Consider the following 144,179-nt stretch of genomic DNA (forward strand, 5'->3'; position numbering starts at 1 on the left):
CTATTACAGTGAGACTATGCCCAAGAAAAACAACATGAAGTCACCTTAATCTTTTGTGAACTGAAGGCAGGTTTATACATTTAGTAAATTTGTGCTTAGAATAAGTCAATGAATGGATTAATTAACAGATGAATGAGAGTGAGGATGATTCCACAAATAACCCAAAAAAGTAAAATTTACACCCAATCCAATTATTACAATTTGGCTCATTGTATCAATCCTGGGCAGTGGATATAGGAAAATAATTTTGCTCATTTAACAATTGAATAAATAAACAGAGATGTAGAGATGTGATCAAGAGTAAGATCACAAGAAAGCAACACATAGTCCTAACCTTTGAGAGATTAACTCTGTGTATACTTTGATCAGAATGAAAGAAACTTGTCTAATAAAAAAGTTTGACTTGCAAAAAAAAAAAAGAAAGAAAGAAAGAAACACAGAATCTAGAAGCCCAGCACCAAACCTAATCTTAATGCAGTCTACAGTTCAGGTTTAATTTTGTAGTTTCAATACGATCCCATCTTCTTTGAGAACTCTGACTAGAGCTATTTCCAGGTGAAAGTTTCAAAAACATTACTCATCAGACTTAATTCAGACAACAGAATGAACGCTTGGTTGTCAGAAGACTTGGATGAGACCAACAATAGCATATTCTCACTCTCCACTCTCGCCCTTGAGACATTGACTTCATGTCCACCATTGAACACTGGTTCAGCTTGCTGGGCTCCTCTACACACCCCCATGCCACAGAGAAGTGTCATCAGGAGAACCCGGATTAAATATTTTTGGCCAACTTTTAAGTATTAGTGATAAAGAGTCATTGTAAATAAGTTGGGAAATAGGTAAAGTGAGGTTAGACATAATAATGAAATAACTATGAAAATAAAGAAAACACTTTAAGAATATGCTAGAACATTACCTCACAGAGAGCAGGTAGCCCTTGGATTAATGAAGTCCAGTGGAACTTCTCTCTCAAAAGGTGAATGAGCAGCAATTTGTGAGGACAAGTTTAATGAAGCACCCACCTGTGACATTGGTCTCATTGACACAGATTTAAACAAGTATTAGAAATATTTGTGCTACCAACCATCTTATTTTGCCAGAGTCTGAAGATTTTTCCAGAACATGGAAATGTCAGTGTTAAATCCAGAATGGTCCAGGGCAAACCAAGATGGTAGGTCATATAAAGTAAATCCAAAGGCCAGCTTGAGGAGCTAGCTAAGAACACAAATAAGTAAAAGCTTTTCTGTTTGAGAAAGTTATTTAATCTCTCTAGGCCTCATTTACTTTGACTATAAAATAGGGCTGATAATGGTGCCCACGTACTATGTTGGTTATGAAGATTCAAGGAACATATAAGGAGTGCTTAGAACATGGTAAATTGCTCAATAACTTCATTGCTTTTCCTATCATTTTATGAGACACTCATGAATGTCTGCTTCATGCTAATGTAATGAGACAACAACTAATTCTATTATATTTGTTTGAAATATACGAATGCACCATGGTTTCAACTATTTGAGACTTAGTTGCCCATAGCTTCCCACTGGATGTGGACATTCTTTTAAGACAATTTCCTAATTGTCTTTATTAAAGAGAATAATAAGGCCCATATCACTTTCGCAGGACCCAGGCTCACAGTAGGCCAGGTCCATCCTGCCACCAGCAGACACCGGCCAGAGCTCAGGCACTGGCACAGGACTGCCTCTTCCAACCAGCAGACCACAGTGGGAGCCCAGGCCTAGCCCAGATCCGCCCACACCAACATACAGGGACCCAGGCCCAGGGTATGTCTGAGGTCCCCACCTCCTGCTGCAGTCTGGCTGGGCACAAATGCCGCAGTCTGGCTGGGCACACAATCACGAGCCACCACACAGCTTGTAGATTCAAACAGCAACTCTTTATTCCCGAACTCACACCAGCAGTCTACAATCACGTTCTGGGGAAATCCACGTTCTCTGCCCAAAATCCACCTCCACTGGGCTTCTGTCTCCCAAAAAATACTGTCTGAATCCCATGAGAACTCAAGGGGAACTCAGGCAGCAGGATACGCCCTATTCCCAGCAGGAATAATCTTAAACCTTAAACCTGGAACCTAAACCGGGAACGCCCTAAACCCGATTATCCTAAACCGGGAACACCCTAATCCACCCTGGTCCTTGAGCAAGGTCACCTACGTGCAATGTCACTGCAAAATGTCCTATTTCCACGAGTCCTTCCACTAAGCAACATGGGGTATGCTGGCAAGGAAATTGTCATACCTACTTGGCTAATGGCTCCCAGCATCCTCCCCTACACCTGGGACCCAAATCTAACCCATTTCCATCTTGGGACACTGCAGACATCGCCATAGCCTGCCCCATGCAATACCCCCTACCTTTTGACAACAGACAGGACCTAGAAGACACTGCATCTCAGAGCAGGCATCCCAAAGACAGTGTAACACCCACCCTTTCAGCCCTATGTCTGTAAGACACTTCTTTCATCTTGGGGCACCTCAACTATCATCTTGAGTTATCTTAGCTATTGCCACCACCACCTTTAATTACAGTAGCATACATTGAGGGACACCAGCAGGGTCTGGAAGCCCAACATCAAGGTGAAATACAGAAATGTGTGGGCTCTCTCTCATCCAGCGAGGAGGTCCTTGGAACAGGGAGAGTGTGGCTGTGAAGTTGCTAATCAAGACCTCCAAAGACCAAGCAGGAAGCAGGTCTGATTTTATTGCGCAGTTACTATGTGTATATACTCAGGCTAAGCTGATCACAGGCAGCCACCAATGCAATTTCTGCTAACTGTCCTTGTAGTGAACAATCGAGGAGTGGGCCATGAAGGAAGCACAGGGACTGCAACACATGGCTTCACACCCAGGACTATGCCTACAGGGTAAGCAGTTTGCCACTCACATGTCTAGCACAGGGGAGTGGTTTGCCACTCAGACCATGTATGCAGTACTCCATGCACTTGTTCCCACAAAGACAATCTGCACAGGTACTACAAGAATATAGGGTAGAAACTGTAATATCTCAGATTCACACTGCAAGAAAGGAAGACACATAAGCAACATGAAAAAACAATGGAGGAAAGTGCCCCCCAAAAAACAGGATACTACAATAATAGAACCCATGGAGAGCAAAGTTGGTGAAATGTCAGAGAAAGAGTTCAGAGGGCTCATAATTGAAATGATCTATAAATTAAAGAATGACCTAAATGAGCAAATACAGGCAAAATTTGATCACTCCAACAAAAAGATAAAAGAGCAAATACAGGTAGCAAAAGATTACTTCAAGAAAGAGATAGAGACTCTGAAAAAAAAAAAGTCAGAAATCCTTGAAATGAAGGAAACAATAAATCAAATTTAAAAAAAAACTCAATAGAAAGCATAACCAACAGACTAGATTTCGTGGAAGAAAGAACATCAGATAATGAAGACAAAGTATACAATCTGGAAAATAAAGTTGACCAAATGGTGAAAATAGTAAGAAACCACAAACAGAACATCCAAGAATTATGGGACAGCATCACAAAACCAAATCTAAGAGTTATTGGGATAGAGGAAGGCACAGAGTTTCAAACCAAAGGAATGCACAATCTCTTCAATGAGATAATATCAGAAAATTTCCCAAGCATGAAGAACGAATTGGAAAACCAAATACAAGAGGCTTACAGGACACCAAATATGCAAAATTACAACAGATCTGCAGCAAGGCACATTATAATGAAAATGCCTAGCACACAGAATAAGGAGAGAATCTTAAAAGCCACAGGACAGATGAATCAGATCACATATAGGGGGACACCAATTCGTATCTCAGCAGATTTTTCAATCTAGACCCTCAAACCCAGGAGATCATGGAACAACATATACCAAGCTCTGAAAGAAAATGGATGCCAACACAGAATCTTATATCCATCAAAATTAAGCTTTAGATTTGATGATGAAATAAAAACCTTCCATGATAAACAAAAGTTAAAAGAATTTGGAACTAGAAAGTCTGAACTACAGAACATCCTCAGCAAAATATTTCATGAAGAAGGAATAAAAAAACAATAATGAAAATCAGCAGAGGTAGGTATTACACTAAAGGAAAAACTAATCAGAGGAGAAACCAAGTCAAGTTAAATACCAAAAATAAACAAAAATGGCTAGGAATACAAATCATGTCTCAATAATAAACCTGAATGTTAATGGCCTAAACTCACCAATCAAAAGACATAGACTGGCAAATTGGATTTTAAAAAAGACCCAATAATATGCTGCCTCCAAGAGACTCATTTCATAGGAAAAGACATACACAGACTGAAGATGAAAGGTTGAGAAAAATCATAGCACTCATATGGACTGCAGAAGCAAGCAGGGGTTTCCATCCTCATATCAAATAAAGTAGACTTCAAGCCAAAGTTAATCAAAAGGAATAAGGAAGGCCACTACATATTGCTCAAGGGAACCATATGTCAATAAGACTTAACAATTATAAATACATATGCCCCCAAACAATGGAGCATCTACATTCATCAAACTCTTCTCAAGTTCAAGAGTCAAGTAGACCCCAACACAATAATTTTGGGTGACTTTAACACACCTCTTTCACCACTGGATAGATCTTCCAAACAAAAGCTGAACAAAGAAACTTAGAACTTGATAATACAATCAATAACTTAGACTTAACTGACATATAGAATATTTCATCCTTCAACAAGAGAATATACTTTCTTCTCAGCAGCACATGGATCCTTCTCTAAAATAGACCATATACTATGCTACAAAGCAACTCTTAGCAAATATAAAAATGTAGAGATAATACCCTGCATTCTATCAGATCATAATGGAATGAAATTATAAATCAATGATAAAATAAGAAATAAAAGCTACTTCAACATCTGGAGACTAAATAATATGCTACTGAAAGAACAATGGATTGCAGAAGACATCAAGGAGGAGATTATAAAAAAAATTAGACTGAATGAGAACAAAGATACAACATATCGAAATCTCTGGAACACTACGAAGGCAGTTCTAAGAGGAAAGTTTACTGCATGGAGTTTATTCCTTAAAAGAAGAAAAAGTCAACAAATAAGTGACCTAACATTACATCTCAAAGCCTAGAAAAAGAACAAATCAACATCAAAAGCAGTAGAAGACAGGAAATAATTAAAATCAGAGCTGAAATTAATGGAATTGAAACAAAATAAACAATTGAAAAAATTGACAAAACAAAAAGTTAGTTCTTTGAAAAAATAAATAAAATTGACAAACCCTTAGCCATGCTAACAAAGAGGAGAGAAAACTCAAATCACTAATATACATGATGAAAAAGGAAATATCACAACACACACTACAGGAATACAGAAGATAATTAGAAATTATTTTGAAAACTTGTTCTCCAATAAAATAGAAAATATCAAAGGCATCAACAAATTTCTAGAGTCATATAATTTGCCCAAATTGAATCACGATGATACACACAATTTAAACAGATTAATTTCAAGCAATGAAATAGAAGACACCATCAGAAGCCTACCAACCAAGAAAAGCCCAGGACCAGATGGATACATTGCCCAGTTCTACAATTCCTTTAAAAAAGAACTAATACTCTTAAATTTATTTCAGGAAACAGAAAAAGAGGCAGGCAGTACTTCCAAACTGAGGCCAATATCACCCAGATTCCAAAACCAGGCAAAGACACATCAAAGAAAGAAAATTTCAGACTAATATCTCTAATAAACATAGATGCAAAAATTCTCAATAAAATTCTGGCAAATCAAATACAAAAACATATCAAAAAGATGGTGCATCACGATCAAGTGGGGTTCATTCCAGGGATGCAAGGTTGGTTCAACATACAGAAATCAATAAATGTAATTCATCACATCAATAGACTTAAAGGTAAGAATCATATGATCATCTCAATAGATGCAGAAAAAGCATTCAACAAAATACAGCACCGCTTCATGTTCAAAACACTAGAAAAACTAGGAATAACAGGAACATATCTCAACGTTGTAAAAGCTATCCATGCTAATCCCCAAGCCAACATCATTCTAAATGGAGAAAAATTGAAAGCATTCCCTCTAAAAACTGGAACAAGACAGGAATGCCCTTTTTTTACCATTTCTATTTAACATAGTTCTTGAAACACTGGCCATAGCAATTAAACAGATGAAAGAAATTAAAGGTATATGGATAGGTAAAGAAGAACTCAAATTAGCACTATTTGCCAACAATATGATTCCATACTTAGAAGACCCAAAAAATTCCACCAGAAAACTTCTAGAACTAGTGTACAACCAGAAATATGAAAAATTGCACTCTATATGTTTAATATGAATTGTAACGCATTCTGTTGTCATATATAACAAATTAATTTTTTTTTAATTTTTTAAAAGAGAAAATAAAATCTAACAATAGACAATTAAGTACCTTGTGGTCTATATATTATCAATTAATATGGCATCTCCACTGCCAGGCTACAAATGAAAGAATTAAAAGCCCTGACAATAGCCTATTCTAACACTAAAATGAATGAAAAATGAATTGTTCCCAGAAAGAGACTCTGCAACAGAGGCGAAGTAATCTTCCAAATATTGCACTGTAAAATATTATTAAGTACAGCATTCTGATAGTGCCTATGTTTAGAAAACATTTCTTTAGTGATTCGTACACAGGGATTCTGTGCACAGATATCATGACAGATCATTCTATGAACTCATTGATGATTACATGTCTCATTGCACCATCACCACTAAAATATAATCTGTAAGGTAGGGCCATGTCCATATTATTCTTTACTGTGTTAGAGTGCCTATAATGCTGCCTGATCCATAATAAGTACTCAAAGAATTAATCAACATAAGTTTGGTTTAACATCACAATTTTTCTGATGCTGAAATACATTTAAAAGAACAATATCATCCAGAGGTAAGACATTAAACTTTTATTACACCTCCACTACAGTGAAAGCGTCTGCCAGATTTTACTAGAATTTTTCATTTTAATAAGCCATGTTAAAAAGTAGCGCTTTAAATTCCCTAAAGACTAACTTTAAAAAAGAAAAATCTAAACATTTTCAAAACAATTCTAACTTCAGAAGTACATGTTTGACTTTATTTGATAAAGATCTCCTTCCCTAACACCTCCCATCCATGCTTAATTGGGGGTATTCTTCCAGTGTCTAGACAGGCACTGACAGCAACCTGGATTTACATGTGAATGGAACCATCCTATATTATCACACTGTAATATTTTCTTTATGCTTAAATTACGATTTATGAGAGGCATATCTCAGTGAAAAAATATATTGCTCTTTTTAAATCTTTTTTATGGCCAAGCATCTCCTGAATGAGGAAAATAAGAGATCATAGACACAGTTTGACATTGTTGCTGAAACTTGAGAACTCTGCCCTCAACTACCATCTCTCATTACCAGCCTCCACGTCCTCTACCACAAAAAGGAAAAAGTATACCTCTCCAGAGATAATAAATATCACTTTCCCTACACTGTCCCATTCTTCCTCAAAGCAGCCTTTTGAAACCTTATATTAGTTCTCGAGGGTTGCCATAATAAGCACCACAGACTGGGTCTCTTAAACAACAGAGATTTACCTCTACACAGTTCTAGAGGGGAGGAGTCAAAGATCAGGGCATCAATCAGTAGGATAATTTCTTCTGAGTCCTCTCTCCTTGACTGGAAGATGGCCAGCTTCTTTCTGTGTCTTTCCCCTCTGTGCGCTTCTATGTCCAAATCTCCTTCAAGGTCATATTGGATTAGGACCTACCCTAATGACCTCCCTGTGCCCCTTTAATGACCCTATTTTCAAATATATTCACATTCTGAAGTAGCATGGGTTAGGATATAAATGTGAATTCTGGGATGCTCTTGATTTAGCCCTAGCATGTGTGAGGCACTGGGTTCAATTCTCAGCACCACATAAAAATAAATACATAAAATAAAGGTACTACGTCTACCTACAACTAAAAAAAAATTAAATAAAAAAATAGACCTATGTCTAAGAGTACATTCGTGTTTCTATATCATATATATTTCAAACATTAATTTTAGCAATAGGAATTATGAGACTACAGTGTTTTACCAAAATTCTGAAATAAGTAATACATATGAGGAAACTACAACTTTGATAGAGGGTCCATTATGGGCAGGATAGACATGGTTTAATTTATTTATGCTTTTCCATTTGGATTTGTTGTTCATCTGCACTTCTGCTTATCAGAACAGATGCTTCCTGGAAAACATACTTACCTTCCATGTTAAATCAATGTCAGAAAGTAATGGCATCAACAGAAGCCAATAGCAACTGAGACATAATCATCTAGCTTCCTGCACTTGGTAAAAATGAAGTATTTAAAATGCTTAATGCAGCCACTTATCATTCTGTCATCCAGACATTTCCATCTCCCAGTGAGACTCAAGCCTCAGTTGCATCTTAAATTTATGCAATATCTATTACCCATGCCATTTGATATGGCACAACCTTTTCACAAAGTACCTACTGGGGAGTAATTTCTCTGCGCATAATTTCCGTATTGATTTCCAAGGCACTGACTGCCTGAATAAGAATCAAGGTGCATATCAATCCCCTACTCACCTGAATTCTTTAACTTAGGAATTATTTTCATGTATTAACCTTGGTATGAACAATGTTAAGTACCTATCCTGCAAAAGGTAATTACAGGGACAGAGCTCAGAGGCAGGTTTGAACTGGCAGGACCCTCACTAACTTATTGTCACAATGGGTCAATGACTCACTGGTTTCTGTCTTTTCATCCGAGCAAAAGGAAAAAGCACTCTGTGAAAGTATTCAACTTATTCCAGCTTAAAAATAAAGGATCCACCTTTAATAGGGTGTATAAAACAATATAATAAATGAAGGTAGTTTTTTCATTTCCTGTGTATATGATAAATATCACTTAGACTTCAAGTATGCAATATGGTGGGTTTGAAAAAGTCTTGAAAGAGTATTTTAGTACCATAATCAGTGAGTCGCACAAAGAAGTGGGGATGTGTATTCTAACGTCTCCTGTGATGTTCAGTGATTTCAAGATCACATTAAATGGGAACCTCTTTAACAGAGGGGAACTACTATAAACTGCCACAAGTGTTTTCAGTACCTCAGCTGTTTGCAGGTGGGAAAGAGAATATTTCAAATGTCCTCCATCCTCCAAAAAGTCATGTATTGGAGCTGAAGATCATGACCACCAGTGCACACACACAAAAAAAAAAAAAAGCTCTCAAAGACACACCCTACTCTGCAGCTGTGGATATTTTCCACATGCAAAAAACACAATGAAATGCAACATCATAAATCATTCTAAGAATTCGTTTATTCATAAGCAAAGCGTTTCTAACGTCCAGGAAAATGCATTCTGTCAACACAGATGGGAAGGAGGAGGCACAGGACAGATGCAGGCAGCTCTCTTCAAAATTATAAAAACCTTAAAACTCGCAGTAAAACCTGAAAAACCACAAACTCAAGGTAATCAGACCACTGGGAAATGGCTTTTCCTCAACACACACACACACACACACACTTTCCATTTATAACTCTTTGCCTTAATATACCTGAAAGTTCTAAGGCAGAGCTGAATCTCAGGTTCTGCTTTCCAAGTGACAGACTTGCTACCGTCAGGTAACTGAAGTCCTGCTTCTCTCTTCCTCTAATCCAGAAGGACTGGGCATGTGCCATTTAGCCCAGCCTCCACCAAGACCCATGGCCCACCAGGTCTCTCCTGCTCTTGCTCTACCTCTCTGTCTTCACATGAAGAAGCACCTTCGACACTGACTGGAAGTTTCCTCAACAAGATCCCCCAGTTCGTTGGGTTCATTTTCTACTTTCTGCATTGCCTCAGGTGGCAGGGTTGCTACACTTTCTACCACTACACAACAAGGGTTCCCTTTTATCTAGTTTCCAAAAACATCTTCCTCAATTTCCAGTAAGCCGTCACTGGCAGCCTTCTGAAAGGTCTTCTTTCAAGACACTGTGGATTTCACTTACACACACCTCAAAGTCCTTCCAGCTTCTGCCCATAGCCAGTTCCTACAGCCAGATCCATGTTTTGCATTTTTGTCTCTACTTCTAGGTACCAAAGTCTGTAAGAGTCTTCTAATGCTGCCTAACAAATTATTCCAAAACTTAGCAATCTTAAAACAAGGATGAACAATTACTGCCTCACACAGACAGAAATGTAAAGTGGCTTAGCCAGGATGGTCCAGGGGTCCCAGCTCAACTCTATGAGGTAGCAGTCCAGATTTCAGATGGGGAATCCAGGGAGGCTAAGGCAGCTGGAGTTCCAGGGCAGAGGACCAGAGAGGAGAAGCTGCACAGAGAAGCCTAGAAATCTGCAGAGCGCCCCCTCAGACCCCAACTGCATAATGACCAGCACTTCTGAGGGAGAAAACAACCTGAGGCCAAGGAAAGCCCACCAGACAAAAACAGGGCGAACAATCCTCAGAGTTCACACAGCCTGACAAATGTTCCTGTTCCCACCCAAAAGAGGTCTCAGAAGGCCTCAGTAATGAAGCCCAGGGAATTCTAGACTGAGGGGTGCTCTGGTCCTGCCCAACAAGGCTAAAATCAAGCTTCAAAATAATTAAATTTTTCCAAGTTATTTAACTGCATATCAGAACAAAGCTCAAGGATGTTAATAGGAATAAAAACTATCCAGTGATCATCAGGAAAAATTTATAACATCTAGAATTCAATAAAAATCATCAGGCATGCAAAGAAGCAGGAAAAAAAAAACACCAGTAGAAAGATACAAGTGATATAATTAGTAGACAAGGACAACAAAACATGTATTATAAATATTATATATTTATTTTGTTTGAGGAAGCAGAGAAAAGATTGAGTATAAGTAGAAAAATAAAGGATATTTATTTGTATATTCATATATGTATACACACACATACATAACCAAACTTTAAGAAATGAAATATGGGGGTGGGGAGTGAAGAAAGGGAATATACAATGTCTTAAATAAAAACTATATCAGTTGAGATTAACAGCAGGTTAGATGCCACCAAAGGAAACATTAATAAATCTGAAGGCATAACAGAAACTATCTAAAATGAAATACTGAGAAACAACTGAAAAAATACTGGAACAGCATCAATGAGCTGCAGAACAACTTCAAACAACCTAACATATATGAAATTAGAGTTTCTAAAAGAGGGAAGAGAACACAAAAATTTTTTAAATAAGACTAAGATTTTTCCAAATCTGGTGAAACCTATAATCCCATACATTCAAGAAGTTTAACAAACTCTAAACACAAGAAAAAAATAAAGAAAATTACACCAAAAGCTGGTGCTCTGGCACACACCTGTAATTCCAGCAACTCAGGAGGCTGAAACAGGAGGATCACCAAGTTGAAGGTCAGCCTTAGCAACATAGCAAGGCCCTCAACAATTTGGTGAGACCCTGTCTCAAAATAAAAATATATAGAGGACTAGGGATGTAGCTAAGTGATAAAGCACCCCTGAGTTCAATCCCCAAGACAAAAAAAAAATTACACCAAAGCACCACAAAATGTTTTTTTTTTAAAGAGAGAGTGAGAGAGAGAGAGAAAGGGAGAGAATTTTTTAATATTTATTTTTTAGTTATCGGCGGACACAACATCTTTGTTTGTATGTGGTGCTGAGGATCGAACCCGGGCCGCACGCATGCCAGGCGAGCACACTACTGCTTGAGCCACATCCCCAGCCCATCACAAAATGTTTAGCATAAACTTTGGCACAAGTGATTCCACATCCTGCTGTATTTTCTTCATAATTATTATCACCATATTTCATTAATATAGTTATTGGATTACTGTCTCCTTTACTCCCTAGAAATTTAAGTCTTATGAAGTAATAGCAAGAAATTCATCTTGTCTATTATAATATACCTAACATCTAGAACCATGCCTAGCATACAGTAGATATTTAAGAAAAAATATGTTGAATGTTTATTCAGAGAAGTTAATTATTTTATGCAATTATCATGCTGAAGGAGACAGAATTTAGTTTTAGAAATAAAAACATTATTCTAACCAGTACTTGATGCAATGACTAAATTACCTTTAATTCATTATTGATTTTTTTAAAAAGTACATTAAATGTAACCCAATTTTCCTCAGTATGATCTTGCTCTTTACAATGAACTTTGAAACTTACCACATCTGATTTCATTTGCATTCCTTTTTCTTCATTTTTATTCCCAGTCTGGATCCCTCTAATTATACACATGAACACTATCCTGGGACAAACAGAAACACACTGGGACATATTCATGTGTATGTACACACACAAAGACACACAGGCAGACACGAACAGAAGGCAGACACAAACAAGCTCACACAAAGACAAAGGCATACAATGACATCCTCATGGACTTATGGATTTTTAATTTATACAAAATTGCTACATACTATAACCCCTCTTAGAGATTCATAACCTGCATTAAGGGGTCTTACCTAAAGCTAGAAGCTGGGTTACATTTGTTTCACAAGAATTTTCCAAAATTATTTGCACATGACACTTCTTCACACTCTTTTAGCAGCCCAAAGAATAGTCATCTGCAAGACACTGGCTTGGGAAATACTGAACAAGATCATCCTAGGGAGAATATCAGGTTGATTTAGCCCAGAGAATATCCATATCAGTTATTAATATTTTTCAAAATTCAGAATTTTAGAATCCACCTCAGATATATTAAATTGAATCATGCTACAATCCCTTATGTGCTGATCTATCACTAGAATTTCAGTGGGCAACCTACTCTCATTTTTAATTTCTTAGCTAGTTTCTCACTATTAACCTATTAACCCTGGTACATACAACGCTCTAAAATTCAGTTCATGTGAAGCCCCACTGTTTGGTTCCAAGACCAGATGTTACCCTCCCAACAAAGCCCTCTCTGCCTATTCTCATTGGCCCTGCCCCATGGTGTTGCTCTACCTTATAATGTTTTTCTATTCTTATTCCTACTAACTTTCAACATAATTATTTCCATGTTTCTCTTTTACTAGACTGTTAATTCCTTGAGGGTAAATCCTGAATTTTACATCTTTATATTTCTCATGCTTATCAGCAACAAAGTTATTTGATAACTTTGTTGCTGATAAGTTTGAATTGAAATCTACTCATTTTATCTTTGGTTCTCATTTCTCAGTCACTCATAATGTCCATAAATTTTGAGCCTTTTATATAGTACAAACTTCACCTGATGTGTACTTGTCCTATAGTCATCAGCCTGTAGGAATGCTCCATTGATGCAGTCTACTCCATGGTGTCACAATGTGTATAGGGCTATGGCCAAGAGGATAACGTTGACTAAGATGGCCAGAGTAAGTGACCATTCAGAACCCTAGTGTCCACATTTGAACCAGGTCCCAAAGTCCTAGCTCCCCGATCTGTCCTGGCTAGCCCACTCTTGACTGAGGTCCACCAGCCCTGGCCAAGGAAAGTTAAAGAGCATTAAAAAAAAAAAAGTCCAGGTACTAAAAAGGCAATGCCAAAAATAATAATAATATGCTGTAATAATAACAGCTATCACTTATTGACTGCTTACTATTGAACTGAGCCCTTCCTTCATTCACACTACTTCATTCATACTTACAATAATCTTATGAGAGAACTATTATTAGCTTCCCCTTTCTATAGATGAGAAATTAAAACACAGCCAAGATCACACTGCTAAGGGATAGCCTCTCTGACTCTGCAGTTCATGCTCCTAGCCACAGCTTTAAAGTGTCTCCACTAATGAGTCAGAAACCCAGGACAGCTTCATCTGCCTTGCTCAGTGCTTCTGTTCCTCAGGAGCTCTGACGCCTGTTGAATAACAACTGGCTGGCTACGGGGTTAGATTTATAGTTGGTCTGTGCCAATATTACCCCAGCCACCCACAAGCTTCAACAAGCTTAAAACATCCAACACCAGGCATTTTAAAAAGTGAAAGAAACAACTCCACATATAAACAAACCAATTTAAAAAAAGAACTTGAATAGACATTTTTTCAACAAAGACACACAAAAAGCACATGAAAGATGCTCAATGTCACTAATCATTAGGGAAATGCAAATCAAAACCACAATGAGACATGATCTCATACTCAATGGAATGGCTACTATGTTAAAAAATTATAAAATGATAAGTGTTGACAAGGATATGGAGAAACTGGAAACCTGATTCTGTGTTCAGGAGAATGTAAAATGGTACAACTACTGTGGAAAACAGTGTGGTAAAAACTTAAAAATAGAATTACTATATGATCCATCAATTTCACTTGTGGCTATAAACCCAAAAGAATTGAAAATAGAGTCTCAAAGAGATATGCTGCTCAAAAAACCATTATTCATAACAGCCAGATGTAGAAGCTACCCAAGAGTCCATCTGTAGATGAATGGACAAATGAAACGTGGTGTACACATGCAATTGAGTTTTATTCAGCATCAATAAGGAAAGATATTCTGACACATTTATAGCATGGATGAATCTTGAGGATATTATGCTAAGTGAAAAAAAATAAGTCAATCACAAAAAGATAAGTACTATTTGATTCCACTTGTATGAGGTACCTACAACAGTCCAAATCACAGAGATAGAGAGTAGAATGGTGGTTGCCAGGGGCTGAGGAGAGGGGGAAATGGAGAGTTGTTTCATGGGTAACGAGTTTTGGTGTTACAAGATGAAAATGGATCTGGTGATGGTTGGTGGTGATGTGAATGCACTTAATGCCACTAAACTGCATAGTTAAAAATGTCTGAGAGAGCATGATTCTTGTTAGATGATTTTACTACAGTGAAAAAATATACATATAAGTAAGATTAGAATAAAGAAACTGAACATTAAAAAAAAAAGAAAGAAAGAAAAAGGGGTTGGCACTGTGACTCAGTGGTAGACCACTTGCCATTCATGAAGCCCATCCCCACCACCAAAGAATTTTTAAAAGAGAGAGCAAGAGAGAGGGACAGAGACAAAGAAAGAGAGGTTGTTGAGTAAACAGACAAAAGAGAAAAGGCATCCACCACCTGGTCCCTTCCTCCCACCCCTGTCACCATGTCTCTGCTCCTTGTCATATTCTGGGACTCTCCCCAACATCTGCATGTCAAATCATGTCTTTCAAAATTTATTTCAAGTATCATCACCCCTTGACATCTGATTCATCCAAATAAAAATCTTCTCACCTCCGAATTGCTACAGTCCTATATCATACCTCTCATTTATCCTTTATGGCATATTATGCTTAGATGTGGGCTTTATTTCCCCAGATGAGAGATCTTCGATTGTCTAACCCTGTATGGCCAATATTTCTTTTTTCTTTGTTGGTATCAGGATTAAATCCAAAGCTTCACACATGCTAGGCAAGTGCTCCATAACTAAGCCATATTCCCCAGCCCCATCTGGTCACTTTAACATCCTATTCCTTCCCCAATGCCTCACACCAGAATCCACCAGAATCTTAATTCTGAACAACTTACCCTGACCTATTTTTTTAAATGTATTTCATTTTGCCCTTTCTAGTCCTGGCCTCTGGTTTTCTTATCCTTTTCACATATGCCAAATCTGGTGTCCCACCCTGTCCCATATCCAACATTTAATAAGTGTTCATTATTAATCAATCTAGCATATGCATGCCAGGCATTCGCTAAATTCTGGGGACATTCCCTGTGTTGCTTTACCCCTAACCCCCCATATTCTTCCTCTAGAGCCTGCACTGATTTCACACTTTTCTTTTCAAGCAACCTGTCTGAATTGACTCAGCTTTAGGACTCCCTGTTTCCCCACATAACTACCCTGCCTATAGACAGAACTTCTATTAGGATAATTTTAGGGACAAGTTACAAAACAAACACTTGGTTAACACAGGTTTAAACCACAGAGATGTAACTTACAGATAACAAAATGTCTAGAGATAAGTGGCCCCAAGCAGGGCGGAGGCTCCAAGCTATCAGCATTCCAGTGTTGTCTACAGTTCTCTTTGCTTTGACTACTTTCTCCAGCTAGTACACTTAACAAAGAGCAAAGGAAGAATCAGAAATTCTCCCCTACAAATGTAGCTTTTATGTTCCATTGTCATAACTGGAACCAAGCCCAGTTCCTGCTGGCCAAGAAGAACCATATTTAATATTTAATGTGACTGGCTAACTATAAAGGGCTCAGGGCTAACTTCCCTGGGCTCATTGCTGCCCATCCAATATCTCAAGGAAAGCAAGGTTCAGTTAGCAAGAAGAAAGAAAGGGAACTGTTGTTGGGTAGATGAGCTGCTGCACCTGTCACAAAGCCATCTAGCCAGGAGCAGGAACCACCCCATATCTGAATCGTATCTGCCTCACTTTGTAACCATCGCTTTGTCACACAGGGTGCTCAGGCATACTTCAAGAGAATGAAATGCTTAAAGATGACTTGAAGGGGATGGCAAAAACAGACTATTTCAAGTGCTTGTGGAAGGTTGACATGTGGGTATCAATGTGTGGTAGGAGGTATTAGGGCTGGATATGCCGAGTGTGGGTCACACTGATCTCTGAAGAATTCAATTTTTAAAAGCAAAACAAAAGCATATAACTTACAAAGGTAATTTGTTAAAAATAATAATAATTGCTACCTATAACTCTTAAAGAATGTGTATAGGGCATACAGTTGTACGTAATGTGATTGTGACTGTTCTTTTTAGGGAAAACTTCATAGGGATAGTGCACACTCAAAGGGAGCATGAAGGAGACAACAAATAAGGGAATGAATTAGAAGACGACCTCTGGAGGTGACTGAAGTACAATCAGAAAACTCTAGTAAAGATCATATGACAATTTAGCTTCATCATTCTACAGTATAGAAGAATCACCTGTGAAATGACCTTATCCACAAGCCATCCCTTCTCCTCCTAGTCATCTGTCCCAAGATGTGGAACCTTATCCCAGTGATAAGACACATACTCCTTTGACTACTTTGAATGAAGGGAGATGCTGGAAGATCTGTGCTTCCCTCTACAAAATGCAGATGAGCCTTGATATGTCCCAAACCATGTGGTGAGTAATATCTTTCTCCTTAATCCATAAATAACCGTTCTGCTTATCAAAGCTAGCCCAACAGTTGTTTACACTCTCTAAACTGAAGTGATTGGGAAAGCAGAGTAGCTCAGGAGATTCAGAACACAGTAATAGAAACATAAGAATGTATTGCTTGAGACCAAAATAAAAGTCCAGTATCAGGTAGTATCTCCAAATCTGAGGCAAATACTTCAGATTCATGGGTCTCAGTTAGTCCACATTCAAAATTGGAAAAAGAGAGTCTGAAGTTCTCTGTAAAACTTTTTAGTCCCCAAGTTTTACAATTTTGTGAAATTTCTGTCTCAAGAAGTCACCAAATGAACTTTTCAGTTACATATAGTATCCTTTAGTCTTTTCTCTCTTTCCTCTGCCTGGTCCTCTTCTTCCTTCCTTGACTTAAGGGCAGGGGTCGTTTTACTTACCTGTGAAGACTACACACTGTTCCGTAGGATGGCCTGCCTAACCCACCACATCCACAGGGCACTATTGCAATCAGAGCTACCATAATTACTCATTTACTATAAATTTTTCTGGCAATGACAGTAAATGATGTTGTCCTTTTGAAGAAAAAAAATTACTTTTTCTAATTCACACAAGGTTCCCGCAGGCTGGCAGTAGCACTGGAAGCAAGGCTCATTCTTTCTTGTGCTCTGCATCAGCAACTGGTCTGGTACTTAGTCACCATTGATGTATGTTGAGTAAATGAGATGCAACAGCGTTGAAGAATCATCAGGAAGACACAAGACAGCAGCTGAGGTAGCGTGCCGTACGGCTGGTCCTGTGCCCTACGGCTGGTCCTGTGCCCTGCAAGAGGCTACAGCAGGCCCTGGTGTCCGAAAGGTAATCATTCTACAGGACTACAGCAGTGACACCCACTCCCAATTCCAGATCAAGCTCCCCATGGAGCTGGAGAATCAGATTGATAGGCAACAGTTTAAAGAAAAAGTTTGAACTATAAATAACCTCTATGTAGAAGCAGAGAAGCTGGGGGACAGTCAGATCTTGAAGACTGTTTGGCTTTTTTGACAGCATATACCATCTTCTGCTTGTGAACTATGAGAAGGTTCTGAAGAGCATCTCCAAACACATGCAAGAGCAGAGTGAGAAGATATATGCTCCCCAAGTCCTCCTCCTGACAGACTTTATTGAGAGAGGACTTAGAGCTATTTAAAACCATTTATGAAGAAAGAGGCATAAGCAACAGAAGATAAACCATAGGATTAAAGATCCTCATCTGCCCACTGGCCAACCACAGACTGTCCCTACCTTATCTCCAAAGCATCATTCCTGTGTATCTGCTGCCAGAGCCACAATGTCATTTACTCCAAGGACCAACTTTCTACAATTCTACACCTGGAGTGACCTCTAGTCACTCAGCATCCACTTTGTGTCTCCAAATCATGTCTTCAAATCTATAATCTTTTGGTTCATTTCTGAGAAAACACAATGAAGTATTTCACTGTATTTTTTAATCTTAAATGTTTTAATAAAATATGCAGTCCAAGCAGTTTATTTCTCACCTACCGTCAGTACCATTGATTCTCTTCCCTTCTTGGCCCAGTTTCCCAGGTGGCTTGAGACTTAAACAAGTCAAATCTTAGCCAATGTTCAGTCTTAACTCGCAAACTTAATAAAAGCCTTTTTTCCAGGTGAGGGGTAGATTATACCAGTGGTCTTGCTAATGTTTCTCCCAACTTTCTAAGAACTAACAGTTTTGCCATGATTCAAATCTTAAAATTGATTTCTGCTGTTCAGTTTCTCAAGCCCAAGATCATTGGAAAAAATAATGTATTATGTTATTTGTTTTATTATAGCAATCAAACCTAATTAAAGAAGTATTTAATGTAATCTCCAGTTACTTTCTTTGGGGACTTTTATGTTATTATTGCATTATCTTGAATGTTGGAAAGTTGTGAAATATATTGCTTATTCATCACACAAATAAGTAAGCACAATAAAGTGGATGCTAAACCAATGCACACATATGTTCCACTCTGTCCCTGAATGTGTAATAAGTAAATGTAATAAATATTTTAACTATAATTTTGTTATAAACATAACTTATGAGAAAAAAGTTGATACAAATAACACTGTATATTGCTGATTTGGGTGAGGGGGATCCTTTTAGTTATACATGAAGGTGTATATTGCTAATTTTGCCATTATTGGCAACCTTATGATTTATGTATTTTTATATACAATATTCAATGCACATAAATCTTATTATTGAAGTTGAAATAAAGTAAGTTAAATGACTCTCCAATTAAACTCTCAAGCCTGAGTCAATATCTCTAGCTCTTTTTTCATCTATAAATTCTTAATGTTGAGGTTTCTTATGCCCTTTATTCTTTTGGGAAATTGAGAGACTCTATTAGGAAGAAAGTTAAGAAATATTCTAGGAGAATTTCATCCATCAATAAGTGAATACATTTTTTTTCTCAGCAGCACATGAATCCTTCTCTAAAATAGACCATATGTTATGTCACAAAGCAAGTCTTAGCAAATACAAAAAAAATAGAGATACTACCCTGCATTCTGTCTGACCATAATGGAATGGAATTAGAAATCAATGATTGTTGGGAATGCAAATCAAGTCAAGATGGCGACTGGCAGTTTGCCAGGAGGAGTGGTTTGTGAAGCAACACCATCGAGCCATTAAGATGATGAGGATTCCTTATTGGCTGACTGCTGTATCAAGATGATGTTAATTGAGTCAAGCTGTGTGTAATTAGTTAAGTATATATACCTCTGCTGTCCCACAGAGAAGCGGTTCCAATACCTTAGGAGCCCGCTACTTTGAGTTCTCGCTCAGTTCCCGCTGACTTCACTTGCAATAAAGTAGTTCCCGCTTCAACCTTCAAGTTGCTTGTCACCTCCCGGTTATTTGCCCAACCAGACTGCGGCAAATGATAAAATAAAAATAGAAGCTACTCCAACACCTGGAGACTAAACAATATGCTATTGAATGATACATGGATAATAGAAGATATCAGGGAGGAGGTTAAAAAAATTCTTAGAGATAAATGAGAACTCCAATACAACATATCAAAATCTCTGGGACACTATAAAGGCTGTATTAAGAGAAAAGTTCATTGCATTGAGCTCATTCATTAAAATAATAAAAAGTCAACAAATAAACCATCTGACATTATATTTCAAAGCTATAGAGAAAGAAGAAAAGATCAACACCAAAAGTAGAAGACAGGAAATAATTAAAATCAGGACTGAAATCAATGAAATTGAAACAAAAGAAATAATTGCAAAAAAATTACAAAACAAAAAACTGTTTTTAAAAAATAAATAAATAAAATTGATAAACCCTTAGCCACCCTAACGAGAAGGAGAGGGAAAACTCAAATTACTAAAATCCATGATGAAAAAGGAAATATAATGACAGACACTATTGAAATTCAGAAGATAATTAGAAACTATTTTGAAAATTTATACTCCAGTAAAATAGAAAATCCCAAAGACACCAACAAATTTCTAAAGGCACATTATCTGCCCAAACTGAATCAGGAGGACATATACGATTTAAACAGATCAATCTCAAGTAAGAAAATAAAAGATGCCATCAAAAGCCTACCAACCAAGAAAAGCCCAGAACCAGAAAGATTCTGAGCCGAGTTTTACAAGACCTTCAAGGAAGAGTTAATACCAATACTCTTCAAATTATTCCATAAAATAGAAGAGGAGAGAACCCAACCAAACTCATTCTATGAGACTAGTATCACCCTGATTCCAAAACCAGACAAAGACACATCAAAGAAAGAAAACGTCAGATCAATATCCCTGATAGATGCAAAAATTCTCAATTAAATTCTGGCAAATCACATACAAAAACATATTAAAAAGATATTGCACCATGATCTACTAGGGTAGATCCCAGGGATGCAAAGTTGGTTCAACATACAGAAATCAATAAATGTAACTCATCACATCAATAGACTTAAAGATAAGAATCATATGATTATCTACTAGATGCTGAGAAATAATTTGACAAAATACAGCATCTCTTCATGTTCAAAACACTAGAAAGACTAGAGATAGCAGGAACATAACTCAACATTGTAAAAGCTATCTATGCTAAGCCCAAGGCCAACATCATTCTACATGGAGAAAAATTGAAAGCATTCCCTCTAAAACCTAGAACAAGACAAGGATGTCCTCTTTCACCACTTCTATTCAAATAGTCCTTGAGACCCTAGCTAGAGCAATCAGACGAAAGAACTTAAAGGAATACGCATAGGAAAAGAAAAACTCCAACTATCACTATTTGCTGATGACATGACTCTATATTTAGAAGATTCAAAAATTCCACCAAAAACTTCTAGAATTTATAGATGAATTCAGCAAAATAGCAGGATATAAAATCAATACCCAGAAATCAAATGCATTTCTATATATAAGTGGTGAATTCACTGCAAGAGAAATTACAAAAATCACCCCATTCACAATGGCCTCAAAAAACAATAAAATACTTGGGAATCAATCTAACAAAAGAGGTAGAAGACCTCTACAATGAAAACTATAGAACCCCAAAGGAAGAAATTGAAGAAGACAAGACCTCAAAAGATGGAAAGATCTTCCATGCTCTTGGATAGGCAGAATTAGCATAGTCAAAAATGGCCATACTACTAAAACTGTTATACAGATTTAATGCCAATCCCTATTAAAAATTTCAATACCAAAAAAAAAAAAAAGAAAGAAATATACTAAGAGAAAGTGAAACAGTTAAAAGTTATTGTAGCCAGGCGCCACTCTTGCCTGTAATCCCAGCAGTGGGGGAGGCTGAGACAGGAGGATGGCAAGATCGCAAGTTCAAAAGTAAGGCACTAGAGGAGATCCAACATGGCGGCTGGCGCGGAGAGATCAAGCCTCTGACCTCTTCAGCTGCGCGGGCATAGGGAGTCGTAAACCGTCTAAATGCTGTTTGCTCAGGATCACAAACACCGAGCCCGGATCCGCTGAATTCAAGCTCCAGTTCGCCTGCGTCTCGCAGACAAACTGCTGTGACTCAGCACTAAACGATCCCGCTGAAACAACTGGTCGGCCCTTCTGAACCTGCGGAGGTTAATACCAACCGAGCCTTCATAGGCAGTGGCCACAGGATTGAGACGGGGCTTGGGAGAGCCAGTCAGGACCCACCCGTTGCATTGGTCACCCGGCAAAGGGAACGAATTGTCGCCATTTGCATGGGATACCACCATGGCAAAGAACTGACGTCACCAGAATGCGGTGGAGGAGATAACTTCATTGAAACCGGCAGCGACAGGTGTGTAATCCCCTAGCCCTTCCTCTCCACACAGTGGGAAAACCTTAAGGGCCCCTCCCAGCTCTCCCGAGAGCACGATAGTCAGACCAAGGGAATCAGGAGTGGCGCGGGACCCACAGCGTGGAACCCCCGGCTACCGCTCCCACCAGTGCTGACAACTGAGGTCTCTTGCACCAGCTACTGGGGGCGTGGCTACCGGAGGGCAAGCAAAATTACTCTGAGGGTTCTCAGCCCCAAGCTCCACAAACTTAGGGTCTCAGGGAACAGCAAACGGGGAGAGTGTGCCCAGTCGTTCAAGAAAATAGGGCTCCTGGGAGGAGCAGACCTGGCGTGTAGCCAGTATTGTGGTGAGCATCACCGGTGAGCGGGGCCTGGCTTGAGGAAAAGTGGAGAAGTGACTAGACACAAGAGAAGGCCCTAGGCACTCAGGACTGGAGACCCGCCCAGTCTGGGAGGAGGAGCTGCTGAGAGGAGAAGCTTGGCCCAGTGGGCACAGCTCCACCTACTGGAAGAGAAGTTAATCAAACTCTAAGACTGCATTTATTAAATTTTGGGTTTTTTTTTTTCATTTTCATTTTTTTTTTTATTTTTTAAATTTTTTTTATTATTTTTTTATTTTAATTTTTTTTACTTTTTTTAATTTTTTTAATTTTTTTATTTTCTATTTTTTTCTTTTGTCTTTTCATTTCTTTTCAATTTCCTTATTCCCCCTTCCTTGAATTCTACCTGCTTACTCTCATTCTCTTTAGTGACTTCTTCCCTTCCCTTCTAATACCTTTCCTCCCAATCAACAAATAAATTTATAGGAGTAAACAGTAATTCAGCAGTCAAACAGAACAAGAAGTAACATGAGCAGCATGAAAAAGCAAGGAAGAAAAGGAGTACAAACAATGTAGGACAGCCCAAATATTCAGGAGGACCTAGAGGCATCAGAAAAATGGCCAAATAAAGAACTCAAGGAATACCTTAGACAGATGGAATGGAATCTTAAAGAGGATATGAGACAGCAAATTCAAACAGTGAAAGAACACATTGAAAATGAATTACATAAACAGATAAAAGAAGCAAATAAGCATCTTTATCAGGAGATAGAGATTATAAAAAAAAAATCAAACAATAATTCTAGAAATGCAGGAAACTATAAACCAAATTAAAAACTCAAATGAGAGTATCACTAACAGAGTGGAGCAAATAGAAGCCAGAACATCAGATAATGAAGACAAAATATATCATCTTGAAAAGAGTCTAGCCAACTCAGAAAGGCTGGTAAAAACTCATGAGAAAAACATCCAAGAGATATGGGATAACATAAAAAAACCAAACTTAAGAGTCATCAGGGTAGAGGAAGGTATAGAGGTTCAAACCAAGGGAATGAGCAACCTGCTGAATGAAATAATTATAGAAAATTTTCCAGAAATAAAAAAGGAAACGGATATACAAATTGTCGATACATACAGGACACCGAGCACACAAAATCACAGTAGACCAATGCCAAGACACATTGTTATGAAGATATCCAATACACAGAACAAAGAGAAAATATTAAAAGCTACAAGAGAAAGGAGGCAGATTACATTCAGGGGTAAACCAATAAGGTTAACAATGGATTTTTCATCACAGATGCTGAAAGCGAGAAGATCCTGGAACAACGTATTTCAAACACTGAAAGACAATGGATGCCAACCAAGAATTTTGTATCCAGCAAAAGTAAGCTTCAGGTACGACAACGAAATAAAAATCTTTCATGATAAGCAAAAGTTAAAAGAATTTGCAGCCAGAAAACCAGCACTGCAAAGCATCTTGAGCAAAACACTACACGAGGAAGAAATGAAAAACAATAACCAAAACCAACAGTGGGAAGTACCTCAGTAAAGACAGAGGGCGGGGGGAAAGCTAATCATGGAGAAACAAACTAAATTAAAAAAAAAAGATAAATAATCAAACATGGCTGGAAGTACAAACCATGTATCAATAGTAACTCTAAACGTTAATGGCTAAAACTCTCCAATAAAGCAACATAGGCTGGAAACATGGATTAAAAAAACAAATCCAACAACATGCTGCCTCCAGGAGACACATCTGATTGGAAAAGACATACACAGGCTGAAGGTGAAAGGTTGGGAAAAAATATACCACGCACACGGTCCTCACAAGCAAGCAGGGGTGGCCATCCTCATATCGAATAAAATCGACTTCAAGACTAAGTTAATCAAAAGGGATAAGGAAGGACATTATATACTGTTAAAAGGAACCATTCACCAACAAGACATAACAATTATCAATATTTATGCACCAAATAAGGGTGCTGCGATGTTCATAAAACAAACTCTCCTCAAGTTCAAGAATCAAATAGACCACAACACAATAATTATGGGTGACTTCAACACACCTCTCTCACCATTGGACAGATCCTCCAAACAAAAGTTGAATAAAGAAACTATAGAACTCAATATCACAATCAATAACCTAGACTTAACTGACATATATAGAATATATCAACCATCATCAAGTGGATATACTTTTTTCTCAGTAGCACATGGATCCTTCTCAAAAATAGACCATATATTATGCCATAGGGCAACCCTCAGTAAATATAAATGGGTGGAGATAATACCATGCATTTTATCTGATCATAATGGAATGAAACTGAAAATCAATGATAAAAGAAGGAAGGAAAAACCCTATATCACATGGAAAATGAACAATATGTTACTGAATGATCAATGGGTTACAGAAGACATAAAGGAGGAAATCAAAAAATTCTTAGAGATAAATGAAAATGAAAATACAGACACAACATATCAGAATCTATGGGACACAATGAAAGCAGTTTTAAGAGGGAAATTCATCGCCTGGAGGTCATTCCTCAAAAAAAGAAAAAACCAACAAATAAATGAGCTCACACTTCATCTCAAAGCCCTAGAAAAGGAAGAGCAAAACAACAGCAAATGTAGCAGAAGGCAAGAAATAATTAAAATCAGAGCATAAATCAACGAAATTGAAACAAAAGAAACTATTGAAAAAATCGACAAAACTAAAAGTTGGTTCTTTGAAAAAATAAATAAGATCGACAGACCCTTAGCCATGCTAACGAAGAGAAGAAGAGAGAGAACTCAAATTACTAACATATGGGATGAAAAAGGCAATATCACAACAGATGCTACAGAAATACAGAAGACAATTAGAAATTATTTTGAAAACCTATATTCCAATAAAATAGAAGATAGTGAAGACATCGATAAATTTCTTAAGTCATATGATTTGCCCAGACTGAGTCAGGAGGATACACACAATTTGAACAGACCAATATCAATGGATGAAATAGAAGAAGCAATCAAAAGACTACCAACGAAGAAAAGCCCAGGACTGGATGGGTATACAGCGGAGTTTTACAAAACCTTTAAAGAAGAATTAATACCAATACTTTTCAAGTTATTTCAGGAAATAGAAAAAGAGGGAGCTCTTCCAAATTCATTCTATGAGGCCAACATCACCCTGACTCCGAAACCAGACAAAGACACCTCAAAGAAAGAAAACCACAGACCAATATCTCTAATGAACCTAGATGCAAAAATCCTCAATAAAATTCTGGTGAATCGGATACAAAAACACATCAAAAACATTGTGCGCCATGATCAAGTAGGATTCATCCCTGGGATGCAAGGATGGTTCAATATAAGGGAATCAATAAATGTTATTCACCACATCAATAGACTCAAAGATAAGAACCATATGATCATCTTGATAGACGCAGAAAAAGCATTCGACAAAGTACAGCATCCCTTTATGTTCAAAACATTAGAAAAACTAGGGATAACAGGAACTTACCTCAACATTGTAAAAGCTATCTATGCTAAGCCTCAGGCTAGCATCATTCTGAATGGAGAAAAATTGAAGGCATTCCCTCTAAAATCTGGAACAAGACAGGGATGCCCTCTATCACCACTTCTATTCAATATAGTTCTCGAAACACTGGCCAGAGCAATTAGACAGATGAAAGAAATTAAAGGCATAAAAATAGGAAAAGAAGAACTTAAATTATCACTATTTGCAGACAACATGATTCTATACCTAGAAGACCCAAAAGGGTCTACAAAGAAACTACTAGAACTAATAAATGAATTCAGCAAAGTGGCAGGATATAAAATCAACACGCATAAATCAAAGGCATTTCTATATATCAGCAACAAAATGTCTGAAATGGAAATGAGGAAAAACACCCCATTCACAATATCCTCAAAAAAAATAAAATATTTGGGAATCAACCTAACAAAAGAGGTGAAAGATTTATACAATGAAAACTACAGAACCCTAAAGAGAGAAATAGAAGAAGATCTTAGAAAATGGAAAAATATACCCTGTTCACGGATAGGCAGAACTAACATCATCAAAATGGTGATATTACCAAAAGTTCTCTATAGGTTTAATGCAATGCCAATCAAAATCCCAATGGCATTTCTTGTAGAAATAGATAAAGCAATCATGAAATTCATATGGAAAAATAAAAGATCCAGAATATCAAAAGCAACTCTAAGCAAGAAGTGTGAATCAGGTGGCATAGCAATACCAGATTTCAAACTATACTAAAGAGCAATAGTAACAAAAACAGCATGGTACTGGTACCAAAACAGGCGGGTGGGCCAATGGTACAGAATAGAGGACACAGAGACTAATCCACAAAGTTACAACTATCTTATGTTTGATAAAGGGGCTAAAAGCATGCAATGGAGGAAGGATAGCATCTTCAACAAATGGTGCTGGGAAAACTGGAAATCCATATGCAACAAAATGAAACTGAATCCCTTTCTCTCGCCATGCACAAAAGTTAACTCAAAATGGATCAAGGAGCTTGATATCAAATCAGAGACTCTGCGTCTGATAGAAGAAAAAGTTGGCTCCGATCTACATATTGTGGGATCAGGCTCCAAATTCCTTAATAGGACACCCATAGCACAAGAGTTAATAACAAGAATCAACAAATGGGACTTACTCAAACTAAAAAGTTTTTTCTCAGCAAGAGAAACAATAACAGAGGTATATAGGGAGCCTACATCATGGGAACAAATTTTTACTCCTCACACTTCAGATAGAGCCCTAATATCCAGAGTATACAAAGAACTCAAAAAATTAAACAATAAGATAACAAATAACCCAATCAACAAATGGGCCAAGGACCTGAACAGACACTTCTCAGAGGAGGACATACAATCAATCAACAAGTACATGAAAAAATGCTCACCATCCCTAGCAGTCAGAGAAATGCAAATCAAAACCACCCTAAGATACCATCTCACTCCAGTAAGATTGGCAGCCATTATGAAGTCAAACAACAACAAGTGCTGGTGAGGATGTGGGGAAAAGGGTACTCTTGTACATTGCTGGTGGGACTGCAAATTGGTGCGGCCAATTTGGAAAGCAGTATGGAGATTCCTGGGAAAGCTGGGAATGGAACCACCATTTGACCCAGCTATTGCCCTTCTCGGACTATTCCCTGAAGACCTTAAAAGAGCGTACTACAGGGATACTGCCACATTGATGTTCATAGCAGCACAATTCACAATAGCTAGACTGTGGAACCAACCCAGATGCCCTTCAATAGATGAATGGATAAAAAAAAAAAATGTGGCATTTATACACAATGGAGTATTACTCTGCCCTTAAAAATGACAAAATCATGGAATTTGCAGGGAAATGGATGGCATTAGAGCAGATTATGCTAAGTGAAGCTAGCCAATCCCTAAAAAACAAATGCCAAATGTCTTCTTTGATATAATGAGAGCAACTAAGAACAGAGCAGGGAGGAAGAACAGGAGGAAAAGATTAACATTAAACAGAGACATGAGGTGGGAGGGAAAGGGAGAGAAAAGGGAAATTGCATGGTAATGGAGGGAGACCCTCATGGTTATACAAAATTACATATAAGAGGTTGTGAGGGGAATGGGAAAATAAACAAGGAGAGAAATGAATTACAGTAGATGGGGTAGAGAGAGAACATGGGAGGGGAGGGGAGGGGGGATAGTAGAGGATAGGAAAGGTAGCAGAATACAACAGTTACTAATAGGGCATTATGTAAAAATGTGGATGTGTAACCGTTGTGATTCTGCAATCTATATTTGGGGTAAAAATGGGAGTTCATAACCCACTTGAATCTAATGTATGAAATATGATATGTCAAGAGCTTTGTAATGTTTTGAACAACCAATAAAAAAAAGAAAAGAAAAAAAACATATATGAAATGTTAAAAAAAAAAGTAAGGCACTAAACAATTCAGTGAGACCCTGTCTCTAAATAAAACACAAAATAGGGCTGGAGATGTGGTTCAGTGGTTGAGTGCCCCTGAGTTCAATACCTGGCACACACAAAAAAAATTGTTGTATCTGAGATACAGTTACTAATACTGGATTTAATCTCTCAGATTTAATTTCTTCTTTGTTTATCTACAGATGAAAATAGTGTCTGTCTTTTAAACCTGTTGCAGACACACTTTGCTGAAATATTAAAACATTTGTAAAACTTTTCTTTAAAAACAAAGAACAAGCCAAACACAGTGGTACACACCTGTAATCCCAACTGAGGCAAGAGTATCAAAGCTGAGGCAGGAGGCTGAGGCAGGAGGATCAAATCCAGCCTCAGCAATAGCAAGGTGCTAAGCAACTCAGTGAGACCCTGTCTCTAAGTAAAATACAAAACAGGGCTGGGAATGGGGCTCAGTGGTTGAGCACCCCTGAGTTCAATCCCTGGTACCCCCCCCCCCCCCCCAAAAAAAAGAAGAATTAGAAATGAGGCTAGAAGCAAGGAAGTTTTATATTCCAAGTCAATGAGTTTATATTCAATCTATTAAGCAAATTGGAATCAATAAAACTATTGAAACAGACATATGCTTGTTTATAGCAGCAATAATTTTGACCAAAGCAGCAATTTTAAGATTAAGGTAAAATTGTCAATAGAATGTGAGAAAGATTGAAGATAAGACAAAACAAAACCTTGTGTTAATGCCATCCATTAGGAGGCCATTTCACCCAAGCAAAAGAACAAAACTTGGGTACTGGTTGCAAAAGCCAAGACAGGGAGAAAAGAAATGAAGCCTTACCCTAAAATTTGAGCCCAAGTTTCTCTAAGAAACTGAGGAAAGTATGAGCCAGGGACAATTTTAGCAAATTTAGGGACTAATGGGAACAGATTGAACTCAGTCTCAACCCAGCTCTTAGGACTTAGAACTTCACCATCTTTGACAGTTTCTTCTCCTCAACAAATGACAGTACATATTCTACTACCTTTTAAAAAAATTATTTTTGAAAATTCACTTTTTTGTTTTTTAAATTGGTACATAATAATTATATAGAATAAGGGTCTCATTGTGGCATATTTGATCAATTTCATCCCCCAGGACTTTCCCCCTCTCCCCCATGAAATTCCTTTTTTCCTTTATTCTCTCTAGCTTCCACCTATGAGAGAAATTATACAACCCTTGACTTTCTGAGTCTGAATTTTTTTGATTAACATGATGTTTTCCAGTTCCATTCATTTTTTTGTAAATGACATAATTCCATTCTTTATGACTGAATCAAAATCCGTTGTGAATATTTCCCACATTTCTTTATCTATTTATCTGTTGACAAAATACCTAGACTGGTTCCATAACCTGGCGATTAAGAATTGTGCTGCTATAAACAAGGGTGTGTCTGTATCTCTATAGTACTGAGCATTCACTCTTTCTAAATTGCAATTTTTTTTAAAGTCATAGTAATAGCTCACAAAAGCCAACTCCATTAAACCTATCTTCCTCTCCATGTCTTCAGCCATGACATTTCTCTCCCCAGCTTCATTCTCCACCAAGGTCTTTTCCCCCTGCTACTGGGAATGGAATCCACCAATGTCTTACACCCCACTGCCCGTTATATTTTCCCAAAGCACAGGTTTCATCATGTTTTCTGTTTTCTTGACAACTTCCATTTATTGCTGAAGAAAATGCCAAGCTGTCCATGTTCTACCCTCTCCTCATCTCTCCTCTTTTATCTCTTACTTAGCAGGTGCTTAATACACACTCACTGGTATGTATTAAAATAAAATAACCTAGCAAAAAAAGCAACTATTATTGGTAACAATATAAATTTTCATGCTCTAGTCTATAGTCAAAAAAAAAGACACAATTTTGCTCATTTTCAGCATCTGACTGGGTCAAATAAAAGTAAAAACTCTTCTCTTATTTAGGGCCTTTAAGTAATTTCATAGGAATTTTTGAAGTTCCCAGTATTTCCATCCAGGGGCACTCTCCCTAAAAGGCAAAGCAAAGTTTTCTTTCCTCATCTTAGAATTGTGTATTACTCAGAAGCTAAAGAAAGCTCATTAAGCCCTCTCAATTATTCACATATGAATGTGAAATGCAAAAGCATTCTAGATTGATGTCTCATCACTTAGTCATTCATAAATGTTAGAACATTTAGCTCAAAAAATAGATGACAACTCATACCAGTTCTCTCCTGTTTATTATTTCTGATCATTAAGTTGTCTGCAAAAGCAAGTCCATAACCCACCAGATCGGCTGACAACTGCTTTTAGTTTTTATATGAATTTCTCTCTTGACAGTTTTCTAAATGTGTCTACCCACTACTGGTGACTTAAAATTAGTAAGCATGAAGAAGCTAAACTGAGGACCAGTCTTCTCCTCCACTTAGAAGGTGACAAAAGCTATGATTTTTTAAATTTTGCACATTTCCTTTTATTTCCAGATTTTAGAAGCATAAGACACCATGAATAAAATATAAGTAAAATAACATTGCAGAAACACAGGAGGAAATGCAAAGAACACATCCTGGGGACTGGTGAGCCTGCTCTGCAGTTGTTGGACTGGCATAGGTGCCCATGAAGTGGCTAATCCAGCTGCATGTAGATGTCTAACCAAACCTGTTGGTTCCACCCACAAAAGCATGGTCCCTGGTTCCAAATCAATCCCACTTCCTCTGTGTTCTTTTTTGTAGAATTGAGTGTTCTTCCTCTGCGAATGTTTTAAAGTGCCACTTTCCAGAGGAACTAAGACTTCACTTGTCTAGGTGCCAATTAATTACCCAACTTCCTCTTCTTTCTTTTGTTTGCGATTTGAGTGTGTCTTATTCTAATTTGCTAATGTATTTCTTAAAAGTGTGTCTATCAAATTTTTATAAACTTAGTCATAGTATAAATGTACCAGTAAAAAATTACATCAAATGGTAAAAATCCTGAGACCCTCCTCAATTTATCACCTATAAAATTGGATTTCTACTTATTGAGTTACATAAAGTGGGATGTATCTATAAACCATGCTTAACTTTGGAGTAAACAAACTGCAATGGACTGAATGTTTATGTCCCCCTAAAATTCATATACTAAAAAATCCTAACCGCAGGGTGTTAGTAATAGGAGGTGCAGACTGTGGTGGTGATTAGGTTATGAGGGCAGAGCTTCTGTCATATGCGGTTACAGTGAGGAGATGACTGTCTAAGAGGACACGGACCCTCAGACACCAAATCCACCTGTGCTTTGATCTTAGACTCCCTGGCCCCTAGAACCGTGAGAAATAGATTTCTGTTTTTATAAGCTACCCAGTCTACAGTGATTTGTTAAAACAGAACTAGGACACAAACCTTCCAAATCTACTTTTATTTGTTGTTGTTGTTTCTTAAGACATTTTGAGTGCCCTTATTCTTTGGATTCCTAAGTTTCTTAGTTTTCCTAACCGTGGATGGTTAGGGAAGGACTGCTGACCCTCATCATAGTCTCATTGAGTTTTCTTGGCATCAGCCTGCAGTATTCTCACCTCAGTCAAGTTTACAGTGCTGTCTCTTTTATGAGTCACGTTGTTTTAAATATACTGACAGTTTCCTTGGCATTACCATCATTTTTGCATGTAAAGTCTAGGCTTTCCTTCTTTCCACTGAAACCACCTGGTGCTAGAAACAACTCAAACAAAGGTGTTTATATTGGATAGCACTCAAAGGATCACATGGCAGGCTCAAATTTTGTTTCTTGTTTGTTTGTTGTTTTTTTTTTTTTCTCATTCTTTCAGCATTTCCAGTGAGCAAGAACTAAAGAATATGTTCCCTAGCTGACGGGAGGGAAGAAAAACGGAAAAAAAGAGAAAAAAAAGAAAAAAAAACACCTTTACTTAAGTCACTTAGTTTTCAAAGACAGTGTCCCACCTGGAAAGGAAAAATGTCCTAAAACCACCACTTGATGTCACTGCTGTAGCTCCTCTTCTGATCCGGAGGAGAAAAGAAGCTGGCTCCTTCCTAAGTCAGTCACCAGAAAAGAAAAAGAGAGAGAAAGTCACATTTTTTTTCATGAACATCTTTTAAAAGGTAATGACGTTTCTGTCTGTGGGGTTAATTCACTGTGTTTCCTTTGCTTGTTCTACAGAGAGAAGGCATTGCACCACTGAGCAGACACTGGGACAAAAGCAAATATTGCATGCCCATTTCTGCAGTTCTTAAATGTAGCTATGCATCAAAATCATTTGGGGATCTTTCTAAAACTACTGATCACTGGACTCCACCTTAGAACTGCACAGAATATCTGAGGTGGGGTTCGGGCAATTACATTTTTATAAGGTTATCAGAGTGATTCCGAATGTTACTAAGATTTAGAAATCTGTTCTATTTGCCTCACGACTTTCATAATTTATAATATCAGGGAATATAAACTGATCTGATGTTCTATAGAATTCAACAATTTGTACTTTCCCCACATGTCATTGACAAGTGAATTTTTGGATGTGCTCTATAGACTTTCTCTCTTCTTCTTTCCTTCACATCACCTCTTCACTTTTTGTTAAATATTTTACAGTACATAAGTTTCCTCAATAACAGTATTTATATATTTTGCCTTATTTATATGTGTCCCTTCTAACAGAAGGAAAACTGAGCCTGTCCTGCTCTTCTCTCCTATTTGACCCACCTTTCTCTAACAGGCACTGGGTTAGTTCTAGCATTATTCCTAATAATAAAAACAAACTCCCATTTCTGGTCAATTATAGCTTGTTGAGTCTCATCATTCCTGGTTACCAGGGAAGAGAGAACAATGGCAAGTCACAGAACTGTGAGCAAACTGTTCTTCCATAATCCAATAAATTTAGGGCATTTCTTAAAAGTTTGTTGAATGAGGGACCGAACAACCTTGCACAAAGAACCCAGTTGGTTACCCCCACCTTTGGTAGATGAACTGAGGATGTGGACATATTTTAGGTTGATAAACCTTGCGTTCCTCCAACAATACTCGGTATGTTTCCGCTCTTCTGTAGGAAAACGTCAACCATCTCAAGTTTCTTGCTTGCTTTTAGACTTCAAAGGAGATTTGTGACTAAAAACAGACTCACCCAACCAATCATTTATGTAAGAAAGACTGATTTTATTTTAGCATACTGCCTAATTCTGCCTGACACAACAACTGGGAAAAATATCAAAGCAAAAATTGCATTGCTAAGTCTGATAATAGCCAAAATAATGATTACATTAGCACCAGATACTCGAAACACTGCCAACAGAAAGAAAACGGATATCGTTCATTCTGCTTACTTGACTAAAACTGAAAAAGAAATTCTGAATCCCTGCTGAGTGTCAGGCCCTGTATCTGGTGATCATCCAGAAGAGATTTTTTTTAAAAGTCACATAACATAAAATTAACAATTTTAAGTAAACAATTCAAAGCATTAATTATATTCATAATATTGTACTACTTTCGAAATATTTGCATTACCCCAAAAGGAAACCCTATGCTCATTGAATAGTTATTTCCCCCTTCCTCTTTTCTTACAGTCCCTTACAAATACCAACCTACTTTCTGTCTCTATGGATTTACATATTCTGGATATTTCATATAAATGAAATCAAACAATATGTGACCTTCTATGGCTTATTTCACTTAGCATATTTTCAAGGTAAGGTCCATACATGTTATAGCATATATCAGTATCATTCCTTCTATGGCTGAATAATATTCTCGTGTGTGTGTGTGTGTGTGTGTGTGTGTATCACAATTTGTTTATCCATTCATCTGCTAATGGACATCTGAATTATTTCCACCTTTTGACTATTGTGAATAGTTCTGGTATGTGCATGCGTGTAAATGTATTTGCTTAAATACCAGTTTTCAATTCCTTTCAGAATATACCTACTATGGTCTGAGTATTTGCATCTCCCCAAACTTTGTATGTTGAAGCCTAATCCCCGGGTAATAGACAAGAAGAAGTTGGAAAGGAAGTAGCAGATTTACAGTCTTTTCAGGTAATTGTGGGTATTTTCTTTGATGTCATATGAAAGTTCGACAAATGGCAGAATCTTAAAGGTTCATTGTGATGGGAAATCTAAAATTAAATTAATTTTTCTTATTCAGTTACCTTAAAATCCATTTGTCTACTTTGCACTTTGAACTGTCTTTCAACCTTGCATGACTATAACTTTACAAATATTGGTTCCCTCAAAATTAATCAAATTTTATTATTGTGTGCATATATAAACATGTAACAATAAATTCCAGTATTATGTATAATTATAATACACTAATTAAAAAATAAAAATATTGATTCTGTAAGATATATATGTCTTCTCCACATGTTGATATATCCTATTATACAATAACCAAAAAAAGCTTATTAACGTCACCATCAATCTCATTAGAAAAATATGACAAGCTTTCAAGGTCACAATGGTGACAGATACATGCCTTCCAAAACTCTAATGTTTTTACTTAAAAGCTTGAATCTTGGCATTTGCAACAAATACTTGTAATCAGTGTACTTGAATCAACATGCTTAGTTCATTTATTTTCAATAAATGAATTACCCAAGTCTGAATAATCATATTTTGTCAGTCATTCCTACAAGGAAAAATTGACATCAACTTGATGTCAAAATTGCAATTCAACAACAGGGACAAAAATGCTTTTCCTGAAGACAATATACAGTGGCAGTTCTTTCGTGTATGTCCAAATTCATCGTGCAGAATTTTTAAAAAAGCACATACTTGAGGGCCAGGACTTAATAAAATTAATGATTTGTACTGCTCCATCATAGAGGGTTCTTTTCCCTGTTTTTGTTGGGTTTTTTTGTTTGTTTGTTTGTTTGTTTTGTTTTGGTTTTGGTACTGGGAATTGAACCCCAGGCTTGCTGAGGCTGGCCCCGAACTTGCAATCCTCCTACCTTAGCCTTCAGAGTGGCTTGGGTTACAGATGTGTACCACAGTACCAGGCTCTATCAAGAACATTTCTAAGAGAAACTAATATTTTATTTTTTATTGCAAGTATGTGACAATGAACAATACAATGACTACTAGTCCATCAGGATCACTGGCTTGCCAGCAATTTCACCACCGTTGCTGTGCCTCATCAGTGCAAATGTCAACATAGTAAAAAGAGCATGTGAAGTCTCAGGATTATCATAAAAATGGTTTTACTTTGCAGAACTCCCTGAAAGGGTCTCAGGAACCTCTGAGAGTCTGCGGACCATACTTTAAAAACCATTAATTTAATTGCCAGAGACAAGTGATAGAGGAAAAGCTTTTTAAGGATGAGAAGAGATATTTTTAAATCCCAGGTAAATCAGTTGAAAAATGTCCTCCTTTAGTCAATTTACATATATTAAATAGATCCACAGTTCTTTTAGTATTGCAAGAGTTGCTTGTGGTTAAGAGTCAAAGCCAAGGGAGACAGAGAAAAGAAGCATTCTTAACCTCCTAAAGAACAAACTTTTCAGGGATATTTCAAATGGTTCTGAGCACCTCCCTTCCAGGCCACAGCAAAAATGCTCCTGCAACCTTCCTTCTTCTGTGTCTGGCTGGGGGAAAAAACATACTTTGGAAGCATGAATTCTGTGATCCCATTAATTCCCGCACTGCAGTTGTGGCCTCTTAATTTATCAATCTGCTTCCATTCTTTTTTCCCTTGTAGACTATTCACAGATTTAAAAAAAACAAAAAAGATCAATATCTAGAGCTGGGACTGGGGCTTAGTGGCAGAGTGCCACCTCGCACATGTGAGGCACTGGGTTCGATCCTCAGCACCACATAAAAATAAATAAACAAAATAAAGATATTGCATCCATTTATAACTAAAAAATATTCTTTAAAAAATCGATATCTGAGAATCTTGCCTCTGAACACTGTCCCAACACTTTCTATGCCTCTCCACTGGCTTCTGCAATTTTCTGATAGAGTCATCAAAGAAATTTTCCACTTTAAAATAACATTCACACATTCCTAAAGTTTGATAAATGCTGTTTTATAAAACTGAAAATCTTAGCATTCAAGGCCTTTGGAGCTTGAACCTGTACTTTCTTACTCATGATCCACTAGTTGTTGTCACTTGGGCTTCCCCAAACTGGCATTAGCCTCACCTTGACAGATTTTTCAGGCTACAGAGGCCTGACCCAGCCTTCTGAAATTCTTGTTCAATTACTCTGCAGTGGACTGCAGGAATCTGTAATTTTTGTTTCCTTTTTTTTTTTTTTTTTTTTTTTGTACCAGGATTGGACTCTCAGGGATGATTAACCACTGAGCCACATCCCCAGTCCTTTATTTTTTATTTCTTATTTTAAGTTGCTTAGGGCCTTGCTAAGTTGCCCAGGCAGGCTTTGAACTTTCAATCCTCCTGCCTCAGCACTGAGTCTCTAGTGGCGTGCACCACTGAGCCAGGCTAAGTCTCCTCTTTGATCCTAATGTTCGGACAACCTGAACCATTCTAATCAAATTGGTTCCTCAGTGGCCTTGCAACTGTGATACTCCTCCAGCTCCATACTATAGCAGTCCATTCTCATGCCCCCAACCCATTTCCCACCAAATCAAAAGCTACCTGACCCCAAGACCCAGCTCATTTAACACCCAGCCACAGTCTACAAATGTTCTCTCTGCTAATCCCAACCTAGAAGCTGTTTCTTAGTCCTGGGACCTCAGAAATACTGTTCATCTTTCCAATTTGGTATATCATCCTGTATGTGTCCTATTTTGTTGCTTTGAATATTTTGATATGCCATTGTTATTTAACTTTTGACATATTTATTTGATAAGGAGATATGTTTTATCTCTACCTACTATGAAAACTCCTTCAGGATACAAATAGAATAGGCCTTATTCTTGGCCAGTGCCAAGTTCCTAGCTACTACCTTGCAAGTTGCTGCCTTTAAGATGATGTTATTTTGAAGGCACATATATACAAATTATCAACTATGGAAGATATATTTCAAATTCATATAGTACTTTATGGTTTATAAAAAGCTTTCACGTGTGTTTTTCTCTTTGTCATGTTAGCCTTATTAAATTATACTATCTATTAGACCTATCTTCAAGCCAGGAAACTAAAGCTTAGAGAAGTACATGAAATCAAGGTTAAACGAGTAGTAAGTGGTGGAAGGTAAGAAAAATAATCCAGATTTATCTAACCCCAGAGGCTATGCTTTCCACCATTATTCTAGATATTTCTTTTACATTATGCATTTATTCATTTTTAATCCCCCAGTTTTTATTTTCAGCACCTTTTATACATAATCAAATATAGAGCATACATTTTTATTCAGGACACTGGGCTGAACTCTTTGAAAATGTTACCTCTTTTGATTCTCAAGAGGTAAAAACACAATATTTAATCCTCAGAGTCTAGGGGTTAGAACAAAGACGAACTCATAAGTACAAATAAAGCCAGTCTCTCCAAAGATGGCAAGCATGAATTGGACCTTAAAAACTAGATAACCACTGAAAATAACAGGAGATGTGCACTAACAATTTAGAGTCTGATGAGAATTATGGCCTGGCTGCTTTGCAGTGTTTATGGAGAACTTTGTGAGATAAAGTAGCTTGGTCAGATGAGGCTGATGAGAAAGATCCTGGAATGCTTGAATAATTAATATTGTCTTGATCCATTAAACAACAGAGACTGAATGGGACCCTTTCCTCATTTAAGTACTTTCCTGATACCATTATTGAAATTTGGTTTATTAAGTAAATAAGTGCCTTGTCAATCACGGCCCAAAAGTTTAGTTGTTGTTGTTTTTGTTTTAATTCTGAAATACACAAAGTTGAAATATTAGCAGAGGTACAGCACTGTGCTAGAATGGCCTGCCCAGCGTGCACAAGGCCCTTGGTTTGATCCCAGCAATACACACACACACACACACACACACACACACACACAAATCAAACAAGCTGTTGCCATAGCCACAACCTCAGAAGAGCCTTTCTTTCTTGCATCCTCCTCTGTATCAAAAAGCAACCCTAGGATTCCTGTTTGACTTCGGTTCTATGGCCAGTGTTTCTTCAAAAAGTTTCCTGCGATCTAAGATGTAACACTTTTAGCTTAGAAAGATCATAAATTTAAAATAGATTCTAAATTTGAACTAGTTTAGTTCAACCCAGTGACAATGTTGAGGAATTTCAGTGGCTGCATGTAAGTGTGGCTATGAGGATAAAGCAAGTGACCTCAGGGATTCAGGAGAACATGCTCTGTCTAGACCTACCCCTGAAACCACAAAAACTCTAAGCTCCCCAAAAGGCTTTTGCCCTTCCGAGGATGCCAGAGAAGACCTAACTAAAAGGAGATGCTTCTGGGAGCTTTGCCAGAACTCAGCAGTAAAGCTCAGGTTTCAGGTTCCAGGATCAAAAGAAATTGTGAAAACAGGCCATTGCTTAACCTTCACTTAACACATTGTTACGCACAGCATTAAGTTAAAAAATAATAATAATAATAATAATAATAATGAAAATTTTAAATGTCTCAAAATTTGGTCTCTCATTAGAAACCATCTTTCAGAAAATTACATAAAGGTTTTCCCCCACATTTAAACTCTATTTTTAAAAACAGAACTAAAATTACAATCTATTTCTGTTGCTTATCATTTAATAAAACTTACAAACTTACTATCCATATGGATTTTGAGCACTGCAAATGAATTGATGAACAGGCAGTTTCTGCTTGCATGAATCTTATATCCCAACAGGAGAGATAACATACCTAACCATGTGTGCCTCTGTAAACAAGAAAGCTGTCAGGTTGCACTAAGTACTTCACAGGGAATCACAGGTGGCTACATCAGACTGGTTGGCCAGAGAAATTCTTTCTTTGGAAGAAATATTGAAATACATCTGAATGACAGGAAGAAGTCAGTCCTACAGAGATGGGGGGAAGTATACTCCAGGAAGAGGGAAGAATTAAGGCACAGGCCACCTCACCTCGGACAATTTTTGGCAGAACTGATGAAAGGGAAGGACATGATGGTATGACAATGTAAAAATAATGGAATTGGACTGATAAACTGCTGTGATTCTTTTTGTGATTACTATATTCAAGTAAACAGTACAGGTTCCTTCTTACTATTATAAAGATGCCATGTATTTTTTTTTCTTATTATAAGCTGGAATTTCACAAAAAAAAAAAATCATACTATTAATTCCCTTTAAGGTTCAATTGTGTATTTTATTAATACTTTTAATTATTTATGAGTTCCTATGAATAATATCTAAGATAATGCCCAGCCAAGCACCAGTGACATCACAGAGTTGGGGAACAGAGTGGAACTCCACCTACTTTTGAACTAGACTGGTAGGTACTGCTTCCTACTCGGCAAAACAGGGTTTCATTTCTGAAGCTATGTAGGGTTTCTCTGGACAGAGCTTAAGCTCCACTGATTCAACAGACAGAGAGCTACAGTCAGGGCCAGGAATGCATTATTCATAAGTCAATCAAAATCACCTTCCTTTGGCTTATTTGCTTCAGCCAAAAGGTAATAATAATCCTGTCAACCTCCGAGGTGCCAATTCTAAATAACAATTAGAGCAACCATTTATTGAGCCCTCGAATTGTCAGATTGTTACAACCATGGCCACAATATGTCCACCCATCTCTATATACCCCTTGTGATACATCTATGTAACTTCTCCCTCAAGAGGTAAAGTCTCTTTCTCTCTATCATTACCTCCCTAATGGTAATTACTGTAATCATTCTGTTTTAATCCTTTTTTTTTTCTTTTAGCAGTGCTGAGTATTGAACCCAGAAAATAGAATCATAGAAAAATGTTCTACCATAGAGCCACATCCTCAACCTTCTATGATGTTTTTAATTTGTGAAAGGAAAAAGTGGGGTGGAGCTTTTAAGCCAGATAAACTAATAATAATTGTTAAGTGTGTGTGTGTGTGTGTGTGTGTGTGTGTGTGTGTGAGAGAGAGAGAGAGAGAGAGAGAGAGAGAGAGAGAGAGAGAGAGAGACGGGGGATTAAACCCAGGTAGACTTTACCACTGAGTTACATGCCCTGTCCTTTTTTAAATTTTTATTTTGAGGCAGGGTCTCATTAAATTGTGCAGGCTAGCCTCAAACTTCTGACCCCTCTGGGCAGCCTCCTGAGTAGCAGGGATTGCAGGCAGGCAACACCACAACCAGCTTTTGGCTTTGGTATTCATTTTCTACATAAAATATAATACTTCAACTTATTTCAAGTAAATAATAGTGTGTATAAGAAGAGACAAATTTAAAACACAAATAGTTTACTTATGAATGAATACAGACCTATATCAATTAATATTTTATATTCAACTTCCAAGTGATTCAAAAATACATAGAGTGGGATTTGTTTGTTTGTTTGTTTGTTTTGCTACTGGGGATGGAACCCAGGGTTGATTTACCACTTATTTTTTTAGGTCTTGTTAAATTTCTGAGCCTGGCCTCAAGTGTTTGATCCTACTGCCTCAGCTTCCCAGGTCACTCAAAATTACAGGCGTGTGCCACCACACCTAACTAGTGCAACATTTTTAAAGAATGCATGACACTGGGGTGCTGTATTCTCAAAAATTTGTTTTGAAAAATCCTACTGAGTTTCTCTGATACCTTCATGAGCTTAGACATCGCTAAATATCATGCTTCCCTAGGCACTAGAGTTATTTTGGCATTTTGTTTCAGACCTTGGCAACCTCCTTCAGGACCATTCCTTTTGATTGGTTACACTTGGGTCCACTTGGGCACACTAATGACCTAAATACCAATCAATGAAATGTTACACTTAATTTACTATTTTTTGAGCACCTGTTAGTTGTCTCAGTGCTAGGTTGTGTGGCAGAGACAAAGTATGGGCCATGATCTCTAATGAAGCCAAGAATGTGTGCCAGGAGTTGGCCGTGTTATCCCCTCCCTTCAGCTTCTCTGTTCATCAGGTGAAAGATCTGGCAACCATCAACACAGCAGCTGTAGTCATCCATCCAAAAGATAATTGTTGAAGCTGATGTACCTTGCTTTTACATGCCTGTGAGTCAGGATTAAAGGAACTGATCGAGGCCTCTGTGACCATGAGCAAATTGCTCATTGCCAGCTTCTTGCCAGGTCGCCTACTTGGTTTCCACCTCCCACATCATGTTTGAGGTCTGCTAAGATGTAGGAGGTTTCTAGTATGTGGAATTTTGTCAAAATGAATCCAAATACTATGTATATTATTATGCCCTAATAAAAAAAGGAGAGTTCAGACCTACACATTTGCAATATACCCCAAGTCACAAACAAATATTTTAATTAGAGATAAATACCTTGCCCTCACTGCCGTTGAAAGTACCCATCAGAGAGTGGTTTTCAGCACCTACATGTTCATTGCTTCCTTTTCTAGACCTGCTCCATTTTCATTATGTGGCTAATGATGAAACTGCTACCAATTGCCTTGGCAACATATCCATTTGCTAAAAGAGGAAACAAATTCTAAGGTTTAAATTAATTTTTCCTTGCCAGATCCCTTACACTAAGTTAGGAAATGGTTTTTAAAAGCAATAGATATTAATACCCTGGAAAATAGTAGCAGGAAATATTTCATGCAAGTTGCCATTTATGAAATATGTAAGCATTTTTGTTTTTTAAAATGAATCAAAGCATGTTGGTGCCATTACTATTCTTTCATATTCTCCATTAAAATATGATTTACTCTTACCATATGCTATACTTAGTCTTCTAGTAACTGTAGATCTGAAGACAATTAAAGGTTAGTGCTTTAAGACTAGAATGTGCAAATCAGATAAAAATGCAAGGCTGAAACTCCAGAATCTCCAAATCTTTATTGTAGGTTCACAACAAAAGGGATTGTGGCCTCCTAATGTGGTTATCTGTTATTTACATTCCACTTCAACTCTCTTGTGGTTTTGCTCTTTTTTTTCAATCAGATTATGTTAGTAAATGAAAGACAAAAGTAGAAAACAAATTTTCAAAATTGAACCTAAATGCCAAAAGCTGGCAAATGCAGAACAGGCAAACATCACAAAAGGACTCCTAGCATTTTGTTTCCATGTTTCGATTTGTTGGCCAGAAGCTACCTGTAATTGTTACAAAGAGTTTGCTCACAATTTAGGAAATCAAGCAGGCACTTTTCCCAAGAAACAAGGACAGGATAGGGCCTGCATTCTGCTGGAATGGAAGCATATCTAGACTAGGTTTGGGGGCACAATGCCAAAGACCAAATACTTCTTCATCCTGTAATTAAACTATTGCTATTGCAATAGAATTCTCACTTCCCAAAGGATCATTTCCAGACGTGTATCTGTTTCTTATATTCAAAGGGAGTGTTCTACTGAACCTTTGAGTTCAAAAATTCAAAATTTACCTTGGTTCAGTTTGTTTTCTACTTATAAGGAATATTACACAGCAAATGAGTGGGTTACCTAGAATCCATAATGATATCCAAGTGACTATTTTTAAAAAACAGGTTGTTATTCCATTTATTAAAAATTTCAAAAGGTAACCAGAATAAAAAGTAAGAGAAACCAGCATTGCAAATTTGCACTAATACACTGAATGAACTAGCAGATTGATTGTTCCCAGTCAAGTCTGTGATGAAAATGCTGCTCAGATTATACTTTGACTGCAGGCTTGAAAGACCTTGGGCAATCCATGTGACTTTTTAAAGGATATCAAATTACCTAAAGAGTTTGAAAGCCTAGATGCTAATTACTAATAGTCATTGAGCATTCATTATATGCCATATAAGGTATCAAATGCCTTAGTACATGTTTCATTCATTCATTTATTCGATATACCTATTGATTACTTATCCTAAGCCCTGGAGAGCAGGAGTGAACAAGACAAAATCCCTGCTTTCAGGGTGCTCATATTTGAGTAGCAAAACAATTTACAAGTAAGGAAACCATGAACTATGTGAGGTGAATATAAGGGCCATGTAGAAAATGAAGCAGAGAAGTGAGATAGTGAGTGACTGGGTAGGTGCATGTGAAAGGGTATCATTTAGGTGATATAGTGACGTATCACCAGACACCTGAAGGAAGTGAGGGAGTCTAGAAGTGGATCTCTGAGTAAGGCAGAACATTCCTTATACCCTACCTATTGTTCAATCCTCACAACAGCACTACATGAAGATATTTTTATTGTTCCCATTTTACCGATAAGAAAATTGAGATGTAAAAATATAAAGAAACTTGTTTATGGCCATGCTACTTACAAAAGACAAGCTAACATTTGAACCTAGATCTTTTTTTACTCACAAGTTTTTGTTTTGTTTTATTTTTTGCAGTACTGATTGAACCCAGAGCCTCACACACCAGGGCCTCAGATGTGCAAGTTCTCTACCACTGAAGTTAATCACTGGCCCTTTTAATTTTATTTTGAGACAGGGTCTCACTAAGTTGCTCAGGATGTTTGCAAACTTGTGATCCTCCAGCCTTAGCCTCAAAAGCTGTTTTTTCATTTGTTGGTGTTTTCTTTTGTTTTGGTTTTTCAGGACCCGGGCTTAAACCCAGGGCCTTGTGCATGCTAGGCAACACTCTCCCACTGAACTACATCACCACCCCACAAGCTGTTTTTATCACCTTTCTTCCATCAAATCACACAACTATCTACTAACAAGATTCATATGTGCTCAGTTATTGGAATCTCCCTAACAGGATAATCAATTATGTCATACTTTGAAAAAACTGAAAGGAAAAAAGTGAAATGAGGGTCTGGGGTTGTAGCTCAATTGTAGGGCATTTTATCTCGCACATGTGAGGCACTGGGTTCAATCCTCAGTACCACATAAAAATAAATAAATAAAACAAAGGTATTGTGTTCATCTACAACTTTTAAAAAAATTAAAAAGTGAAATGAGGCTCACTAAAATAAATAAGAAAAATTTGTCTTTATTCCTCTGATGTGGGATCTATATGGAGGCGGAGCTGACCTTCATAGGTCACAAAACACAGGCAAAAACCAAAAGACATGCCTCAGATGACCCTGCAGGCACAGGTATTGAAAACATCTTTCAAAGCAGCAGATGTGGGACTGCCAGAAGAAGCCATGAGAAGGGAAAGAGGGAAAAGACAAAGAAAGGACCCAAAATGGAGCTTGTTGTTTGAAGTCTCTATTACCACTCGCCTTCAGTTCATCCCTCTGTTTTCAATTAAATCTCAGCATAAGAGTTGGATGTTTACATCTAGTTGCATAATTGAGCTTTACACAAGGTGTAATTTACTTAAAGACTGGTCCTGCTGGGATAGGAGAAATTACTCCAAGATAACCATCCACAAGTCTCCCACTTAAGCATTATATTCCACAGGACCTTTGGCCATGTGGCCTGTTAGGAAGGGGTGATAAAACTACTACCACTCAGTTCAAGCGTTTAGTCCCTTGATTTCCTCTGCTCCCCTCATCCCATGTTCATGTTAAATGCAAAGCCATATACTCCTGCAAGTGTAGAAAGGTATGGATAGGAAAACGGAGAGGAGGGAAGCTGTGTTCTCCAGTTACTCCAAGCCTGAATTAAGTGGAGTTTTTGTTGTTTTTTATATTTTGTTAGTTGTAGATGGACACAATACCTTTATTTTATTTATTTGTTTGTTTGTTTATTTATTTATTTATTTTTATGTGGTGCTGAGGATTGAACCCAGGGCCTCACATATGTTAGGCAAGTGCTCCACCACTGAGCCACAACCCCAGCCCCTTAAGTGGGGTTTTACAGAAATTGAGAGATTTGAGGGAAAGTGAACATGCAAATCCAAGCAATCAAAGGGAAGATTATCTTACTTAATACCAAGGATAGATGTTTTTCTTTCTGCTTTTCACGTCCAAAGAGGAAAATCAGGACGAGTGGCTTAGGCTGTAAATTTCAAAGTCAAAGACCCTTCCTGTTGAGGTTAGCTCTCAAGTTCTTAGGAGTCAACTGTGTGTGAAACATAATTAATAGCATGATAAATACAACTTGTAGAAGATGCAAGTAAAAGTCGGAGGCCCCTTCCATCCGTCCCCCTACAAAAAGCCTGTCATAAAGACAACTTAATCAACATTAACTGGACTATTAAAAAGTACTACCTATTAAAAGTTAGCTCTTCCCTAATGCTTCTTATTGGAGTTTCTCTCTCTGTGGGTGTGTTCATAAGAGAGAAGTGGGTGAGCAAGAGTGTACTGGGTACAATTTGTGTATCTGCAAGGGAAACAGAAGCTCTCAATGAGGAAGAACATATGTTTCTGGGACTGCATCTGTGCAAAGTACACAGTCCTGAAGTTGTACTAAGGGAGAACTCTTAAAAAGTCTTTTATTTCCCACACGTCATCTTCTTGGCACATTTTCTTTATATTGCCCTTTCCGCTTCACCTATTACCCCTTTCTCACTCTCAGATCCAGGTAAAACACGAAATATTTCCAACAGTCCGTCAGAGCCTGACTAACAAGATCGACTGCTCGCTCGGGAATCCCAGAAGCAAAACTCAGTTCAAGAACAGAAGTGATTCTCCAGGGCGCACCTGTCTGGAGGGCGGCCCCTCCCGCAATCAAACGGAAATCATATCTTTCCCGAGGGCTGGGCGGAGTCCGAGCCAGGCAACAGAGCCTGTGCAGCGCTGGCAGGCAGTACCGAGGTGACTTCGACAATGTGCGCGACCCCGCACAGACCGCGCCCGCGCGCATCTCCCGATCTCCCCGCGGGCGGGTCAGGCGCGCCAGGTGTCCGCGCGCGCGCCCCGCCCCGGCCCCGCCCCCGCTCCCGGGCCTGAGTGCGCGTGCCCGTCCAGAGCCGCGCCCCCTTCCCCAGGGCAGGACGAGCGCACGGCCCCAGAGGCCCAGCTCCCCACCACCCGGCCTCTCACCGGCGCGGGGGGGGCGGGTCCGGGGGCGGAGCCCGGCGGTGAGGCGGGGCTTGCGCCCGCGCCCCCAGCTCCGCTGCGGCTTCCACCGCAGGTCCCTCGGCAAGCCAGCGGCTGGGTCGCCTACTCCAGCGCCATGGCAGCCCCCGGCTCCCCGGCTGAGTGCGGCTACATCAGAACCGTCCTGGGCCAGCAGATCCTGGGACAACTGGACAGCTCCAGCCTGGCTCTGCCCTCGGAGGCCAAGCTGAAGCTGGCGGGCAGCAGCGGCCGCAGTGGCCAGGCGGCCAAGAGCCTGCGGATCCAGGAGCAGGTGCAGCAGACCCTGGCCCGGAAGGGCCGGAGCTTTGCGGTCAACGGTGAGTAGAGCCCCGCCGCCCTATCTGCCCCCACCCTGTCCCTCACCCACTCTCCTTCATCTTCCTCAACCTAGTCGCCCGACTCTCTGCTTTCTGGGGGTGCGAAACCCTGTGGTGTTTTGCCTACCTGTTGCTCGTCGTCCCTTTGTATGACCCGCTGCACCTCCACTCTGACCAGCTTTCTTGGGGAAAATGCTGTTTTCCCCATCACCTCTTATTCAGTTTTGCCATAAATGTATCTATGCATATTAAAACGCATATATCTATGTTAAAGAATTCAGCTGAATATTTCAGCCCTTTTTTTGCTTATTCCTCTGGATTTCACCCCTCTGTTAGAGGGCACTTAATCTGGAAACTCAGAGGATCCATATACACTTTGAAATTCTATGCAGAATTTTGGTGTGCACAAATATTTTTCTGGGAGAAAGCGCCCTTAGCTCTAGAGTCCCAGAACTACATAAGTAACTTTAAAAAGAAAACCTGAAGGCACTGCCGCTCTTACAACCTGTAAATTGGGAAAGTGCTGCCTCGCCCAGGTACTTCGGGGCGCTCCACCCAATGTACATGGCGACTGGTTGATCTAGGAAGTGAACAAATTGGGTAGGAGGCTTTGGGCTATAACCACACCACCCTGCGGTGGAGGAGGAGGTAGGGGACTTTGGCCCTGCTGGCAACAACCCCGCCCGCCTAGCTAGCCGGCTCTGGAGCGCGGGCTGTGTATCCCCACCCACCACCACTACCACCAAAGTACATGTGGGTGTCAAGGCTGGTTTCTCCAAAAAATTAAACCCTGAGGTGAAAGGGGCTCGCTCGCTCGCTCTCTCTCTCTCTCTCTCTCTCTCTCTCTCTCTCTCTCTCTCTCCCTCTCTCCCTCCCTCCCTCCCTCCCTCCCTCTCTCTCTCCCTCCCTCCCTCCCTCTCTCTCTCTCCCTCTCCCTCTCTCACTCACACACACACACACACACACACACACACACACTCTCACACAATCAGTAGACAGGATAATTGGAAGGGAAAAATGGCAAACCAGTTGTGAAAATTAGAGAATATGGTGTATCCTTTTCTCACCTGCTAAAGTAGGATGATCAGAATGGCACGATAACACTTGTTTTAGTTGTTTAACTGTATTGTTGTTGTTGTTGGCTTATTACAGAGAGTGGACGATGAAGTTGGGATATCAATTTGTTCCTACAATGTTCAACTGTCTCTGCAGGAAATAACTTAGGCAATGGCAAATGTAGAACCCATTAGGGGGTTAAAAAAAAAATTAAAACACCAGTCCATACATATAAAACAGCAGCAGAGTCTGGAGGCTGTACTGTTTTCAACTTGCAATAAACGAATCTTAAAGAGACAGGTAGTTTATATTTACATACTTTAAAAAGTAAGCAGATGTTTAATGATTGTAAGCTATGTAACTTAGTGCCTACTATATCCCAAGACTGGAACTGTGTGTTTTGCATTCATTGTAATATATTTTAATTGTGAGCTAGGTATTTTAATTCCCATTTATAGATAAGGAAATTCTAAGCAGTTAAATAGTACTCATATCCCCATAGATAATAAGTGGTTGAACTGGTATTTGAATTCCTAAACCTAAGTTTCTAAACCACTCATCAGTTATGTCATAAAGTTTTCTTATTATTAATGCAAAGAGGGATTTACTAGACCCGCCTTTCTGTGGTCCCTTCCCATTTTCCTCTAAATAAAATTGAGGAAGTTCGGAGAGGGTGAGAAGGTTTAGACAATACAGAACAGATACATTAAGGGCGGGAGGAGTCTAGCTAAAGACTCCAGAATGAATGAAGCCAGTCTGACCAGCAGAATCATTCAGGACGCTCCCTGCAGTCTGAACATTCACAGGTCCAGTGCTAAACTACAGCTAAATCAGCTTCCTCTACTTGGGGGACACATACGATGCATATTAGATATTCTTTCTTATCCTATGAAAGTGACCAGTCAGGAAGAGCAGGCAGATATCAACTATTAAACAGATGGAGCCTTGAACTGAAGGAAAGGGAGATTTATGGAGAATCTATTATTTGTTTGGCTGGGTTTTAGAATTTCATGTGTTTGCATTTCATTATACCTTTAAAACAGATGTGATAGATAAGAAGATCCTTTTCACATGTGAAGTATATGTCCATCAACATTTTTTTGGAAGTTTAGTCTCAACCTCTCAAATGACCTATGTTCTTTACCACATGGTAGACCAGCCATTGGTGAGCTCAGCAACCATCAAATGAGTATGTTTATATAGGGGACCCTGCAAGTGCTGAATTAAACGTACATACTCTGCCTTCTTTAAAGAATGAAGTTTAAAGCTGAAAGTAGGGAGTCTCCCACTAGAAAAATGTATTAACAAATGAAAAGTAGGGAACCAAAAGAACGGCTAAGACCTTATGGAGTCTAGAAGTATGTTACTCCCAGCTGAAGGGAATCTTGAAAAGCTTCAAGGAGGAATTAGGATTTTAAATCTCAAAAATGTAGTAGGATTCGACACAGGGATGTGGTTGGAGAAAGAACATTCTAGGAGGAAACAACATGAACATTTCATAGTTCACAGAGTTGATCTGGTAGAACAAAGGGTGCTATCTTGGTGCTTCTGCTCAAATGCTTGGGGCAACTACTTGAGCGGCTCTTCCAACTAAGGAATAAAGCGTTTGAAATATTTTGATTACAACAGCAGCTTCCCAGCAAGCTGAAATACACTCCACAGCCTCCACAGAAGTGTAACTCAGCCAAAGAGATAAGGCAGCAAACAACACCTTCTTACTTTAAAGCCTCAGCTTTCTGAGACTCAAAAAGGAAATTAGCTTCAAAGGAATTTAACATTAGCATGCCATGGAACAATTACCAAGGGTAGTTCATATGTTGTTTAATTAAAGTTCTTTGAAAAGGTCTTGGGGACTCATGATGGCTTGTGAGTATTGTTGTTATTATTTCCGTATTACTGTCCTATCTCAAGTTGAAACAGACAGGCAATTGTTGAAATAGTGCTGGCCTGGAAAGAATCCTGTATCAACAGGAGAAATTCTGGGAAGAAAAAACCTGGTGTTAAATGCAACTCCTCAGCCCTGGAGACTTCTGAATTGTTGACATACCTGTGAGGTTGAGGCAGCAAATAATGTGCTGAAAACAAAGCTGATTGGTTGGTAAATATCTTGCAAGGGTCTTTAACCTTTCACTTCTTTCTAATGCCTCAGTATACTGGGTGGTTTTCACTGTAAAGTACTCAACTATTTTTGGTGTTTTAAACTGTGCTGAACATTTTTAAGTTGACCCTCTTGGGTGTAGGGAAGGTTCTGAGGTGCATAGCCTTGTTGTAAAATGCATGTGTATTGGAGTGAATTTTTAAAATTCTTTTATAAAAAGTCACAATAAAAATATTTAAAAATTGCAAGTTTTAGCAAAGGGGAAAATCAAAACTGTCCATATCCTGTTTATTACACCTACTTATTATATAGTTCTTTCCCTAATCTTGGGTGCCTCAGTAGAAATATGGTCGTGTTTTAAATTATTATATGTAATGCTTATAGCGTACAATGGACAATATCTTAATGAAATTTATAACTTCTTTGGGACTCCACCATAAAAACTGAAAGCATATTATTTACTTACATGATTTCCTGGTGATGCTGCTTTGACTATCTATGATCAGAGTGAATTCTGGAGAAAGGAATGGAAATTTGTTCAGGGTAACAAAAAAAAAAAAACAGTAGTTAATAGGTGCTGCTGGAAACAAACAAAAAGTTACACATTGTTCAAATTCTATATGAATTCTTTGCCAAAAAGGAATTCAAGGAATGAAGCAATTCTGGGAGTGAGATGACTAATCATTCAGAACCTAGAAGGGATCAGGAAAGGAAAACAAGATATGGTGGGGTGACAGGGCCATGCCTTACTGCTCTGAGAGTGCTATGTCGGTAGCACCTCTAGATTTAATGTACCTCCACATCTGCCTAATATATCCCATGGGCACTGTTCCATGTCTAGAAGATTGGGTGCAGTAAGTTAAAAGGGAAAAAAAAAAAGTGGCTTTTTTGTTGTTTTATTTTTTTTAAATTCTCAATGTACATATTACAGTGAAGTAGAATGTGAATAAAATCGTGCTAAAAATAAAATAAGCTTCATGCTACTAGAAATGATGAGAACGTATCTTTTATGGGTTAAATTTTATGGTTGAATGAGGGTCTAGTAAGGATGCTTCAGAATCAATGAAACTAATAAACTACAAAGATCCAGAGAAACAAAACTGAATATAAAAATACATTGTTCGGTGTGCCATGGATAAGATGCAGGAAATTAAGAAGAGTACTGTTCACTTACACCTTTAAAACATGCCACTAATGGCATCTATGCCCTGTGCTAGTGATTCCACCATCATGGGAACAGAGGGCCACTCGCTTGAATTAGATATTCTAGGCATTCATTGTGTACATTGGCTCATTCTCCTAAACTGTCATTTATGATATCAGCTTTAAATTTTTTTCTCATGCATTAACATAAGGCTATATGTCCTTACATTTATTTAACACCAAAACCAAATTTCTGATCTGAGCAATTAGCAATTGAAACTATTAAAAGTTTTGATTTGTTTTCTTCTCTGAGAGAACAAAGATTATTGGCAACCTTGCTATGATAGTTAGAAAATGCAATAACAAATATATTGCTGAAACCTCTGGAGTTTATAAATTATACTTGATTATCGTAGCCTATAAGATCATTTGGTTCCATCTCAATGATATTCAAGAACTTAAAATTAAGCTGGGTGTGGTGGCACACATCCATAATGCCAGCTATGTGAGAGAGTGAAGCAGGAGGTTCACAAGTTCAGTCTGGAAAATTTAGTGAGACCCTGTCTAAAAATTAAAAAAAAAAAAAAAAAAAAAGCCTGGGGAGAGCAGGCTGGAAATGTAGCTCAGTGGTAGAGCACCCCTGGGCTCCATCCCCAGTACTAGGGGGCAGGGAGGGCAGGTAAGAATTATACAATTCTGAGATGAATGTTGGATTCCAGCTATTTTGTATATGTACACATATTGTAAAGTAACAGTTAAAGGTAATGGTACATGTGGAAATATACCATAAATTAGAAGAAAACTTTAATCTTTATGTTAGAATGAACCACTTCACTCCCCTGATTTACTAGATTAAGAATAATAAATAGAATATAAGGTTCTCTTAGACTCAAAATGTTAAAAACCTATTGTTTATCTTTTATATAATGCCATTAATGTTGATTGAATTTTGAATATAAAAACAATACAACGCTCTTAAGCCACCTACAGACCAGCTTGAGAGCTCAATATGTAGACCTAGATAAAAATGCATATTTGGAAAAAAAAAAGAATCTTAAACATTTGAAAACAACCCACCATTACCATTTAAAATATACACATATTTATATTCTTGAAATAATAAGCTTAATCCTACCAATATAGTTCGCTGCACAACTGTTCTGGAAGTGGTACTACAAGATAGGATTTTTTAATAATAATTAAAGTTCTGCAATTACATTATTTCCAGAATTTTCAGGGAAAAAAAAATCACACACTAAAAGGTTAGTAGACTATTTCTGAATCCTAAATCTCACTAACAGTGGCCATGGGGTAGGAATGTGGAGGATCATATCAGTTATTGAATCTTGATTACTTTTTGGTGGCGGGGAGTGCTGGCGATTAAATCCAGGGCTTTACACATGCTAGAAAATATCCTAGCACCTTTCTTGACGGATAATAAGAATTTGGTGTAGATCACTAAAATATTACTGGCCATAGTACACAAGTCATACAGACAAAAGAATGATAGTAAATATACTAAATGTATATTATCCAAATATAGGATCAACTTTGCTAAAATAAACATCATAAGCTTTTCCTTTTTTCTTTCTTTTTTTTTTTTTGTACTGGGGATTGAACCCAGGGGTGCTTAACCACTGAGCCACAGTCCTAGTCTTTTTTAGTTTTTGAGACAGGGTCTCACTAAGTTGCTTAAGGCCTTGCTAAATTGCTGAGGTTGGCTTTGAATTTGCGATCATCCTTCCTCAGCCTACTGAACCTCTGGAAATACCGGCGTGTGCCAACGTGCCCAGCCATCCTAAGCTTTTCTAATAACTCAGGAAGAAGGAGTCTGCCAACATTTTGCAAGAAGCCACTTTTCTTCCTCTACATATTCTCGAAGGATGGAGGAGCAGTAGAAAATACTTGATCACTTTCTCTTCACCCCAAGACAAAAGCACTACCATCCTCACATTTGGGCTCTACTGTGGTGATCTACAGAATAGATGTCAGCCCCAAAGAGTACATGCAAAATAAGTGAACTTAGGATATTTTGAATGTACAAGCGGTATGACTTATCCACAATTAACTTGTCAAGTGCCGCTGTACAACTGTTCTGGAAGTGGTACTACAAGATAGGATTTTTTATACTGAGGAGGTAAAAATCTACTTGATTTAACCACCTCCTGCTTTAATCTGACCTCACTTGATTCTCCACATAGCTACTAGAGTGAACTTTATAAAATCTCATTGTATCATTTCCTGATTTAAATGTCTTTGGTTTCTTGCTGTTATCTATAGGAGTAAAATCCGTGTTCAACATGGCATTCCAAGCTCTTCACAATGCGATGCCTGCAACTTCTCAAACTTCATCCCTATCACCATGACTCCACTCCTCACCAAACACACACATGCAGTTATCTTGGTCTTGCCTACCCTTCCCCAACCCCTTGTCCTGTCTGTCTGGTTAACTCTTACATGACCCTCAAAACTCAGTTCAGCTGTGACTCCCTATAGGCAGCCTTACCCCACCCCTCTCAAATTTGGATTTCAAATGTCAGTTAAAAATTATAATTGTGAGTCACAGAAGGTGTTTCAGCATGGGAGAAACTTGAAAAATACAAAGGTTTTGTGAAAATATATTTGGCACATTACATGGATTTAAAGAAGGACCAGCGGTTATGAATCAGTAGGAAAAGAAGAGGTTCGCCCAGGCAAGTGAGAGCTATGGGAATATAATGACTTGAAATTCCTTACAAAGAAAACTTGTAATGAGGTTTTTTGTTTTTTTGAGATCGATACTCAAGTGATCCTCCTTCCTCAGCCTCCCAAGTAGTTGGCACCTCAGGCACGAGTCTCTGTGCCTGTGTAATATGTATTTTTTTAATATATATTTTTTAGTTATAGTGTAGTTTATTTTATTTTTATGTGGTGCTGAGGATCGAAACTAGGGCCTCACATGTGCTAAACGAGCGCTTTAACACTGAGCCCCAGCCTCAGCCCTGCAGTATGTATTTTAAATTAAAAAAAAATAATAATGGGTGAATTCTATAAATTCATCTTTTTGATCATGAGTTCAACCATGGTGAGTATAATATGATGGTTGTCATCGTAGTTCTAAAATCTTATAAGTAATCATTGTAGGGTCTCAGCAAATGAATCGGCAGGAATGATAAAGGAAGTAAACAAGTTATAGGAATTAATAGATTTAGACACGTATAGGTTGTATCTATTTGATACTTTACAAGCATGCTAAGTTACTAGATTGATTGATTTTAGTGCTGGGGATTGAACCCAGGGCCTTGCAGAGAGCACTAGGCAAGTTCTGTATCACTGAGTTATGTCCCCAGTCTCTTAAGTTACTACTTTATAATCACAAATTCTGTATAATCACGTATCCAAATACATCAACCAAAATATGACAGACATCTGTAATACAAAAAGACCTTCTAATATGTACATTTGTGTTTATCTAGAGCAGTAATTTGATGATTGCCCCCAAAATTCCATAAACTGGTACATCAAAGAATGGTTCTCAAACCACTTAGGAGGCTTCTGAAAACTAAGGGCTTCTGATGGCTGGTATATTGTGTGAGTGGTAGCAGCCACTGACTCATCACACATTGGCACAGTTGATGAAGCCCATTCTCCTGGGAGAATTGGTCTGTGCCTGGCACATTCAGCTTAATAAGAACTCAAAGCCAGTACTTTGCAGCACACACTGATAACTCTTGAGTTGTTTCTTGTGGCTTATTACATGAGCTGCATTAACTGGTCACAAAGAACAGCACTGCACAAACTTCTGTTAAATTTTCAGTAATATGAAAGATTATTTGATTTTGATCTGCTTTAAATCAGTTTTCCACCATAGTTTTATGACAAATCCTGCTAATTTTCCAGCCTGAGCTAGATTATATACAAGTTCTAGAATTGCGATTTCTACAAATATATGGTAGAAGTGGGGTTAGTTGAGAAATTTCTTGAAGATTAAAGACAGAAGAAAAGTATTGTTTTTAAATATATAAGTACAGGGAAATCAATTCGATGGTATACATGTCAATACATACCAATAGAAAAATCCAAGCACCAACTCAGGAGTACTGACGCGTGGTTCTTGATAAGTGTTAACATACTTCCTGTTTTCTTTTAAACTCCTCCTACTATTTTTAGGTAGGGGGATGCTAGGTATTGAACCCAGGGCCTCAAGCATGCTACGTTTACTGCTCTGCTACACCCCAGGCCTAAACTCCTACATTTGGTAGTAGACGACTTTAAGGAGCCATTTAAATATGACTAGCTGTATAAATTCCTCCTAATAAGTTTCAAGATGTTCTGTCTCTCACCTGTAATAACATGCCCCAAGTTTAATAAAAGAAATTAAATTTTTCTGAGATATTTGGAGAATGAGATCCTTTGCTACCCAGATGATGCTTAGTTAGGCCAAATATAAGATGGTAGCTTTTAGACTTTCATGCTTTTCTTCCACCAAGAGGACCATTGTGATTCACACTGTGAAGACAACTGGCTGTGATTGTTATCACAATTAAATGTAGCATTTAAGTCAATACTAGTGTACTGGGGGTATAAGTCAGTGGTAGATGGCTTGCCTAGTATGCTCAGTGTCCTGGGTTTGATCTCTAGCACCATAAAAGAAAAAAAATCAGTCACTACCAGTAATGAACAACAGCTGATTTCTGTGCATACATTTAATCATATCTGTTTTCATCTGAACCTCTTCTGTACTCTCACCTACAGAAATTCTGCCTATAGGGCTCAGTGTGACCCAAATCACTTTTTAACCACTATAAGTGTTCGAAGGTTGAACGAAAAGATGCTCTTTTGAATGTGAATGCTACTCTCCTCTCTATAATAGAAGTAGGGCATATAAAGGTTTTGTCTCTTTAGCAGTTCTCAATTACCTAATTACCATAGAAAAGCCATAGTTCATTTTTTAAAATATTATTAGGTTCAGGTAATGGAACCATAATAGAAGCTTGTCCATTTGATTTCACAAATGTAATAAATTTAACCAACTATGTAATAAAGCTTGCTCACAAAATTTATTATAGAAATAAATCTAGTTTTTTTTTAACCCTAAAAATATCTCATTATTTTGGGCATTTCTTGCATATTTGACCAGAAACAAAGATATTTTTCCCCCTCGTGGTTTAGGAATCATATCATTCAGATGAACATGCAGACATGCAAAGAGAAAATTATGTTATCTTGTGAGTCCTACAACTCTGCAATCTGGAATTCTTCCACCTTCTTAACTAACCCCACTTTACCCCAGCCTTACTCCCACAATTGCTTTGACCTGAATTGCTTGTCCTTTAGCAAGGCAGAGGTAAAGTTGCTTTGTACCTACCTCCTTCTCCCCTTAAGTGGGCTCTATAACATGTCCATGGTGTTCTTAGAAGAAAAAGTTCAGATGCTGTGCCTGAGTCATTATTAATTTGAAATGTTTCCTAATATATCATCAACTTTGTTAGAAAATATTGAAAGCACATTATGCAGTGTGCAAGTGGAACAAATGGCTGGAAAACTCACAATATTGTTGTCATGATCCTCATTAGCTGGGTCAATCAGAAACAAGCAGAAAAAGTCAAATTCAGCACTATTGGTAAAATTAGCAGAATAAAACTCTGAACTACAACACAATGTACATTAAAGCATACATGCTAGTTTATCCCTTTTTCTAGAACAGATTAATGCATGAAAAAGTGGGAAAAACTTTTGTGACCCAAATTCTAAAAACTTTATCTCATTTTTGCATGTTGCCTTTGTAAGAGAGAAAAGATTGCTTTCCTCATCTATCATCAGTTTTATGACTGAGACTCATATAACAAAAGAACAGATTAACAAGAGAAAAGTGTACATCTATACTTTAAAATTAAGTGACATGGGAGATTTCAGAATTGAAGACCCAAAGACAGAGCCAAATGTGTTTTTTTAAATGAATAATTTGTGCAGAAATACAATTGCACAAAGTGGTATATGATCTAATACCAATAAACTGAGGTAGGGGGCTTAGCAAAGTCTGTTTGGATTCTTTCCTATGGAACATTTCTTTAATCTGGTTGTTGAGAGGACCTCTGGGACCCCTCTGGAATGAGAGTTTATGACCTACTTTGGGAGAAGGACAGCTTGATTTGTGTGTGTGTGTGTGTGTGTGTGTGTGTGTGTGTGTGTATCAGTCTGCTTTAGAGGAGGAAGGGCAGAGGAGGGCAAGATCTGCTCTTTTCTCACACACCAAGGTGTTATATTTTGGAGTAGCATGTCCAAACCCAGATAGTACACCTTTCAGAAGCATTTAAATGTGTGCTTTCTCAGGAAACCTCTCTCAGTAATCCTGTTTGTTCCTAAAATGATGGGAAACTGAGGCATGCAAGTCATTTGTCCTACACACAGAAAGTAGAACAGAAGCTCCAGACCAGGACTACAGAATTGACTTAACAGAAAATACTTGCCTCCTGGCTTGAAGAAAACAAATCCTTTGAATTAGAATCATACTTTAATCTTAAGTATTTAAGAAAATCTGAATTTTTATGTTACATTTATTTAAAATAGGATGCACCTCCAGGTATCAAATGTTTTAGTTTGCTTTCTTGTTTCTATTTTTAGAGGAGGACATGGCTGAATTATATGTTCAACAGTCATTTATTTTATTCTCCAACTGAACAGAAAATAATGATTTCCCTTACAGAGATTAGATTTTATCCTGATTAATCTTTTTGGAAAAAAAAAATTCTACCCACTAAAATTTCTTTAAAATCTTAGAACACTTGCTGATTCACCTTTATCTACCATACTGATCTCAAACACGTGACTAAGCAAATTAATCTGCGTTATTTGTCATTTGAGATTAGCCTTTTAACAAAGAAACCATCTATGTTACAAACATGAATGTGGAATATCAGAAATCATATCTTTTCTTGTATGTGTATTCCACGGGAAAGTTTAAAAATCCAATCTTATTATTTTTCCTGTTACTGACTACCTTGTTATTTTGGGAACCATTAAACCGATCTCAGTTTATTCACCTGAAAATGGAAGGAGAAGCTTCCTTATAAGCACTACAGCAAATAAAGAATGAATGTTTACATAATATTTGTAACTGTTTAGATGGAGGTGCTAGAGGAAAGAGGGAAGGATTGGATTTAGTTCTCATATCAAAACTCTGATAATAATCCCCCCAGGGTTTTGGCAAAGGACAATTTCAAAATGGGCACCTTGCAGCCAAGCAGCAGAGTGGAAAAGAGGAACCCTGACTTTGAACCAGTTTGCAGTAACTGATTTGCAAGTCCTTTAAGTTTCCCTGTTTACAAATGGGGATGGTAATAGTTGGCTCTGCATCCACAGCATATTGTAAAGAAACATGAAATAATTTTAGCTCCTTAAAAGTAATATTGAAAGGCAGAAATTTGCATAAGTTGCTTTAGAAAGCCTAAAAAACTGCAGCAACAATGTGAATGTCTAACATGAGTTAAACATTTTGCTTGAACAAACTGATTTTAAAACTCACCCATGAAGCAGCTTTTTGGAAGGCTGAGACTAGAGGATTACTTGAGTCCCAGAGTTGAAGATCAGATTGGACATTACTGGGAAACCCTGTCTTACACACAGATCTTTTCAGTAGCCCTCATTAACTGTTCCTGAATAGCTGCCTACTTTTGAAAGTAGGGTAAGGGTAATACTACAGGTACTGACAGGCTAGAGAGGCCCTGTTTTCAGAAATTTTCTTGGATTGCTAAAATTGCACGCTTTGATCATCTGCCATTTTATTATAGTGGAACAGCAATTAATGATTCTAGCCACCATCCATGTATGACAATTAGTATCTTTCCATTCTAAATTGCCCTTTCATATAGTCTGTTATACAGTCAAAATTTTGAACATGGATAATCCTTAATTACTGTATTATTGTATTGGTTTGGATTGAACTCAGGGCCCTACACATGTGCTCTACCACTGAGCTACATCCCCAGCTTCTTAATTACCTTTTATAAAAGACAGTAAATTTTGTTTCTTAAGGATTGGCTTACTAATAATTTGCTGCCTGCTCACAGCCTCTTGAAGAAAATTGGCTGTTTTCTTGGAGGTAGGGTGAGTTTGAACATCTCCGGGACCCACCCTCCCTTTCCCTTGTGGGTCCTGCACCCTCTTCAGGTTAGAACCTCTGTGTTCCCTGTAATAGTCCTTCTAACCTCCTTTCCCTGGCCCACTGCCTGGTGGGGGAAGGTAAGTGAGGGCTAGTTAGCCTAGGCAGGAGGCAGGCCTCTCCTGAGTTATAGAGATTCCTTTCCCTCATTTGAGGTCCAGGTCATACAGCTTACAAACTAAGAGGCCACCTGACCTTTTGTCAGGCCATGTGGATAAATCAGGCCCCTATAAATGAGATGCATGGCTTACCTCAACCTCTCTCATCTTTAGGGTGACAATTACAAGCCAGAAGCTGCCTCCTCCAGGACCCCATGAGGCATGAAAATTGTTTACTGGCCAGATTGTTTGGCTTCAGGAAATAAGGACACAAGAATAAATTTGGGACGGATTCAGATTTTTTAAGCTCTATGGCAACAACAATCTTCATTCCCCCTCCCCCTCTGAATAACTTTGAATATATTGTCAGTCCTTGAAATTTTAACTTTTTAACAATTTGTTGGAACAATTGGGTTGGAAAGGGACTGCCTGTGGTTTTTTTTTTTTTTTTCTTCTCAGCGTCTTTCATGAGTCTCTGAAGTCATTGAAGAGTTAAGTATTTTTTTATCCCCTTAGATTTCTAAAAGATTACTACATAACAGGGGGAAAAATGGTTAAAATTAGAAAACCAAGGGCTAGGATTGTGGCTCAGCAGTAGAGCACTTACCTAACACGAGTGAGGCCATGGGTTCGTTCGATCTTCAGTACCCCTTATAAATAAATAAAATACAGGTATTGTGTCTACCTACAACTAAAAAAATATTTTTTAAAAAACTTAGAGAACCAGACATTATCTAGGTTTTATAGAGCTTTGATTACTTGGTTAGTTTGGATTTTTTAGCAAGTCATAAGAGATTACAAAAAAAAGAAAAGGCTGAGGGAAGGATAAAGCGGTAGAAGAGGGACACAATACTGTCTGTCTTCTACCTCCCACATCCCTCAAAGAGAAGTATTTTCAGAGGTATGAGACATGCATCAATTGAGAATCCCTGTGGGTTCCCGAGCTGAGCACAAAGGGTTGCCTCCCACTCAGTGATTGCAGGAGAGTTGGCTGGCTCTTAGACCACCAAACAAAGGGGGAAGCCAGGTAATTCCACAAAAGCAGTCGCTCAGGAGAGAGGTTGCTTTCCTCTACTGCCTAACTCTCACATTGCCAAGCACCTTCACCCCAGCCTGGCCTTCAGTTGATCCTGTTTTCTTTGACTACACAGATCCACCTTGTTGTTTATACAAGCTGTCTTATCTAGTAGTGTTGAGTCACCATTATATTTATTGCCTACACCTACTTACTATAAAAAGTTTCTGACTTCCTGCAGTGCTAACAGAATTCTCCCCTAACTTGAGAAACCAGATGTTGAAGAACAGACCATCTGAACCAATGTGTGATTCTCAAATTCTTCAGCATTGTAACGACCAGTTTTGGATTTCTATGATCTCCTCTTCCTCCTCTTCCTGTCTTTTAAATGTTTGCCTTATATGGTACCAGGATTGAAGCGAAGGCCCCAGGCATGCTAGGCAAGCGATCTACCCCTAGGCTACAGCCCCAGCCCTCCTTTTTTTCTTTTTTTAAATTTGACTTTCATTTTGAAATAGAATGTTTTGATAACCTTTGATCCTTAGACGATTTCACGGGTGGTGTTAAACCAGCATTTAAAATATTAATATAAATTTTATATTTGTAATTGGCCTTAATGACTTAAATTTTAAAATGTAATATACAGCCTGTAAGTATTGATATTCTATATTTTAATATTTGCTTGATTGCAGGAAATCTTCACCGAACCAGCAGTGTTCCTGAGTATGTCTACAACCTTCACCTGGTTGAAAATGATTTTGTCGGAGGCCGTTCCCCTGTCACTCAAACCTATGATGTATTAAAGGTAGGGTATCAAAGAATGTTGATAGTTGTCAAATTGCTGGGAAAACATTTTCAAACATTTTTAGATTGTTGCTTTTGAGATTTACCTCTCCAAAGTATTATTTCCTGAATACCAATTTTGAGAAAATTGACTTATGGGGACACCCTGGGAACCTGGGGATTTTAAACAGTATTAAATCCTAACGCAAGTAAATATGACTCAAGTCAACCAAGTCTTATTTTTTTAAAAAAGACTTCACCCAGAAAGGGGCCAACTTCTCCATTCTGAAAAACTGACATTTTGAGGAATAATCCACAGTAATTAGTCTTAAGCAAAGACAAAAACAGATTTATGCTTCATTGAAGTTTTATTTTTCTCTCATGCAGGCTGGCACCACTGCCACTTACGGGGGTCGTTGGGGGAGAGGAACGGCACAGTACAGCTCCCAGAAGTCAGTGGAAGAAAGATCCTTGAGGCAGCCTCTGAGGAGACTGGAGATTTCTCCAGACAGCAGCCCTGAGAGGTTTCATTACGCTCACAGCGATTACCATTACAGCCACAGAACCCAGCCTGGGCACACACTGCGCCACCAAGACAGCAGGCGCTCCACCCTCCTCATGCCACCCAGATATGCCCGCTCGGAAATCGTGGGGTTCAACCATGCTGTGAGCAGACAGCGCCACTATGACACTTACCACAGACAACACCAGTATGGGTCTGTTAGTGACACCGTCTTTGACAGTGTCCCTGTCAACCCTTCGGTGCTCACCTACCCCAGGCCAGGGACCAGTCACAGTATGGGCAACCTCTTGGAGAAGGAAAACTACCTGAATTCAGGGCAGATGAGGCCTCTGGTGCCCCTGCAGCCCGTCACTCAGAACAGAGCTGCCAGGTCTTCCTGGCACCAGAGCTCCTTCCACAGCACCCGAACGCTGAGGGAAGCCGGGCCCAGTGTCACTGTGGACTCTGGTGGGAGAAGGACGCACATGACCGTGGGCCAGGTGGCAGCAGCAGGAAGTGGGAATGTGCTCGTGGAGAGAAGCACTGTCCTCGACTCCCAGCTTGGGTGAGTCTTCTGAATCTACCACTTAGTCGGTGCCAGCACATTCTGTTCCCACAGCCCTGACAGTGTGAGCTGGCACTTCTAGGGCTGGAGAGAAAGGCTTACAGAGATAAGTGATTAAAATAATGACTTTTCGGGCAGCTGCCTAATTGACAGATCAGCCTGTTTACCTCAGGAACAGGGGCCAAGCTACCTGCTCACATGACAGCTTTGTGCAAAAATGTGACGTTTAGCCCATCTGTTCCAGATTAGATGCTGGCTAAAGGGATCGCTGCTCCTTGGCTATGTGAAAATCTGCTCTTATCAAGAGCAAACTCCAGCATAGACCAAAAAATGGATAATGTTATATGCATTTTTTTCAATCAGTCCTGGAAATAAAGGAAAGAAAAGGCACAAATGCTTACTTCTGGTGCTGAGTGTGTGCCTCAAGTGCTATTTGCATGATTATTAGTGTAAAAGGACTCCGAGAGCTAAGGAGAGGCAATTCAAGGGTGTCTGATTTCTAGATGTCTCTTTCTTTCCTTTAATACTTGATACCTTTACTTTTGATTTCAGTACTATGGATTTGGAGGGTTTTGGGTGTTTTGTTTTGTTTTGCAAAACTAAATAATCAAAATATTGAATTTTCAAAGTCATTCCTTTACCTTTCCTATTTATGTTATGGTTTGACTAGTTTGGATCTTAACCCTTATTTAAATTTAATGCTCAAGTACAAATTGGGTAAACTGAGGAAGTTACTAAAAGAATGTTTGTAAATGGATCAATGATGAAATCAGTAACTCCTAAAATAATGATTTAGAATCATTAAGGCAAAATATTATCTGATTGTTTGATTTTAAAATTGCTTATTGGTAGTCATTTCTTAAATGAAAATGTGTAGTGTACCTATTGATTAGGCAAGCTATCGTGATAAATTACTTTCGAAAAAGGTATTAGGTGTTGAAGCAATAAACACTTTTCATAAATCAAATGTTTGTATGAAACTTCTAACATTTCTGGTAGGAAGCAGATCTTTATCAATATGAACACATTTCTAGAGAAGGAAAAATACATCAGGTAATTATTTATGGAGGAAAATACTGATAAGGACTTTTAAATGGTAATTTAGAATTTATTAAATGACTACTATAGCCTAGGATTTGTGATAAGCACCATTTTTAGCAAAGTCATTTTAACAATAGCAAAGCTATCATCCCACTTCTCAAACTCTGTGCCCTCAGACATTCTAAACCAGCCTGTCACTTCTCAGACTCATCAACCCTCTGCAATATGGCTTCTGTCCCCACCACCTCACAGGAACATTCTCCTGACAAATGTAGCGGTGACTGCTTTTTAGCTACATCCTAAAAAGACACGCATTCAGTCTTTTATGTCACCATGACACACTTCTGCAGCCTTCTTAATCTTCTAAAAGTGCTTCTTTTTTTCAGGCCCAAAGAAGTCATCTTCAGTAACCCTTCTCTCTGGGTCTTGGTGCTTTTCCCGGGAGGCCCTGGTGTCTCACTGGTGTCCTCCTGATTCCAAAAGTTTTATCTTCAATCTTTTACCCTGTAGACCTTTATGTAGATTTAATAAATTCCTGGACATCCCCAATTCAGCATATCCTAAACTAAATTCGCTAGCTCCTCTAGGCCTTCTGTTCCTACACATTTCTTCCTACTGAGCTCTTTCAGCTACAAACCTGGAGGCCATTCTTATCATCTTTCTCCATAGTCATCTATCACCAAACCATATTTTAACCTCTTTAATTGGTCTTACATTTTCATCATTTTCTCCATCTCCATTGCACAGGTCTCTCTCTGCCACTGGTCTTGCTCAGAACTGTTGTCTAGGACTGTCAAAATGATCTTCCCACACCTGATTGTTTCTTTCCCTGGTTTACCACCTTTGCATAATTCCACTGAGTAGTCAAGCTTTTTAGCATGGCATACAAAACCCAAGGTGTTTTCATCTCTGCTTCTCACTCTAGTCTCTTCTCTTTGTATTCTTCTCCACTCTTCATCACTACCATCCTCAAACACACCCATGCTTAAACCACTTGCAACCTCCTGCTATTTTCCTTAATGTAAGATATTTGTGCATTCACTCTCATTTGATCTCTCTCTCTCTCCCTCCCTTCTTCCTCCTCCCCTCCCCCCACATCACCCTCCCCCACTTTCTTCCCCACTTCAGCCCTTCACATGTAGCTTTGTTTTTGTCTGGCTGCTCATAATTCTGGATTTAACTGCAACATTACCATTTTCCTGGCCATTCCCTTCCCAATCTAGCTTATGTGCCCCAGATAGCAACATTGTGTGGATGTCTCTATCAGAGTAACTCTTGTGGTTATTCATTTACTTATCTGTTATCTCTCTAGACTTTGAGCTTCTTACCAATGGCTCATTCATCTTTATGTTCTCAGCACCCCTAAAACAGAGGCCATTCCATGATGGTTCTATACAGAAATTAAAAAGGGAAGGAAAAAATACAAACTCTTTACTTTTTGACATCTAGCACTTTTGTTGCTCAAATTCTTGTTTTAATGTCCAGGGTAATTCATTATAATATTTAATGATATTTCAAAGAATAGAAGGAACACTAGAGGTCAAGAAATTTAAAATAAAGGGTGGGGAGCTGGGCACAGTGGTACACACCTGTAATCCTAGTGACTTGGGATGCTGAGGCAGGAGGATCATGAGTTCAAATTGAGCCTTATCAATTTAGTGAGTCCCAAACAACTCAGTGAGACCCTGTCTCTAATAAAATATATACAAGGGCTGGGGATATGACTCAGTGGTTAATCACCCCTGGGTTCATCCCTGGTACAAAATAAAATGAAATAAAAAAGGGTGAGCTGGTATGTGGCTCAGTGGTAGAACTTGCCTATCTTGTGTAAAGCCATGAGTTAAAAGCCCCAGCACCCCTCCCCTGCCCCCAAATTTAAAGAGTAAGGAATGTTTTCCTGAGATTCTCCAAGTTCTAGAGACCAAACCATAGGTACTAACCCTTTTCTCTGATTTCTGAAGGGAAATTTTTGCTTTCTATGGAGATGAGAGGGAGCCAGAGATATTTCCTATTATGAAGAAAAATAATGATTGAGGCAAAGTCTGGCCTGCCTTTCTTATGCTTCTGGTATGCTCCCTCTCCTATCAGTTCCCCATGCTGCACCCTGAGGCACTCTGGGCTGTCCTTGCCTGCACTGTCTCACCTTTCAAACTATTCAGTTCCATTAAAAAAATTTTTTTTTTATTCTTACCCAAATTCCTACATGTAAAGGAGTATTCTTTCATACATGTGGAACATTCCTATGAAGTAGCTAGATACAACCATAAACCTACCTAATGACATAAGGTAGCAAACCATGGATTCGTCATTCCAAAAGAATGGCCGATCAGTTACTAATATGGCTGAAAACTGAGACCTGAGTAAAACTGAGATAGTCATCACTTGTTCTAAATCAAGCCAATGAGAAAGGTTTAAAACAATCACCAAGTAGAAAGTTCCAGATAAATTTTTCTAAAAATATGATTTCTGAACCTCTTGGATTCATAACAAATGTTAGGTTCTTCCAGTTTTCCCAGCATTTCCCTCAGCATCATAAATATAAAAATTGAGTGGTTTATATGAAGGTCTAGGGAAAAGAAAGTAGGGCATGTCGTAAGTGCAAGGCCGTGAGGTACATGCTGGTGCCTGCAGGGCTTCAGAGTACAACAGAGCAGTGCGCTCTGGGGTTGGTTGAGGAGACTAGGAGAGAAGAGGGAGCTCCAGTAGGATCACCAGCAAGTTTGTGACCTACAGCAAGTTAGAGCAGAAAACAGGTCACATGGACTCTCCTCTACATCCTCTGAATCACTAGTTGCTTTAGTTCTTTGATTTTTCAGGTCTCTTCCAACCGCATCATTGTTTACATTTCCATTTTAATAACCCAGTTTAAGGCTTCATCATCCCAGCTAAGACTCTTGCAGGGCCCTTAAAATGGTCTCTTTGTTTCTACAAACACATGTCCACATATCGCCTCCAGAATTATCTTTCCAAAGCAGCACCTTCATCACTCTTTTGGAGGTAGGAGAATTCCCATTTTACAAAGTATCAAGCAACAACACTTACAGTGAGCTATCCATTCTTTTTGTTTGTTTGTTACTGGGGATTAAACTCAGGGGCACTTTACCACTGAACCACATCCCCAACTCATTTTCTTTTTTATTTTGATACAGGGTCTCACTAAGTTGCTAAGGGCCTTGCTAATTGTTAAGGCTTGCCTCAAACTTGCAATCCTGCTGCTTCAGCCTCCCAAGCCACTGGGATTACAAGTGTGCACCACCACACCCAGCATTAGCTGTCCATTCCTTAGCTGATATTTGCTCGACCTTCAGAAAATGTAGCCATATTCTGATGTCAGAAGATCCAGTCTGGGACAGGGCTTTGTTATTAGCAGAAGTTCTGGTTACTGGGAGATGGTACTCACAAAAAAAAATTACTCTTTTTTTCCCCCCTGTGACATCTCACATTTGAGCCAGTGGTATTTCACATACCTTTTTACATGTTTTTACTTATACTGACCTCATCTTAAATTTTCTTTTGTTGTTTTGTTTTGTTTTTGTTTTTGTGGTGCTGAGGATTGACCCCAGTGCTAGACAAGTATCCTACTTCTAACCTACACCTCCCCGGCCCCTTTATTCTGATATCGTGTTAACATTTGAACTAAAGCTGTTGAAAAGACTCATCTACAGTCTGGTAGTTCAGGGGACATGGGGCCAGAGAATAACTGCTGTTCCTGATCCCCACCTGCCACCCCCACCTCATCTTCTAAGCCACACTGCTGCAGGCTTCAAGAAGTGTTCTTTAGTGAATGGGAAGGAATAAAGAAAGGAAAGAAGAAAAGGAAGGAAAGAAGAAAGGAGGAAGAGAGAAAGAAATGCAGTGGAGGAATGCTGCAGGAGAAGAAAGGAACAGCTCCAGCGGGTAGAGGCACAGAAAAGATTTTACCAAAGTGATGGTATCTCATTCCAGTCTTGAGTAATGGGTAACAATGAAATGGAAGCATGCGCTTCCTAGAAAAATCAAAGAAGGCACCTTGTGAAGAAGGTTGCATTGTTTAGAGAAAGATGAAAAGTCTGGTGTGATTGAGGGTCGGGTAGGAGATCAAAGGAGGAGTAAGAAAGAGGGGAGAGATGTAGGATATGGAGCCAGACTGGGGTCAGAATGTGTGCCTTTCACAGAGTTGGACTTTATGGACAATAATAACACAGAAAATTGACACACCAGTAGCTGTAGAAAAACTTTACTGAGTAAGCCTTCATTGAGTTGGGAATTGTTTTTAGTGACAAAGTGAACTGGCATTGGGTCAACTGGGAATGAATGTGGAGCTTCTTCATGAATTATGTTCAGGAATATAAAGGATTAGAGTAATGGAATTATTTGTGGGGGTTGAAGATGGGAGAATCAAACTTTCCTTGGATCCTTTATGGCTTTATAAGATTGATTAATAGCTGAATCTTAAAAAAAAAAAGGCTGTATTAAACAGAAGGCTATTCTCGCGGTATGAAGGATCTTTCATTAGTTAAACACCTGGAGTCCTGGATGATAAATGTTGCGGTTACCATTGAGATTGAGACTTTTAGAGTTATGATTTCTCTGAAAAGCCATTTAAGTCCACAAAGATTTCCATTTCTTTTAAAACGTGTGTTTATTTTAAATAAAAATGACTTAACTTCTAGTTTTGCATAATAGCCTGCATTCTTTTTACCAATTAAAATTAACTCCTGAGGCATAACATTCTCAAATATGACATCATTATATAATTCTCAGTATAGATGCCAGAAATGTTCCACTTTTAATACCCTTCTGCTCATGAGGTAACACTTCTGTGTTTGAACATGTGTGTCAGGAGCAGCAGGTTTACTTTTCAGTCATGAAGCCCATTACTTCTTTCCCCCTCAAGCACACCATACCCACCCCACAAAAATACACCATTCACAACACTGTATCCACTCACTTCTGTGCATGTAGGTAGGTATTAGTGGGTTAGCCTAATGGCAAAGAGAATTTACTCACGGTGTTTGCTTGTCAGCAGAGAGTGGAAAGCACCCTCTCCAGGTTTCTTTGGTGTCCTCATTACCTAACACCCAAGCTGATAATAGACTAAGCTAGTCACCCTCCAGGCAGAAATAAAAAGGGAGAAAAAACATAATGCTATGAGGCTTTTGGGAGTTATGATTTTATAAGTAGCAATTTTATGTGTCCTCTATCAGTGAGTTTCTCTGTGTCAAACTACTTTAGGCTTCATCATTATTGGCAACTAGTAAAGGACAAAAGTAAGCCACTGGGACAGGCACAAACTGAATGTCATTTCAGTGGCAAATGGTAACAGAATGAATATTTTTTTAAGAAAAAAAGGTATCTATCATTGCATTTAATGGTTATCTTTCCTGATGTATTCTGTCACACCAGCAAGACTTATTTTAACAAAATAAAATCCAGTGTGTTTGTTTTGTTTTGCTTTGGGTTTTGGTTTTAATTTGGTTTGGTTTTGGTTTTAGGGGTGTTTTTGTTGTTGTTGGTTTTTTTTTTTTTTTTTTTTTTTTAGAGCAACCCAGGATGCTCTACAACTGTGCTGCATTGCCAACCTTTTTTACTTTTTATTTTGAGACAGGGTCTTGCTAAGTTGCCCAGGCTGACCCCCAACTTGTGATCCTCCTGCCTTGGCCTCCCAAGTTACTGGGATTACAGGCATGTACCATCATACCCAGCCAGAACTCCATTTTTCAGGCTTCCACTGTTTCCATACTATTATATGCATTTTAGATATGCTTCTATTTCTAATTTATTTTGGGGTGAAATAACAGATTCTGAGCAGTTTGAGAAAGGAGATGTTTCTACTATAGGTGTGCCATTACCAGAATAGAAATAATTTTTATTTCTTTGAACAAATTTCTTTTAGATTCCATCTAAACAGTCTTAACTGGGTCATTAAAGTCACTTTGCAGATATAATTTTCATACTGTACATACTTAAAAGTGCCATTTCTTTTGTACATGTTATGAATCTCTTCAACAACATATTCAGAGACCTGTCTGAGTAGAGTGTAAGACTTCTGCCACTTGCATCCAATCTCAGGTGCTGATTTTTCTTTGTATGAAGAAAAGTCAAGGTTCAGATAATTTAGGTGTTTCACAATATTCCCTGAATGCTCTCTGGAGGATCAGATTGGTAGGCAGGAGGGAGCCATTTAGAGCCCAGCTGAATCTGTGACTGTTTATCTAGGAATGCAGACGTGGAGATGACCCTGGAACGAGCAGTAAGTATGCTTGATGCAGACCACACGCCGCCAGCCAGGATTTCTGCTGCAGCTACTTTCATACAGCATGAGTGCTTCCAGAAAGCTGAAGCACGGAAAAGGGTGCGTATCTTCTCAAGTTCTGTGCATAACCAGCCCACCACCACATCTGTAATGATGACCCTGAACATCAAATATGGGTCATTATTTACATTTTTAAAAATTGTCATTGAGGGTTTTTTTTTTAATTTAAAAGGAAATATAGACTTATTACACACAATCCTTCTTGCAATTCAGAATCTTAGAAAGGAAGTCCCCCTACACAAGCCTTCCCCTTGGTCTGCATGCCCAACCTCCCCATTTAGAACTGACCCCAGAGGCAATTGTTGTTGACCATTGTATGTACTTTCAGATTTTTCAGAGAAAGAATGCATTCATTTTATGATATTGTTTTCTACACTTAAAAAACATATTAATACAAGTAGTATTTTGCAACTTTTTTCATTGTTTCATTAGCATACTATAATAATTGATGAATAGTTTGTACATTTATTCTTTAACATTTCCAGAAATGTTATCATAGGACTGATCTCCAGAGTTGGAATCAATAGGTCATTATATATTTGTTTTGGAGGAGGAGAGTCATACCCTTTTTTGATTGAAAACAAAATTACACTGTATCTTAGAAGTCTTCAATATATGTTAGCCTTATCTCATTCTTTAAAACTGCTACATTGATGTCTGTTGTCTAAATGTAACAGCTTTATTGAGATGCAGTTCAACAACATTTTGACATGTTTTGGAACTGTGAAGTGATTGTCATAATCAAGATCATGAGCATATCCATTACCTCTAGTATTTTCTTGTATTTATATGTAACCTGCATGTTCCATCCCTCTCCAATCAATTTCCACCCCTCCCAAGACAACCCCCCATAGCTAAAGATTAGAGTGAATTTTCTAGAATTTGGTGTAAGTGGAATTATATAGCATGCATGCTCTTTTTCTGCATTATTTTACTTAGCTCAAGTGTTTTGAGATTCATTCATGTGGTGTGTATCAAAAGTCTTGGCTATTAAAAAAAAAAACTGCTTTGAACATATGTATAGATCTTCATGTAGACATATGCTTTCATTTCTCTTCATTGAATACCCAGGAGTAGGATCCCTGGATGATACAGTAGTGTATGTTTGACTTTTTAAGAAACTGCCCAATTATTTTATTATTTTAAACAAATTTTTATGATTTTATTTAAATTTATAATGGTATTTCATTGTGGTTTTAATATGCATTTCCCTAATCATAAGTGAAATTGAACATCTTTTCATGAGCTTACATAATTTTGTTTTGATATTGGTCTATAGTTTTGGGGGGTTAGTTTTTGTGTGTATTATGAGATTTAAACTGAAGTTTCTTTTTTGGCACATTCAATTTTTCAGGTGTTATTTGTTACAAAGGCTTTCCTCTCACTAATAAATTGTCTTTCTACTTTTCTTGAGGAGATATTGACCACATATGTGAATGTATTTTTGGTGTGTGTTCTCTTCCACTTATCTATTTGTTTGTTTTTATTTAAATGCCATACTATTCATACATCCCCCATGTTGAGTTTTGAACCCCAGGTGCTCTACCACTGAACTATATCCTCATCCCTTTTTATTGATTTTAAGTCAGGGCCTTATTAAGTTGTCCAGGCTGGTCTCAAACTTGTGCTCCTTCTGCCTCAGCCTCCTCATTTACTGGGAACTACATGGTCTTGATTACTATAATTTTATAATGAGTCTTAAAATTAAGTAATGTTATTTCTCCAACTTTGCTCTCTTTCAGAGTTGTGTTGGCTATTCTAGGTCTTTACAGTTATATTTGAATTTTCTAATCAGTTTGTCAATTTCTTAAAAAAAACCTGAGAATGCATTGAATCTGGAGACAGATCTGGGAAGGACTGACATCTTAACTATGTTGAGTTTTCATGTAGAACACAATATATTTCACTGTTTATTAAAGTCTTCCCTAATTTCTCTCAGCAATGTTATATAGTTTTTACTCTAGAGGTCTTTCATATTTTTTAAAGATTTATCCTTAAGTTTATCATACTTCCAGATGCTTTCATAACTAAAATTTTTTATTGTTCTTTGCTAGTATATAGAATTGATATTTGTATATATTGATCTTATAGCTTAAGATATTTCTAAATTCAGTTATTAACTCTGGTAGCATTTTTTAAGATTCCATCAGATTTTCTACATAGAAGATAATGCCATTTGCAAGTACAGTTTCATTTCATCCTTTCCAATTTGGATGCTTTGTATTTCTTTCTTTCTTTTTTCCTTCTTCCTAGTACTAGAAACTGAAGCCAGGATCTCATATATGCTAGGCAAGTAAGTGCTCTACCAGCCCTTTTTATTTTATTTTGAGATAGGGTCTCGCTAAATTGTACAGGTTAGCCTTAAACTTATAATCCTCCTGCCTCATCCTCTCAAATAGCTGGCATTACAGGTGTGCACTATTGTGTTCAGTTTCTTGCTTGCTAAAACCTCCCCTACAATCTTGAAAGGAAGTCTGAGAGTAGGTATTCATCCTGTTCCTGATCAGTCTTTCTTTATAAAGTATACGACTACCTGTTGGTTTTTCATAGGTGACCACATAAAGTTGAAGAACTTCCTATCTATTTCTGTCTTAATAAAGTTTTTCTTTCTTTTCTTTTTTTGGTACCAATAATGGGTATTGGATTTTGCATTTTATGTATCTATTGAAATATTTCTATTTTTTTTTCATTTTACTTTTGCTATTATGATAAATTACCTTGATTGATTTTAAAATGTTATTCCATTCCTGGGATAAATCACACTTGGCTATGGCATACTGTCATTTTTTATATTTTTAGTTAGACTTGATAAAATTTTAAGAGTTTTTACATGTGCAGTTAAAAGATAAGATGTCATTTTCCTTTTTTTATTTTTTTATTTTTTTGGACTAATTGAATGAATTGTAAACTATTCAATCTTTTTCAATTTTCCAATAGTTTCGTAACTACAAATTCAGTTTATTTAATTGACATGGGGTAATTTGGGCTATTTCTTCTTCAGTGAGCTTTGGTAGTTGTGTCTTTTCAGGGATTTTTCCATTTCCTGTAAGTTGTTCTAGTTCTTTGTGTAGATGCCATTTGTTTCTTTCCCTTTTAAATGTCAGTGCTTAAAAGATATTTTTTTTAACTGTCATCTCACTTGCATTGTTTCAGACAGAAATCACTTGTCATCCTTATCTTTGTTCTTCTCTAGAGTATGTCTTCCCCCCCCCCTCCACCCCCCATCCCTTGTTGCTTTTAAGATTTTCTATTTAACACTGTTGTTAAGCATATTGGTTACAATGTGCCTTGGTGTAGTTTTCCTTGTATTTCTTGTGTAGGGGGAGTTCACTGAGCTCTCAGATTTATGGATTTCTACTTTTCATCAATTTTGGAACCTTTTCAGCCATTAGCTTTTCTCATTTGTTTATCTGCTTCTGTTCCTCCTTTGGGAACTATAATTACATAAATTACATATATGTTAACTGCTTAGAGTTGTCCCATAGCTCATCAACAGCCTATTCTTTTTCTTCTTTAGTTTTTTATTTTTTCTTTGTTTCCTTTTGAATAAGTTCAAAAATTATTCTTTAAATTTACCAACCTTTTCTTCTACAGTGTTTAATATACCATTAGTATTCAGAGTATTTTTATTTCATAAATTATACTTTTTATCTCAGGTAGAAATGAAATCTCCTTAAATATTTTTTACACCTTTTATGGCCCTACTTACCCTTTTTTATGTCCCACCTTTGCTCAAGTTTTCTGGACATATAGAAGAAGTTAAAATTGCTACTTTAATGTTCTTGTCTGCTAATTCTGACATTTGTGTTCAGGGGCACTTAACTACTGAGCCATATTCCCAGCCCCTTTTTTTATGGTTTTTATTTTGAGACATGATATCACCAAGTTGCTGAGGCTGCCTTTGAACTTGTGATCCTTCTGCCTCAGCCTCCTCAATAGCTAGAATGACAGTCTGTACCACTATGATCAGCACTGGCAATTTTTAGACTGGCATCATGAATTTTATCTTGTTGGGTACTGGTTAATTTTATATTTTCATAAATAAATAATCTTGAACTTTTTTCTGGGATGCAGTCAAGTTGCTTGGAAATAGTTTGGATTTTTCAAATTTTGCTCTTAAGATTTAGGGGGGACCAAATCAGCATTCCTCTGTAGATAATTGATCCTACCTCTAAAGCAAGACACTTTGAGAACTCTTCCTATTATATCATGAATCTTGAGGCTCTCATGGCTGGCTGGTAAGAAAAATCACTGTTCCTGGTCCTGTGTGAACATAGTAGCTATTCCTTTAAATCATTTGATGTAATTATTTCCCTGGCCTCAACCAGTTTTCTTTACACACATGCATAATTAATACTCTACTGAATGCTGGAGGGGAACCCTTTGCTGATTTCAGGAGTTCTCTTTCTCTGCATCTCTTTTTCTGTTGTTACTTGTGTTCAAGTCAGCTTTTCATTGTTGTGACCAAAATACCTGACAAGAATACCTTAAAGGAGGAAACGTTTATTTTCAGCTCAGGGTTTCAGAGGCCTCAAATCATGGTCAGCCAGCTCCACTGTTCTGGACTTGAGGTGAGACAGAACATCATGGTGGAAGGATGTGGAGGACAGCTTCTCAGCTCATAGCAGGGGTTGGGGCCAGGAATAAACCCTTCCCAGGTCTGTCCCCAATTACTTACTTAACTTGCTCCAAGTAGGTTCCACCTCCCAGCAGTTCATTCAGCTATTAATGGATTGATATTAGCTTCCAGTAGATTGGGAGTCAAGATGCTAGTGGTTGAGCATAAACTTTCAGGAATCAATCAGAGCTAGGTTTGAATCCCAGTACTCTTATTACATGGGTGACCTTGGGCGAGATATTCTACCTACCCAAGCTCCAACTTTCCTCCTTATAAAGTGGGAAATTATAGTTTCACTACAAAGAGTTGTTATAAGACCACAATTAGATGGTGCTATATTGCTTACCTAAAATAATTCAGAGCCTCTTACAAGTTGAGTATCTCTCATCCAAAATGCTTGGAACCAGAATTGTTTTGGATTTGGGATTTTTTTCAGATCTCGGAATTTTTGCACATACATAATATGATACCTTGGGGACAGGATCAAAATCTAAGCACAAAATTCATTTATTTTTAAAATACAACTTATAAATGAAGCTTGAAGATAATTTTATACAATATTTTCAATTTGTGCATGAAACAGAGCTTTATGGTGTAGAATTTTCCACTTGTGGCATCATTTTAGATTTTCAGATTAGGGATGTATTTTTTCTGATAATGAACAGTAGTTTACTTGGATAGTTTGACACCAAAACTTGAACAGACTTTCAAAAAAAGGTTGTTGGGTTTGTTTTGTTTTTTTTTTTTTTTTTTCTTCCCTTTTGTATTTACTCAGTGTTCAAGTTCTCTAATACTATTTGTAAAAATAATCCAATACCCACCTTTTACTCCCTACTCAGCTCTACTATCCTGGTCCCTGTCACCATCATCTGTTAATCCAGTGGCCTCCTAACTAATATCCCTACTTCCATTCTTACCTACTCCCAATACAATCTCCTTTTAGGGAGATCTTTCCAATTAATGCCGATCTTGCCTGCTGGATTAAAGATAAATCCTTTAATTTAATCTGCAAAACCCTTTTTTAAATGGTCCTTTCCCATGTTTATTTCAAATCTTATCACTGAAGTAGTGACCACTATAAATGTTTTGCAAAATCTTACAAAACTAATTTAAGTTCATTATAAGAAAAATTGAGAATTAAAAAAGAAAAAAAATACCCATAATCCTACCATTGTTATTTTAGGGTTTTTCCTCTGATATTAAACACATAAACTTACATATCTGCAACCAAGTTGGATATGTAGCTTGCTTTGTGGGGATTTTAAAATTTTTTAAGTATGCACAAATATACCCTTAAAAAATAGCAAATTCCATTCATGATTTATGCCTTTGATCACTTCTCCCAAATCCCCTAATCCTGTTTTTCTCTATGCCTGTGTTTATGAGTGGAAATGCAGATATGTTTTATTCCACCTTTGAAAAGTGTATCATAAGCATTTTCTCATAACACTAATAATATTTTTAAACATTAGCTTAATGATGGCATTTTAATGATAATAGTAGTAACTACTGAGTGTTAAGTAACTAATGTGTGCCTAGCACATGATAGTTAACCTTACACAACTCCATTTGACTGATGGGGAAAATGTATGACTAATAAAATGTCTGTCAGTTCAAACACTGCTCTGCCTCTCCCATGAATATCTCAACATGTGGATATGTGACAGTCACCAACTGCTTGTCCCCCACTATTGGCTTTCTATGGTTCCTTATTTTTCATTATTATAAATACTGCAGTTACTATTTTCATATATTAGTGTGTGTCTGCATTTCACACTATTTCCTAATGAAGGTTACCAGAAGCAAATATTTTTAAAGTTTTGACACATGTTGCCAATTATCTTCCTGAAAGGTTAGACCAATTTATAGGGAGTGATTAATTCTAATGGGAAGGAAAGAGGAAGGGAGTGACATTTCACGAAGAAGGTGACATTTGAGCTGGATCATACAGGATGAGCAGGGCTTCGCCAGAATAGAAAAGTGGGCAGAACATTCCAGACAGGGAAGGACGTGAGAGCAAAGACTGTGCAGTACCGCAGCCTTTTTCTCCAAAGTCAGGTGTTTCCCATGCTGCTTATTTTCACCTGAAATCCCCATCATTTACTTATTTGAGTGTATGTGCCGGGCGTGGGGGGTGAGGGTTAACCATAGATTGGATCTAGGGATGCTCTATCTATTACTGAGCTACATCCTCACCCCTATTACAGGTGTGCACCACCACTCCTGGCTCCTTTACTTATTTTATAGTTAGCAGGGAAGAATGTTAACAGAAAGCCAAAGAGAAAGATAAAATTCTAATATGATTCTGCCCGTTCATAAATTTAGAAACGATTTCAAATGAAAGCTTTTTTGAAGTTCTGAGACTTTATGTTAGTGATTTCTTTTTTTCTCTCCTCAAAAGAAGAAAAAGTCCCCTGAGGATTCAGTATGACAAGGAAACTCATCAAACATTTCTGGTCTCAACTGCCTCCCTGAGTTTTAAGGGACAAAAGCAGCACATTTGATTTTGATCCTAATCTATACATGATTCATCATCTACCATCCTCTAGTTAAATGCCCAAGGGAAGAGTTCTCACTTCTTGCATTTCATCAGATTTATATCCATTTGTTTGATAAAGTGGATAAAAGAAACCAAAGCCTATTTTTAAACCTGGTTTAAGTTCCAGACACTAGGGAGTCAAATTCTACAGTAGGTAGAACAGTAGCCGGATTTCAGCCTTTATCTGCACACTGTCATGTCTGCAGTACCCTCTTTCCGGACTGAAGCAAGTGCTGAAAGCCAAGGGGATATAGGTGACCGGTGAGAGCCAGAGAGGCTTCCTCATTCCACTTCTCACTAATCCTATCATAACAGCTTGAAATGCAATATGGCCAGTGAGCCATTTCACATCATATTTTGAAGAAGGCAACTTATAAATTATAAATTAAGTTAATAAAATATTTCTAAAGCTGCCAAAGTACCTCAGGAAAAACAGCATTTTCTTTTTGCTTCTGATGTATCTGCTGCTGCTGTGAAGATTTGGCTTAGCTAGCCATTTGTGAAGTTCATGAAGTATGAATTTTGCTACCTTAAAACTTAACTATAAAATAAAAATTTAGAACATTAGAGAAACGTGAGAACTATAAGTTGTCTTAAATAAATTGTGCTTTTTTTTTGCTCTTAAGGAAGTATAATAATGGAAATAGAGGAAGCAAACACGTAGATGTGGATCTTTTGGACCAGTTCGAACGTGTACCTAAGAAATCTTTATTATTGGCATTGATGTATGAATATATTAGAATGGCTTTAGTTATAGCCAAACAGAATTGCTCTGGCTGACTTCCCATCTGTCTCTTATTGTTCAAGTATAAGAAAGCCAATAAGTGAAAGTGTTACTGCTCATTAATACCAGAGAAGCCTTAAGGGTATCAAAAAGTACTTTGCTCTGTATTGATACATCCCATGATACCCTAGTGACATATACAACAGTTATGTTTTTATGTGTCCTGTTTTAAAAAGAGCACTTTCCTTTTAAGGTTTGTTTTATTTTATTTTGTTTTGTTTTTGGTACTAGGGTTTGAATCCAGGGGCGCCCAACTCCTAAGCCACATCACCAGCCCTTTTTTGTGTTTTTATTTAGAGACAGGGTCACTAAGTTGCTTAGGCCTTGCTAAATTGCTGAGGCTGGCTTCAAACCTGTGATCCTCCTGCCTTAGCCTACCAAGCCACTGGAATTACAAGTGTGTGCCACCATGCCTGGCCCTCTTAAGGGTCTTATAAGCTCTTAATTAGTTAATGTCTATAGAACTTTTTAAGACTATGGTGACACCTCTTATTGAGAGATACAAGAAGAAGAAGAGTTGTTATTTTTGCTTTATTGTTATTGTACTTATTACTTTTATTATTATTATTATTTAGATTGTTTTACAACCTGGACTTTCATTTCTTCCTTCCTTGTAGTCTTTTCCCAGTGCTAACAAAGGAAGACGTAAGATTGGAAGATTGTGTCATAAATACTATCTCTACTATTAATAAGAGAGGGTGGCTGGAATTTGATATAGAATACATACAAATGTGCCTTTAAGCCAGGTGTGCCACTCCCACACCCCTACACACACACACACACACACACACACACACACAGGGCAGACTGCTGGCAGTTAGGTACCTTTCATACCTAACTAACCTCATTTGAAAGAAAAGTTCATCCCTATTCATAAACTTGCTACCTGAAATTTTTGCATTAAGATGGTCATAATGACTGAGATCTGTACCCAAGTCTCTCACCAACTTAAAAGTTTTCAAATTGGATGCAAATGGAAGCCTTTAAGAGGGAAAGCCATCAGACTACAACTTAACATTTCTTTGTACCAACCCTCCGTCCACCTTTCCCTATTCATTTGATGATATCTGCAGCCTAAAACACCAAACTGATTTACTCAAATTGATATTATTTGACCTTTTCTAAGCAGCCATAGTAGCTTCTGAATCTAAACCATGTGTTTTTTCTTTTCCATTGCTAGTTTTGGCATTTTCTCCAATAGACAATGTGTTCTTTCCTGTGTATTTGGATATGTGTGTGTATGTATGTAAGTATATGTATATGTATGTATATATGTATATGTGTATATGTAATATACGTGGGTCATATATATAATATAACATATATAATATAATATATATGTAATATAGATAACATTTTTTTTTTCTGGGAATTGAACTTAGGGACACTTTTACTGCTCAGCTACATCCTCAACCCTTTTTATTTTTTATTTTGAGAGATGGTCAATAGATTGCTTAGGGCCTCACTAAGTTTCTAAGGCTGATCTCAAACTTGACTTTTACTCAGCCTCCCAAGTCACTAGGATTACAGGCATGCACTACTGTGCTGGACTAGAAGAAATATTTTTTAAATAGTACATCAAAAAGCATAAAATTAGGGGCTGGGGTTGTAGCTCAGTGGTTGAGCGCTTGCCTTGCATGCATGAGGCACTGGGTTCAATCCTCAGCACCACACAAAAATATAAATAAATAAAATAAAGATATTGTGTTCATCTACAACTAAGAAAATTTTGAAAAAAAAAAGTATAAAATTATTTACTTACACTAAAATTCTTGCAAAATTTATGTAAATCTTTTTAAATACTCAAAATAATTGATCATAAAAATAACTTGGATTTGGAGTTAGGTTGCATTACTATTAATATTGCCATGATAAATGAATTTTTACTTCTCTTGATGAAGGTGATTCATTTCATTATTGATGGTAAAGTTTTGTCCTGTAAAAAGTACTCATGTAATTTGGTGTTCTTCTCTAAAATTTCTCTTATTCCCCTGATCCCTAGTTCTCTTCTTTTTTTATTATGGTCCAGGCTTTTATCACTTAACTTCTATTACCTACTTAAATAGCTCTGTCCACCCTCTATCATTTAACCTTCCCCCTTCAAGCTGTTGATGACAGATACTGCTTTGCAGCAGGGGTGTATTATATAGTGTGAGTCCCAAGTTGTGCTACGTACAGTTATTGACTGATAAGTATTGCAGTTAACATAGTGAACTTCATCTGTTCATAAGGCATGAAATGCATTACTACCACATCAAAATTAATGTTAGGAATATGCACCCACTTCTTCCCCAGGTTAATCAGCTTCGTGGCATCCCCAAGCTTCTACAGCTACTCAAAGTCCAGAATGAAGATGTACAGCGAGCCGTGTGCGGGGCCTTGAGAAACTTGGTATTTGAGGACAATGACAACAAATTGGAGGTTGCTGAACTCAATGGGGTACCTCGGCTGCTCCAGGTGCTGAAGCAAACCAGAGACTTGGAGACTAAAAAGCAAATAACAGGTAGTGCTTACTGAACATTACATAGCATAGCAGTCAGCCCAGCCAGATACGTTATGTCATGTGTTATTCTTAAGTTTCTTGGAACAGTTGATTGATGAGCTCATTGTTATCCAAGAGATGCCTTTAAAGGAACATTGTTACCTGCTGGCTTAGTGCCCAGACTCAAACCATATCTGAACTCTTTTTTTCTAAAGAGGAAAATATTCTGAAGCCTTTACTTAATATTTTTCATTAGAAACCCTATGTACCTTTGACAAAAGTCTTGAAAACAACTTCTTGACAAGAGTCACTACATGAAAATTCTGCATAAATTCACTAACAGCCAGATTTGTAGTTTGAGAATGTGTGGGGTTTCAATGTTGTCCATATTTCCAAAACATTCTTCAGGAAACTAACAAGATCCACACACAATTATTTTTTATTATTTACCAGTCAGCCAGCTTGCTGGACCTGTACAAGGAAGGTGAAATGGACAAATAGTTTTCCAATGTAGAGGGTATCAATTTAATCAAATTAGTCAAAATTCAAGAAACAGCTGGGCACATTGACACACTATAATCTGAGTGGCTTGGGAGGCAGAGGCAAGAGAATCGAAATTCAAAGCCAGCCTCAGCAATGACAAAGCACTACGTAACTCAGTGAGACCCTGTCTATAAATAAAATACAAAATAGGGCTGGAGATGTGGCTCAGTGGTCAAGTGCCCCTGAGTTCAATCCCTGGTACCAAAAAAGAAAAAAAAAAAAAAAAACAAGAAACTGTTAATCCTATCTTTCCATCACCTGAATCCCTCTTCAGTAATACCACCATCCCCAAAAGGAGAATAAAGAGTGGCTAAATGCAGTTTTTAGTTCTCTACTTCATATTTCTGTTTGAATGCTGATTTGAATGTGTCTGCTTTCTACCCAATGGATAGAGAAGATGAACTATCCAGATAGAACTAGAGCAAGACCTTTAGTAGTACATCCTTGAAGCATAAAGACCAGGCCAGTGTCATTTAAATTAATTGGGTAAATGAAAGAGGAGGAAATGGTCTGTGGTTCCCACATAAACCACCCTCACTGCTGTCACCCTCAGCTGTCTCCTAAGGCTCCCTGCACACATTCCAAAGAGCACAGGACGTGTTGCCGAGTGCAATCATCAGTAGTATTTTCTTGAGGAGCTTAAGTATCATCAGTGTCTCAAAGAGGTGCACAAGCACTTTGCAATGTAATTATCAAAGAAACCTTAGGTTTTGAGGTATTATTAGGATTAAATCTTAGTTTTATTGTCAAGGAAACTAAGGCTCAAAGAAATTAATGGCTTTTACTACATCAAATAAAAATTGGTTTTCAAAAATGTATTAACAGTTGACAGTGCTCTGATAGATGCTTTAAAAGGAAGAGCTAACATAAATATTGTTGTATATTGAATATATTTTTGCCTTTCTGTCTTCCATACCTTATTAGACAACTCTTAAATTTTTCTACAAAAAATTTTTGTCATTATGTCTTAGTTAAAATATTTTTCTTTATTTTGATGACATATTTTAATTGTATAAAGCTATGTGAAGTTGTTCTATGCTACCTTCTGCCAGTGTGTCCCATGAGAGATTTCTTTTCATATCCATGATTTATATTAAAATATTTGTAGAAATTAAGAGTGAGCTCATTCATTTGGCCAACATTTCCAGCAGCCTTTGGGCACTGAGAAGCACAGTCCAGGAAGGTTGTTGATTTTTTTTTTCATCTGCTAAAGCATGAAAGATTATGTGATGGTTGGAATAAAAATAGAAGTATAAACTTTACATTTAGAACCCAATATTTTCTCCATTAAATGTAGTAATGAACCACAAGAGAGAATCAAACAGAGTTTCCTGCTTTAGAGCCAGAAAAGATTCCATAAAGCAGGTATGTCTCATTGTGGGTCTTAGAAGAGGGGACAGGCTTTAGGTGGACGTTCTGAGGAAGAATGAAAGTTATTTCTAGCAAGATGAACATCACTGGAAAGCAAAAAGGAAAAAAATAGCTGCTTGATATGTAGAATAAACCTGGAATATAGAGTGGTTGAAGTTAGGGTACATAGAAATTGGAAAGCTGGGGTGAGAGAGAAAAAGAGAGTATGTGTGTATGTATGTTTCAAAGAAGTAAACCATTAAGCCACTCTTCCTCCTCTCTTGTACAAGTTAAAGGAAACTAAAGTCAGAGAACATTCTGTGATATAGATGCCATAGAAACCATCCAGAACATCAGATAATCTATAGAGCTGAAAAATGGAAATTGATTGTACAAACCCAGGGTCTGCAGTACAAGCCAAAACTCCCTACTGGAGGGTGTTCATTATAATTGAACCGAATTGATACTTGGACATTTAATGCAAATCCTTCTAAATAATTCCTTTTAGCTTTACAAATAGAAGAGCTAAATAAGTGCTTTCTGGGCTTCAGAAATAGTTGACTTAATTGAGACACATTTGAATCTTTGTTTAGAAACATAAAGCAAGTAACCATACATGTGAATCTTTTCTGTCGGCCTACTTCATAGACCTTTTGTTGGGTTCCTGTTATGAGTTAATTGCTCAGCTAGGGCTGTCTTTCATCTGGTTCTCCTGCCAACTCCATAACGGGTGGGAGTATAATTGATGATATACACATGATCAATGTGAGCCTCAGAGACAGGAAATAAGTTGTGCAAGGTTACACAACCAGTAAAGAGCAAAGCCCAGGTTTGAACCTGGTTTCATCTGGATGTGTTGCTCTATTATGCCATGTACTCCTTTTGAGACACATACTGACTCACTTTTTATGTCTTTGGGAAACAGCTTGTGCTTGAGACTCTTGACTCAGAGAGTTCTGTCCAGCTCCTCTCTGACCCTTCCTCACTCTTCTTGCTTTTGCCTTGTCTGTTCTCTGATTCAGAATTGCACCTTGCCAATCTATCCTCCTTTCTCTGCTTGTAAGGATTTCTTTTTAAAATAAAAACACTGTCCCAATACTCTTCTTAGTACCAATAAGAAAAAAATCTGAACTCCAGGACATACTATACAAAGATTTTTTGATGTAGGCCTGATGACCCTTCTAGCCACGGTTCTGAAATATTAAAATGCCTGCTGGTCTGTCCAGTGTGTTTTCTGTCTTGGTATCTTTGTCTCTGCTGTTGCATGGGCTGGAGTCCTTCTCCACACCTTGACTCCCTGGAGAACCTCTTATCCTGACACAGATCCACTTCTGTGAAGTATGTCAAGTGCCATCCTTCCATTCTTACCCCCTCACGTTTTGAAGGAAGGGGCTTCTCTGAACTATTACTGCATCCTTTAATACTGGGCTGCCACTTACGTCATGCCCATATATTTAATTGTGGTACCAACTATAGCTCTTTTAACTATGGATGTCTGACGGAGTGTAACAGAGTCTTGTGGTCTTGGTATATCCAGATGACACACAAACAAGAGAGTAGGTGAGTTTTAAGATAAGACCCTGATTTTTCTAGCCAAAATATTTTTTTTAAAAATAAACCATCTATTTCTATGTATGCATGAAAATTCAGCATCAGAATTTTATTCACTAGGAAAGAACATAAACTCAACCTTTTGGCACCAGTTTAGGAGGGAAACTTTCATTTCTTCTAATGAAAAGACTTCAGGACCAAAGATAACCAGCCCCCCTTGCCCCATAAGATAGTTCTTTTGGTCTTACGAGGCAATTGTGGTACTCTTTCTGTAACTGAAATGAGAACAGCACATTCTGGTCTTAGAAGTTTGTCTTAAAGGTCACTGAGTAGTAAGTGCACATTGCTGGAGTGAGCAGGCCTGCACCTTGGGTTAAAACAGGTTATGGTAAGAACAAAGCAGGGATTCTTGCCCCTCCTATGCATGCTTATAAGGAAGAGTCAGGGGATGATTGTCAGTAAACTTTGAAAATTCAAATTTACCTCTGCATATTTTTAGAAAGATTCTATTGCTGCATTTCAATAAAACATCAAAAATGTTTTACTATGAAATATTCATTATTTATCATTAAACATTGTATATTGTTTTAGTCTGCACTCAAAATGCACAACAAAGTGTTCTGGGTTTGTGTATGACTTGGAATAAATAGCCTTAGCAATAATATGATATTCCAGGCAATATTAACAAAATTTAGATGGAAGGAGCAGTAAATACATCTAAGGGAAAATTTAAAAAAAAAAAAAAATCCTCCTGCTGTGTACTCACTTTGAAAACCAAGGTTAAAAAGAGCCAGCTTTCTCTCCTATTGTCCTGTCACTATTATCTCCTCCTCCTTCTTCAATGAAGATAGGGATTCATTTAATATAAAATATGTAAGTTTTGCTACCCAAAAGTTAATCCAGATTCAGGAATTTAGTTTAAAAACTATATTTTCTGTCCTAGAGGACAATATTAACAAAATAATGGGTTTTAATATCTGTAAAATCCCTTTACTAAATACCTATTTTTTTCAAATCTCACAGTTGGCAGTAAACTTCTGGATAATGGGGTCATTGTCTCTTTCATAATTGTTCTAATAGTGTGTCTTATCAAAATCCACATCCCTTTCTTTGGGTTAGAATGAGAGCTTAAAATTTCAGGCTTACCTGCTGCAACCAAGAACTGTGATGGAAACTTATGAATAAGCTGACCAGAAGTTAAAAGTGACACAAATGGAAACCTAAATACTAAACATTACATTAGTGAATCTGATCATTGAAATGGACATACATTCAGAATCATCTAGTCTTCTGGTTTCCTAAGGCCAAAAGTTAGAATTTTTTTTAAAATACAAATCCTAGGCTCCATCCTGAGATTCTGACTTAGTAAATTTGGGGTATAGCCCAAGTATGATTCTGATTTGAGTGTGATTCTGATTTGTCACTGGATTCATTTGGAAGCTGCTACTCTTAACACTAATTTCATTATAAATTCTTGTCAGCATTTTGGTAAGGGATGAGCTCATTTTTACCCAGTCCAGTGATCTTACAAATAGGTCTTTATGTTTTCTTCAAAAGGAGCTAGAATCTGGTTCTGGTTTCACCCTCCCATAGTTAGACAAAATGATGGCTAGCTGTTTAAATTTGCCTTTCTTCAGTTACTAGACAACACGCATTCCTGTTTGTATTTGCCTTAATATCATTTGGTTATGTGTTAAGTGTTTTCCCTATTTTTCTACTGGTATCTCTCTTTTTAAAAATTTATATGTTCAAAGTGTTGACCCTTTGCCTCACATTGTACATATTGTCCCAGTTCACCGCTGATTACTTACTGATTTTGTATGTATATGTGTGAGGGTATGAGCATTTAAGTATATAACCCCAAATCTCTATTGAGCATTTTGGCTCTCTCCCAGCTTCATGCCATCCAGAAATTTGATGGCCATGACATTTCTATACAATACCCTATACTAAAAATTCAGAAATTATACCCAAACTTCTCAAACCATATACTTCTGTAGAAATAATGTAGCATGCCAAGCTATAAAGAATATTGACTGTTAAAGGAAAATTCCATTCCCTTTGTTCACATTAATCCTTGTTGGTTTTATTGTAAGGTGTGCTTTTCCTTTGAGTGCCCTGTGTGGTCTTTTATAAAAAGAGGAAATGTCATTATGCTTCACATTTTTAAGCCTCTGGCAGGCAGAGACTATTAATTTGTTTGCTTATTTAGAACTCAGGAAGCTTTTCTTTTTTCTTTCAAACTTTCTTTTGTAGCTTAGTAACCAAAACTCAGTTTCAGACTCGCCTTTAAATTGTCTTCAGCCACCTTCTGAGTTTTATTTTATCTGTCCCCCTTCCAGGGCCCCTTAAGATGAAGTGGGAGGAATGAAGTCATTGTGTTGCAAAACCTGTGGCTGAGGGACTGCCCCTGACTAACTCCAGTTTGATCAGGAAAAGACTCCCTGTAAAACAGAAATCAGTCCTCACCAGACAGCAGACCCACTGCCACTGCATCTAATGGAAGCTAGTGTAGGCTCCAGTGGAAATTTGGTTGCTGTTTCAAAAATTCCTTTTGCATAGCCAAAGCCAGCTGTTCAAGCCCAAATGACTGTATTAGGCCCAAAGTATTCTAATTGATTGGGCCAAATAGAAGTATGGGTGAATAATTACCAGTCTTTAACCATGCAGACTATTATTTCATTAAACTAAAATATGATATCGCCACTTAATTCAGCCAAGATCACCATGTTTGCTCAGTTAATAAAGTAGATTGCCCTCTATAACTGTGCTCTCCCTTCCTTAGGACAGACAATACAGTAAATTTAAGACATAAGAATTAGCTGGGCATGGTGGCACACATCTGTAATCCCAGCAGCTCAGGAGGCCGAGGCAGGAGGATCTCAAGCTCAAAGCTAGCCTCAGCAACAACAAGGTGCTAAGCAACTCAGTGAGACCCTGTTTCTAAATAAAATACAAAATAGGGCCAGGGATGTGGCTCAGTGGCCACATCCTGAGTTCAATTCCTGATACCCCCCTTCCAAAAAAAAAAAAAGGAGTAGGAATTATGCAGTGGGAACAGGGAGAGGAAATGGTAAAAAGGAAGAATCATCCCTTCTCTTTCTGTCCCCTCACTCTTTCCCCTTTCTTGAGTGACAGTGAGTTGGGATGAACTTTTGAGGTAGGAAAAATGACCAGGCAAGTTTATAGCTGCTGGGAGTCACTGGTATAGCAAGCAAAGGCTACATAGTTCTTATACTGAATCCAAAGAATTTGGGTACCTAATTTTTAAGAAAAACAAATTCTAAATTTATATGCTACTCTCTACTCTCTCAGTACCAAATTCAATATCTATCTTACAATTGCACTGGAAAGTATGGATAGACTATTAATATCTTCTGCTTGGCTTATATAATTTTCTCTTTAATGGGGGGCAGGGGATGATTAAGAAGAAAGGGAAGGTTGTATGAGTGAAAATGTGGTTCTAGTCCTTGACCAGTACTTAGACCATGTAAATTGGCAGATAGAGAAGATACAATATTCTTTTCTTTCCTTCAGTATCAAACTATAAAATGAGAAATACATAAGGTATCCAGCATAAATTCTGTCTTTCATTGCGTAGGTCTCAGTGGACATTAATTGGTGATGTTGACCAGCCTACTGTTGGCAGGCCTAGAGAAAGACTTTCTACAGGCTCTTCCTGCTCTGAATGAATGGGAGGCAAATGTCAGGTGAAAGTTACAGGCAGTGCAGAGCAGGAGGCAGGAAAGACAGTCTCCCCCTGTGTCTAAGGGAGAAAAAATAGAACTCTTGAAATGTCGAATGCTTAGTTACAATTGGACCATTTCAAGCCGCCCTGTTGATGAGTGCAGAGTTTATTATCCCAATGAGGTCAGCTTTGTAGGGTCTTTTAAGAGAAACAGGAATCAAGGTTTCAGCATTTCTGGCTCTTATTCACACTTCCTAATTAATTTAAACCTGTGCATTTTATATCATAAGTTATATATATGTAATTGTTCTTAATCAGCTTCTGTTGCCATCTAACGAACAGGTTCTTCCGGTTGAGAATGGGGCTCTTGAGCCCCCCTCCACCTCCTCCACCTTTTTGTCCTGGAGGCAAAAGTATTACCTGGACTTTCCAGCAGTTGTTGTGACCCTGCACTACACGTTCCCATGGTAACTCTGTGCTTTTTCTAGGTTTGCTGTGGAATTTGTCCTCAAATGACAAACTCAAGAATCTCATGATAACAGAAGCCTTACTCACCTTGACTGAGAATATCATCATCCCCTTCTCGGGGTGGCCTGAAGGAGACTACCCAAAAGCAAATGGTTTGCTGGATTTTGATATATTCTACAACGTCACCGGATGCCTAAGGTAATGCTACCCCCCACAGCCCCCCTCAGAAGGATGATGTAATCAAAATTAGACAGCCCCAAAGAAATATATTCTACCTTTCAGTTCTTTTCTAGTTACATACTTTATTTATTTTTTTGAGAGAGAGACTATGAATGGTAACTGAGGGAATTTATTATGATAAGATGTTGATTTTATCTCCAGTTAATCACACAGCAATACATATCAAATAACACTAGTATGTAAAGCATTATGGTAACTACTGAAAGTTGTACAAAGATGAATAAGACATCCTTAAGGAACTTTTAATTTAGCAAAAGATATATATGAGCAAATGAACTGGAATCTAGCTGTAATAAAATGTTTAGAGGCCCAGTTCTCAAAGCATGGTTACTGGAATGTGCTAGAATTCTCAGGTCCTGCCTTAGACCTTCTGACTCAAAAATTTCCAGGGTGGAGCCAAGCAAGCTAGTTTTAAGAAGCCTTCCAGATGATTCTGATGGATGCTGAAGTCTGAGACTCAGAGTATCAGAGGTACAAGTGAACCTTGCAGGAACACAGAATAAAGGACCACTCTGCCAGCCAAGCAAATCAGAAAGGCACCAGAGAAGAGGTGCCAACTGAGCTGACCTTATTGGACTATTTCCATAGTCAGAGATCCTTTAAGAACAGAAAACCAAATTCTCAAAAGGCATATAAAGGTGCCTAAATGGGCCTCCTCAAGTCCATCATCTGTACTGCCCACTAGAATGGCCTTTTCTAGGGCATGTTTGATCAATCACTCACCTGCTCAAAACCATTTCATGTCTTAAAATTTCTGTGTGACTGCCATTGCCTTACCATGTAAAACAGTTCTTAACCTGCAGACCTTTCCCACTGAAAATGGCAGAAACCAAACTCAAACTTCCTGAAACCAAGAAGGGCTTCACTGACTCATGTGACTGAGGTATGGAAGGTCAGTTGGAGAAGAAAAGGAAGAGGACCAGGAACTGTGGCCCCACAGACCAGGATGGAAATTTGGCATCCTGGGACTTACTCTTATTTAAGTTGTAACTTACCTGTGCTTGCTCTTCCTCTGCATATTGGTCTTATTCTCTACAAAGTCAAACACGCCTTCTCCATTAAGCAGATACCCTAATCATAGGGAGTCCTTGCTTAACCATGAAGCAGAAAAAATTCACTCCCTATTTCAAGCGACTGTGCCAATCACACCAAAGTTTTAACCCTAGCCCTGTTTCAGAGAGGTGCATATCATTCAAGCCACCATTGTCTGAACTGGTCAAGTCTGGGTCAGATGTCTGCTTTATAGCAAGGTCTGCTTCCAGAAGAGGGATGGATGCACTTGCTGGACAAACAAAGCAGAAATGGAAGACACCTTCCTTCCTTACAGCATGTGCAACAATTTTCAGTTTATCTCCAACCTTCTTTACTACTCTTTTTCTCACAGACACACTTCATATCCCACAAAGTACTTATTCTTCCTTAAATATTGTATGTACTTTCATGAAGTCAAAGCTTTATTTAATCTTATTTGCCTGATAAACATTTTCTATTGTTTGCCTGTGGAATACTTCATCTCCTAATCATTTAATTCCAAAGATAAAGTTTTTTCCCTTTTCTGTGAAACATTTTCCAGCTTCCCCAGCAAAAGCCATTGGTTATTCTGAGGATTCAAACAGGAATTCATAAGCAAGTCACCACTGTTATAGATTTTATCACATTACTATTTTATGATGAGCTGCTTATATACCTTTTATGCTACATTTTTAATTTCTTTTTTTTTAATATATACTGGGGATTAAACCCAAGGCTGTTTAACCACTGAGCACATCCCCAGCCCTTTGGGTTGTTTTCTTCTTTTTTTTAAATTTTGAGACAGGGTCTCACTAAGTTACTTAGGGCCTTGCTAAGTTGCTGAGGCTGGCCTTGAACTTGTGGTCCTCCTGTGCACCACCATGCCTAGCTAGATTGTGAGTTTCTTAAAAGTGAAACCTAAGCATTTAAAAAAAAACCTTTAATCTCTAACATCTAGCATGGCATCTAGCATGTAATAAGTAAGCATCAAATATTTGAATGTAATAAATTGAGCAAATGAAAATATGTGGTAAATTGGGTGAGTAATCAAGTCTGGCAAAAGTATGGAATTTGGTGGAAAGTTATCAACAGTAGTTGGAAACAGAGGAAGTAAACATTGTGGGGGCCTTGGGGGTCATGTTAAGAACTTAATTTTTTTTCTTCTGTAAGCAAAATTATCTACTATGGATGTCAGATAGAATAAGTTATATGAGAAGAAGAAAAAATATAGTATTAACAAGAAAGGTGTATTGAGAATGTGAATAACTAAAAGGCAAAGATGTTAGAGATGTAATTGGTTCCCCTTGAGAACAAGAAGCAGAAGATGTATGTAGTGTAGATGAAGTGATGCCCAGACTTGCACAGATTTTCCAAAATATGTAATAGCTGAATACACTCCAGTTAGAATGACACCATTTTAAAGTTTTGTAAAACAAACTGAATATTGGTGATGACTTCCAAAATCAGAATATAGCAAAAATTTGGGAAACTGAATGCCATATTATATATGCTTATTATAATACTTGTCCTTATTTCATCTGCATATTTAATTTACAACCATTATAACATTTATTGTGTAGTATATTTGAGAAATTGTTCTAAATGCTTTCTAGATTTTTCTCAGTTTATTCTCAGCAGCAATAATTACAGAATAGATTTTCCCTATTTTATAGATAAGGAAACTAAGGCTCAGAGAGGTTAAGTGATTTTATTCCCCCAAAGTCATATAGCTACTAGTAATAGATTGGATTCAAATCCAGGAAGCGTGTCTTCAAAGCCAGGGTTCTTAATTTAGATACATTAATGTTTGTCAAAGGTCCACAGACTGCTGACATAAGTAAAAAGGAATCTTTGTTCTTTTCATTCTCACATCACAAGGTCTCATCAACCAGTTTATAGTCAGACTCGATTCTCAGTATGGTATTATATCTGCATCTCAGAATTTTTGTTTTAGAGTTTTTGTGCAAATGGATCTTTGCACTGCATTTCATACAATCAGAGAAAATACAAAAGATGAGGTACTGGGAAGTGGGACATCTTTTCCAAGAGAGGAGACAGCAATGTAAATGACTTCAGGATAGGTGTCACAAAGGATATAAAGGCCGCTAGGATATTCAAGATGTTAGAATGTAAGAAAAGACTTTTAAGGAACCTCTCATCAAATAGTGTCAATTTCCATGACAATGGAGGTTATCTATTGAATAATTGGTTTTTTATGTCTCCAGTTTACTCAAAAAAGATTTTAAGACAGATATTGACCAGTTAATAAGAGTCTTAGTTGCATAAAAATAACACAGATTTAGCAAATACATTAATTGCTACAAATTTATTTGAATATTCTCTCTCCCAGTGGGTTCAGAGCCAACCATGAGCCTAATTAGCAACATGAGTAGTGTGTTTGGCATTGTGTTTGACTCAGATTACTGTAAATCCCTTCAATCTACTTTGGAGAAGTCACACTGACTTGCCATTGATATCATTTCTGGTCTGCATAAAGCAGTGGAGCTGAGTGAATCTGCTTTGCAGGTAAGATGTTTGCTTTCATAATGAACTTGCAGCAGCAGCGACTCCAGTACTGCCAGCTGGGAGCTGCTGCAGTGAGACAGCATTCATCTAGAACACGCACAGCTGCTTCTTTGAAAAGACCAGCACCAAGTGTCAGGTACAATGTATTTGTCAGGCATCAGATCATTTATCCACAGGATTAGTGTCTGCCTGCAGTAGCATTTCCACAGGCCTTATGTTTTCTTCAGGTCCTTTGGAATCACATACTTTTTCTGACTGAAATCACTCACTGAAAGGTGATACAGATTTTGTATTAATGGTAACCATATGCTCATACAGGTTTCAATCTTTGTCTTAAATAATATTATACTGGCATAATAAGTAGTAAAATTCAACTTAGAAGAGGAGAAAAATTGGTACACTCCAGTGTGTGCTGCAGCCAGTGAGTGAATGATTGTTGGCACCTCTTCATAATTCCATGTTCAGTGACATCATGTCGGAAGCTTGAAACCATCCACGATGGGAATGTTTTCACTAAGAAATTGGCAAAGACTACAAGTCAGCAATCTCCCCATGCCCATGCTCCCAGAATGCTGATTGTTAAATGTTTTCCAGTGCATCACTGGCATTGAATTTCCATTAATTGATTATTCTAACTTCAAAATGTGAATAACCAATATAGGCATATTTTTCCATTCAACTCCTTTGGTTTCTTGCAAGACATTATGAAATTTCAGTGTGTTGCTTGTTGTGATTGGAGAAAACCTACAAAAATATCCCTTTTTTCCAAAATAATCTAAATTTACTTGGAGTAATCAATGTAACTTAGTTAAAATATTTGATAATTTATTTTAATTAGGGGGATACTCTTCCAAATATCTCAAATTCCAAGATTTATGTGACAACCATAAAATTGTACATTAACAAAAAAAAGCCATAGTTCCTCTATACACACACATGTACACACACACACACACACACACAATCATAAGCCCCTTTTTTTTCTATTTAGTATGAATTCATACTACCAGTTCCTTGGGAGTTGATGTGACCTGGCTATTAAATCTGTATCTTCCACCTCATTGATTATAAAACCTATGGAGATAGCATAATTAAAACCAATGATTATTATTAGGGATAAGTCTGAAATTTCTAACAAAGATTTATCATTACTTCTCCATTCCTCTATATAATAATTATGGTTTCTTTCATCTCTTTTCTTTTTTTCCTCTTTCCTTCTCCTCTCTCATTCTTCTTTCCTCCCTTAAAGGACAAGAGACAGAAGAAATTTAGAGGTAAGAAATTAAAGTATCTTCAGGCAGGCACTTAAGTGGGCAGGCATATAAGACTGTGAGGAGCAATGGCAGCTCTTTTGGGCTAGAGGGGAGAGAATGATTTCCCCAAGAGCAGGGAGAGTCAAAGTTTTGGAAAATATTTCAGGCCAAACACAAACATGTCTAGGCAGCCTCTGTTAATACTCTCATTCTTCATTTGAAGAAATTAAGTACCAGAGATGCTTCCACAATTATAAAACCAGTTGTCAGAAATTTGAGGGTGGCAAGTAATGCATCCTTCTTGGCCCTTTACCACTGGTTGGTCTTTATTCTTGCTTTTCTCCAACCCTATCATTATTCTTTGAGTAATTATTAAATGATTGCTATATCCCAAGCATGTTTAGCTTTCTGATTTCAAAGGGGAGTGGGATCTGTCTTTGCCCAGGAAGAATCAGAGTTTAGTGGAGGAGACAGGTACCTGAGGAAATAATGACAAGAAGTCTAAAAGAAGTACAGATAGTCTTATATGGGGGCCTGGGATTGCTTGACTAACTTTACTTGGAGGACTGAAAATTTTTTCTGGAGAAAGTCACACTTAAGGAGCGGTGGAAGGATGAGTAGGTTTTTGAATGTCCCTCTCAGTCCTTAGCTCAATATTCTATCAACTAACTAATCCCTCTCTATTATTTTTAAATAACCATATTAAAATATCGATTGATAAAGCCCTGAAAATTCATTTTGCCTTAGTATAGTTTATCAATCATTTACTTATAAGAAAGGCTTATAAAATTGTTGCCTTACTCTTATCAACACGATCTGGTTCTGCATTATGAAAGTCACCCCAGAATTTGTCATTTTGTTTAAGATGATAGGAAAAAATGATAACATACTACCATAGCATATAATAAAACATATTCTTTTTCCTCAAATATATTTTATGCCTGTGTATGAAGAGAAAAAGGAATTGGTAATTAATGGCTTCTCCAAATGACTTGGACTTCACTTTCCCTCATATATCACGGTGTGTGAATGTGTTCTGATGAATGTACAATATCCTTTTATTATTATAACATAAATTGGCTAAAATTTATGACTGTCTTAAAAAAATTCCATTGTCTTTTTTACTATAAATCTAGCTGGAGTAGGAAATACTAGAGAAAGCAAATTAGCCATGAGTTAAAGCAGTTTTATGTGGAATATCTAAATCAGTTACTTTCTGGGAAAAAATGTCTCTGTGGGTACCAGGGATTGAACTCAGGGGCACGTGACCACTGAGCCACATCCTCAGCCCTATTTTGTATTTTTGTTTAGAGACAGGGTCTCACTGAGTTGTTTAGTGCCTTGATTTTTGCTGAGGCTGACTTTGAACTTGATATCCTGCTATCTCAGCCTCCTGTACCACTGCGATTACACACATGCACCACTATGCCCTGCCTGTGTAAATTTTTAATAGATTTAGTTATACCTGTCTTCTGAAACGTATACACACACAAAATGTACTGAAATTTAATTTTTATGCATATCTGGATAACGAACTTTGGAGCCTTATTACAGCTACATTTCTTAATTATGCATTTTCATTCCAGTTAACTCTGCTCATCCATCCTTTTTTCTAAATATCCATAACAGGTCTATCCCTGTGCACAATCCCAGATAATTAAAAATATATTTAATTAAGTGGGAGTCTATAACATCACTGCAGTCGGGATAAGTTATAATTACATATACTTAAAATAAAATATCTGAAAAGTATTTAAATGGTATCAAACTGCAGAGCAACGGGGCTTCAGTGTATTCACACCTGAGTTAATATATACATCTGGATGGTTTTTCTTACTAACATTAATGTTAATATTTTTTCAGACATACTGTAATTTAAAAATTGACGTGAGCATTTGTTGTAAGTTCACAAAAAACATATTGATACTCAAATTCTCACGAATTAGGGACTAACCATAACATTGTCAGTTCAAATTAAATATTGTAAAGAATGACAAGTTTGTTACCTCACTTTAGTGGGAGTTCCCCTCCCAATTCTAAGAGAATACAATATGTATAATAAAACATTAATAAATGTGATTATAAAATAAATGGAGGTCTAATTTCCTTGATAAACAGATAACTCTTTTGGTTTTCCATAGGAATATAGATTTAAAAGCAAGCCAGAAAATATTTTTTAAAATCATAGTCTAAATATAATTACTTCTGGAAAATAACTTACTATGAAACTAGAAGAATGGCAGATGAAGCAGTGGGAAAAAAATGGAAACCCAGTGGAAGTATCCAGAGAGTTCAACCCAGAGAGTGACTTATCTAGAAATAGAAAGACAATTGATTATGAACCTTAATCTCAGTTACTAAGTTAATTATCCAAACTCTTCAGCCCTGATATGTAAACACCAGCAATATTAAGTCTATTACTAGTGGAATTGGCAATATTTCTAATTATGTTACATTATCAGTCATAACCATGTCTTATTTTGGTTATTTCAGATATTTAGCAAATATGTAGTTTAATGGATTAAATTACTTTATAAACTTCTCTTAATGTAAATTTAAAAGGTATAAGCTGTATTTTCATGGGTAAATAAGGTCTTGATTTTTAAAAAATGGTTATTCTATAAACTAAACTTCAAAGGGATTAGGTGGTTATTTTAAAGCAAACAAATCAATCACACTCAAAACCAACATAGCTTGGTATGATGTCACATGACTGGTAGTCCCAATGGCTCTGAAAGCTGAGGCTGAAGGATTGTGAGTTCAAAGTCAGCCTCAGCAAATTAGCGAGACCTAAGCAACTTAGCAAGACCCTGTCTCTAAATTAAAAATACAAAAAAGGACTGGGGGTGTGGCTCAGTGGTGAGTGTCCCTGAGTTCAATCCCTGGTACCAAAATAAAAAAACAATATGATGGTGATCACTTGGTCACCCCATCAAGTTTCCCTGAATCCTGTGTTTTTATGAGTATGTGTCTCAGCTGGGGTGTGGTGGTGCACACCTGTAATTCTAGCTGCTCAAGAGGTTGAGGCAGAAGGATCACAAGATAAAGGCCAGCCTGGGCAACTTAGGGAAGCTGTGTCTCAGGAGAAAACAAAAAAAAAGGGGAAAAAGAGGGCTAGAGATGTGGCTTACTGGAAGAGCACTTGGCAAGCAAGCATGAGGCCCTGGATTCCATCCCCAGTATAGAAAAAAATACATGTTTCCTTGGAATTGGGCAGTGCATCTGCATCCAACCAAGCCCCTTGCAAAGGTCCCTTCTCTTGAGACTAAATTTTCTGTTGTCCTCACATCCTTGCAGGATCAATCCACATTATAAACTGTCCTTCAAGTCCACTCATGTATAATCACAAGAATGGGGAGTTAGACTCCATGTGTGTATAATAGTCAAAATACATTCCACTGTCATACATAACTAAAAATAACAAAGAAGATAGTTTTTAAAAATAAAACTGTCTTCCCAGAAATTACACACATTTCTCTTTGCTAGAGAAATGTTCTTATAAGTCCACAAATACTGATTGCCTACTTGGAGCCTAATTCTGAGATAATTATTAAAGAAAACACATGAGTAAGGGTAACAGGGAGGAAGAAGTGAAGGAAACAATAATGTTTACTTATTATACCAAAAGAATTATTTTTGCTATTTTTCTGCATTGATTAGTTGATGAGTTGAGTCTTGGACAGAAAAGGAAATTCCCAAGAGTGTCTTTGTCAGAGATTTTAAAAAAACATCCTAATGTATAAAGAAAAATTCCTATGTATACCTTAAATTGTAGGTGATATTCTATGAACTATATATTATGACACCAGAAGTCTTAAAAAAAAAAAAAAAAAAAAAAAGCTTAAAACTATCATCGCAGACTGAAGTTCTTAAAAAATAAATAAATAAGGGTTTTGCTGGTGATTGAATTTAGGGCTGTGAGCATATTAAGTACACACTCTACCACTGAGCTTCACCCCAGGCCCTAAATTTTTTAATATGTTATTTTAAAAATGAGTGGGTTGATACAAAATGACTAATGGCTTTGTCACTGTCCTGTAATTTAAAGTCAGTGCCTATCTTGGAGATGCAAAATATCTGGACATCATATTATTCTACTGTAGGTCTTGAGCATCTCATTAATCCTGCTCTGACACTCCAGACATCTCCTATAGCTATCAAGAATGCTTATTCAAGTTGCAGTGGCTCCTCTGTGTATTTTTTTAATTGGAGTTTGCTGTTTGTAATCAATTTAAAATGGAATTTGGCATTCTACCCCTAAACAATCTCTTCCAGCTAATCAAGAGGAAACAAATGTTGCCCACCACCACATGATTTCTGGCTGAATTGATTACAGAATGCTTTTGGAAGATCCAGAAATGCAGGAAAGCAAAGCTAAAGGATTTTTTTCCCACCCCCTCCTAATTTTTGATGTGTAGAAGATGCTGACATATCTTTATATGATTAATATTGATTTGAAAGGACCACATTGTGGAGGTTGTATGGCCTTGTTCTACCTCCCTGTGCTGCTTCTGTTTACAGACTTAATAGTTGACTTTGGCTGATGTTTGCTGATACCTTCAGGAACTAATGTTGACTTCAGAATATCAGACAAGCTCTTCTCTTGGCATAGGGTTTTAGTTCCTCTGGTAGTTCAAATGAGGCTCCCCTTTTGTTGAATGCAACCACAAGCTGCCTCTCCTGCTTTCTCTTGGTTTGTAACAGACAAGGCCCAACTGTTTGACATATATCAGTTGAGAGACAAACAAAAGCCTAGACCTAAATCTCAAATGACAAGAGGGAGAAGGTTGCTTCCTTATCAGCCAGTGTCTTATCAAATGCCAACTCTGGTCTTGGAAGGGACTCTGAGTCTGCCTGTCAAGCACTTAATGGACCGGGACTACTTGGAGCCTTACTGCACCATTTATAACGTGGTATTAGGAAGCCTGTGATTGGTGAACACAAATCTGCATCTATAATTTTTTGAAACCACTGAGGTGGCCACTATCTCAGTAGGCTGAACTGGTACCGTAGCCACCAGGTCTTGTATATAATATACAAATACATGGTGGATCAGTAAGAAATCACTGTCAAATAGAAATAGCCCTACTTAAAAGAGAAATTTCTGCCTCTTCAAATTATATTTTCTTGGTGAAGTGTCTTGAAAAATTGCACATCGACCTTTTATTTTCTGCCATTCTCATGTCCTGGTAACTAACTGTAGAGCTGTAATCTTGTACTATAAACATTTCCTGTTGGCTCATCATTTTCCCAGGTCACTTGACTACACATTAGACAATGAGCTTGGATATTCTGTGTCATAACAAACTTCTTTCCAAAGCTGGAAAACGAGGCATATTTGAGAACATACCTGCACACAGCCACACATAGACACCTAGTGTGGAAAGGCCAGTAGAAATCCTGTTAGAAGCAGTCAGTTCTGATTTTAAGTGCTAGTCACGGGTCTGAGTTCTGAATGAATTCCTTGGGTACCCTAATTTTGAAGATTTTGGAAAATTATAGATTATTGTAAGTTGCCTACTATAATGTCTAACATGCACAGTGAATAGCAGCTAGTATTACCATTTGACATGGCCTGTTCTTTAATTTACCATATGAACTTAAGGTTTCATCACACCGTCATTAACCTTAACAGAGACATACCATTCTTCCTTTGAAAAATAGCAAGGTCCCTGATGTGTTGTTTTCTTTTCTGTTTTTCATTGTGACACTCAGGAATGTGTGAGATAAGTGGTCTTAGAGAGGGTCAAGAGTCACAGAGTTGCTATAGATAAGACACCTGAAGTCTGTGACCTCTTGGAGACATACAAAGGTTTAAATTTTGTCTCCCCCACCCCCATTACAAATCACATTGCCAGAAAAATTCTCTCTGGTATCACACACTGGCTGCAGGTTAAGCTGATGCCCCCTCTGAGCCCTGTGAGATAAAGAAATCTAAAAGCCCTGCCTTCCTGTGAAGGGTTCATCTCCTTTATCACTTCCCCCCTCTCCTTAAGGCCCTGGCCCCCGACCTTGTAGCCCCCAAGACAAAGACCTGTTTTTAAAAATTGAGTAGCCATAATACATAGCTTATGCTTCCTTAAAGGTACCCACATATTTCTCAAACTTAGGCTATAGTATACCAGGAAAAATGAGCCCATAATTCAGCCAAATTTAAACCACGGACACTAAATTAAACATTTTCCATATGTTCTATTAGTAACTGATAATCATTATCAAGTAACTGCTGTGTTGGAGGCTCATTCTCTTTTCTTTTGTAATAAGATGAATGTTTTGGTATATTTCATTTATAAGTCTGAGATCTTTTTTATATTTAGCCTCCTTTGGATTACATATAAGAAACAGTAATAAATATTTTTCTGGACTCAGGGGACACATTTTTAAAGGATCAATTCTGACTAAGCATAGCCATATTAATTCTCTGATTCCCATAGATTTAAGGATTAGTTCTTGAAAAATACTTTTAGAAAGAGATATCATTTTCTACAGTTATTGGTTTTTCTCAGACTAGTACAATAACAAATTACTTTCTGTCTAATGACTTCTATTAATGGGTTAAGAGGTATGAAATAATCTGTAGTTATCTTTCATATTTGGTAGTTGAGTAAGGTGGGAACTATTTTTAATATGCAGCAGCAAATACTGAAGCAGTGGGGTTCCATGAACTTTCTGTCAGCAAAGTTATCAACTGCCAGAAACCCCTGATAAGTCCCATTTCAAGAAGCAGAGTCTGGATAATACCAAGCTACAAGACAACAGTTAGTACGTGTGAACTGCTAGTACTGCCAAATTGAATTACCATTCTGACCCAAAATAAACACCCTGAAGTTAAACAAAGCTAAGTCACCCATCTGCAAGGTATGTATTGGGCTTAGCTGATGAACAAGACAGACTTTTTGATTTGTCAGAGCAATTTCAAACTACTGCCATTTCTCCAAGCCAGAGGTTAAAAGGTCAAAGAGAGACTTTAAAGCATATAATAACATTTTCTCGTGGTTGGGGGCATACAGTATTTGCTGAACAAATGACAGACCTGAATGAAAATTAGATGAGGTTTGCTCTTCTGGGACCACCCTGAGCACAGAATGAAGAATAGCCCTCCTATCCCAATTTTACCACTAATTTGCTGTCACCAGGAAAAGTAACTTAAACTCTTTGGAGCACATTTTCTTTTATGTGTAAAACTGGGAGGCAGAAAATGTGCTTTTTCAATTTCTGTCAAGTTTCTTAAGTTTCCATCATTCTTAAAGGACTCCAAGAGAGCACTTAAAGCATATTGGTTTAAATGATCATTTCTTAACAAAAAGCTATCATAAAAATTCATTTTATTTCCAGTCAACAAACTCATTTTCTGTGTTTTATTTTGTTTTGTTTCATTGACAAGGTGTCAGACTTCTTCAAATACAGCAAAATTTAAGGGGTTTGGGGATGTAGCTCAGTGGCAGAGCATTTTGGTTTTGTGAGATTGGCTTATTTCACTTTGCTGAGCATGTGCAAGTGCCTGGTTGGTCCTTAGTACAACACAAAATAAATAAATAAGGAAGTGAATCTTTAATTAGAAAAATCACATGAGAACCAAAATCACAGAAAGGATTTTGTTAAAATTAAAAATTTCGTTTCATTATATCACCAGGTATGGTGGTGTACACCTATAATTCCAGAGGCTTGGAAGGCTGAGGCAGGAGGATCTCGAGTTCAAAGCCAGCCTTAGCAATGGCTAGGCACTAAGCAACTCAGTGACACTTTGTCTCTAAACGAAGTATAACACACTAGGGTCAGGGCTATAGCTCAGTGGTTGAGTGCCCCTGAGTTCAATCCTCAGTACCAAAAAAAATTTTTTCCTTATATCAATTTAACAACTTTAAATGATTAGTATATTCTAAGTTTTCAGTGTACTAGACTTATCTCCTCAACTATTGAGTCATGAGATTGCCATTTTTGTGGGTTAAAAACAGCCATCAAGAATTGTTAGTTTCGGGCTGGGGATGTGGCTCAAGCGGTAGCGTGCTTGCCTAGCATGCGTGCGGCCCGGGTTCGATCCTCAGCACCACATACAAACAAAGATGTTGTGTCTGCCGATAACTAAAAAATAAATATCAAAAATTCTCTCTCTCTCTCTCTCTCTCTCTCTCTCTCTAAAAAAAAAAAAAAAGGTTAGTTTCACAGAATTCAACTTACAGAGGAGATCTCTCTGGGATCCCCATTTCCTTTAGTTTTTATATAATGCTGGGCATATTTATTTCTTTAAAAGCAGTATTTGAGGGCAGAAAGGCTTTTTGAAATCACACGGTCTGCATCTGTAATGTATTCCCCAAATGCATTACTTTGCTGTTTTCGATAAGCTTCATTTCTCTATAAGGAAGCAACCTCAACTTGTAGACTTGGTTACTGTTTATAGAAGGGTGTCATGCTTAGCAAAATTAGAAATAGGCTAAGTGTGAAGATATTTATAGGTCATGCTTTTGACTCGGGTCCTACACATTGGAAACTGTTTTCTCTGACATCTCTCTACATTTTTAGTTATGTGATCATCACATTTTAAAGCAGTTTGTTTAATATTTATCAAAATTTGTTTATCCTCATACCTACTGATACGGTTGCTGACAGCAACCGTAAGTTATTTAAAATTGAGATGTGGAACACACTGGAACTCAAGCAGCCTGTGTATTGCTATCTCTAATGCGCCATATTGTTCTATTTTTTTATAAATTTGTTTTAATTAGTTATATATATATAACAGTAGAATGTATTTATGCACTTTGATATTTCATACATAGATGGATATAGTTTCTCATTTTTCTGAGTGTACATGTTACAGAATCATATTGGTTATGCAGTCACATATATACATACAGTAATAATGTCTGTCTCATTCTACTATCTTTCCTATCCCCATATCCCCTCCACTCCCCTCCCATCACTTCCCTCTACCTAATCTAAGGTAACGCTATTTTTCCCTAGTGTCCCCCCCACCTTATTGTGAATTAGCATTCGCATATTAGAGAAAACATTTGGCCTTTGGTTTTGTGGTATTGGCTTATTTCACTTAGCATGATATTCTCCAATTCCAACCATTTACTGGTAAATGCCATAGTTTTACTCTTCTTTAAAGCTGAGTAATATTCCATTGAGTATATATTTCACATTTTCTTTATCCATTCATCTATTGAAGGACACCTAGGTTGATTCCATGGTCTAGCTATTGTGAATTGAGCTGCTATAAACATTGATGTGACTGCATGACTATAGTATGCTGATTTTAAGTCCTTTGGATATAATCCAAGGAGTGGGATAGTTGGGTCAAATGGTGGGTCCATTCCCAGATTTCTGAGGAATCTCCATAGTGCTTTCCATAGTGCTTTCACAAATTTGCAGTCCCACCAGCAATGTATAAGTGTTCCTTTTCCCCCACATCCTCACCAACATTTATTGTTGCCTGTATTCTTGAAGATTGCCATTCTGACAGCAGTGAGATAAAATCTTAGAGTAGTTTTGATTTGAATTTCTCTAATTGCTCGAGATATTGGACACTTTTTCCATATATTTATTGATCAATTGTATTTCTTCTTCTGTGAAATGTCTGTTAAGTCCCTTAGCCCATTTATTGATTGGGTTATTTAGGGGTGTTTTTTTAAATTATTATTTATTTATTAATTTATTTATTGGTGTTAAGTTTTTTGAGTTCTTTATATATCCTAGAGATTAATGCTTTATCAGAGGTACATGTGGTAAAGATAGTCTCCCAATCTGCCATTTGTTCTTTTAATTGCAAAACACTTGCCTCATTTCTACCCTCTCAAAATGGGGTGAAGATTAAGTAAATAATGCTTTGACCTTGGTACTTGAAGTGAAGTAGATAGAAAATGCATTGATGTTATTCTTTGTTGTCTGGATATGTTGAGAAGTTGTGTTCAGTTATGACAGCCATTAGGCAGTTGATAATTTATTGGTCTCAGGACAACTGTCAAATTTATACAAATTTGGCATTTCAAAACACTGGAAGAAGCATCAAGTAAAGCTTCAAAGTAAATGCCTGTGGGATGCATGGCCTAAGACGTAGGGTTTCTTGTTTATTTGTCTAAATAGAAACATGAGCTCAGCTGGCCCTGATGGGAGGAAAGTGATGAGAAGGTGTGATGGACTCATTGACTCTCTGGTCCATTATGTCAGAGGAACCATTGCAGATTACCAGCCAGATGACAAGGTAATGTAGCTCATGTGTTGAATTACCTATTGTGACTTAACCAAAATGCTTCAGAATATTCTTAGAATAGCTGCATGAGTTTAGATTTATTCACTGACTTATTTGCTAAGTCTTGGATTTTCCATACATGCTTAGAAATATTAAAACCTATCTAGTCTTATTATTTATTTTTCAGGTCCAAATTTCCAATTATCTGTTTAACAGCTAAATGTGGATGTTTCATAGGTGTCCAAATACTAAATGTTCAGCATTAAACTTAAATTCATCTCTTCCCTTTGCCCCAAACTTGATCCTTCTCTATATAATCCTTAATAATTTTCACCTTTCACCCCCCAAAAAGACAGTAATCTGAATAATCTTGACAGCCTCCCTTGTTTCACATCCCATACCCACTGGGCAACATATCACATTCTACCTCTGAAGTCTTTTAATTTATCCACTCTTCTCTGTGCTAGCATTGCTGTCGAGTATGCATCTTTCATACTGGTTGTTGCAATAGCCTCCTAATTGGTCCCTATAAATAATATTACTTCCTGTTATCCAACTCAGTTTGGCTACTAAGTTATGTACCTAAAATATAAAATTGTTCTAGATACACTCTAACAAGTAAACTAGAGGGCTAGGGAAGTAGTTCAGTGGTAGATCATCTACCTCGCATGCAGGAGGACATGGTCTGTGTCCCCAGCACCTCTAGAGAACAAAGAAAAAGTAAACTAGGAAGCTTCCCCATTGTTTTAAGAAATCCAGCTTCCATACTTTCATTGTTGTACTCATGATTATTTATGATCTAACCTTAGCCTTTCCAGCCATAATCAGCCATTCCCTTTACCCAGATGTCCCTCCCCTGGCCCTGTCCCATCCAAGCATACCCAGTCGCATCAAATAAGCCTTGTAAGAGCTGAAGCCCTGGGAAATTGCACCCAAAGGATATCTATATGCATGTGAACAATATTCATATCCTTTTTTTTCTCAGGCAACAGAGAATTGTGTGTGCATTCTTCATAACCTCTCCTACCAGCTGGAGGCAGAGCTCCCAGAGAAGTATTCCCAGAGTATCTATATTCAAAACCGGAATATCCAGACTGACAACAACAAAAGTATTGGGTGTTTTGGCAGTCGAAGCAGGAAAGTAAAAGAGGTATATTGGGAGGTCCTGGACAGAGAGAAGCAGGGAGACCAAAATGAGAATGTGTGTGTGTGTGTGTGTGTGTGTGTGTGTGTGTGTGTGTTTCTGAGCAATTAATATATGTCAAGCACTATTTTATTTTAAGGTCTTTTAATCCTCATATCAATCCTATGAGGTGTGTATTATTAGTATCTTTGTTTTTCAGTGAGGAAACAGAAAAGGACAGAAAAGTTCATTAATTTTCCTAGATTAATTCAGCAAGTAAGTGGAGGGAATAAAATTGAATTCCCAACAATCTGACTTCAGAAATGCACTGTGAACCTCTAAATCATACTGCTGTACACCTTGTAGGTTAGGAAGTAACCTTAGTGCAGTACAAATAAAAGTACATATGTTGATTAAACATTAAAAGCAGCCCTGAGGGGCTGGGGATGTGGCTCAAGCGGTAGCACGCTCGCCTGGCATGCGTGCGGCCCGGGTTCGATCCTCAACACCACATACAAACAAAGATGTTGTGTCCACCGAAAACTAAAATAAATATATAAATATTTAAAAAAAAAAAAAAAAAAGCAGCCCTGATATTTGGCTTTGGGAATTTTGGAAAAAAAAAAAAAAAAACTTGCGACACACTAAAATCAAACCTCTTAGGAAAAAAATACACATGTATTTCCATATTGACACGAAAACTGAAAAAATAGGATCTGCCCTGCTCCTGTTTAGCATTTGTGAACTTGGACAACAACAATAGTATTGGGTGTTTTGGCAGTCGAAGCAGGAAAGTAAAAGAGGTATATTGGGAAGAGGTATATTGGAGAACAACTGGTACATTTAGAACGCTGATGCTATCCTGGATGTTTTTCTTATCTTTAGAGTGATTTTGACCAATTTAACTCTTAGCTTAAAAGCAGCCTGAAAACCATTCTAGAAGGTATCTGTGCCTAATTTTCTTAACCGTTCCCTAACTAAGTGTGAGGTGGTGTTAGGACGAAATAGTTACTGTGAGCTAAGAGTTAAGTAATTACAAATCATATATATTTGCTTTTTAAATTTCTATTTTAGGGTCTTCTTATTATGCAAATTGTTAGTATTTCTACACAGTATTTCTGGTCTGTTGGCTTGTGTGTCCCTTGAAGTGCATTAATTCTGGATTCCCTTGTGTGTGTGGTTAGCAATACCAGGATGTGCCAATGCCAGAGGAAAAGAGCAACCCCAAGGGTGTGGAGTGGCTGTGGCATTCCATTGTGATAAGGATGTATTTGTCCTTGATTGCCAAGAGCATCCGAAATTACACACAGGAAGCATCCTTAGGAGCTCTCCAGAATCTCACAGCAGGGAGTGGCCCGGTGAGTACCATGTCCGTTCTCCTATTTTTTAAGATAATGACATTGTAGACATACCTACGTTAGGTTCAGAGATGAAAAAATGAGGTAAGAGAAAAGTTTGCTCACTTCAGTCAAGACAGTTCTCAGGAACTGCCAGAGAGTGTTTCAGCCCTCCAGGACCTTCAGCCCCACTCGGCTTCTATAACACGAGGTCAGACTGTAAGTGCAAGACTTATAAATATTTGTGTTGCTCAGTGCTTTTTCAGTTATAGGTCGCAGAATCCTGCCTTAAACAGACTTCAAGGGAAAAAAATGGAATTTGTTGGCTCTTGGAAGTGAAAAAGTTCAGGACAGGTCTTCTTCTGTCTTGACTGGACTTTGGTACTCCAGTGACGATTATGGCTTTTTCCATCCCTGGGTTCCATTTCCCTCTATTGGTTTTGTTCTCAAAGGCCCCACCCATGCGGTAACAAAGATAACTAGGAATTATTTCAGGCTTACATTTTACCAGCCTGGCGTCCCATAAGAAGAAACTATTTTCCCAGTTGCTCTATTAAGAACTGAGAGAGGACAGGGGATATAGCTCAGTTGGTAGAGTGTTTGCCTCGCATCCACAGGGCTCTGGGTTCAATCACCAGCACCACACACACACACAAAAAAAAAAAAAAACAACTGAGAGAACATGGTTCACTGACCTGATATGAGTCTCTTCATTCAGGACCTGTAGGCATGAGGCTATGAGTTTGGTTGGCCAGGTCTGGGTAATGTGCCAGGGTCTTGAATTTGGGCAGAACTGGATCACTGCCACTTGTACAGTATGAACTAAAATGGTAAAGAAATGGCTCTCCAACAGAAAACCAGATGTTATCACCAAATGAAGGAGGAATAAATGCTGGGGAGTCAAAAACAACATATGTCTACTGCAGCATGGAATTAGAAAGGACATCTGTAGGGCTGGGGATGTAGCTCAGTGGTAGGTCATTGCCTAGTGTGCACAAGGCCCTGGGTTCAATCACCAGTACTGCAAAAAAAAGGAAAGGATTTTAAAAGGACATCTGTGCTTTCTATTCTGCAAATTCAACTACAAAATAAAGAGTTGATTTTCTTTCCACATGCACTTACTTTATACCAGCAAAGTAAAAAATGCATAAAATGGTAAAAATTTATTCCCCTTTCCATGTATTTTTATGCCAGGTTACATATTTATGGATTTCATAAAAAATGATTTGAACTGAGCTATATTCTTTGCCTTAAGCTTATATTCTTTGCACTGATCATCGAATGATTAAACTTCTCCAGAATAGTTCATTGTATGGCTAATCTTCAATTACCTATCCCCATAGAAAAAAAACATTCTTTTTTTTATACCTTTGTTTTATTTATTTATTTTTATGTGGTGCTGAGGATCGAACCCAGGGCTCCGCGTATGCTTTGGTGAGTGCTCTATCGCTGAGCCACAATCCCAGCCCCCAAAAAAACATTCTTATAAGGAACAAAAATGTTATTCAGTCTTTACTTCAGAATTCATATTTGCTTTTAATATTAGTGGAGTTACACAGAAGCCTGCTCTCTGTTTTGAATAAAATTGTGAAATGATAAAACCCACATTTGTTTTATCAGCATTGTAGTTAAGAATGCAACCAAACTTTGATCTCTTTGACTTTCAAGAAAGCATACTTATGCACAGAGAGAAACTGAAGCTCCCTGCTTTCAAGGTGTATGTGGTCTACTAGGAGGAGACACAGCTTAGAAGAGTTGTAACCTGGAGGACTAGGAGTAGTGGTGAGGAAGGTGCCAGGCGATGGGCTGTGTGGGCCATACCAAGAGACCTGCACATCCTTCTGAAGGCAGTGGAGGGTCCTAGAAAGGTTAAGCCTGAGGTGGACCATAATCAGATTAAGCTGTAGAAGGATCACTCTAGTATAAGGCTTTGAAATCCCCACTGGTGTTTAAGAAAACAGCAGGTTGACCAGCAACATTTGAATTCCCAGTGGAGACTGGAGACCATACATTTGCAGAAGTACCAGTGTGAAAATGCACTATTTGGTCTAGCAATGTTTGGTGATATAAAATCAGAAATGACAAGAAGCTAAAGGAATCCCACATTGCAGTTTGGCAAATGGGTGAAATGGAAGCTAGAATGAGAAGCATGTTGAGGTTATTGGAAAGGTAATATTTGATGTGATGGTCCATTTACCCAGTGTAAATAAGAAAGATAAGACAGGGGAGGATTGATAATTTAAGTTGTGAGAAATGAAAGTTGGGATAAAAGGATTGGAGGGTTTTGAGGGGCATGCTGGAGATCAAACCCTGGGGCTCACACATGCTAGGCAGGCGCTCTACTACTGAGTGATGCCCTTGGCTCAGGTTCTTGATGAGGCTGAGGAGAAACAATTAGGAGTGAGGGAGGGAGAGCGAGGATGGGAAGATGTGTTCAGAGCATAGCATTGCCGGGTTTATGTTTCCAGAGGCAGTGTATCTCTGGGTGAGAACAGGGTCTGTGTGACCAACAGAGCAAGCAACTGATAAATAGAGAAGATGAAAGTCAGTGACTTTGGGGAAGTCTGGGAACTGTGTATGGATAAGAGGTGGAAAGGGCTGTGCACCAGGCTCCAGAGCCTCCAGAGAGAATTCCACACAGTGTCCGAGTTGGATGGAGTAACTGAGAAGAGCAGGGCTTCTGCCTATGAGGGAAGACACAGCCATCTAGACAGGCCATTAGGAAGACAGGAATGCCCAGCCTGTCTCCCAACCCGATATACAGGAGTTGTATAGACTGAATAGCTTCCTCCCTGGATGGCTATGGCGGGGGGGGAGTGGATTCCTCCTAGAGAACATCAAATAGTCTAAGAGAATGTTCTGCAAGTTAGTGAAAGACAAATTGTGATTCATCCAACAGTAGAACAAACATTTTGTGCTAATTAAACATGCTTGAGTTGTATACACTCTGAGAATCTAAAGAAAGTTATGTACTATTTCCCTGAGAATGTCAAATATAAACACAAGAATAGTTTTAGGGATATCCCATCCTCTCCCTGGACCCTATATTAAGAACCCCCTGTATAAGATGGAGTGGAGAAATATAAGAAAAAGAGGAATAAAGCTGAGGGAAGGGGGCACACAGTGTTTAGATGAGACAAACAGCATGCTGAAAAATGTCAAGAGTTATGCGGATTTTTGGCATGGAAGCCCCAAAGTAACTTCAAATAGATTTGAAGTCTAATATGAAGTCACAAACACAAACCAAGGCCTGAATCAGAGGTTTGTTGATGATAGGAAGAGCCTACTCAATATTTAGAACCTCTTAAAGGTGATTGCCAACCCAATTCCAAATCCGAGTTGCCTCTAGTGGACCTGGATCTCAACCAGCAACTTGTACATGTTGATTCAAAGCCAAGAATTACAGATTAACCTAATAAGCAATACATTCCTTTCTTTAAAAGCCAAACATCCCTTTCCGAATAAACTGGATTTTATTTGAAAATGAATAAGCTTGTTGAGATATGTAAACTGCCCAGAAGAAACAGAAAAGATAAATAAGCCATTCACCAGTAAATAAGTTGAAGTGATAGTCAAAGACGTCTCCCTTTAAAATGTATTCTCTGCTCAGTTGACTCTCTAGAAGAACACAGATTCCATGTCACCACAAAAGTGAGTGGCTGATGAACAGCTATGTGGATGAATTCTACCAAATCCACGAGGGCAATACAAGAAAAGGAAAGGACAGACCCATTGCATTATAAATATAAATGGGAAAAATGTAATTGCTAACCAAATCCAACATTCATTTAAAAATATCGAATGAACTGTTTTTATCTGGTAATTAGATTGAAAACCTAATAAGAATTTTTAACAAGTATCTTCAGACTGGTTTTATCAATGTTCTAGTTTTTTGTTTTATTTGGTTTTGTTTTGGTGCCAAAGTTTATATCCCCAATCCTTTTTAATATTTTGTTTTGAGACAGGATATCACCGAGTTGTTTAGGGCCTCAATAAGTTGCTGAGGCTGGCTTTGAATTTGCAGTCCTTTTGCTTCAGTCTCCCAAGCCACTGGGATTACAGGTGTGCGCCACCATGCCCAGCTGTCACACACACACATTCTCATTCATTCTCTCTCTCTCTCTCTCTCTCTCTCTCTCTCGGAGTTAGTTTATTTACATTTCAATATATGTATATTTTTGTTTACTTATTTATTTGCTTATTTTTACTTTGTGCATGCAGAAGAGCAAACCCAGGGCCTCATATTTGCTGGGCAAATAACCACTGAGCTATGCTCTTAGCCCCACAGTTCTAGTTTTTAAAACATCTTCTAGTAATCTACCAAAAAAAAAAAAAACTTTAATATTACTATGAAATCAAATGCAGTAGCATTTATAGGACATCTCACAAAACAGATGCCAACATCAGTAGCCCAGACGGTTGTCCAGAAGGAAAATGGCCTCCAGCACACCCGAAAGATGCTGCACATTGGTGATCCAAGCGTGAAAAAGACTGCAGTCTCCCTCCTGAGGAATCTGTCTCGGAATCTTTCTCTGCAGAATGAAATTGGTGAGTTGGTAAAGTGCCTCATGTCATAGGTACATGTTGAAAATATAAGTGCAGTAAGACATTGTTGCTATCACATTCTTTTTGCAGTGATGAACTAGAAATGTGAGTAAAGGGCAGAAGGTGGTAAGTAGGTCTGGCTTTTGTGCCATATAACATCAAGGGCAGACTTTCTTACTGGTCTCAAATTAGATTGCTCTTAATACACAGACTTTTAGTTTGCTTTAATTACTTACAGAAGAGAAATTTTAAACCGTACTAATATTTCACTAGATAAGCAAGATGTTTGACATTTTTTATCCTTCAGCCATGCCTCTCAGTGAAGTCTTTTTAAATTACGTAGATATTGTTCAGGATATTCCCCATTTGACCTGCTTACATGCCACTGTTCTAGAACATCAAGAAAACATACACGGTGGTTGTTTACTTTAGAAGGTAGGCAGTGTGTTGGACTGGAAAAAGAAAGAATAGACAGGTAATCACAAGAAAAAGACAAAAGGAACCTGAATGTGGCAGATTTGGCATAGATGTCTTTAGAATAGATACAATGAAACCTAGTTGCCTTTTGTTGTTGTTTGAAAGACTGCATTTCTGATGATGATGATTACAATGGTAAGTTATCATAACATAATTTTTCATTCATTTGCTTATACCAGGAAATATTGGATAAATGCTTGTTAAATCAGGTAAAAATATGTAAAATGAGATAAAAGGAAGACAATGCTAAAATTATGCATGCTTTCTAATGCTCCATAAGTTGATCATTTCTAACAACCTAAATTCAGTTTTTCACAAAAGTACACTAAAATTATAAGCAAATTTGTATTTGTTTTTCTTAATGGTTAAGTTTTGGAATCTGCACACATGAATAACCCAGGGATATTGAAGTTTGCTGTGTGGTTTAGTCACATCATTTTTAAAGACAGCCAGCAGCACACTTGACAAGAGGTTTTTGTACAATGGTTTCAAGCCCATTATAAATATAAGGAGAGCCTGGAAATTTCCACTGAATTTAAAAGAAGCCTTGCCATGGGCATTCTCAAAATTATGAAAGTGCTCTTCCTATTGTCTTTTGTGGGCTTTTGTGCTAGCTTCTATAGAGGTGTATTATCCTTTAGCTTTTTTTTTTTTTCCTTTGCCCATATAAAACATTGACTCCATCTCTAGAACATTGCCAAGGAAAATAACTGTTGTACACATTATGCACGTACCTTTGGGACAGAAATGCTGTGAGTTTTAGGTCCTCTAACTGTTGGAAAGGTGTTGTAACACTGCTAAGCCTCACTCTAAGAACAAGAGAGAATAGCTCTCAGCAAGATAAATGCAGTTTTAAAATTCCATATTGGTTTTATGTAACATATTATTTTGATTCTGAGTTTTAATAGCCCAGAATGAGTGAAAATCTGTTAGAATACATCCTTTGAGTTTCTCATGAGAGTTTTCTATGCCAGGGAACTTTCCATGTGCCAACCTGGAATGAAGTTATCACATTTTACTTGCATTTACAGAAAAAAACGTGAAACATTTTTTTCTCAAAAACTTGAAGATAGGCAACATGTCAGAGAGAAGAGATGGATTGCATCCCACAGTGCTACTTTGCCAACCCATGTCACCTTAGCTAGTCACTTAACTGCTGCACACCAAGGGAGATGAGTAATTACTACCTCATGGTGTTTTTCCAAGGATCAAATTAAGTAATGTGTGTGTGAGCCTTGGTAAGTGGTAGACATCTCTACAATTCCAGTTCACATTAGTCATCACATGGGTGTTTCCAGACATCCAAATAGTAAAGATCTACCAGGCCCACAGTCCACTCTGGAATATAGATATATAGATATCTACTATGTGTGTGTGGAGAGAGAGAGAAAGAAAAATGTAGGTATGGATATAGATATACACCCTCCCGTACTTTTTTGTGGTATGAATTTTCTAAGAAAAATAAACATGATAGAAAGTGTTAGATTCTAATTCCTTTATTTGCCACTTCTCCTTAGCCATGACCCTGAGTTCTGACCTTAACTTTGATCTACAGAGGTGGACATTCATGGCACAGTGAGGAAGAGAAGGTGGGCAAAGTTCTCAAGTGGACAGCCTGGGTCTCTGCTGCCACTGCTGTAGCCTCAAAGAGATTGATCCGGTGTTTGTTGTGCAGTAGTCTTGGGCTTATCTCCATATTATTCAACTAAATTCAGTGAAAGGAAAGTTCATGTTCTCAAGGTCTTTGATACTGTGGTTTAACTTATTGAAAGGAGGAAAGCTTCTGATAATAAGAAGCATCTATTGAGAGCTTACTGTAGGCAGGGCACAGTTAATACACAGTAGATCACTAATTCCCTAAAAAAAGAAAAGAAAAAAAACTGTGAAATAGATACTGTTATAATACCTAATGTACAAATTAGGGAAATGCAACACTAAGAAGATAAGTAGCTTGTTAAGGCTCAGAGTCATTAAGTACCAGAGCAGGACTTAAACTAAAGAAGTCTGGCTCCAGAGGCTGAGCTCTGGGATCTTAACATTATGCCATGATGATTAGACATGGTAGTGTTCAGGCCTTTAAGCAGAAAGCATGTCTTACCTGCCAATCAGGTCTGGTCATGATCTAATGACAATATATCATTCAGTGCCTTTTATTGAGTACCTCTCTGTTTCAGGAATAATGAGTGATGCTAGAAACACAGAAAAAAAGGTAGTTGTAATTAAGAAACCCATAGTCCCACTTGAAATTCAGACAGGCACATAACTAATTATAATCCAGTAATAGAAAAGCATGGTTCAAGGTGCCACATGAACACAAGAACAATAAGATATTTGTTACACATCCATAATCAACACAACACTGTATTAAGGAGCTGTGGGGAACAGCATGAGCTACAAAAACATGCTCTCAGTCTCGAAAAGGAGTTCCAAAGTAGTTAGAGAAAAAAGAAGAAAACATATGTGAAAAGAATTATTACAAAATTTAAGTACAAATTTATATTGCCCAAAATATTTAGACCTCAGGACAAATCATAGTGAAATCTTCAAATATTAATACCTCTTTTGCTACTATTAAAAAAAGCTGAACTAACGTTCTAACAAAGAAGTTACACACATGGTGGAAAAGAATATTTAAAATTGTTCATTTCTCTTTAAGATAGTGGCTTATCTATGTATTAAAAAACCTCTGAGCCAGACGTGTTGATGCATGCCTGTAATCCCAGTGGATTGGGAGGCTAAGGCAGGAGGATCCCAAGTTCAAAGCCAGTCTCAGAAAAAGTGTGGTGGTAAGCAACTCAGTGAGACCCTGCCTCTATATAAAATACAAAATAGGGCTGGGGATGTGACTCAGTGTTTGAGTTCAAACCCTGGTACCATCCCCACAAAAAAAAAAAAGAAAGAAAGAAAAACCTCTGGGAAGTACAGATAATTTTTGAAAAAAAAATTAGGTCACCATTAATACTATTGTAAAAACAGTTTTTATTAACATTTTAGTGTAGTTCGCATATATTTTCTTTTATAGAATCATGTATACCCATAAGTCCTGATATTTCACATAGAATATTAATACAAACATTTTCCTGTTATACATGCTTAACAGATGTTTTGGAATGTATAGTATTCTTTACATGTATATTTTAGCTAATCATATTCCTGTTATTTGGCTATTTAGGCTTTTATAATTTTTCACTCATATATAATACAATCAGAAAGATCTCTGCAGAAAACTTTTTCTATTTTTAAAGTGAGTCTCTCAGGTGTATTCCCAGAAGTGGAATTACTGAATTGAAGAATATGAAAATTTTTAGATTCTTGTCACTTTTGACAAATTACTTTGTGAAAAAATTTTCAATAAGCTGAGCATGGAACATCTTCAAATGTTTAAATTTGATTATTAGAAAAGTCACTTCTTATTTGTTGAGGAACTGTGTTTCCTTTTTTTTTTTTTTTTTAATGTCTTTTACTCAAAATGTATTAGGATCTTGGGATTAAGAATAATCTTTCTAATCAAGTGTCTTTTCTGTCATCTTGTAGCCAAAGAAACCTTACCCGATTTGGTGTCTATAATTCCCGACACAGTCCCAAGTAATGACCTTCTCATTGAAACTACAGCCTCCGCCTGTTACACCCTCAACAATATAATCCAAAACAGTTACCAGAATGCACGAGACCTTCTGAACACAGGGGGCCTGCAGAAAATTATGACCATCAGCACAGGCGACGCGTAAGTCCTTCAGTATCTGCCCATCAGAGTCTCCCCTTTCCCTACCACCTCCCCAGTGTAAGTATTCTAGTTATGAATGTGCCATTGATGAGTACCACGGGCAGAATGGCTGCAAACACAATCACAAAACTGGCCCAGACTGTCCAGTGATGAGGCAAGTGAAGAACTGAATCAGCCAACCCACATGGTTGTCCATTCTCCTCTAACCATCAAGAGAGGGTCAAACTCTATACCTTCTCTTGGAAGTGTATTCCAGCATTTTATCGACCTCATGAATTAGTTTCCCAGCACCACCACTGTGATCTAAGAGAAGCAGAGGCAAGGTTGGATCCTGTAGCAGCTTAGACTGAGCAGTGAGAGCAGTGGATGGCAGCTGCCAAGAAATTTTTGCTTTCTCAGTTTTCCCCATAACATCCCTTCCACATCTGATTCCCTTTTTGCAAACAGAAGTCCCAGTCATATAAATCATCTCACATCCCTAATTCTGGGTATAACTAAATTATTACTATTCGTTAATTTAGAGTGATGGATGGTAAGGAATATAAAAATTATTATCTTTTTCTCTTCATACAATTCTCTCAGAATTGTTTGACTTGTTATCTTCCTACAAATACAAGATTTTTTTTTTCTTTTTTAATGCTAGAGTTTAAACCCAGGGCCTGGTACATGTTAGGGAAATACCCTACCACTGAGCTACATCCCCAGCCTTATAAGTTATCTTTGTAAATAACCAGGGAAAAAAATGTTATTATTGCCTAATTTTAATTAGTAAACAGACTTCACCTGTAGTGGACCAATGTGTGTTCAGCCATATGGAGGTGAGAACGGGGGTCTGGGATATCCAGGAATGAGCAGTCATCCCCTCCAGTGCCACCCTGCCCAAGGTAGATCTCTGTGGTCCTCTGCAGCCTGCCTCTGGCAAATCTCACGAGGAAAGAGTACCACAGAGCCAGGTGATCAAAAACAAGCCTGGAGCCCTGGCTTGAATATCATTTCCCAAAAAACAGAGAGCATTCACCTCTTCCCATAGCCTGACAGGTAGCAATTACCTTTGTGGAAAAAAAAAATGAATTATTACTACAAAACAGAAACAACTCTTCCAAGTTGACACCTAAACTCTAAGCAACCTCCCTAAGGTAGTAAATACATACTAAGGTAGTATGATTTTAATTAATTGAGTATTCAGATATACTAGTTGTTGCCCTTAGGAATACAGCATCACTTTTCGACACTTCTAATAGCTTAGCAAGTTAGGGGGATGTACTACTGTTACTTGTGTGTTGCCCTGAAGGTCTGCTTATGAGTGGGTCCTCACATGACCTCTCAAAAAAAAAAAAAAAAAAAAATTAACAGGCATTCTGTTTTTCCTGCTGTTCTTTCCCAATTGAGTGTTAAATATCTGACCTATCATTAATGAGCTAGCCTGGGAACTCATTATCATCTACAACATTACACCTTTGGATAAACGAGTTCCCAAGTGCCAAACAACCAATTTATAAACAAACTTTATAAATATAACCACCTTGCAATTTAAGAACTTTTTGTGGTTTGGGGTATTAGAGACTCATAGCTTTCATGGATTTATTTATATTCAGTTATCATGTACTAAAAATCAGGGCTGGCAGGAAGGAGCAAGGATTTCAGCTGATGATTGACCTCAGCATGCTCCTCTCCCCACAGCCTGGCTTTCTGGATTCTTGCTTGCATGTTTACAACTCCTGTGATGTGGAAGAGGGACAGAAAAAACACAACCTTTGTTTCTTTGTTTAAAAAAAGAAAATTCAACCATGTACTAATGAGGTATTGGGAGAGAAAGAGATCCAAGAAGGCACTGATCTTTGGTCAGATATAGGAAATTGAGGTTACAAAGACTTATACAATGAAAACTACAGAACCCTAAAGAGAGAAATAGAAGAAGATCTTAGAAGATGGAAAAATATACCCAGTTCATGGATAGGCAGAACTAACATCATCAAAATGGCGATATTACCAAAAGTTCTCTATAGGTTTAATGCAATGCCAATCAAAATCCCAATGGCATTTCTTGTAGAAATAGAGAAAGCAATCATGAAATTCATATGGAAAAATAAACGACCCAGAGTAGCAAAAACAACTCTAAGCAGGAAGTGTGAATCAGGCGGTATAGCGATACCAGACTTCAAACTATACTACAGAGCAATAGTAACAAAAACAGCATGGTACTGGTACCAAAACAGGCGGGTGGACCAATGGTACAGAATAGAGGACACAGAAACCAATCCACAAAACTACAACTACCTTATATTTGATAAAGGGGCTAAAAGCATGCAATGGAGGAAGGATAGCATCTTCAACAAATGGTGCTGGGAAAACTGGAAATCCATATGCAACGAAATGAAACTGAATCCCTTTCTCTCGCCATGCACAAAAGTTAATTCAAAATGGATCAAGGAGCTTGATATCAAATCAGAGACACGCCGTCTGATAGAAGAAAAAGTTGGCTACAATCTACATTCGGTGGGGTCGGGCTCCAAATTCCTCAATAGGACACCCATAGCACAAAAGTTAATAACTAGAATCAACAAATGGGACTTACTCAAACTAAAAAGTTTTTTCTCAGCAAAAGAAACAATAAGAGAGGTAAATAGAGAGCCTACATCCTGGGAACAAATCTTTACTCCTCACACTTCAGATAGAGCCCTAATATCCAGAGTATACAAAGAACTCAAAAAATTAGACAATAAGAGAACAAACAACCCAATCAACAAATGGGCCAAGGACCTGAACAGACACTTCTCAGAGGAGGACATACAATCAATCAACAAGTACATGAAAAAATGCTCACCATCTCTAGCAGTCAGAGAAATGCAAATCAAAACCACCCTAAGATACCATCTCACTCCAGTTAGATTGGCAGCCATTATGAAGTCAAACAGCAACAAGTGCTGGCGAGGATGTGGGGAAAAGGGTACACTTGTACATTGCTGGTGGGACTGCAAATTGGTGAAGCCAATTTGGAAAGCAGTATGGAGATTTCTTGGAAAGCTGGGAATGGAGCCACCATTTGACCCAGCTATTCCCCTTCTCGGTCTATTCCCTAAAGACCTAAAAAGAGCATGCTACAGGGACACTGCTACATCGATGTTCATAGCAGCACAATTCACAATAGCAAGACTGTGGAACCAACCTAGATGCCCTTCAATAGATGAATGGATTAAAAAAAATGTGGCATTTATACACAATGGAGTATTACTCTGCATTGAAAAATAACAAAATCATAGAATTTACAGGGAAATGGATGGCATTAGAGCAGATTATGCTAAGTGAAGCTAGCCAATCCCTAAAAAACAAATGCCAAATGTCTTCTTTGATATAAGGAGAGTAACTAAGAACAGAGTAGGGTCAAAGAGCATGAGAAGAAGATTAACATTAAACAGGGATGAGAGGTGGGAGGGAAAGGGAGAGAGAAGGGAAATTGCATGGAAATGGAAGGAGACCCTCAGAGTTATACAAAAGTACATACAAGAGGAAGTGAGGGGAAAGGGAAAAATAATACAAGGGGGACAAATGAATGTCAGTAGAGGGGGCAGAGAGAGAAGAGGGGAGGGGAGGGGAGGGGAGGGGGGATAGTAGAGGATAGGAAAGGCAGCAGAACACAACAGACACTAGTATGGCAATATGTAAATCAATGGATGTGTAACTGATGTGATTCTGCAATCTGTATATGGGGTAAAAATGGGAGCTCATAACCCACTTGAATCAAAGTGTGAAATATGATATATCAAGAACTATGTAATGTTTTGAACAGCCAACAATAAAAAATTAAAAAATAAATAAATAAATAAAAGGGAACATCAAAAACAAATATCAGTGTCAACTTCAGTGGTGACTTGGATTTAAAACAGTCACGAGTTCTCCATTTATTCTAAGACATAAAGTGATTCTGAAACCATTTTAACAAATGCTGCCACAAGAATTTCTTTTATTAATTAACAGCCACTGAGTCTATGAGGTATGTATGTATATCCAGTCATACATTCCTACATTGATGTTTAATAAATACATATCATAAATATACAAATGTAAATTGTATTCTATTAGTAAATTCAAGGATTTGTAACATGTCTAAGGATGTATTCCTTATAAGTATTAGGAATTTTCTCTATAAGATACTTATTATTAGCACAGCCCTAGTGGTTTAAAAAGATTAAAATAACAACTAAAGGTAAGGGCTGGGAGGCACTCAGTGACAGAGCACTAGACTAGAGTGTGTGGGGCCCTGGGTTCCATCCCAGCACCACAAATAGAGAGCAAGAGTGGTGCACCATCTCCCCATTCTCAACCGCCGCCTCTGGCTGCCAAAGCAGTGATTGAAAACACAGAATATGGGAAGGCAGCATCCAAACCCCTCACACATCTTGTCCTGTCCTTTTCTTTCCAGCTATGCCCCCAGCAAAGCCAGCAAGGCTGCCTCTGTGCTGCTGTATTCTCTGTGGGCACACTCGGAGCTCCACAACGCCTACAAGAAGGTAAGAACGCTGACAGCCAGCATGTCGCAGTTACAGAGCCAGGTGACCGTGACCTGCCTGGCACTAAACCACTAGAAAACTGCATTTTCTTATGTGAGAATTGTGTTGCCTTTCATGTTTTTGTCTGTTTTTTCCAAAGGCTCAGTTTAAGAAGACAGATTTTGTCAACAGCCGGACTGCCAAAGCCTACCACTCCCTTAAAGACTGAGGAGGATGAAAACTTAACCTCAGATATTTCAGCCTCACCATACTCAACTGCAAAAAGCCCCAAAGGAAAACACCTATTTTTCTACTAACCAGCCCAAGAAACCTCAAAAAGCATGCCATGTTTCTATCCTTTTCTATTTCCATGGTCCCCAGAATGCAGAAAACAAATAATCAGGACATAATTTTGGTAGGCTTCCAGGAGATTTTTGCAAGTGCTCCACCAGGAGATAATGGCAACCAGTTCTACGTTACCCTCTACAAAAGCCCTCTTTGTTATCCAGGCCTATGGTGTGTGGCCTTCTAGAACCAAAATGTGAATTCATGTGGCAGTTAACAGAATACATAAGGAAAGAAGCTGTTGTATTACTAGAATTTTAAAAGTTTGATTTACACTTGTATTCCTTTTCTGGTTTACAGTTTTTATCACCCATCTTCACATTGCTTCACCGTTGAGCCACAAGTGTATTATTCTGCAGTGTTGAAACAGATCAGAAATGCAAGAAATATTTGCAGAGTTATCCAGAAGAAAGTGTAATGGCAAAATTGTTTGTTTACTTTGAGCTTATTTTTATCCCCTTGGGTTTTTTTTCCCCCGCCCTGATTTTAAATGAATTTAAGAAGTTTAGATTACAAAGCATGTATGACTGACTATAAAAGAAAGAAATTGAGAGGAAGTGAGTATACCAAATTTAAGATTTTTTTTTCCATAAAGATAGGTAACTAAGGTTATAAAATCCAGTGTTCTCCCTAAGTGCTAAGTAAATGAGATTTTTGCTAAAGGAAATACTTTGCCTACAACACCACTATTAAATGCAAATTTCTTCTAACTAGTGGCATTCGGTACCATCTATTTCCTGTGCTTTTTCAGCCACTGCATTGGGCTGGTGGAAGAATGGACTCCACTCCTGAGTTCTAAGAGGAACCACAGGGATCCCTTAGACTGCTGGGCCAGCTCTGGGCACTGAAACAGCTCTAATGATTCACTATCAAGCAGCCCAACTTTGTCCAACATTTAAAAACTAGCACAAAACCACTAAGTCTTCTGTGATCTTCCTCAAGCCATTATCTTAAGCCAAGAAAACTCTAGAGGAAAAAAGTGAAGAGGTTGAGGAGAACTGAAAAGGTGTCAACGCCATCCAGAAGCGACTTGAGAAGCACTGACTAATCAGTGCTTAGAAGGCTAATCATGTCTAGTAAAGTGCATCTGCACAAAATGTTGTTTTAAATGGGCTGTGATTAAAACATTCAGAGAATTAGTCTTCAAGGCTATAATTCTGTTATATTTTGTTGCTTTGGAAAAGTCTAACAATGTTTGTCATAAAAAAGTAAGAGAAGACTCTTTCAGATCATTTTGGCCAGGAAAAAAAAATGTAATAGAAAATAAATTCTTATTTCCAATTAAAATGTGTATGTAAGTCTTTATATTTGTAACTTAAACATTTTTTGACTGTTACAGCTCAGTGAAGACTACTAGGTTACTAACTCAGGTCAAACTGAAATTATTTAGATGTCCATTTTTTAAATACTACAAGAGAGAATTTGTATCTCTTTTCCAGATTTCTAACAATAAGCATTTGGAGTTTATTTCTCCAGGTAATTGATGTATGTTCAAAAGTTCCTGTGTTTTGGGGGGCATTAATAGAGACCTTAATAATACTAAATACAGAATGAGGCAAAAATAACATTGCCTGCATAGGTATTTATGTGTATATGATTTGTTTACCTTTCTATATGACAGGAGAGTTGAGGATTTGACCTTGTAAACTTCAATTACTTTTGAATATCTTCTTATTATTACTATTTCTTTCCTAATTAGAGTCCTAAATTCTTTATCAAGGAACAACCTGTAAGGGCTGGGGTTGTAGCCCAGTGGTAAAAGCGCTTGCCTTGTATGCATGAGGCCCTGGATTCAATCCTTAGCACCACATAAAAATAAATAAATAAAGATATTTTTAAATGAAAAAAAAAAAAGAAACATCCTGTAAGAATACAGGACTAGCTAGTAACTAAAGTATATAAAAATGGAAACGTTCAAATGTGCTGGCTGTTGTTAGATTTAATATGTTGAGGGAGTCTGTGTCCATGAAAAGACAGGCTATATTTGATCCTCATATCCTGCTTTGTCCCTCTGTTTGCAAACATTTCCCTCCTTTACTATTTGTGAACACCTTTGAGGGAAATCCTTATATGAGTGAATATCAGTTTGGACCATAGGTCTATATACAAAGCTCTTTTTTCTTTTTCTATATGTCCCTGATTATGCCCATGCCATCAAAGGAACTAACAGGCTTTCTCATTTATTTTACTAAGAATTCCAAAGGGCTGATTCTATGTTGGTAATTCTTAATGGTCTTTTGGAATATGGGTAGTTGCCACCTTAGATTCCATTACTGGAAACATCTGTTTCTACCTGATGGAAATAACCAAAGGGTTATCTGACAAGATAAAGAGGGGATTAATATGTCCAGTGGGAAAATAAGCAGGAGGAGAAAAACCACTTTAAAACCAATTTTACCACTCTCTGAAGAAGCAATTCCTCACATAAAACAGAAAATTGAACATGTTTAGGAATTTATAGACACTATAGGTAGTGAGATTTCTTCTAAATAAATATGTAATAAACACTGCATTGTAATGAGGAGGACTTTGGTATATGTACTTCAAACAAAATTGCAGAAGAAACCTCAAATCACATAATCATGGGATTAGGAAGGAATTTAGAAAGCATCTGGTCAAGTCCTCCTTAAAGTATCTTCTTGCCTCAAAAGAGACCCAGTTCTTATTAATGTGAAAGCAGAGAAACAATCACACATAGGACTAAATACCCAACAAGACCTCTAACTGGTCCTTTTTAAGATTCAGTGACTGTTGCATTGAAGTATTTATTGTGCAAGAAAAGAAACAAATTTTTAAAATAAAACTTGGCTCTAAGGTTAACTTTTTTAGTTTAACAGTGTTCCTGACAGTTTCACCACTTATGAAATAAATTCAACCTTTTAAGGTCTCTCAGGAAAATTCTCTTTGTGATACCATGTTTAGGAAACAGAGATCCAAATGCCATATGGTAGCATAAGAGCTGTTTAAAGTCTGAGCAGAAGGGAAGGCATTCTGAAAACCATAGCCTTTGAGACTCAGTTATAGTCCAGCAGTATTTAGCCTGGAGAAGGCATCCCACTTAGCAGTGCTGAAAGAGCACTGTGTGGAAGATGGCAGTCTTATTCTGACACAGTGCCAGGCCAACAGGTGGAAGTTTTTGTGAGCCTAGCTTTGGATAATGGTGGGAAATGCTGAGTCCTCTTCACAGCCTCCCCATAAAGTACAGATTTTCTTTATCCATGGGAAAACCCTGAAACAGGCATTGAGTCCCATTCCCAAAGTCACAGCTAGAAAGTGCAGAGGATCTATAGGAAGTCAGTCCTCTCTGGGGGTCTCCTGCAAACCCAGTGAAAAACTCATGTCTCCATGCTGATGAACTGGGGGGATCTCTTTGGCTTGGCTCTTTGAAGAGAAATGACTACAGTATTACATCACATCTAAGAGTTCTGGCTAAACAGCCAGGCTGAGTTCAAATTGTAATTTGTCTCTTCTTAGCTGGGATTTCTTATTCTTACTGAGCCTGAGCTTTCCTTGCCTATGATATGTAAGTGATGGTAGCATTCATCTCACTGGGTTGTTCTGAGGATTAACTTTTAATAAATACAGACCATGTAAAACAGTGCCTGGCAGTATGTACTCAATAAATTCTAGCTAAATAATTTGGAGTTCCTTAGAGGTCTCTGTTTTTCTTTTTTAATTCATCTCTTGAATTTCTTTTTGCAAATATGGCTGGTTCCGCTAAGAACCCCAACACTTCTCACCCAGCCATTTCTTTCTCTCCCTCTCTTTCCTCTCCCCCTTTCCCCCCCCACCACCCACCACACACACACACAGCGGCTCACCCCTTCATGGGCTAGGTAGAAATGAGGAAAATAAATATGGGTCAGGCAAGCAATTCTGAATGCCTGCTCCTCAGAACATGAACACTTTGTGGGTTTTTAACTGTTACATGAAAAGAACAATCCCACATTTAAATAAGTTTGAGAAAGGCTGAGTTATAGAAAGATCAAAAGGTTCTTGACTACAGAACTTCCTGGAGTCCCTCATGCCAGCATGCATTGAGAAATCTCCAAGGAGTGAATCAGTAAGCCCATTTTTTTTTTCTTCCATAACTCTTGAAGCTGTGTCTTTGTTATAAATGCTTCAACCGACAGAGGCAAAAGAATGAAAGGTGTTTGATTTTTATCTGGTCCCTGGTCCAGTTCGTCAGACTCAAGTCTCAACTACTAATGAACCAACCATACCTGCGGCTAGTCTTGAGCAATCTCAGTAAAATCTAAAAGTCCATGATCTCAGTAGATTTCAAGAATCATTTATTAACATTTTGTTTCATGCTCGCCTGGAATGCTGCTAATCTACAGGCAGAGGGTAGCTATCAGCCCAGAGAAGTAGGTCAAGGCCACAACAGATGAATGTTGGTCAGCCTCTACCAGGCTAATCAAACTTTCCCATAAATCTCACCTCTGTAAGCAGGTAAATCTCTTAGAAGCCTGAATTTTGTGTGTAAGCTGCTAATAATACATCTGACAAGGAATTAAAAACAAGTCCAAACCCTTGCAATTTTCTTACCACCATAAAAGATATTCTTCCCAATCCTTAGGGCGAATTTTTTTTCTTTTTTTTTTTTTTAAGGCAAAAGTTAGGGTTTTCCATTTTTAAATACAACTTTCAACGTACATGACTTGCAAGCCAGGCACAGTGGTGCACACCAGTAATCTTAGATACTGGAGAGTTTCGGGCAGGAGGATCACAGGTTTAAGGTCAGCCTCAGCAATTTAGTGAGACCCTGTCTACAAAATACAAAATAAAAAGGGCTGGGGATATAACTCAGTGGTAGAGCTCTCCCTGGGCTCAATCTCCAGTACAAAAAAAAAGGTACATATTACTTTGAATTCCTAGTCCTGGAGTTGATAAAAGTGTGACTATGAGGAAGGGCCTCTCAGATCTTGGTGAACCAACTTTCATCCCAATTTCTATAATATCTTTTCTTCACCTGAGAAATGAAATTCAGAATAGGTTGCCCTTAAAACCAAGAATTAGTTGGTGTGAAAAGCAGGAAATTGTTAAGATACCTGCATTGTTAGCCAGAAGAAATAGAATTAATGACAGTCAAGAAAAACAACCCATGGCAACTGCGTATTAAGTAGGGAAAATTCCAATATTCAGTATATTGACAAAATTTTCCCTTAGAAACTTTTGTTTGTTTTGCCCTTTGATCTAACTGAGGATTTTCAAAGTCCTGATTTTAAAAGTAAAAATAATCTATTTTAATGGTATTGCTTTAGCAGCTCTATATAAGAATTATGTGTGACCATAGTAAGTAACACATTCCCATCTTTTATGGTGGTGGTTCAATACCTAAAGTGACCCAATTCCACATCTCACGTTGTATTTTTTCCTTCTTTAATTTATCACTTAAGATGGTTCATTTACATTCAAGTAACAAAAAAGGTCAAAATAGCTTAAGCAATAAGTTGTGTTTATCTTGCATAACAGGAAGATCAGGATCAGGCTTGGCTATTGCAGTTGTCCATTTATAACTACAATTTTTTTTAAGAACCCAGATTCTTTGTCTTTCTACTCTGTCATGCCCTACATGTTATGTTGGCTTTTGCTCTCTGAGTATCTCTTACAAAATGGTAGCAGCCTCTCCAAATATCCCATCCTCAGAGCCCATTCACAAGCTAGAAGAGCAAACAGTCATCTCTTGCATTCTTTTTTTAATAAGTACAGAAAATTTTCCTAGAAGTCCCCATGAGACATCTCTCATTCATTTTTCATTGTCCAGAATTACATTGTATGTCCATTCCCAAGCCAGTTCCTGGTAAGAAAAAATGAAACCACTAATCCTATGAACCAATCACCCTTCACTCAAGACTGGACTTGCCCACACTCCATAGAATCATGAAAGGTGAATACTTGAAGGAAGTCAGGATTTTATTGAACAAGGATGGGGGAAAGGCTACAGAGTAGTCAAGCAACAGTATCCACTATATGTAGAGACATTCAGAGAAGAATACAGCAAGGTTTAGCAAGTTATTTCATTTGGCCTGTAATCTCAATACGTTCTTTCAAACACTTAAGTGTTTTTACTTCAGGTTTTTCTGTGATGGTTGTTGCATTGCATTTAGGACAAAGTCAATGAATGTTTGTGGATAGTTAGCCCAATAATCATTTCAAGGGGAGTAATAAAAGAGGCTAACAAGACTGATGCTCAATTGAACAATAGGAGGTAGAATTTTTAAAAAGAGGCACAGCTACTTTTTTATTTTCTTGACATCCATCTTTCCAAACCTTTAAATAGTCATTATGGAACTGAAGTTAAGCCTCCATTGATAAAATCATCTTGGAGAAACATCAGCTTGCATGAGAGATTGGATGGTCTTCTGTTTCTCATGGAGATGTTGGGTGGGAGCGGGTTAATTTCACCTCATTGCTTCTTCCATAATATTATTCAGGGGATAAAGTGAGATAATGTTTCCAAAATGCCTGGCTCCTAGCCACTCAATGAAAGGTGGGGACTACTTCCTCCTTCTTGTAGAATTTTGCCAGCCAAGGATCTCCAGGGGATTCTGCTTTCTCCCACCCCCATTTTGTTCCCATGCTCTCCACAGTATCCAAGGGATCATCTTCAAACAGAAAGCAAATCCCCAAACAGGGAGTGGTAAGAGAAAGGAGAGAAAACTTACCTGCTGAATACCGTCTTTCCCTCCAGACCCTCCCATGTCTCCAAGCTGGCAATCACTTCTCTTCTTCTGATCTGTTATCCACAACCCCATAGTCCTTGACCTATCCTTTTCCACACCAAAGCCCACCCCTCTTGGAGAACTCAAATCAAGGGAACCTTCCAGGAAAAAAAGTGGCAGAACTCACCTCCTTGCTGCTGGGTTGCAACGGGAGACAGTGTGTCATTGCTGACTCAGGTAGAAATATTGGACATGTTTTCCTTAAAAAAAAAAAAAGAAAGAAAGAAAGAAATCATTTGTGCTACCCAAGGTAAATAATGGGTTAGTTTAGCCCAAAAGTAAAGATCAATTTCCTTTTCTGAAAAAAAAGACTAGTTTGGAGGAAGACTATTTGAAACCAGTAAATATTTTATATTTGTATGAAAGTTGGGTGTAGAATAGACTTCTACCACCATTTCCTCTCTCTCCTTTTTTCCAGCCTAGTAGAAATGTTTACAGGAAATGTAATGCCCAGAGTAAAGACTTACGTTTCCCAGCCCCTCTTGCCACTCAGTGAAGGCATATGGCTAGGTGTCAGCCAATGGATTCAGGTGAAGTACAATTCAACAGCTCTTCCAAACCTGCCCTCAGGGACAGGGGGCATGTGCCCTTCCCCTCCTTTCTGCTGATGCTGCCTTCCTGAAACTTAGAATAAAGGTCGTGTTCTCATGCAGCAGTGCACTGGCCCATCAAACATCACACACACGAGAGAAAAACTTTGGGGGTTTATGCCATTATTTTATTTTTTATAACTTACAATCAAATAAATATAATTGTAACTGTTACTTTTTGACACATTTGTCTACAACAAAATCAATTTTTTTTAAAAAAAAAGTCTTCACTGGGCCTGGTGGCACATGCTTGTAATCCCAAAGGATTGTGAGTTTGAGGTCCGCCTCAGCAACAGAGCAAGTTCCTGTTTCAAAAAATAAATAGGGATGAGGATGTAGTTCAGTGGTAGAGACCTCCTAAGTTCAACCCACAGCAGAAAAAAAAAAAAAATTTAAACCCAGAAGATACTCTGCCTCTATCCTAGGTCAAGTTAAAGCTGTGAACAAAAATACAAAGAAAGTAAGTTGAATTCAGTGAGTTAATTTTAGGTTCAGATCCCTTTATCCTGTGGATAATACTCTTGACAAAGCAATCTTAAGCTATGTTCTGAAATGAATTCTATTAAATAGGCAAAATACATACAGTTCTAGGCGAGAATTAGACAGCACAGATCTGACATAATGGTGTCAAATTTCCCTAGAGAAGCATGCCTAGAATAGATGGGGTGGGTGGGGGGGATACCCAAAGTTTGATCTATTAAATTATGTGACTATCCTATAGCCAAGATACAGAAACAACCTAAGTGTCTATCAGATGAACTGATCAAGAAAATTAGTATACACATACAATGGAATATTATCCAGCCCTTAAAAAGGAGGAAATCCTGTCACTACTATGACATGGATGAACCTTGAAGACATTGTGCCAAGTGAAATAAGCCAGTCACAAAAAGAGACTGAATGATCTCAGATTACATGTGGAACCTGAAAACATCAAACTCACTGGAAGAATAGGAGGGTGCTTATGAGGGACCAGGAGATAGGGTGAATGTTGGTCAAGGAGTAAAAATGTGAAGATAAAAAAATGACCACTTAAGATCTGGAGAACTAATGTACAGCATGGGGACTATAATTAATACTACATACTGTTAATAGACATAGTTAATAATGCATGTTTGAAATTTACTAACAGAGTAGATATTAAGTGATCTTCCCATTAAAAAGAAAGTTAACTGTGAGATAATGACTATGTTGCCTTATCAGCTGTAGTAATCATTTCATAATGTATAAGGATATGAAAACATCATATTCTGTAGCTTGAATATATCATTTTTATTTGTCAGTGACACCTTAATAAAGCAGGAAAAAAAAATGTGTGACTAGCAAAGTCTGTTTTCTACAGTGTATAGTCTCTATACAGTGAAAAGTGCCATTAAGGAGATGCTATTTTGGTGTTGATCTGTACACGTCTTCCAAAATCTTGTGTTGAAAGTATGGTCCCCAGTACAGCAAGGTTCAGAGTTTTAGGCAATGCTGGACTTTTAGGCAATGCTGGGTCCACAAGGATTCTGACCTCATTGGTGGATTAATCCACTGATAGCTGAGTGGACACTTGTTGGGTGAGACCTAGTTGGAGGAAATATGTCAGTAGTGGTGCGCCCTACCTGACCGTTTCCTACCTCTCTCTGCTTCCCAGATGCCATGAGCTGAGAAGCTTTCCTCTGCCACACCATTCTGCCACAATAGGCTGTCTCACCAAAGCCCAGAGCAGTGGAGGTGGCCAACCAGGAACCAATATAAACTTTTCCTTCTCTAGGTTCTTGTCAGGTATTTTAGTCACAGTGACGCAAAGAGGACTAACACCTACTTATGTCACAAACATTTTTTAAAAGCCTATTGAAAACCACCTACAGTTGCCAAATATAGTGCATCTGATGGGGCTCTGACAAAAGGCATCCAATTTTTTACCCTCATAATGTGGTGCTTAGGAAACATTAGCAAGTCATAATAAATAATTCTGTATGGTTTCATGTGATTTTTACTTCACTCAGCCTTCAGTCTGACTTCTGAATTTCCTACTGTGTCATGCAACTAGAAGGCAAAATAACTACATTTTTCAGAGTTTCTTACATGTAGGGTTTTGAATGCAGCTTAGATTCTGCCAACAGGATGCAGTTGGGTGGAGTCCATTATCCGACAGCTTTGCGGGGTTTGCAGTCATGCAGTGGCCAACGTGGAGACAGAAAGTGCAGCAGCTGGTCCCTGACTTCTGCTCTTCCAACTCTCCATGGTTAGATAAGCTCCCAAATTCCTGTATTAAATACTTTCTGCTCAAATATGAATTCTATTTCCTGCACTAAACTCTAGTACAGTATTCCAACCACTTTTATTCTTTAGGAATTGAAAAAAATAGATCTAATTTTTGTTTGTTAACAGTTTTTAAATGTCATAATTTTTGGAATTGCATAAAAGTGTGTTTCATAAACATTAAGTTCAACTATCTGGTCACTTTCACATATTAAATCTAGTAATTTTTCTATAAAGCTTTTACTTGGTTAATGATTAATATTCTAAAAATTAATAAGTTTAACAGTAATTGACCCCAAATAGTTAATTAAATTAATTAAATTCAGTTAAGCCTTTTAAACCATAATTACAAATTTTAAGAGATTCTCAAAGTCTTCATATGCCTAAGAGGGTAAACCCAGACATTTTAATAACCAAGCAGTGAGATGATGCTTTATGAACATAAGAAAGCTGAATAAAGAGATTTCATTCATCTGATTCCTTTAAACATTCAAATACTGTTTATAAACCAAATCAAATACCCTTCTCATAGAAATCAGAAGCTTAATATTAATTAAATCTTTCATATCAAATTCACAAGTACAAATTGTCATTCTCTTATGTGTATTAAATGTGTTAAAATATAGGCAGAATATAATAACTTTAAAATTTACCATTACAGAGAGTACATAGTGTATTAAAATTTTTATTTTTATTTCTGTAATCATTTCTGTGATAGTTTCTAAGTCTTTAGAGGATGATAAGTTTACTTATAACTGAGAAAAGCAGATTTCTAATTTCAAGGTAGCTGAGTCCATTTGATCAAGGACCAAAAAGCTGTCTTTTTTTATTATTATTATTCTAATTTGTTATACATGACAGCAGAATGCATTTTAATTCATATTACACATATAGAGCACAATTTTTCATATCTCTGGTTGTACACAAAGTAGAGTCACACCATTCATATCTTCATATATGTACTTAGATTAATGATGATGTCCATCTCATTTCACCATCTTTCCTACCCCCATTCCCCTTCCCTTACCCTCCATCCCCTTTGCCCTATCTAAAGTTCCTCCATTCCTCCCATGTTCCCCACCCCCATCCCATTATGGATCAGCATCCTCATATCAGAGAAAATATTTGGCCTTTGGTTTTTGGGGGATTGGCTTACATCACTTAATATAATATTCTTCAATCCCATCTATTTACCTGCAAATGCCATGATTTTATTCTCTTTTAATGCTGAGTAATATTACATTGTGTATATATGCACAAGTTTCTTTATCCATTCATCTACTGAAGAGCATCTAGTTTCGTTCCACAATTTTGTTATTGTGAATTGCGCTGCTATAAACATTGATGTGGCTGTGTCCCTGTAGTATGCTTTTTTTAAGTCCTTTGGGTATAGACTGAGAAGTGGGATAGCTGATTCAAATGGTGGTTTCATTCCCAGATTTCCAAGGAATCTTCATACTGCTTTCCATATTGTCTGCACCAATTTGCAGTCCCACCAGCAGTGTATGAGTGTGCCTTTTCCCCCACATCTTTGCCAACATTTATTGTTGTTTGCCTTCATAATAGCTGCCATTCTGACCGGAGTGAGATGAAATCTTTGAGTAGTTTTGATTTGCATTTCTCTAATTGCTAGAGATGTTGAACATTTTTTCATATATTTGTCGATTGATTGTATATCCTCTTCTGCAAAGTGTCTGTTCAGTTCCTTGGCCCTTATATTGACTGGGTTATTTGTTGTTTGTTTTTGGTTTTTTTGGTTTTGGGGTTTTTTGCTGTTAAGATTTTGAGTTCTTTATATATCCTGGAAATTAGTGCTCTGATGTGCGTGTGGTAAAAATTTGCTCCCATTCTGTAGGCTCTCTATTCACCTCACTAATTGTTTCTTTTGCCAAGAAGAAGCTCAAAAAGCTGTCTTTGATCTGGTTAAAATCAGAGTTTCTAGACCCAGGCAAGAGCCATGGGTACTGTTCCCATTTAATTCTGCCCAATGTACCCAAACCACAAATGACCTCTCTCTGCCCTTTCCCACAGACCATCCTTCTAACAGTAATAAGATTTTTGAAACACATGAATTTTATTGCTTCTAGTCCCTTTACCCAACATCTTACAACATTTTATTATCTAACTTAGGTGTGGTGAATTCCTTACTCACACATACACACACTCAGACATGCCACCTGAGATTACAACTCATCTCTTTCCTGTCATATTAGAGTTAATTGAATTTTGCAAACACACACACACACACACGCATTCATAATTAATTTTTTTATGTTTCATTACCTATCTCATCAGCCATCATTTTTTTAAACTTAATCTGGGCATTGTTGACTTTAGGCTCTGATTTTAAGAGTCTAAGAGAACTTAGAGGCTGTTATTTCTTTAAACATGAAAAAAAAAAGAAGAAGAAAAGAAAAAGGAAAATGTCTTCATTTTCCCTCTTAGGGAAAAAACATTTCCTCTGAGAGCTTAATAGATTTGAACTCATGGGAAATGAAAGGCACTTCCAGGTCTAGAATTTACACCCTACTTCAAAGAAACTCTCCTGGATCAAGAATCCTTAGCTGTTTGAGATTCTTAAAATCATTTTTGAACAAGTCCCTCCTGGGGCTTTTGCTTTTAAGAGTTTTAGTTAAATTTTGGCAAGCAGATAATTAAAGACACTGATTTGTTCTGTCTTTAGCTACTGGAAACTGTACTGAAGGCTGAGTTTTCTTGTTGGAATTTGTTCTGCCTTGGGAAGACAATTAGAGAAAGGACATTTCAGCAATGCTATGCTTGGCAAATTAATCTTTTTTTGAAAAACTATTCACAACATTGGTGTAATACAAAAACCCAAGCAATTAGCCAGACACCTTATTCTTAGGGTTATGGGCTGAAGTTCAACGTTTCCTGACTCTCTGCCCATGATTCATTATTTTGAAAAGGTGTGTTCTGGGCTCAGACCCCACCTTTGATAATCAAGCAATAAAACTCAGAAATGATTGAGTTATTCATGTGGTGCCCATACACAAAACTGGTTTCTATATTCACAGTTATTCATTGATTTTTGCTTATTCTTTTGACCTCATTTTGTTCTTGAAATTTTTTCTTTTTATATTCTTTCAACTGTAGAGTCACAATTTATCCAACAATTATAAAGTGTTTGAATGTTTAAATGTTACTATGTTCTGACAAAAGCCAACCATCCTTGTGGATAAATGAAATTTATGTGGTAGAAAAAAAGACATTTTTTCCCACCCTCCACCCCCCAAAATATTCCTGTTGAATAAGATATGCATATCTGGTTTGTCATAGAGCCTGAAATTCAATCATTGCAGGTTAAGGCTTTAGTTAAATAGGCCCAGTACCTTTTTAAAAATATAGGTTTAATACCTCTTTTAAAATACAAACTCTCTTAGACAAATAACACCAAAAGTTCAACCAATATCATAAAACCATATAAAATAAATCAGTGATATTACATAGATACACACGAGAATAATAAAAAGAAAAAGAATGAGCTCCAAGCATGAGTGGGTGTGATTTCATTTATATAAAATTCAAAAACAAAACTAAAAGAAATATTAAGAATAGATACAAACTGTGATTATATATACACAATGGGATATTACTCAACATTTAAAAAGAATAAAATTATGGCATTTGCAGGTAAATGGATAGAGTTGGAGAATATCATGCTAAGTGAAGTAAGACAATCCCAAAAAAACCAAAGGCCAAATGTTCTCTCTGATAAGTGGATGCTGATCCATAATGGGGACATGGGAAAAATGGAGGAACTTTGATGGGACAAGAGAGAGGGAGGGTAAGGAGGGTACATGGGGGCAGGAGAGATGGTGGAATGAGATGGACATCATTACCTAGGTACATGTATGACTGCACATATGGTGCGAAGCTACATCATGTATAACCATAGAAATGTAAAGTTGGGCTGCAATTGTGCACAATGAATCAAAATGCATTCTGCTGTCATATATACCTAATTAAAATAAATTAATTTAAAAAATAGATACAGTACTTATATGCTTTTCAAAGCCAAAAAGAGTAGCCAGTAAAAGATTCACACCGAACTTAAGTCAGAGTCAGGCAGTTAACTTCTGGGAAGGAAGGTGCAACTGGAAACTCTTATGGGGGTGCTTCTAGGATATTGAAAACAATCTACTTCTTATACACATATCATGAGTTCTCTAGTAGGACATATCTCATAATCTAAAAGTTCAAAGCTTATTTTAAAACTTAAAGATGGATATCATGATGAAATCATGAAGGAGTACAGAGCTCCATGCAGGGCCCCCATGTGACACTGGCCCCGTGCCATCTCTAATAGAGGCCAACCGAGATCCCCTGCTCTGGGTATGAAGCTACCCCTAGCTATGGGAGTATTGGTCACCACCTTTTCCCAGCTGAGCTTCCCCCAGCTCTTGCTTTAGCTGATAAGTACCAAAGCCCAATGTCATAACTGCTTCCTTGGATAGCCCATCTCTGCAGACAAGTCAAGGTGAAATTTAAAAAGTCCAGCTCCTTGGCCCCTGATAGGATTCATATGAGATGACATAAATATGCAAAATGTTAGAAATATTTGGGGTTAATTGAGAAAAATGACAGATATCATTGAAAACACAAGTTACTTTATAATATGGCCTATTATCAAAACTGCATACTATCCAGAACCTCTTCATCTTGCTGAGGATTTTTTCATCAGAGGCCTCTTATAGTAAAAAAGATGTTTTAATATTTTTATTACAGAACTCCACAATGGAATTTCCAGTGTTATTTGCTTATGAGGAGAAAAGGCTTGCTTTTTTAATGAAAACAAAACAAAATGTATAAGCCTAAAATTTGCCTTTTAAACAAATATTAGGAATGCAAAGAATCCGACCTCAGTTTTGAGCAGGTTGATATTTAGAGGCAAGGAATTAAAAAGCTAAGGAACAAAGCCTATTGAGTGTATTAGCATCATTTGTCTTTTGGTCTTGTTTGAGATCAGGTGGTACCTCCCAACTCTGCATTAAGGAGAAAATACCATCCTTTGGTCAGTTCTGTTGAACAGTAAAGCAAACTCTGAGGGTACCTCCTAAGTTATGCAAAAACTGAGGGATTTTGAGAGCGGTAGAAAGACTATTTGGATTGAAAATGGAAACGAGTACAGAAATCATCTGAAGGTTCCTGGGTTTCATCTTAAGAGAGGAATGCAGCATCTCATTATCATTTTTGTTTTCTGCCTTTAATCTTTTTAATAGTAACGTCCTTTAGATGTGAGTTCTGGAAACCCCTCACCCAGAACTTTCAGGAAGTTCATCCACTCAGCAATGTATCCAATGACATCTTCTTGTTCCAGAAATAGCACTAAGGAAATTTTGGCGTTGTTATCTCAATGTTAGGATGAAGAAGCCGACACACCCTAAGCTCCTTCTCAACTCTCCCTGGGATTACCTTGTCTCCTCCATCTCTGAGCATGCCTTAGACCTTTCAATCATTTGTTCTTCACTCACTCAACAAATACTTGGTGCCTGCCGTATATCAGGCACTAGGTTTCTGCTGAACAAGATGAACATGACCCATGCCTTAGCAGAGCTTACATTTTATAAAATCAACGTCTTCACTGAAACTTAGATGTCCCTGAATAACTTTGAATGGTCAAAACTTTCATGTATTTATCATTCACTCACTGTGAAGTATAATTTAGTTTTTTGTTTGTTAGAAAAACAGTTCAATGAAAAACCACCCATTGAAACTGTAAAATGAGGCCTCCACTGTTCTTAGTTTATACATGAAGAAATTTGCACTGACGGGGGATGGTTCCTGGCACCTGGAACAGCACCCACAAAAGTGAAATACAAACAAATACGTTTAGAGGCCTAGGTCAAAGTTTTAACCAACACTAAATCCTGGTTTTTCAACAGATGTTTTTATTCCAGGTTTGTTCTCAGTCTCTGTATCTATAAACACAACCACCAAACACAACCCTCCCACTTTATTTAAGTGCCTAAAACTTAAGTCCTAAGGCCAATCAAATCTAGGTTCAAATCCCAGCTCTACCACTTAATGTCTGAGTTACCTCAATTTTGTCACCCATAAAATTCGTGTTAAAATTATACCTGTGTCATAGAATTGTTACACTTGCCAATTTGTAATGCCATGACCCAAGATCAGATGGAATAAAAACATCTGTTGAAAAACCAGGATTTAGTGTTGGTTAAAACTTTGACCTAGGTAAGCATTGCTAATTTGAAGAGGTTTTCTAGCTTTGTGTTTGAAGAACAACTTTAGTTATTTGTCCAAAGCAATTCCCCTGAAACACAGCAATGGTAACTCTCATTGGTGGGGTGCACACTGCAGGCCTAACTCTGTGCAGTTGTCTCTGCCAGGTACCTCTTCTTGCCTCTTATTTCCTCATGAAGCAATGACAGCTCCTGAACGTTAAGTTGACAAAGGCCACACAGCTAGGAAATGGTAGAGCTAGAATTCAAACAAAACTTTCAAACTCCAAATGCCATACTCCTTAAAAAGAAATCCAAAAAGATTGCACAGAGTTTTCTATTTATTTATTCTTTTCTGTGATGTTTTACTTCTGGTCTCTTGAAGTTTTGTCTGGTCTTCAAGAAAGTGCTTTTCACTACTCTCTCAAGGTTGAGTGGTCTATTTGACTGTCTCCCTGTTGAAGAGTTTTCATTAAGCTGAGGAAGTGATAGGCGTGCTTATATTGTCCATCAGTCTGATACAAAACTTCTCTTTATTTTATCTTCAATAACCTCTATCCTACACAGACACGTTCTTTCTCAGATCCAAACTTTCTTAACCAGTCTGACTGTAATGGAACTGACTTGCTATAATAACAATAAAAATTTCATTATAATTAGTTATTATAATGACACTCACCACCTTTAGTCCTCTAACCAGAGCCATGTTAACCTGTCACCATTCTCCAGACCTTTTATGCATGTCTTTTCCCACATCTGTCTATGCTTATACAATTCCATTTAACTGGGATATTTTTCCTGCATTTCTTTACCTGACAAACTTCTTTTCTCCTTTCAGGTCTTAATAGAAATTTTTGTGATGCTATCCCATATCTTAAATTTGTTTTGTATTATTCTTACAGAATATCTGAGACCAAGTAATATATAAATAACAAGAGTTTTATTTCTTACATTTCTGGAGACTGGGAAGTTCCAAGGTCAAAAACTTTGTATCTGGCAAAGGCCTTGCAGCCCCCATCATCCCAAAACAAAGGCAAAAGGGCAAGAGAAAGAAGAGAGAGGCACTGAACTGTCTGGAACTCACTCCCACAGAAGCTAACTCATGCTCACAATGGAGTTTAAGGATTCAGGAGGGCAGAGCTTCCATGACCTAATCACCCTTTAAGGTCTCACCTTTCAACACTAAGGATTAGGTTCCCAACACAGGAACTTTGAGAGACACATTCGAATCACATAATCTAGCCAGCTGTGGTGGCACACGTCTGTAATCCCAGTGGCTCGGGAGGCTGAGGCAGAAAGATTGCAAGTTTGAGGCCAGCCTCAGCAACTTAGTGAGACCCTGTCTCAAAATATAAAATATAAAAGGCTAGGGATGTGGCTTAGCGGTAAAACCCCTCTGGGTTTCATCCCTGATACCAAAATAAATAAATAGAACGTGTCCTCTGCAATGTATTTTATGTAGCATTTCCTACTTGCCTCTTTTCTGTCTTGCCAAGTTTCACTTAAAGATCCATGAAATGTTTAAAACCTTGAGCCAGACCTCAGGAAAACAGTGAGTCCTTTTCTCTTTTATAGCAGTGTCCCTTTGACTCAGCCCCTTGGCTGACTTGCCTCCTTTACCAACTTTATTTTCTACTTTTAAAGTATGACTAATATTGTTTTCAGTACCTTCATTCACTACAAATATCCATTGATCATTATTTCCCACTCATCTTTCCCAGTTTTGGGGGCAGGAGTTGTTTTGTTTTTATAGAGCCCTGGCTTTGGCCTTTCTATAACCTTCTCTGACTCCCTGGTTTTTTATCCTCTGCCAATTCTATCTCCTGAGATGCCATGGAGGATTGCAAAATTCTCAACAGGGGATCTACAAGTGTTAATCTACTTCTCTTAATCATAAATGAATGTCTCTTCCTTACACTGAAACCTAAAGGGAGTATGAGCAAAGCAGCGGTGTAAATATAGTCACTTACAATGAGCCAACACAGCTGAGCCAATTCAAGAAAGGATGATTGATAGATAATAGGCCACATATCTTTACATATAAGTGCCTAAAACTTAAGTCCTGAGGCCAATCAAATCTAGGTTCAAATCCCAGCTCTACCACTTCATGTCTGAGTTATCTCAATTTTGTCACCCATAAAATTCATGTTAAAATTATACCTGTGTCATAGAATTGTTACACTTGCCAATTTGTAATGCCATGACCCAAGATCATTACCTCTTAAGTAAAACATTTGAACCAGAAGATCAGCAAGTTTCTTCCAGTTATTTCTTTTTAAAATATCCTGTGAACTTACTCCCTCCCATATCCTCATATGTCGTCTCTTGGTTTTTTCCTTAGATCTGAACACAAAGGGAAAAACCACTATGGTTTGTGGCCCACCTTTTAGGTTACCCTCTGAGGGGAAGTTCCTTCTCTCCCTACACTCTAAATCCCCATAGGTACATCTGAGAACTAGTTCTAGCCTTCGAACTGCTCCTAGAAGAGCTACACTACCTTCTTTTGGATAGGGATAGTCCTATATCAAAGATTAGATTGACATTGTTTCCAATATATCAGAAATATTGGTTTCTAGTCTTCCTGGGGCTCAAACATCAGAAAAGAGAATTGTGACTATATTCAATAATGGTTTAAATCTCACAAGAAAACTATGACTACTTCTGGATTGTTCCACTATAAAGTACAGAGATTTATAAAGAGAATTCAAAGTGGAATCAAAAAAAATATATATGAAAAAGAACACTTTAAAACTGTTAAAAAATAGAATCATTTGGCTTAGTAAGAAGCAGCAGAAGGCAATCTTAATAATGGTCTGAAGATTTAAAAGGTTTTTGCAAAAGAACAGTAACAATTTTCAATCTCTCTTGGGCACAGAACAAGGAAATTCCCCTTATGATTGCTTGGTGTTAGTAAATGTACTTGTTACTTTCCTCATGGCCATTTGTACAAAACAGCCTGATTTCCTTGTATCTGGTTTCCTTGGTCTGTTAATTAACTAACATTCATTGGCCTTCTAAATGTAAGAATATTATGAAAGAGCAATTTCTAATCTGTTTCCTCTTACATTATTATGAAATCCAAAGATAATTATAAGGGATGTTTGGGTGTGTGCGCTATATGCTGAGCTCTGTGCTGAAAGCATATGTTTTTATAGCCAGAAGGGCCATTGTTCAAGGCAATTTCTAGAGCTAAGAGGACCTCCCACAGAAGATCCTTCCTCTGTCCAATGAGCAGGTTGACTGGCTATGCACCAAGGAGGGGCTGAAGAGCACTTCCATCTCTTCATTCAGGAACCTGAAGAGGAAGGGTCCACCTGCTGCTCGTGTTGAAAGAGAAGAAAAAGGAATGCTTTCTCTGGGTCTCTTTGAAGATACACAAGACTACCACAGTCCTCACTGGTCAAAGGAGAATAGCAGTGCTTATCAAAGATGGCTGCAGGACAGAGCTATGATAATATAGTGCACAAAATTCATCAGCCTTTGCCAAAAATGTTACACACATTATTGTCTGCAATCCCATGACAACCTCATGAAATAGACCCTGTTGTCACCATGTTTTTGATGAGAAAGTTGAAAACTCAAAGCAGCCTAAGTAACTTGCTCAAAGTGACGGCCAGAAAGAAATGGAGCTGAGATTCAAAACTTCATTTGTCTTACTCCAAGGCCTGTGTCTTAGCTGCATTATCCAATTCTCCGCTTCTGAAGGACTCTCATCAGAACCCTAGCAGGCCACTAAAGCTGCTAGAGCAGGACAAAGACTACAGGGTCAGCAGGGACCAGCTCTCTTACAAAGGAGGTACATGGTTCCCATGGCTTCTAACTGCAGAGCCAAGATTAAGTGTTGAGTGACCCTTCGTCTGAGGACCCCTGCAAAATTCAGTCCCTGGATAAGCAGGTCAGAGTGAGGAATTAAACTTTCTAGGACTAGGATCATGGATAAGAGATCCCCATCCAATGGCCTAAGCTTTGGAGAAATATATAAAAGAAGATACAGACTGGATTCAAGACTTTAGCCACATAGGAAAAAAGAGAAGGAAAACTGAATTTGAACTTGTTTGAATTGGAATCAGCACCACAGAGTCTTTAAAAGCAAAGACTACCCACAGTAACACTGGGCAGAACTGACTTGTTATCCCAGGACAAAGAGTTCTCGCTTCAAGTTGCATTTGATATGTGTGTGAATGCCAGCAAGGCAATGTGTTTAGCTCTCAGAGCAAGGCAAGGTTCTGAGTATGTGCTTTAGAGCAATGGCTTGGTCCTGTGCAGAACCTGTCAGTTCTAACAGACCCAACATAACCACTTTTATAATGATGGGGAAAAGTACAAAAGGCCTGTGTACTTTTCCCCAAGTATTTCTCCCAGTGATGCTGTGGCTTTTGAGTGTGCTTATACACAAACCAACACTTGCATCCACAGGCCACTCCTTAGCCTTGGTATGTTTTTAATTCAGAGCTCTAGGCCATCTTGATACCTTCTTTCCTACAATGGGATTTCTACACCCTAAATACTTTCAACTGGAGATAATGCTGAATAATGTCTGCTGCTCAGTAGGTTAACTTCAATCCAGCCATGAACAGGACTGTCTTTTATCCAAAGAAGCACACCTGGGAGAACAAAGCAGGCTTTCTTTTTTATCTGAACAAACAGATTCCGTGAAAATGATTTATTATTGCTTTTTGGTTAATACAACATAACATTACCCTTTCTTTCTTTAGGCAAAACTTTTTTGAAGCCAGAGCCACTGCACATCATATGATGCAGAGTTAATAGGCTTAGGGTGGAGTTTACAAGCAAGGCTTACCTCTGAGTTCTCTCTCTATGCCCAGTCCAGGAAAAGAAAGCAATAAACCCAGAAACTTAGAATTTATTATTGGGAATTATCATAATGCTTTGGTCTTAAAGATGATATACTAGTCATTTTTTTACATACCTTCCTATGTTTGATTTTTACAACAGATAATCAGATTAACAAATGAATATGTGAGTGCTTACTACCTGTCAAGCACTGTTTGGGGCATTGTAAAGAACGTGTTACTTATTTTATGTTACTTCCTTTAATTTATTGCTGGTAATAATTGGTACTACCTAATAAAAGTAAAATTGCCCTTGGTTTTATTCCCAGCACTAAAAAAAAAAAAAGTTAAAATCATATAAACTGACAAGTAGTTCAATTTCTAGGAATTCATACTGCAAATGCATCACTACATATATAAAAATGGCACATGCAAGACTATTCACACAGTAGCATTTGTAACAGATGGAGACCTGTGCTACTGATAATCAATAAGTTAAATAGGCTAATGCAAAACTTTTTTGTTAGACTATAAAAAAAGAATGCAGGTGTTCCTTCTGTACTGACAGGAAACTTTGCCAAGATATAATATAAATTGATAAAAAGAAGGATGAAGAAGAGTCTCTCTATCATGATATTATTAGTGTTTTATATTTGAAAATATGTAAAAGTTATCTCTATCCAAAAAGAGCAAATAAAAAAAGAAAAGAAATTGGAAACAGGGATTGTCTTCTAGAAGTAAACTGCGCGTATCTTTAAATGCCTCCTATTTGACCCAGAGGTTTTAATATTAATCCCAGGACAGAATTGTCAAATGATTAAGATCACATATCTTATTATATATTAGAAAGAGTTATTTTTCTGGGTCAGTAGTGTAGTTTAGTGCCAGAATGCTCACCTAACATGCACAAGGTCCTGGAATCAAGCTCAGCAAAGAAAGAAAAAAAAAGTTATTTTTCTATGAAAAATAGCACAGGTTTTATTTCCAGTCATTTCTCTTTTATGTATTTTTACATTTGGGAAATCCCAATTTACTTTCTGATTTTCCACCCAGTTGGAAGCTTATCCAGTTTTTGAATAGATTCCAGGTCCTTTCCCTTTTGGATGGAATCCAAGTGGACTGTAAAAGAAATAACTCCTTCGTTTGCGTGTGGAGCCTTTTGATTGCTGAGAGCAGTATTTTGAAGTCAGTGTAAGCGTATGTTTTGTTAAATGTTAAATGTGATGGGAATTAGGTTCCCTGGCAGAAAACAAGATTGCAAATAAGAAGAGTCAGAAAAAGAAAAGAAATGCAACAGAAGTCAAAAAAGAACAAGAAAAGTGGGAGATGAAATTGGCTGGAGCCTGAAGTAAGAAGAATTATGTGAAAGCGTTAAAAAACTACAAATCCATTCAAATCTAGTTTTATAATAAATATCGTCATAGGGAGAGTCAGGGATATTTGCCACTGCAGGGGTTTGGCTCAGTTGCACTTTGTTCCTAATTGCAGGACATTTATCTTAAAATGGGGTGTGCAGCTGGTGCAAATTTTTACATTGGATGCACAGTGAAAAGTTAGAATTGGTATTTCTATATTTTTAGTTGAATTTGTGGATGTTTTATTATCACATATTTTTCTTTTTGGCTCTGGGGATTGAACCCAGGGTTTTGCACATGCCAGGCAAGTGCTCTACAACTGAGTTATTCCCCCAGGCCAATACATTCTTTCAGTAGTTCCGTACTTTATGTTACTTACTTTAATTTATTGCTAGTACACATACACAAACAAAGAGACTATAGAGAGCCCTAACCTGTAGCTCCAGTGGAAGAACTGGAGAAGACACAGGATGTCCATGATTCCTGGAGCAAAGGTGAGGGAGGATTTAGAATAAGATACTAGGCGTTTTGGAAAGCCAGAAACAGATTCAAAGCCAAGTAGAATTTCATGTGTTTTTTTTTTTAATTATGACTTAGTAATCTATCTAAATGTATGCCCTAAAAAATTAACAGTAGTTTTTTCCTACCATAAGCAGCTGGATATCATCCTGGTGGTAAGTTGAGATTTAGGAACTACAAGAGAGGATCTAAAGATAGGGGCTATAATTGAAATTTTAGCCCCAAAGGAAAACTACATCCAATCTCCAAGGACCACAAAAGAAATCTGGCAGAAAACCGGGGTAAAGTTCTAAGAGTTCCCTCGCATTTTATCATTTATGAAATCAAAAATATTTTTAAAGCACTTCTACTTCCTCCAAGATGGAGTAACTGATGCCAGACTTATCTTCCCCCTGGAAACAAATATATATATATATATATATATATATATATATATATATATATATATATATATATGAAACAACTATTCTTAGATGTTATACAAGCTTTTCAGGGCTTTGACCTATGAGAGAAGAGAATACAAGGAGGTTCCAGATTCCAGTACACAGAGTAGGTGAAAGGGATCCCACCAGAGAAAAGTAATTATTATGAGATAGAGAGAGACGGCATTCAGGAAGGTAAAGGAACTGTTCTCGTTGGTGGAGGCATCTGGGAAATGGTAATGTATAAAAATGTGTAAAACATTTGCTTTCATTCAACAAATAACAGCATAATTTACAAAATCATACATGTATGCTTACATGTATGTATTGCAATGATAATGTCATTATAATGCATGCAAATTCTAAAGTGCTTTCTGGAAAGGGGGTTCAAGTAAGGAGTATACTCTCCTTTCATGTGTTAGTTTTACCTATGGATATCACTCATTATGTGTGTTATGAAAAAGATGTTCAAAAAAGATGATTTTTAATTTTAAGTAGAAGAGATGTCTTTGATTAGGTTGTGAGGATCTGTCTTCTGCTTTGCAGATCCAAAGAAAGTGAGTTACAGTCGAATGCATGGTAGTAAGAGCAATATTAACAATAGGAATAGCACAAATGTCCCATTCTCCATATAACAGTCACTTTGCAAGATATTTGTTGTACAAAGTGGTACTTAATCTTTATGACAATCTGTGTGGTACATTAGAATGACTATTCATATTTTGCAACAAACAAATGAGGTTCCTAAAGGTTAAGTGACTTGCTGGTGATCATGGTAGAGGATTTGGTCCCAAATTGAATCCCAAGATCATATTCTTACCCAATCCACCAGACTGCCTTACAAACCACAATTAGATGGCTGCCTTAGGAACATGGAATCTGGATAGAAAAACTAATCAAAGGAGAACTGGGATATCAGTCAAGATTCAACAAAGGGAAGACACAACTCCCCCATATTTAAGAAGGAAGGTGTTTATAAGAAATGGGATTGTTGGAAGAGCCAAAGGAGCAGGAGTCAAAAGGCTACCGCAGAATGATTGTGTTCCACTAATAGGGGGATCAGACACCATAGCTGCATAGCTACTTCTACTACTTCCATAACTGCCTCTCAACACCCATGAAGATGGACACCAGATGCAAGAATACTGAGTTACCTGTTTTACCTCTTGACATATGCCCATGTGTTGCTTGCCAGGTGAAACCCTCAGAAAGAGGCCTCCACCTCACATCTGCCTCCCCAGGAGTATGCCTAATTAGAGGAACCCATCTCACATTTTGAACTCTATCTGTAAGGAAATTGGAGAAACAGCTTTCCAGCCCCTACAGCACAGTAAGTCATATAAAAGGAGGACTAAATGTCAACCTAACATCACTAGCACAGATGGCACACTTGGAGAGTCTAACATATTAATCTAACTGCAACAAGCCTCAGTACCAGAGCCACCAGACTGTAGGCTCTTGCTAAACTATAACTCAACAAGGACAAGAATCATTTGTCTTCTTGTTAGCTGAATTCCCAGAGCCAAATGCAGGTGCAATATATAATAAATATACCTTGAATAAAAAACAAATTAAAGAGCTTGTGCACAATGGCTAATAAGGTGTCATTTGCTATAAATAAGATCTGGATTTAAGTACAGGTGTTGGTAAGTCTCTTAATCTGTGAACCAGAAAAAAATAAATTTCTTTCAAGAGTTTTTGTAAAAATTAAATAAAATCATGCATGTAAAACATTTATTGCAATGCCCAACATTCATAGCATTCACTAATATTTATTGCTATTATTGGTATTAACAATGTCATTGTTCCTGTCCCTTTCATCTAACTCGGGGATTACCTTACCATGGATGTATTTCAAATTCAAAGGCTTGGATGGTGGCTGGGTGGGCATTAGCAAGGTCTCCTTTACAGATCTTTTATTCTGTGCTTCCAAGTCTGCCCATCTTCTTGTCCAGGTAGTATCATTGACCTATTTTTACAAAGTTGTGTTTTAGATCTTCTAATATCCCTAGTTTCATAAGATCATTTTTTTGCTGCCTTAGAAGCCAATCAGTCACTTCAAATACCAAAACATTATATATCAGGAAAAATTGGCCTTATGGTAAGCCTGAGCATTTTCTTAATTTAATTAACCATTAGGCTTTGTGTTTCTGTATGAGTATAATTTCTTTATTCATTTATCTGTTAGAGTATTAACTTTCTTCTCATTAGTTACTAAATACTATTTACATATTTCAGATATGTTTAGTAAGTTGCTTTAGTTTGCAGAAGTTCTAAACATCTCTGGTCTATGACCTCACTCTTTCTTTAATCTTTAAGATTAAATAAAGATTTAAGAAAATTTTCCTACCTCAGTATAAAATACATATACTTATTAACATTTTATAACCACAAGTTTTTTCTTTTTAATTACTGTGCAATAATTATACGTGTTTGTAGGGTACACTCTTGCCGCAGTCTGGCTGGGCACAAAATCACGAGCCACTCACAGCCTTGTAGATTCAAACAGCAATTCTTTATTCCCGAACTCGCACCGGCACTCTACACGCACGTTCTGGGGAAAATCCACACTCTCCACCGGGCTCTGA

The 144,179-nt window shown here is 37.7% G+C and overlaps 1 protein-coding gene and 1 pseudogene across 1 annotated transcript; both read left to right on the forward strand.

Annotated features, from left to right (window-relative positions):
- The first annotated feature begins 17,743 nt into the window (after positions 1–17,743).
- On the forward strand, positions 17,744–18,252 carry LOC114091635 (golgin subfamily A member 7 pseudogene; annotated as a pseudogene).
- Positions 18,253–46,498: 28,246 nt separating this feature from the next.
- Pkp2 (plakophilin 2) lies at positions 46,499–118,713 on the forward strand. The gene is made up of 13 exons (XM_027934179.2): positions 46,499–46,721; positions 60,964–61,076; positions 61,442–62,121; positions 69,361–69,496; positions 79,694–79,901; positions 87,501–87,678; positions 102,597–102,714; positions 103,688–103,852; positions 105,010–105,183; positions 109,557–109,710; positions 113,719–113,908; positions 118,329–118,416; positions 118,556–118,713. The coding sequence occupies exons 1-13, from the start codon at positions 46,499–46,501 to the stop codon at positions 118,622–118,624; spliced, it is 2,496 nt and encodes an 831-aa protein (XP_027789980.2). The 3' UTR covers positions 118,625–118,713.
- Positions 118,714–144,179: the final 25,466 nt, after the last annotated feature.

This window comes from Marmota flaviventris, chromosome 3, assembly GCF_047511675.1.
Source record: "Marmota flaviventris isolate mMarFla1 chromosome 3, mMarFla1.hap1, whole genome shotgun sequence".
Lineage (NCBI taxonomy): Eukaryota > Metazoa > Chordata > Mammalia > Rodentia > Sciuridae > Marmota > Marmota flaviventris.

Bases quoted from the DNA above. Each gene is read 5' to 3' on its own strand.
- Pkp2 (XM_027934179.2), top strand. From the start codon at position 46,499: ATGGCAGCCCCCGGCTCCCCGGCTGAGTGCGGCTACATCAGAACCGTC. The intron at 46,722-60,963 runs GTGAGTAGAGCC...GCTTGATTGCAG, and splicing joins CCGGAGCTTTGCGGTCAACG to GAAATCTTCACCGAACCAGC. The intron at 69,497-79,693 runs GTGCGTATCTTC...CTTCTTCCCCAG, and splicing joins AAGCTGAAGCACGGAAAAGG to GTTAATCAGCTTCGTGGCAT.